At 37.5% G+C, this 123,286-nt stretch overlaps 1 long non-coding RNA gene and 1 pseudogene across 1 annotated transcript; both read right to left on the reverse strand.

Annotated features, from left to right (window-relative positions):
• Positions 1-29,776: 29,776 nt before the first annotated feature.
• On the reverse strand, positions 29,777-118,587 carry LOC106916654 (uncharacterized). Its single transcript, XR_001418033.2, has 3 exons — positions 118,139-118,587; positions 32,264-32,401; positions 29,777-31,076 (listed from the first exon to the last, which is right to left on the reverse strand). It is a non-coding gene; the product is annotated as an uncharacterized LOC106916654 (long non-coding RNA).
• On the reverse strand, positions 34,353-38,279 carry LOC148155791 (uncharacterized; annotated as a pseudogene).
• Positions 118,588-123,286: the final 4,699 nt, after the last annotated feature.

Consider the following 123,286-nt stretch of genomic DNA (forward strand, 5'->3'; position numbering starts at 1 on the left):
TTCTGTGTTTATAGTTGTTAACTAGAGTACTTAGCTTTCTCAGTCAAAGTTTCCCCACAGCTATTCTACATCCTGTTAATTAGACCCGTCGGTTCATGTTTCCACTAATCACTCCTCCCATTACGAATTATCTCTCTTCCACTTATTCCTTGCTGAATTACCAAGTTGTTCTCTGATCTCTTCATGAACTTGTTTATTAAGCCATTAAGTCTCATGTTCTTCTGCCCACCTCCTGCCAGCGGTCAGTATATTGTATTCAAAAATGCCAACTCGTACATGCTATGGACGTATGTCATGTCACAAGCCAAATATGATTCATTTACTTAGATGTTACTTGAAGACCTCGACATACTTCATCTGAAAATGAACAGTCAACCCATGGGGCATGTGGTTGCAAACCGTATTCGCACACACCTTTGCAAAGTGCGGCTGACCTGGGGGACAGCCCGCCCGCTTCATGTCACGCCACTATCTATGGGGACGCCCAGGCCTAGTGTCGAGTTCAGCAGGCAAACAAAATTATGCAATTTTCGTCATGCATGTATGTAAACGAGAACCGATTTCGGCAGTTTAGTTAAGTATGTCGGGGCCTTTTGTTACATAATCAAAATACAGTGCTGTGTAAGATGTTCAAAGCTTAATATTCTATATTGTTTTATAGCTTATTGCTGATTTAAACCTCTCTACAAAATGAATACCCAACACATTTTTTGATTCTTATTTGTACAAAGAAACTGACCTCTTCCACTGCTTTATGTTGGTATATTACATTATATATATATATATATATATATATATATATATATATATATATATATATATATATATATATATATATATATATATATATATATAATTTAACTTCAAAGCTTGTGACTGTAACAATACAAAATTGTAAAAAGTCTAAGGGCTACTTTTCCATTCTACTGTGCATTCTGGGAACAATCATTAAACTAATGTCCCATAATATCAGTGACATGGACAAACACTTCTGTTTAACTTACATGTCTCTCTCTGAACTGTTGGTGTGTCTGTAAGCAAATTTTGTGAAAAAAACAAACAAAACAAACAAACAAAAAAAAAAAACATCATCTGTTACAAAATTTCATAGTGCAGTATTTGGTGTCAAAACAAAACATAGGAACAAAAAACAAGCATATGTCCAACTTGTTTAGGTATAGACAGAGACAATTACATTTAGCACAGACAATGTTTACAGGGTGTCCTCTGAATTTATATATGTACAGGTATTGTTAGTGTTTAAAAAGCCTGCAGCTCAACCAGGGCTTAGATACCATATATTTTAGCTTATTCTCAGCCTTGTTCTAATTTTTCTTAGTATCAATGGTTTGGCTGTTCCTAATCAAGGTCATGCTTAAATAAAATTCTATTATGAATATTAACTGAGAATGTGAGCATCACACTTCCATTTTCACACTAATCAGCACTCAGCTTTCAGTGAGGATTTGCTAAAGAACTGTTAGGATGTAAAAGGCATTAGCTTTGATAATTTAATAGGAATCGTGCGAATGTGTCACACAAGTCCTAAAAGCAAGCCCATTTGATGTAGCTATTTTTACATCAATGACATTAAATCAACACCAGAAGTCGAGCATATTTTTTTCTTCCTGTAAGTGATGAACCTTGCCAAGAAGACCTCACTTTTAGATCAGAAAAGCTGTCATATCTAAGATGCATAAAAAAAAAAACAGGACAAAAACTTGTCAAATAAAATAAAATTCTTCCCAGAAAAGAACAGAGCCACCTTTAATGCATGACAACATCAATATAAAATATACTGTACCAGTCCATAGGGGATGAAGTATTCTCTCATTTTAAATGAGCTCAAAAATAATTTTTAATGACATTTTTTTTAAGCTCTTGTACAGTCAAAAAATGCTATATTTGGAAGATGAGTGAGAAAAAAACGCTCTCGTTTGTGAACTTCTCACTGGTTACCTTCATTTTTGCTTGGACCTTTAGCTCAGCCAGAGAAAAAGAAACTGGTGTGGCTTTAAAATCTGAGATGGTTTGGTTTAGGATTTTAAAAAACCCAATACGAGGAAATCATTCTCTTTTTTTCATAGTTGCTTTGCAGAAGGATCTGACCAAGTCACCATCTTATGGTCTCTTCCTGAATTCTACTGTGCATCAGAGGGTGCTGGAGAAAAGCATGAGCCAATCTGTAGAGAAAAACTAAAAGTGAAGCAGACGTCAGTGGGTCAAGGCCTCATGACAATAAATCCACCAAGGGCCGTCTGAGAATTAAGAATCGGAAAGTCCGGGGCCATGTGGAGCTGTCCAAGTTTTTAACCTTTTGAGATGCTGTTGGATGAATTGAAACATGCTGTAAATGCAAGAACCACCAAACCACTTTGTAGCTAGAAGTAAAGAGTGGGACAAACTTTTCTAGACCAATGTCAAGGAATGAGAGATGGCGTCAAGACGTGTCTCAATGAAGTAAGAAGAGCTATGAGGGAGCAAATTTAGAACACACATTTTCAGTATGTTTTGTTGATCTGCCATGGAAGAATTTCTTTTGCGAGCACTGAACTCCAACACGTGTGATCTTGTAGTACCACAGGAGAAGCGGGTCCAATTCATCTTTTGTAAATTCAATTTCAAAATAAATGACACATTTAAACTGTGAGCATCAGTAGTACTGTTGCTTAAACTCATGGATGTATCTCTATGGTTCAGGACACGTGTTTTACTTACTCAGACTCCAGGATAAATCTTTACTGTGAAAAAGTATAGCTATCAATCACTACTGCATGCCAGGTTCTGTTCTAATGTGATTAGGAAACCATCCTGTGGTGATTCAGTGCATGTTGGGTTTGTGCTCCTGCGATGACTGGATGATTTATAGCTCTGCCTCCAAAAGGGGATGAGTTGTCTAACTTTAGCATTGTCCATGTTTCACGAGAATTGGTTTGCAGTAAGAACTAATTAAACCGAAAAGCAAAGCCCACAGAAAGATGTGCAGGAATTAGACATGACTGTGTGATTTCTTGGAACAGTCACCCCCAGTGAAACTGTTGAAAACACTTATTTTACTCCATGTAGTACAGCACGTTTTATGTAATTTGCAATTATGAAGCTGTTAGAGCTGGATGGAAATCAGTGTTGCATTCAGCAGCAAAACTCTCTGGATCATAACGTTTGATTTAATCACCCACCAATAAACTCCCTCCAACACTAAAACAGAAGTGCAACAATTTGAATAGGCAGAGTAAGCAGGCATGTTGGCATCTTTTTAAGCAAAGAAAAATAAAACAAACCAAAAAAAGGTAGAAAACGGGACCTATGAGGACAGAAATCTCAGTTTTACATCTTGCATGATGTTAAAAATCTAAAAAAAAAAAATTAAATATGACAAAAGGGAACAATCTTGACACCTTATGAGACAAAGTTACCATTCACAGCTGGTGATTAGAAATGCCTATCTCAAAAGAGCATTTTGCAATGCATCATTATTCGTGTGACATGTGTGATGCTGGGGAGAGGAAAGCCATGAAAGCATAAGATGAAGAGGAGTATCCTTGGGCTAGAAACTAAAAGCCAAAGTCCCTCCTGATGGTAAGGGAGCATGCTGTGAAGCTTTGACATCACTGAAAAATGTGTTGGTGTCTTATTAGATAAACTTTAAACCCATTGTTTTGTGCTTTGAAAAATCTGAGGCTACAAAATGCATGCAGTTGGGCGAAAATGATGCCACAAGTTACACTCACTTTGCTCATAATTGAATTTTTTTATTTTTTTTTACTTAAGGTTGTGAACCTTGCAACCTGACTTTTAATCTAATTTCTTAACCTACGAAAAGCCATGTTTTTTAAAGTCAAGTATTATGTAAGGATGAACATTTTTACACCATTTTCCGCCACGCTCAAAGGGGTTTGTTCTCCTCCAAAAGGTGCCCTAGTACAGTTTTAACAGACTTCCAAAGAGCTGAATTGTCATTTTATTGCTACTCCTTCTAGCAGCAGCTGTAAAAATTGTTCTTTGAAGGCTTTGTCAAAATCAGAAGTATTTGGTATTTATTAAAAACACCTTAACAAGGCATTGTTTCAAGGAATGCCTATAGTACATATCTTAACTTCAGTTCAATTCCAGCAAGTGTTAGTCATACAGTGCCCAATTACAACAAATGTCATCTCAAGTAAGTTTGTGACCAACATGCCCAATTCATATTCAGTTAGTTAATGTACATAATTTTAATTGAAAAATTAATTGTACATTAAAGTTATATAAGTTTCTTTTAGCTGTGAAATGTATTACTCTTAGAGACGCTGATTAAATTCCACCTGAATAAATGTATGTGAGCTGTTATGTCAGTTTTATTGGCTGAAACTGTTTTGTCAGAAAGCTTTTTGCCTGTGGGGCCATTTTCATGTCAGCATTGAGTCATATGTGTTCAATTGCAAATGAGAGCCGCCGTGCTGCTGGACTTAGTGAAATTGAACAGAAGATTTGTAGCTTGTCGCTCTACGTTCTTCATTATCACGGCCTCGCTGTCATTACCCTACGTACTGACCCTTTTAACTGAGACAGACGGGGAGAAGGGCCACCTGTCTCGCCAGCATTCCTTTATCTGCTATGTGCATTCAGTGACCACATGCTTTCATACGCAGAATGAAAACACAAATTGCTTTTATTGTCTCATGGTATGTGTGTGATAATGTGTGTGATTGAGGTATTTATGTGAAGGATGCACATGAAAACGTCAAGTGGAATAAGATAGCATGTCTGGAATTAAGGAGGCCAATTCACTTCTCCTGCATGGACATAACGTTTAACACCCACACATGGAGACAGTCAGACTCTGTCTCTCTCAGGAACAAATTTACATATTACAGAAACTTATCGCTGAAGTGCTTGTTGGGCTCCGATGAGTCAGAAGAGAACATTCGCCAGAAACGGCAGCACACCGACAGTAAAATGACCTCAGTTTCAAACACAGGAGATGCCCAAATACAAACTGTGCGGAATTTATTCTCAGGAAAAGTACAATAGGTTTTCTAAAATGGTCTAATGTTAGCCAAGAGTTTATGATGCATTTTCTAATTTTCATTGTCATTTTGTTCCGTCTTTATGTGGGATCAGTTCTTTTCAAGAAAGACAAGGACAACTTCAAAACAAGCTTGGACCGAATTCGACCAAATTATTGCCTCCAATTAGTGAATCTCATTTTCATTTTTAATATTTTAGGTGGCCACAAAACATCAGATGTTGCAATGTGTTGCTACAAAAATGCAGCCATGTTGAGAATGTCATTTTCTTCTTCAGATCCGTTTGTGACCTTTTCCGATGTGTAAAATCAAAGTGTGCATTAAAAATGTTGGCATATACCCAACTGCAAACGTTCTTCTCCTACCCGAATGTGCACATAGACCTCGTACATCTCAGAAAGCTTTTCGTAATCCTTCAGATTCAGTCAAAATGTTGAGTTTTGACCCCACGACCTGGCTCTCTTATGTTGTAGCAACATTTCCAGATCTGCCATTTAGCATAACTTGTATGGATGTTTGTGGGTTCCTCACTGCACTGGACTTAAAAAAAAACATTATTTTCTTGGAGTGGTCTACAAAGTTGTGAGGAAGGCTTATTTCTTTTTAGCAATGTTTTCCATTTTCTGACTTAGATTATTTTAGTAATCAAACAGCCTATTGATTATTCTGATGATTGAGTAATCAAATGAAATATTTGATAAAATATGATATTGGTAAATACTCCCATGACATGCAGCAATACTAATTATTGGATATTAATATCAACATCACTTTTATGCTTAGAAAGTCAGGTTATGGTTTGGTGGATAAAAAGTGGGAAAAAAAAAAAAAGATCAAATGCCACCATGTTGCTCACTGAAGTGGTTTAATATTATTTCACACTCTTATTTTACAAAGTGTCACATGGACATTAGCTTTGAATTATGATGGATTCTCAAACAAAACTGCTATTTCTTAGTATTTTAATTTCTAAATCTTTACTTTTTAATTTAAATGAATCACTTTATTTACATTATAGCAACTAAAGTTGATGATGGTGCATTTTCACTGTTTTTTTTAGAACGATAGCTTATGTTCTCTGTATTAGAACGATTACGGCTGTCATTTGAACCGGCTTCTGAAGACTAAGGATAGATGTGGAACAGGTAGTAAATAATTCATAGGGTTGCATGTTTCATGTACATTGAGCCTCCTCATGAAGTATGAAATTGTTCTGATTCCCTAATATTCCAAGGTGTTAAGTCTGTTTCGAGGCACAATAGCATCAGAAATGGTGCATTCTCATGGAAAAATACTGGACCAGCATGTGTGAGTCCTTCATTACTCTAGCGAACACATACATCGGTATAAAACATATGCCCTTTGCTTGCTATCTGCGTGCACTACAAAAGTACTTTCAGTCGGACAAATTATGAGAAGTGACAGAGAGCCTGCAGCTTGTGCTTGTTCAGTCGCAAGTGTCAAAAGATTTATGGTGTTTATAGTGAAGGAGAAGTGATATATGCTGCAGATTAAGCAATGAATTACAAGTAAGGCGTGAAGCCAGAGAACCCTAGTCCTGAGAATGATAAAGCTGTTTTGGGGGTTTATCTAAAAAAAGGGCTGTTGAAGCAGGGAAGAGGATAATCCACAGTGGAATAAAGTATTCCAATTAGCTGCCCAACTTGACTTCTTTCTATTGTTAGACATCAAAAAATCCAGTAAATGTTAAAAGGAAAACATGACTGATCTAGTTTTCCCATTCAGGTCAGCTCAGTGTTTTTGGCCCGTCGTGATTCTGATAAGCTCCATTATAAAAATTGTTTTCTTTTCTGGTCATGACTCATTTTGTAAGGGCACTGGGAGTTAATTTTGTTGCATGAGCACTAGGAGGTGAAGAGGATTCTTTCCGTGGGTGCCATTCATACAAGAATCACAACTGCAAGAGATAAAAAAAAAAAAAAAGCCCAACTAAATATTAGGCTACTTCAGTGATTAGAGATGACAGTGATTTATAAACAAACATAAAAGAACACCTCCCAACTCCCATTACTAATTTCTGCTGTGAAGCTCCCAACAAAGTTTCTCACACCTTCTACAAACTTATTTGTATGTTTAGGTCCATGTAGACTATTTCAACTATCCAAATGCAAATGCTTAAAAGCCACTGGGGCTTGTTAGTCTGACTGAACATCAAAGATACCTGGTTTTATTTAGAATTTTACCATAAAACAGGATCTATATGTAGTCCTCCTGGGAAAAACCCTGGTTATTTTAAGCTGCCACTTCATAGGTGTTAAGAAGGAATCAATCGTGGTCTAGAAACTTTTCTCTCTCTTTTTTGTATGCCGTTAGAAAATAAGTGGTTAACGATCTTAAAAAAAAAAAAAAAAAAGGTAAGTTTGAGTTACACAGTACCACAGTCCATGACTGCTGCTTTGGACAAAAGCTCTTTATGAAGCCAAGTTTTCTTCTTTCTCTCATATGGAGCTATGCCATCATCGCTATGCCCCATTTGTGTTCCATTTCAATAAATTCCTCTCCTGGGCTCCATGAGGATGAATAAATAAATAGGAAAAAAAATAAGGATTTTTATAATTATCTCATTTGAAAAGCAGCACACACACGTTCAGGGAATGATTCTGATTTCAAGTGGGTTTATCGTCCATGAAATTGCATATAATGAAAATTTGTCAGTGGCTTATGCTCTGATTGTGTTTCTCTGGGCCGCAGAAGCAGACCGAATTAGAAGCGGGAGAACAGGGAGCCAGGAAGGATTGGAGTGTGGCGGTGGAAGGAAGAGGGTTACAGTTAAGCATCTGTGTCAGGTTATAATGTTGCCATTACATCTATAATCCATTTGAAAGGGAGATGACTTCTCTTTGGCCAAAGCGGGAAACATTATCAGCAGTGAGCACCTCAGATTGCAGCAATTCAGATCAATCAATAATCCTGCGCACATATAAATGTCTAACACACAAGCAATGGCTTATTAACAAAAAACCTGCACAGTGGACGGTCTCTTGTTTATGGATTCCCCTTTAGAGCTGCCTCCAGTCTGGTGTGAAACCAAAATGCATGCCATCTCCCATTTTCTGGTCAAAATTCACATTTTGTGGAAAAAAAATTCTCACACTCTGGTTTAACCACAGTCTTCCCTGACACTCTCTGATGATGTAGTTTTGGAGAAATCTTCTACAAAAGGTGACTGATGTACATCTCTAAGCAAATTGGAGCAGTGCTTATAAAACCAGTGAGTGTGTGTGAGTCATATCGTGCTGAGTACAGCCTTTATCCAGGTGAACATATGGAGAAACCAGCACACAGCCTCTTTCGTCTCTCTAGTGAATTACCATGACCTGCATTGTATCAACACCATGTGGGAAGTAACACACGTTTCACAGGAAACTGCTGAATGTCCCTGTGGTCTACCCTACAGCTCACACACAGATGGAGACACTTAAAACAAACACTTATATGCTACAGTAGGTAAGAAGTTCTCACAATGTCAAAGTAAGACAGGCTGCTTTTCACAACAGGTAAAGAAAGCAAGGTGAGTGTGTGTGTGATAATCTGTGTATGTGAAGCCTTTTATCTTTGCAAAATATCGCAACGAAACTTGTACAGATCTGACATGAGTGAGAGTTTGAATCATTTCAAAATTTCTCGAAGTTGGTGAAGCAAACAACTGGGTCACCTTCTGTTGTATAGACACTTTACAGTGCATTGATTCAACACAGGTGTCATCTTTCTACATGTTTGGCTGGATACATAAAAAAAAAGTTTATGTGGATTTAAACATTTTTTCAGAATTACATAAAGTCTAATCTGTGAACTGCGCATGCCACATATGATGCATAGTCTGTATTGGGATGAAAAATTAACAATTTACACTGCATCTGCACCGAGCAAGTTATTTTTGTACTGTTTCCACTGCCTTTGTTTTTTTTTGTTTTTTTTCCCCTTGTTCCTCACATAATGATCCACTGACAGTCTCACAATTAAAGTCGAATGCTCTATGCACACAGACTGAGAATTCACAGATGGTCAAATCATTTTCTAAAATTGTTTTTGAGTTAATCAGATTTTTATTCACACTGCCCAAATATCTAAACTTAGTATAGCTTTACACTTCAAATGATGTTGCTGTTTATAGCACAAAAAATCCCAACGACAGCGTAATGTATCCCACTGATAAACCTTGCATAAGTATGACGTTGTAGTCAAAAGGAAATAGTTTAAATTGATTGGATGTTCAGGTGACTCTTGTGACTACTGCTTTGTAATGAAATCACTGTGTCATATCACCACAGGTTAAGTGTTTGTCTTGGAAAGCATTGAAGCTTTCTTTAGACAAAACAAATACTCCTTTGGAATTTGTGATGCAAGTTAAGGATTTAAACTCTACAGCTTAATGTGATGCAGTAAATGTTACAATTAAAACTTCAAAAGTATACTTTGGATAGTTATTGATTTTCACAAAGTATCTAAGGTGATCTTTCAGTATATTTCGTAAACAGCAAGAAATAAAAACAGAAGTTCTTTATCACATGTCTCGTCAAATGCTATAAAAGATACTATTTGACCAACTAAACAACAGTTAAAGAATTACAGTTTTTAAAATAATTTCCGTGCACATATGCTTTCAGTGACAAGCTCTATTCATTCAAACCAGGGTTGAATCTACCAGCGCTGATTAGAGTCACTATTAGTCTTAAGAACCTCTTTTGGAAGCAAAGGAAATGGAGTGAGAAAGGTAGGGGGAGACAGAAAGAAGTAGAATGGAAAAACTGATTTGATGCATGTGATTGTTTAATGGCAATCGGGGGCAGAGAGTGATTAAGAGAAAAGAGAGGACACAGGTAAAGGAAGAGAAAGAACAAGGCGATGAAAGGAAAAGAAGAGTGTAGGGTTAGTCAGTCAAAGGAAAACTTAGGATAAGGTATAAGACTGGATTTATCAAGCACAGCAGCAAGGATGTAATTGGGAGGAGAAACGAGGAGAAAAAACTGTAATAGCAAAAACAAAAAAAGGAAGATTGATGTGGTCTGACACCAGCTAACCCTCTGGATCCAATCCCACCCTGATCACTCAGAAAGGCAGAGCGCTCTTCTTTGATCCTGAGCACTTTGAACATTGTGTCAGCCTTGTACTTTTATGCGAACAATGAAAGAGCACGACAGGAAAAAAAAAAAAAAAAAAAAAAAAAAAAAAAAAAATCATAAAGAACTAAACTGACACTCCTTTTACCTTTACTTTTCACAAATTTGACTTTTGTCGTGTGATTTCCGAAAGAGGAATCAGAGGAAGTCGTTTACATATCGTGGTGACAGATGGGCACAACTGCACAATAATTTTGCCATTTGCCAAATCAAAATATTTTTGTCATGCTAACTGACCCAAAATAGGAACAAACAGTTTTGTCTCATTGGTCAGTGAGAATACAAATATTGTATGTGTTGCGTCTCCGCTCTTGTGGTGCTTTTTCACACACTGTAAAATAAGTAAGCGTGCCAATTGCTGTCTTCAAATGTAAGCTTCTATATTGGATCTTGGATTTCTACATCTGACTTTACTCTACGTCAGTGCCTCACTTTATCCTCACTGGGTAAAGGTTCTATGTATCACAACATCAAAAGTGATAAGGTCAAAAAAAAAAAGTGTTTAACAGTCATTCTTACAAAACTAAGTTACCGCAGAAGTAGCTCATTAAACAGCTACTCAGGAAGTTTGCAAGTCTAATTGCATTTTGCAAGAATATGGAAGTATGCACACTGTCAAACCATGTGAAGCAAGTGAAAACATGCAGAACGGTGTGCTTATGTGTGGGTGAGTGGAAATGTTGGAGCACAATCTGCTAAAACAAGCATGTCTGAGCAGTATGTTATGGGGGTCATTATTAACTTACTGTCTTTGGAATTCATAATAAAGAAGCAATATATGGCCACATTATAATAAAGATGTCACTTCCAGTTGAAATGCATCTCCAGTGGTGGCAGAGTGTAAAAATAAAGACTTTTAAAATAATGTGCAGCTGCTGAGTTCATGCAAGTAAATAACTCAGTAACCTGGAATATCCTCAGAAACTAGTTAAGTCTAATCTACTCTGATTCTTTACACCACTAGGTAAGAATATTCATTGTTTTAAGTACGTAATGTCCCCTATATTGACTAAGGTCGGAATGAAGGTTCACACATCTGGCTGACTTCATAGCAAATCTGGTACAACATCCACTCAGTTATGATAACCGGGATCAAACAGACGCTGTGTAATTGAGGATGAATTTAAAGATTCTGTGCGGTTCAGTGGTAGGAGTTCTGGAACAAAGGTAGGCAAGTTCAGGAACAACATCATATAAACTCAAATCGTAAGCATCATGGAGATTCCTATCAGCAGTTAGAGTAGGGAATCCCCGAGGAGGTCTCGGGTGACATCTCGGTTATAAAAGGGAATCCGTCAGAGAGCAATTTAGATCCTGTCCAGGGTGGTTCACAGAGATCCCAAAAGTAGACGAAATCGAACACAGGTAGACAGAGCTTGGTCCAGGGACAGGTGAGGGTTGGTTTCATAGCAGTGGAGAAATGAAGAAATCGATACAAAAAACAGGCAGGAAAAAAAGAAAGAACAGGTCAAGAGATGGAAACCAAGAAGTAGATACAAGCATAGAAACCAGAAGGCAAAAATGAAAAAGGCAAAAAAACAAAACAAAACATGATCATAAATGGGAAATCGTGACCACACATCAAAAGGAAGGCTATATGTACCCACACTGTGGCTTTTGATAATCTGTCTGAGTGGAAGGAGCTTAAAGATGCAGGTGAGTGGCATTAACAAGACTGGCAGGTACAGATGGGCTGAATAAACTTTATTGCTTGGTGAGAGAGCAGGGAAACGGAATGGCACATCATTACACATTGTCTCCAGTTGTAGGTATTGAGAAAAGAAAACCTTAAGAGAACCAGCAAGCACAAACAAAGTGTCTCTAAAGGTGTTAATGATGCAGAGCACCAAGCTAACAGGGAATCCAGGTTGCTGAATTAAAGGAAGCTTGTGCAGCCTGTAAAAAATGCACATTGCTACAATGATCCTATCAAAACAACAGATTGCATACGAATTGTGGTCGAGTTGTGTTCGCATACCTGCAGGAAATGATTTACTCATTCAAGCCAAAAGGCAAACACAGCCCAAGTCAGTTTCTTGATGCAAAGTCTCTAATTGCTTGTAGGCAAGAGGTAAATACTACATGTAATTTTCACAAAAATAACACAAAATTTACCACTGAAACCTTTAGAAAGGACGATTGTAGTTTGAAAGTGTTTTCTGATTCCTGAAAGAAAATGGACCAGCCAAGCAATATTTATGCCAAAACACTATTATGAATGGAGAATAAAGGAAAGAACTGAAGGAATGAACAAAATAGAAATAATAAAACAAACAAGGTTTTAAATATATATTAACTGGCTTATTTTCAGTTGAACTTTCGGGTATTTTGTTTTATAGATTGCAGTAACTGCTTTATGTATGATGTAAATCTAAAACAGTTCATTTTTAAAATTGCCTGCATAAATAAAGATGAAATATAATTTAAAAAATAAACAGTATGATAAAAGGCTGATTCACGCACGGGCATATGTTATATGCGTAGATGTCTTGCATTAATTAAATGACGTTCTATTTAACAGGCAAGATGAATTAGCTAAAGGTGGTGGAGGGGACAAAATTCAATTTTTTTGCTCAATTGTAAAAGCATTGAACTCTTTCAAACTCCTAGTTGAGTCCTCTTACTTAAAAGAAGACTGGAATAGCAGATGAAGGATCTAAAAAACCAACAAATGCTTCACTGAAGCTGGACTTTTGACAGCATGACAAACAAAAAACAGTAAGGAAGAACAACAGGAATGAGTTACAGATGAAAAATAAGAGGGTATTTCAACAGGAATATTAGACTGTACAAGTCTAGTATTGCATAGTTTAGACTTGGCACTTCAGAGATGTCAAATACGTATAAAACAATATGTCTCCATTCTTTTATGTGAATTTACTTTCACCAACAATGTCTGGTCTGATGTTCATGGCGCCGAGTAATCCTGCTGAGTCAGTTTTATTTAAAACTGTTGATGGTTCTGATAAAAATATCTATAGAACTCCAGTAATATTTCTGTCTCCACACAATGCAGTTTAACTGACAAGAAATCCAGTAGATATTTACAGTATTACCCCTCACATTTCATATCCCTCTCAAGACCTGTGACATTATTTGCATTGTTTACAGTTTTGTTCAAACTTCTCTGGTTTTGCTTGGCGTAGCTATTTTCAGCATATTTTGAGACTTCCTTACAAAAAACTCTGCATCAAGTTATGCTCACCTTCTGTTCAAGACAAAAAAAAAACAAAAACAAAAACCTTTCGGCAGAAAATGTGTATTCAAAACGGATCATAGAAAAACAGCAATCTATTATACATTTCCTCATTGTAAATGTAAAAATCAAGCACGTGTCCTTGCCTAAACATTTCTGAAAAGTACAAGCCTAATTTAAATGAGTAAAAAAAAAATTCACATTTAGTTTTTCATATGAAAAAAAAAGGTTTTAAAATATGTTTTTATTATAATAATACACATTTTTCTTTTACCACCTTGTGCTCAAATAACATAATCCAGGCTTTTAGATAGAATTCATTCTGGGTCTTGCAAGGTGAAATAACTGCTCCAGTTACATACGTTTTCGTCATCCTCTAAGTCAGCACTCTGTCGGAAAAAAAGATGCAATGAAAGTCACAGCTCAAGAGTTTCAGTGACACACGTATCATATCATCATCCCAGTTATGGTAATTTCCCCTTTCAGCAGCAAACAGGGCAAAATCTGAACCCACTTAATGTGCAACCTGCTCTAAATTAGACTGGCAGGTAAATTTGATCATCAGCAGCTTATTTGCTCATTTGGCTCCAACTGAGACTCTCTGGTGAATCACGAATGCACAGACGCTTCTGTAACTGCCTTTATCAATCATTATTTGGCTTTGTTGGAAATCAGTGGCCTGTCCATATGGGCCATGTCTGTGGTCACTATCTTTCAGCGGTCAGAATTGGGCTTTGTCTTGCTCCGCAGATGTTCTCCGCTTGTGCTCGCTGCTTTTGCTGATTGCATTACGCTGCGGAGTGTAAGCCTCTGTGGGCATGTCTGTGTTTTCCTGAGACGGAGATAGGAAGGCCTAATGACATGGAGGAAGGAGAGTCTATCTGTGTCTTTCTCCCACACTCACACACATTATTAGTATGATGAGCCCATCTGGTTAGCTCTCTGCCAACAGCAGACTTGTGAAGCCTCTTTCAACACTGTTTATGGTGTGAAACAAGAACCAACTACATGGGAGCACCGTGACGCATCTTCACTCATTCTGCAACTCCTTGGATCGTAAGTCTTATATCTAGTCATGCTAAACACAAATAGATGGATTGCTAACGAGCGACAATTAAATGAGAGTGCCAGATGAAGGTGAGGGAGCTACCATTCAGTTTCAACGATTCTACAAATTGCCTAATATTAGTAATTAGCGCAAACACAAAATTCTGAGAATTCACTACTACACAGCCAGAAAGTGTGTGATGGCATAGGTGCAGAGATTACACACTACAATTATACAGGCCATCGTTCAGACTTGGTATTTAAATACGTCTTGAGTGACCGCATGGATCCAGATCTCACTAACTGTGCTGCATTCACATAAGACTGCTAGAAGAAATTATTGTGAAAGTTTCCTTCTGATATTGTTTTATACACATGATTGCAATTATTCAGCAGCAGGATGTTTATGATGCACACAGTAAAAGGGAGGGAGAGGAAGAGCAACCGAGAGGGTGTTTTATTCATCAATTACCGTACTAATAACTAATTAAGAACATTTTGCACATTGAAAGTGAACAATATCATTAAAACAAGAAACTCAATGAACGCAACTTCCAACCTGTATGCTACATCCACAGCTCTGCCTCATATTCACTCAGTTTCTTTGTTGACAAATTTTTCTTTCCTCACTTCACGCAGGAAGACTTCAATGACTGTCATAGAGCTGATCTCTTCCTTTCTTTTCCATCGACAAATCCTCTTCTGCGGCCATGGAGGCCAAGGCTGTGAGTCACCTTTCATGTTGTATTTGTGATGTACATGTTTTTATTTGCTTGATGGAAGAATGTCTGTTTGACAGCTGGAGATAAACTCTGACTTCTCCAAATGTTCTCAAAAGTTTCACAGACCCATCGTGGCTTGATGTCACCGAGTCATTAGCTGACTTGGTCAAATAAATCAAGATGCCAAGCTCCCCGTTACTCCAAAAACCGAGTTGACTACTTGAACATAGCAGGCATTCCCAGCAATATAATTTGCAATGCTTCTCAGAGGGAGTAAGAAAGTGGCACCGATCGTAGTCACTGGTCAGAAAGTGGACTGGCATCTCGTTCCGATGTTCAGTTCCTGTGAAAAAGTCGGCCTTGAAATGGATTTTTAATTATTTGTGAGACCAAACCAGTTTCTCCTTCTCAGTCAAGCATCATGGGATTAAAATAATCATAATTAAAAAAAATTCACAAGTATTAATGTGTGCAGCATATATAATTGAGCTTTTATTTATGATAATGTAGCAAGAAAAAAAAGTAAATTTTACTTGGCTATTAAGCATACTCAACAAATAACAGCAAAGAATGATTGATATATGTCATATTGTGCAAAAAGAATGCATAAGATGTTTCAAATTTCAATTAAGGAAATAAAACTAACTTTTAAATGAAAATCTGGCACGGTGGTGGCAGAAGGGAAGAGATTGCCACAGGTTTGAATCCTGGCCTGTTGACCTTTGCCCCATCTCTTCTCCCTCCCTCATAGCCCACTTCCATGTCTGACCACTGTTAAGTAAAATAACATGACTGTTCCCCAAATGACATTCAGACTGCAGTCTTGTGTAGCTACAGAAAATGAACAATTTATCACATGTAATGTCAATCAGCCCTTCACAAACAATGGAAATCTACCACAAACCTGTAAACAAAACATGTCCGGTTTGAACCAGGTGTTGAAACTCAAATGCTCTCTCTAGGCTAAAGATTCTCTTTCAGGAATAATATGAATTTATGACCAAACCTTACGTTTCCCCCACTGTTTGAATGTGGAGACAATGTGTGAACACAGTCTGGAAATGCAGCTGAAACATTCCATTACAAAGAGAATTTATTGTAAATGAAACAGCAAGGCCACTGTGCCCTGCTCTTGCCTTTGGGAGGTAGATTTGTCATTTTGTCACGAAGGCTCAATAACACCAAGATCCATTCGAGTAATAGGAATAGGCCTCATAGGTGAGATCCAAACTGGATGTTTTCTAGCTATACCTCCTTTAAAAATGATCTACCAGCAGCTGGATACAGAATATTTGTCAGTTTATTCACCTGCCATTGCAGCGGAGTAAAAAGCACAAGAAAGTAAACGGTTAAGGAAAAAAAGTTAAGTCTACAGAAAAACGGAGAAATGCACATTAGAGCTTCTTCCTCCTGTCTTTCTTCCAATATGCACTAACTAATGCATTTATTCATGCTTCACCATGTCCTGAATTACCTGAAATATATTTATCTTTACCACCAAGTGGTTTAGTTGGTAGTATTTTGCTTTGAGCAAGAGCTGTGATGAAGATACTCCTTTGGAGAAAGTTGTGTATTTACCTTAAACGTATAATGTTCAATAAAAGAATGGGATCTTTTTTGCTTATTCGATTTTTTTTTATTAGCTTTTCATTTTAAAAAAGTTTAACATCTCCAGAGAAATACTTAAAAAAAAACATTAATTGAAGGACCACAACAATCCTCTGACTTTAAAATTTAATACATCCTTCAGAGCACTTATTCTGAAATCTCAGTGGCTTTTAGACATTTAGATTTTAAATTTATTCGACATATTACAGCCAAGTAGAGTATATTATGTTTCTGCTACTGGGATAAAATACCTACCCTGGAGCACTTCTGGGACTGAACTTTCATGGTTGCTTCGATATGCAGTTCATGCTGAGAGTTACTGTGCACAAGTCATCATTTTTTTTCTTCATCAAAATACCGAACATGCTTTCAAAAATTAATTCCATTCCATCGCTTCTGACAGAGGAAGGCTTCACTTGTCACGACGACTGCTTGGCAGCTTCTCTGCCATTAATGCCTAAGAGACTTTCACAGGTTCCTCAATATGAGGCTAAAGAATAAAGACCATTGGAAAGTCCAACATAAACCAAACAAATCGTAAACTTTTAAAAAAATATATATTTACTAATATTTTGTTCCTCTGACTTTCTAGAAAGTTGTTTTTAGAAAGCAGCTGGAATGGATCTATAGGAGACGCAGATGTAGATTTTGATTTTAAATTTGATGGAGTGACTTGTTGCACGTGCAACTACAAACGTTTTTTGTATGCATACATGTTTTATGATATTTTGGAATCTTTATTCTCATTTACTGAAGTTTCTGATGCAATAAAAGATTGTGGTATTTTAGATATCTACATATGAGTTTTCTTGTCTCATTTGTATCTTTTACTTACTCTTACAGGGAAAGTACTATGTAAAATAAGCTTTTATGAGCTTTCTGTCATGGGATAATGTTATTCCCTCATCAAAAATACACATGGAACGTTGCTTTAATTCTTGTCATGCATGTTTGAGAAATGCTTGAATCTCCCATGGCAGCCACCTACGTCTGTAGAGCTTCTCCCTGGAGCTGCAGTCTCCACCCAAGCTTCCATAACATGAGAAAAAGGAGTACTTTGCAGTAGCAGACTGTGGAAAAGTTGGACTAGAGAGTCAAAAGCAATGCTTAAAATAAAATTTAAAACGGGATTCAATAAAAACTCAAGGTTTGACATTATTGCATTTTTCTGGAAGTTTGTCCCAGGTTAGTGGAGCATAAAAACTGCCTTTTGATGTTTGGTTCTGATTAGGAGAAAAAAATATACTTGAGCCATTTTGTCTGATTTTTGGGACTTTGTGCAGGCTTACATGATTACTTGCATTCCGTTTTGTGTACCTTTTCAATTTTCTGGTCTCTGTTTCTCTCCTCTCCATTCTGTTGATTCCATTAGAGTTTCTCACGCAGGAGCTCTAACTCAGTTAGCCTCCAACCTGCAACATATTCCACTGCTGCAGTCACCTCCATACATTTCATTTTGGTCATCTTGTTAGTTCCTGTTGTTGTCCAAACTCTGTGTTGGTTCTACTCTCCCTTTTCCTTACCCTTCTTTTCATGTAAAAGTGATAGATTTTGGATTTCTGTTTTGATTACAAGCCTTCCACAGGAAAATATGCTTGGCCAGCGTTAGCTCCCTTCCTTCCTCAGTTTGATATGACTGACTGATAGTATGTTTTCCGATTTTCTTCTTTACAGTTCCACTTATTTGTGTGCCTTATAGAAGTTCTCCTCTTTCCCAAACTAAGAGCTTTACGTTCAATATTTTCATTGTTAATAACTAATATTACAGTAACAGCTGCTAAAGAAAGCCTCAGCTGATCACACTGTAATAAGTTGTGGATCCAGGCTGATTTGGTGATATAGGAGGGAATTCAAGCTTTTTGGTAATTGCAGGTTTAAGCTTTCACAGGCCCTTCCAGTGTCATTTTTTTATTGTTTTTATCTTTTTTTTTGCTGAAATATTAATGTTCAGCTAAGAAAACAGGGCTAAAATTAACAACTGTTTCTTGGCAAAAGTGTAGTCTATTATTATCCGCTAATGTAGCGGTGTGTCCCACAGATTTGAACAATTTCAGTCCGAGATTTTTCAAATAGCTAAATCAACTAAAGCAAACAGTACCTAATAGCTGGCGGTCTCTCAACACTTAAAATGATTTCTTAGCTTCTCTTGGAACTTGCTGTAATATGATGTAGTTGTACCACAGGGGGAGGAGGGGGAGCAGGATCAGATAAATTCATAGAAAAAAGTTGAAACACCGATTTCCTTTAAATCAGTGCTTAAAATCCACCTGTTAAGAGTTGCCTTTGATCAATAGTGGTTCATTGATGCACATATTTGGTGTGTATTTGCTGAACAATTTTAATGTTATTTGATAGAATGTAATTTCTATTGCTTGTTTCATAATTTACGACTGTATCAATTATGTGCTATACATTAAATTTGACTCGACTTGGAACTTCCCTTCAAAAAAAAAAAAAAAAAAAAAATCAGCATTATCACTTTAAGTCTGGGCCTTTAATGTTGCTATTGAATAAATTGATGAGGGAAAAAAAAAATGAAGGTGATGAAGAGAACTTAGCATTACAGCAAGGTTTACGTTCCCCACTCCCTAAACTCTAAGAGAACGATCCCATTTACATTGCACACAAGCAAGTTTATGTCGTGTGGTTTTATGGTGCTGATGCACAGCAAAATAGGGATTCTGTCACACACACACACACACGCACACACACAAAATCCTCACAAAATTATAGACCATTCACAGCTCCCGTCTCTTAAACTCCAAAGTTATTCTGTTCAAGGCGGGAAGTCGTGAGGGAGATGGAGAGAAAGAGCTTCAGAACTCTTCTGAAATGGTCTAATCACGCAAGGGAAGAGAAAGACTCAGAAGGAGCGCTGCAGCTGGAGAGAGTGAAGAATGGGATAAGGTAGAGGGGGTTCAAAATGGTGGCAGTGGAGAGGCTGATCATGAGGATGGAAAGATATGCCTCAATAGTAAAAACAGCAGGGGCGAAAAGAGTGGGGAAAAAAAAGAGAGAGAGAAAAAAAAGTTTGTGTGGGAAGTTTAAAACTAGATTATCCCTAGTCAGGGTTTCGGGTAAAATAGGCTGGGGTAATGAGCTCTTGTGGGCGAGGCATGAGGAGGGTAATCCTTTTAGCCACTGCATCGCATGTTATTGGACTCCATCACAGCTGTGGTGCGTTGCATTTAATATTCAGCTGCAATAAACACTTTCCAGATAGCTGTGATTCAGAGGCTTACATTTAAATTGCCTCTAATGAGTCCTATTCACATTTCATTTAGCCTCCTCTCCTGAGGGATTTGGTGAATTCAATAGGTAGCTATAAATCTGTACTTACCTCTGTGCATGTTGGCCTCCAGCTGGTTAGATAGATGATAGATAAAGCACAGGGAGAACCGTCGTGCTTTAACTCAAACTGTGACGGTAAAACACTACCATTTGTCATTTGGCTGGGTGCTAGTTTGATGTAAAGCTTGATAAAGAGACACGCTTCTGAAATGTTGGGAAAGTTTGTCAATGATGACATCCTGCTGATCTTAACTAGACAAAAACTTTGGTTAAAATAAGTTTAAATGGTAGGAATTTCAGTATCATATTAACCTGATAAAAATTTTTACCAGCAGCCTAAGACACATTTATGATTATATGCAACTATCTATTTCCCCCATTGGGGTATTTATTATTTGGATAGTTGGTGGAATTGGTTTTTGCACAGTAACTGTATGATGACGGTAAAGATGGTGGCTTTTGATTAGAATAACAAAAATAAGAATATACTGTTAAGCAAATAATCATTGGACATTCTCTTTAACTTTAAAAATGGGTTTTTAGTTTTGATTTAAAGGAACCCAGAACCCAGATGTTTGTTCTAGACGACTCACAACTCGCATCATGATTATCTTACTTCTTTTTTTTTTAACCATGACAGTCCATAAAAAGTTTATGCAAACTTTGATAAGGCTGCCTTTATTTATTTATGTTTTTCACATAGTGTCAGTGTTTAAAATGCTTATAGTTTGACCTCTGCAGAGTTCCTCTCCTTGAACTTCTTAATTTTTCCAAATAGCCCAAAATGCTCTATGTTCTGTGCTAGGAAAAAACAAACAAAAAATAAATAAAGAGCCTATCAGAACAAAAATCCAGGAAGCATCTCAGTTTAATCTCTTGTCATTTGATCAATCTAATGGAAGCATTACTTTATCATTAAACTTTCATCTCAAAGTTCACAGTGAGTGGATGAATCTCTTTGCAATTAGGATGGGCTAACCTTCACAAAATGTCCTGTGCAAAGATTCCCAGATTGCGTTGTAAAAATTTAAAGAGCAAACTGTGCACACTTTGGTGACCACGTCTCACCTCATGCTGCTGTGATTCTGACCTTGAAAAAGTGGGAGAGGCTCCCGAGGGATGACAGCGGTGTCTAAGCACAGTTTTCCCCTGTTGCATAGAAAGCTCGACGTCTTTTGAAAACTGATGCTGACATCACATTAAGCAAGAATGCGAAGTAAATAAAACTTCCTTTATCTAAAATCCAGAAGGGCTCAGACATTCTGTTCCTAGGCTGGATCCTGAGCTTTTACATTAACCTTGGTTACCTCTTATCTGTATTCAAGTCTTATGTGGGCCTCTCTGAAAGACCAGATTTGATTTTATCATGCAGTGAGCCTTTTCTCTTTTTTATCTTCTAGTTTTATTTGGATGTAGAATTACTTAGAATCAGACTTAGAGGATGGTCTTTGAGGTAAGGTATGGTCATGTAGTTTGTTTGATATATTATGAGTCATCTCAACATTTTTGCTTTACAGGGGACAGAGTCATAAACTGTGTAGATATTCTATGACATCACTGAGTTACATCTAATGGAAAGTAATTACAGGATGTCGAAATAGTGTCCCTAACCCACCCATTGTGTACACAGTTCAGGTCTCATCAATAAAACAAGCTCCCATCCACACGTACGATATACATGAAACCACACCGATACAAAAACAAGACTTTACCCACTGATAGTCTCCTTATCGTGATCAGTGAAAGTACATGGCCCCTATTAGCAAAGCAGTCTGGAGCATTCTGTGTCATTAAAAAGGTGAATCCTGGAATTCCCACATACATGTAAGTGGTAATTCCAGCAGGAATACATTCAAGAAATAAAAATACAGGAACTGAGAACAATGAGGCTGACAACAGCGGTGTTGAGCAAACTAATTTTCTAGTCTGTGATTGGTCAAGAGCCAGGAAGTGTAAAGACTATAGAATGGAAGCAGGAAGTAACCTTAACATAGTTCTTGACATATAATACATCATTCACGATTGCTTTTCAGAGTCATAAGAGCTCAATGTAAAGAATAATTATCATCTAGGTGTTTTCTATATTTCCACAGTCAAAACACAGGGATGTCAGCAAAGATGAGACCCAACTGTAACCTGGGTTTTGGCAAAAGGCTCACAACTAAGCTCATTAAGTCCAATGGATGCTTGAGTAAAAAAATCAGAAGAGAACAGAAGTTCTAGAGATAAGCAGGTGCAAGAGTAACCATGCTAACTTGAAAACCTTGAATGATCCCGTTTGAAAAAAAAATATCATAAGTAATAGTTATACTAAAAAAATTACACAGTTGTAATTTTTCTTTGTAATAAAAAACTGTATTATTTTAATAGGACTCATCATGCAGGACACTGTCCATAAACTGAACTAATGTGCTAATTTTCCAAATATATTTTCAGACTTCATTTTTTGATAATGCGAGTTTTGAAGTGGCACAAAACGATCACCAGCAGAAGGTATATGTCCGTCAGATTTTCCATTCACAGCAATGTTGGATGCAGTGCGGAACAAAGACATTTTTGAATGTGGCACAAATAGGGACATAACCCAAGCCTATAATACTTGGTTGCTTCCAGAGTGCAGCTGAGGAGGAATTAACTGTGTTGCAGAAAAGGAAATCAGACAAGGGAGGTTTTTTGTGTTTAAAAAAATATCAAAGGAATATATTATAACTAATAGGATATTTGAAATCCGTAGGAGTCAGAACTAATAATTTAACATTTCCATTTTGCAAAGTGAGAAAGTCTGAGTGACTCTTGCAAGACAAAATTATATATATTTTTTCTTGTGATTCTACACTACCATGATATATGCTTCATCTGTGATAAAAAATATTTTTCTCATAAAGCCAAAGTAATGAACCATTTACATCATCAGTCTGCATTTTTCCATAAGACATTGGTCAGGAAACGTGGAGAGAAGCTTTCATTAGCACCATGGGGCTACACAATTAATTTGTATTAAAGAAACTTTAAAGCTACAAGGCCTTGTTTTTCTCACAAGAATAACCATATGCTACAATTTCACAACACAAAGACAGTTACTCAAAAGGCATCTGGTAACCTTTGTTTTCAGGAAGAAAGTCTTATTCATTCCCATCTCATTATTATTGCATTAGGGTGTCACTGCTGCAAGACAGAAATAAATTGTGACTGATTAAACTGTGATAATTTCCCAGCACACCGCTTACCTGCTGCAGGGATGAAATGTTCGACAACGGTAGCGTAAAATTGGACGAACAATGAATGCTGCAGGCATCTGGTTGAATGCGCCTATTCGGGTCTGTCAAAGTTAACTGATGAGTTCAGATTTATCTGCGACAGACTGCGTGAGGTTTGTTATTCAAGAAGAAAATCAACTATGAAATAAACAGCTAACAAGAAAGATGAAAAATATATATATAATTTGCCACTGGCAAAATAGGAATACATATTAAAATATGTTGTATAAAAAACTTTTATGGACTATGCAAAGTTTTTTGTGAGTGTGGTGAAACCGCTGTCCTATTTATCAAAGCGAGGAAATAAACTTTGGTTTCCTGCCCTCCATTTGTACCGCTTCATTGTACATGTTTCTTTATCTAACAAACTAACAATCTAATTACTAAATTTGAGTCCCACCCTGCTCCCCCTTTTAAGTTGGTTCAATCCAGGCTACCCGGTGTGCTTTATTTCCAAATAAAGGGGATTTTCTTCACCCAGGAATGAATTGGATGTGTTTTCATAGTAAATCTTCACACCCATCATCTCTGGGATACTGATCAGCAATTGTAATCTCCATCCAAATCAGTAGACTACAACAAAGTCATCAATAATCAAAAAGAACAACCTCATTGTTGGTGCTGGAAAGAGTTAGCAGCAACAACCTCACTTTTAAAAACCGAGTCATTTCTCAACGGTTAAGTCTCATTCTAGCTGGTAAATGTCTGGTTCGGTTCTAGCCGAACTGCGTGTCTCCATTGGCAGTGTGTTCATCTCTATGTGGGTATGACCATAGGCAGGAATGTGGGCGTGTGAGCACGCCGGAGCAGTGGGCGATAAGACGATTTCATTTTGCTTGTGCACCCTTGGGTGGTTAGTTTCTCCAAAATCTCTCGGTAAATTTGCTGCAGATCCCCCTATCCAGTTGGCACGTTATGTGCTGCTCTGCTACTGCCGTCTTCACTCATCTAGTGACGTAAATCCACAGGCCAATGAATAAATGCAGGCTGCTGCTAATTGAATCACTTGTGTGCAATACTTGGCTTGCACCACTTGTTCTATAAAACGGGGAGTAACCATGCAGGACTTGCAAATAGATTTGGCCAGGGCCGACTGTGTCGGTTATGTCCAATTCATTTCCATGGGCCATAATTTACTTTGGAGATGAACGTCTCTTTTGTGCAATTTAATCTTGTGTTCAGAGAGTACGTAGTCATTGGGAAATACTGTGAAAAACCCCCAAAACAAAACAAAATGTTGAAATAGGCTTACTTATAACAGATAAGAAAAAATAAACATTAGCAAGCCTGTTTATATCTCGGTATCATGCAGTTACATGAAAAACTCAATCCCTTTTTTGCTCCTTTGAGATTTCACAACTGGACACCATAATCAGTCCAAAAAATATATAGAAATTGTAGCTATCCTTCCCTGTTTATCCTTTGATTCTAGACATTTACCTTTTTGGCCTAAGTTTAAGCATACAATCTAGAGAAATACAAATCTGAAAAACAACTACTTTGATCTAAAGTTGCAAAGTAGAAACACTGATGTTATGTTCTGTGGGTGATAAATCACAATACTTACTCTCTAATCCTTTCACTGATCATTTCCTCAACTCATTGATGAGCTGCTTAAGCTCCGCCAGTGCATTTCCTGCTGCTATATGTTGGCTTGTTCCCATAGTTACTGGTGATTGGAGTCTCATCTATTTCACTAACGAGACCTAACTCGGCTCAAACAACTCTGCAGGATTCTTCAATTGGTGATGGATTAGCTTGGAGACTGAGAGCTGACACAAGCTGATTAGGCAGTCTCAAAACCTTCCCCACTAGCTCAGAATGTTTCCATGTACCTTTGGAAAAGGTGTTTAATTTTCAGCAGGAGTATATGGCCCAGTCCGTGATAGGTTGGTGAGTAGGTACCGAAGACAAATGAGACACTTCATTAGGCCCCGTTCATTCCGGTTTCTCCCTTTTCATAGACAGGAAATGTCTTTTTTTTCTGTCATTCTTTTCAAAGCAATATTCGTCACAAAGATTGACGTTTCAGTTTGTGATCTGAAACTTTTGCCTCAGAACTTTAAAGGAGCCAAAGATTCAAACTGAAGCGCCTTAAAAATAATGAATTCATGTTTTATGGTGCAGCTTCTTCTGCAACAGCCCATTGTAAAGCATAATACTTTTTCATGTTTCATCAAATTATAGCCACAAACCTGCATTTGTGTTTGAATGGCCAAGTGTAGTCCTATCATGATCCCAGTTTGAGTTTTGGATTTATTTTGCCAGTTTACTTTGAACACTTGTTATTTAGGTTCGTGTTCCTTTATTATTGCTCTTAAATGTTTTGTCATACACGTTCATTCCTTTGGTTATAGTAGACAGTCTGTCTTTATGTTTGGATCCTCTACAACCAAAAGTCCAGACCTAAACCTAGTCGCGAAGCCTTGAAAACTAATCCTCTTTATGAGACGGCTATAGAAAAACAGTGTCTTCACTCAGAGGATTCTTCAGAAACGTTGTCATACAGATAAAATTACATAATGAGTGGAGTATGTCAACACGCTAGTGACATCCCACATGTTTTTGTTTTTGATTTAAGCTAATTTTAGCTTGTACAACTAACGTTAACATCTTAACGTTAGCATCCTTTTAGAGAAACTCCACATGACAGACACAAACTGAATCTTTTGCTTTATTTAGGCTTCACTGCTCAATTCCGAGGCCTGCTGCGTCACAAACTAATTCAAATTTGAGAGCCATGTTGGGAGGCTCCTTTTAAATGTCTTCAAAAACGTTCTAGTGCTATTTGTGGTTTAAAGACGTAAAAATGTTTAGAGGTAAAACCTTATGAAGAAATTGCTTTTTTATGTGCTTTTTATCAAATCATTATGCACATTTGACTATGTGCATAATCATGCAGTCAGAAGACGACAATGGTTCATATTTGTTTACCCTCCGCCACGACTCAGAAATAGATGCTCCTGTTCTGTTTGTTTTATGCCATTAGAAAGTCTCAGTTGTCAGACAAAAGCATGATTTAAAGAAGAAAAAAGTCCCCTGCACCAACTATGTCATGATAATCAAAAGTGAAAGCTCTGAACTAAGTTTGATTTCACAGCCAGCTCCAACTGTTTACCATCAGAAGCTGGTGGTAAACAGTCTCCTGATCCAAATGTTCAATAAAAACACCAGTAGAGCCATGCAGACTGGAGCCGATGAAAGTCGACAGTGATACAATGTGGCATTAACTTTCCCCAGTGGCGGCGTTTACAGTGTATTATTCAATAATGCTTTCTCTTTTAGGCGACAAAGACAGACTAGCTAGCCTGGAGATGAGGAGGGCACTGAGCAGGGACTCTGCCATCTAGATTGAGAGAGGAGAGGAGAGCAACAGTATTGAAGGAGAGATGGCAGAGAGGACACTCATGAGTGGACGGGTGGGTGGGATATGATCTGCCAGTAGTCAGATGGGGCGACGGGAGAGTCGGAGGGGAAGAGGAAGATTGAAATCATTCAGGTGTGGGGCATGCGAGTGAGCAGTGGAGATTTAAAAATCCCCTCCCTCCCACCTTTTTTTTCCCCACCCTGTCTCACCCAATGCTAATGGAAAAGCATCAGTCATGAGCAGAGAGCCAGAGATAAATACATCACGGTGACTGGATGCCTCATGGCAGCACTTTCTCTGGAAAGTGGAGAGCAGGAGAGGTGCTGGTAATTCTAACCACATGCCTACGTCTTTAGAAAGCAGCTACAGGCACTTAGCTAAATCAGCGTTTTAAATGTTTGTTTGCCCCTGGTTTCCAGTAAGGTGTCTACCTGTATAATCTCTTGAGGAAAACGTGGAGAAAGTACTCGGTAATTTAATCGGCCGATTCTTGTCCGTTTTTGGTTGCATCTTGGAACACTGAACCACTTTTTGATTTCCATGTTATTCATTTACGAGTAGAACATTGTAATTAAGAATATTTATTGAAGTTTATTTTTGATTTCATTTGATTCAATAAACTTTCCCTGTATCTGATTATGCACTCTGTTCAACACGATACACTGTCAGGTAGGTGGTCATAATATATTATTGGTATGCATTTCACTTGGTTTTAAAAACAAATGTGCTAATAATGCTTTGTGTTCTTTGTCTCCAGTATTTTTTGTCCAATAGGATGCTGGAAATTGTCTTTTGTTGTTGTTGTTGTTGTTTCACAATTGGAACCACTTTTAGCCTTAACAGAACGCTACCACCACATCATCTAATAATCCTGCTGGATGAAAAGTTTAACTTTAAATATATTTCCCCCCTAAAAAAAAAAAGTGTGGATTCGGCAGTTACAAAATTTTGACCAAAGCATGTTTGAGAAAGTTCTGCAATAGTTAAAGAATTTATAAAAATAAGTGTTTCAATGGAAATCTAGAAAAAGAGTACATAAAAAACAATATCCATATTACTGGTGTTTCAGCAGAATTATAACACACATCACCTCATCAGAGGAGGAGGCGTAAACTGAGCTGTGGCTCTTCTTTGGCCCATTAAGCACAGAGGAGCCTGATCGGGCGAATAAGTACTAAACGGCCCCAGCCAGGCATTGGGGGAGATGATGCTGAGAAGGAGCTTGGTAAGAGAAGTCCCTCCCTCATATATCAATTACCAACCAACGTGCATTTGTCATTTAAATGGTCCTGTAGGATAAAGCAATTTGGAATAGAATCAAAGGTTAATCACAATCCAGCCTCTGCATCTTAGAGGTGTTTATGCTAACCATAAAAACTGCATTCATTTTCATCGATAAGGATCTAATTGCCGGTTGTTCAGAGAAAGTAAATGAGACAAGGATGTATTTCTGCATATAATTGGTTGTTTATGCCGATGTCACAGGAGCTGTGGTGATTCTTGCATGAGGGACGCCCAGGGCAAGAACTTCCTTCTCTGCCTGGTGCACATATTTTTCTACTCTTTCAAGCTATATGTAAAAAGGTTTTAAAACCAAATCTTGTGCTTTAAATCACAGTAGATTATTGTACCATATAAAGAAGACACATTAATCCTGTCCTAATTATGCTGTACCAAGCCTCTACTTTACACGTGATCCAAGTAAAATCCCTCCATTTACTAAATTCACCTACACAGTTCTTTCAAACCACTCAATTTGATCATGTTTAAGACACACAATGGAACGGGATTCATTGTTGCTGTAAAGCTCGACAACAGCTGGGCGCCACGCACCTGGAAATGCTTTTACCATCTGCACAGTGACTGCGTTCATTCGCGACTACACGCAGACAGCTGCCAAGCTTACATAAGCCACAATACCCAGGTTACATAAAAGACAAACAAGGACCATATTAACTGAGTTGACTCTTGGGATTAACAAGATTTGCATATCAGTTGTGCAATTCATCAGTCTGAAGCAAACCCTCTGTGGGTTTAGGACTCACTAAATTTTCAGACCTTGAAACTTTTATTTGTACAGGGGAGTTGACTAAAGGAAACCATTTATCCCATGGCTCCGGACACACTGGAGTTACACACAGGCATTAAAAGTCACACACACACATCTATGGATGTGAACGATGACAAAACACAACACAAAGGCGCCTCTCATCATCCAGAATCTCCCTTCCATAGACATGGATGCGAGATATTTTTCAGTGGAGCCAAGAAATTTAATGGGCTTTAATCTCGATGTCATTGTGAATTCTTTTATTTGCTTCAGCTCAAACAAAAAGCTGAGAGGAACATGTAGCTTTCATTTATGTCGTTTTTTTGGAACACTATCTGCTTTTGGGCCAAAAGTCTGAAGATGTTTTCAGCTCAGCTCGTTTTTGTGGCTTGTGACCTTTATGTGTGCGAGTGCGTTTCTGTTTTTATGTGTGCACGTCTGTAAAAAAATAAAAAAATAAAAAGAAAGGAATAGAAAGACTCCAGATCAAAGCTTCCAATGCCATCCATGTCCAGCCATCTCACCAGCCTGATTATTTCTTTCCCATCAGAATTGTGATTCAAAAGGACCAAAAAAAAAAAAAAAACAGGAAACTAGAGGGAGTGTGAGACAGGAGTGGCCAGGAAAAAAAAGAAAACTGAACAGAAGCTTGAGAAAAAGAGATTGGACACAGAGGAGTGAGAATGCTTCTTCTTTGAGAAATCTGCACTTGGATTTTCCTTTTGGTCATAGGGAGCTGTGATCTGAGTGGTAAATGATACTAAACTGCATGTAGAATTAGTCTCATAGTGAGTCATGCTGCTGCTTCTTCCTGTTCAATTTCAAACTGCATTTGACTTATAAGAGGAATAAACCAAAGACTTGGTGGACAAACACATACATAGTTTGGACATAAAAAGAAAAAGTTTCTAATGGTTGTAGAACTTGTGTGGATCTTTATTGCAGAATAAATTAGGCATCGTTACGTAATCACTTCAAACAGTTAAATATATGTTACTAAATTATGAGGCTCTTATATTACACTAGCTCTCATCTGATAGCTTTCATGCTTATGAGGTAGTCAGTTATATGAAAGAAAGAAAAAACACTTCCAAACAAACAGAGATTTTATTTTGTAGCGTCGGTTGTTGCATCTCTATCATACTTTTCCGTTGTTTACAATGAAACGCTGAAAACACAGTTTGCCTAATTTTAAATATCTCCAAAGGGGGCATCGACATAAAATATATACCAGATGTTGCCAATATGGCAGTCCATCGTCACATACACACAAGATATCAAAGCAAACTCAAATGACATAAGTAAAAACTTGCAACGACTCGGTGAATAATTTTTACCATTAAGTAATTGACTAGTAACATTATTATGGTAAATCATTTCTGGAATGATAATTTCAAGACTTCTGTTTGGAGAAACTACTCGTATACGTTGTTCAGATGTGATTTGGACTAATTTTTCAACTCTTTGAATGTTCTGGAAGTCTATTAGACTCTGAACTTCAATAAAAAATAATAAAATAAATAAATGGATAAAAAACCAGAGGAAACAATGAGATAATGCAAAAAAGTAATTTGCTTTGTTCAAATCCAACAGCATAGATCTTACTCTCTTCATGCTGTTCACAATATGCACATGCTACATTCTGTGACTGATGTGCCCTCAAATTTGCTATGACTAATACCTACAAAAAGCAAACCCATTTTGCATATTGTGATACACAGGGGACGTGTTTGACTGATTTTGGTTCCGCTAAGTCAAGCTTTAATAGAATCAAGCTGTCAGGCTACACATCAAACCCTTCACAAGATATATGAGAACTGCATTATACAATGCTGAAGTCTTTCTTTGGAATGATTACGAGACTCTTGAGGACTGTAAATATGAGGAAAAAAAAAACATTGAGTGAAAATAAAATGTGAAGGAAGACAACAAATATGTTGGCCGTCCTTCTTGATGTCTTTCAGTACATGTTTGCCAGAGGCAACTGTTTCACCTCTTCTCACACCTGAAGTCTACAGGGTCAGTCCAGCTGAAGGTCAGGATTTAGATTTCCCCATTCACACTCACAAAAGAAAGAAAATCCTGCTCTGACGAGATCTACTGAATGCAAATGTTCAGAGAACATTCAACCGGTTCATCTGGAGTCCTGGCAGGGGTCACATGTGTGATGTACATGTTTTTTAGCAGCACGGAGGCTCTTCAGGCATCAATAAGGAGGCAGATTCACCTGCGCGGTGGAGGGGCCGCGTTTATTTTCAGTGCTGCTTTCACACTTGGTCGACCCTTTTCAGACCTGTCAGCTTGTTGAGTGAATGTCATTGAAGCTCCAGTCAGTTTGGATCCGCAGCTACATTTATCTGTCCATTAAAGTATGTAGAAGCAACAGACCTGAAAAACAAAACAAAACAAAACAAAACAAAAAAAAAAACGCAGGTTGATCGTGTATTGACGTTTAACCATGCCTTGCGGTCATGTAATCACTTTCAATTATACCAACATTGAATTTATTCTATATATATTTGAAGCATAAGTAAAATAAAAATCCATAGCCCCACCCGGCTGAAATTATTCTTTTTATATTTTACTGAGACATGATTGCAGCACTAGAAACACATTTGTAATTCTCCCTTATGGATCTCTTTTTCTTGCAGCAAAGCATTTTGTTCAAAGCACCACTAGATTGCACAGAACAAAAATAAAAATCATAAAAATATATAAATACAAAAGCAAACATGGGAAAATATCCCATTTCCAGCCTCTTCAGCTTCAGTAATGATTAACTATGAAAAGCAGCGCTAAGGTCTTAATCTGAAATATGAAACTTAATTTGAAGTTGTGCAGACAGATTAAAATTTGCACAACTAATGTGTTTCTTCAAACAGACTGCAAAACCTAGTTAATCTGCAGAAGTCATCTGTGAAAACCAAAGTTCACAAATTGAACAATGTGGGCAACATGTCACCAAAAGAATAATAAAAACAGACATCAAGTTGACAGGTTTTGAGAACTTGTTCAACCCTCTTGCGTGCAATGACTCGAGTAATAAAATTAGGACTATTAGTTTAAGAGGAAACGACTACTCAGCATTTATTATATTTCATTTTGACTGCCAATATAAGCAAACAATAATTATAAAAAATAAATTTAAAAAATCAGCAAAGAATTGTATGGAAGCAACTGATCCATGTGCTAAAGCAACTGCGATTTGTTAGTAGGAATAAGAAACTGTTTCTATGATGCATAAATAACTAAACGTTGTGGGTGTTTAACTGGCAGGTATAAAAGTTCAGAGGAATGCACCACAGTCCATTCATGCTTCAGGCACCTAAATGTCTCAGAACAGAATTGCTCATAGCCCTAAAAGACATCCATGATAAAACAACGGGGGCTACCTCACCATTAACTGCAACATCTAAAGGATAATTAACAAAAACAAATAAAGTAAATCACTTATTTTTTAAAGCACCAATTAATTTGTAAGAACAGAGTCAAACTCGCATATTCCAAATTGTAAAAGTATTTAATTGGTTACAAATTAAATCTGAGAGGTAGGAAGTTGCAGCAGCGCGACCCACCTCCTGAATTGCTGCCTGTATATATCGCCGTAGTGGAGACGGCTACAGCTGATGAATGTAAGATGATCCGGGCAGAAATGGTGACCCTTGAAACTTCCACACAAGAGGTCAGGAATAGAGCTGAAGTGGAAGTCTGTGCTATAAAAGATGACAGGTGATGTCAGCCATAGCCTATAACATACAAGGAAATGAGAAGAGCAACCGAGTGTATCCCTGTAGCTCAAAATGTCAAAACATGGTCTTGTATCTGAGTCTTAATATACTGCCCTCTTAGCCCTATGAAATGCCTTCTTGTTCTTTGTAAACTTCATTTGTGGTGGTATGAGGACAGTTTCAATTTGATAAATTTGATTTTTGGACCCAAAACTTTAACATACCGCTCTAGTTCTTTGTCCATTTTGTTTCGTCTCCATAGTATTAATCTGTACTTAACGCCAGAGGAGTTTTAGACATTGTACTCTCAGAAACTATAGGAAATCCATCCATGGCTCTGTAACAGCTGCTTTAATAATCATCCGGAGAACATCATGTAGCCACTTTCTCTTCCAAAGCTATGCCCACAGGCAGGACTCTGCCAAATACAAGAGCACCCCAGGGCTAAGTCAGTTTTATTCCACCAAGAAACTCAGAAAATTAAGGAGAGGGGGGGAAGCAGAAAAAAACAAAAAAATAAACAGAAACACTATTTCACATGAAAGTGAATTAACAGTGGGAGGGCACAGAGCCTTGAAAAGAGACACTTTGCTTCGGCTGACTGTTCAGTAAATATGTCGGTCATCAATAATATCCTGCTGAATACTCAAACACACTGGGCCACACATTCTGGAAAGTAGATTACCCCCTGAAAAGTTTGGAAAAATGCCTCTTCTTGGTTGTTAATTGAGCCCACATGTCCTCTGTTGCTGAGTCAGCAGGCTATACTGGATAACAGGCAATGTGCTTCAGTGTTTGGACTTTTCACAGAAATACACCAAATTTCCCACCTGTAAAGCGATACTTTACGAAGTGGCCAATATCAGGCACCACTACTGATGCACCTAATCTCTTAAAGCATTACACACTAAGACGCTCGGTTGCCGGTGGCATGAGGAAACTAAGCAAATGTAAAACTTTAGATGGTTTGTTAAGAAAAATGTGTGGATGCAAGTAGAGGAAGCGTATTTGACTATGTGACTGAGAGGAATACCAATTCCTCTTGAAGTGGTAAAATTAAATCAAACTGCAACAGCTCAGTATATAGGAGTCATGTATAACACAAGGCCAACGGCTTTAATCAAACATTGATCTATTTCGTGTTGCATCTTGAGTGATATCTACAGATCTTACCAACAGGACCTGGGAGATCATGCTATATAAAACAAACAAAAAAACAGATACAAAACTGGGTACAATTTTAAAACAACCGCTAACTTCTGCATACTCTGCTTCCAGAGAGCCAGGTGTGTTTAAATTATTTTCTTGAGGCTTAAAACTTTGCAGAAATGAGCATCGATACTTAGTCAATCAGCGGTGGAAGACAGAAGAAGTCTCTCTGTGGTTATTTTAGAGAGCGTCGGTGAACAAACGTCATCATGAAGACCAAACAATACAGCAGACAGGTCATGGATAAAGTTGTGACGTAGTTAAAAACAGGCTCAGGTCATGAAACAATTAGCCCGGCCATTGCCTTTCAACGCATTTCAGCTCAGTGCTACGTCCAGGACTTCTCCCATTGAGCTTGATTTCTCAGGTTGAAATTAAACCCGGCCAATCAGCGAACAGAAGGGGCAGTTCTGAATGATTGATGTCAATTGTGTGTGCCAATTTAGAAATGTACTCTGCAAACATTGAGTTGGAGCAAAGGCACTGAAGAAAGTGAACAAAGCCATTCAGTCCATGTTGGCTACACTTCCAAATATTGACCAGTTAAAGTTGGAGCAAGCAGAATGTTATTGCTGGCAAACATCTCACAGCCCTACTAACTACAGGGTAGTTTATAGTGCATGCAATTTCAGTTAAGCTTCATTAAGCTTGAGCATTTGCTTTGTACAGATGCAACACTTATATGAATTACATAGGAACTGGTCAAACATTGGTAAATGGGTAAAATTTAAAACTTCGACAGAGTCTGCAACTCCAGCAAGTAATCATTTCTCAAAAGCCGATGGTCCAGACCATCTGTCCGAAGCAAAGCGCAAAACAAGGGGCTGGTTTTTTACTAGGGTTTGAAGCAAAAATGCCTAGCAGTGAATAAAATGTAGAGCAACGTTTTATCAAATATCTGAAAATAAAAAAGAGCACAGCACAACAACAGGAACCAAATTCATGTGAAAAGCACCCAAGTTAATAAATGATGCTCTTCAGAATGTTCTTTTGTCGGTGTTAATCTAGAAAAATAAAATCATCTAAAATCATCTCTCCACATAATTATGTCCAATTTGTGTTGATCTGTCAAGTAAAATTACAGCAAAATGCATGAGGTTTGCAGATGCAACGTAGCAAAAGGTGGAAACGTTCAAGTGGTAAGAATAACTTTGTAAGACACCATAAATAAAACAAAATATGCTAATCTAATTTAACATATTTTAGGAGCTGAAAGACATGCAACCTTGTAAACCCTTATAATCTAAAACAGGCTAACTGAATATGACTAAGAGCTTCTTGCATCCACACTGATAATTATGTAACCGATTATGCACAAGTAAATGCATTCTATTTGTCCTCCAGCAAACAGTATTGGTAATCATTGACATGGCTCTGTGACACACAACCTTAATGTTAATGACTTCTGCAAATGCTTGTAAAACAGAGCATATTGCAACAGATCAATGGTAAAAGTAAAATTCTGGGAGGTTTTTGATTCAACCTTTACTTTTTATTTATACATTTTCGTTCCCTAGGCTAGTGATAATAAAACGTTTTAGCCAAAGTTTTATTTGACTGCCAATGTGACCTGTACCTAAAACAGGGAACAATACACCAATCGCCTCCATCAATTTGCCCCACCAAACTAGAAACAATAAAAAAATAAATAAAAATAAAAATCATGATTAAGATTTAAGGTTACAAAGTTGAAGAAACAATTTATGCATGCCTAAAGTTTCATAGCTCGTTGTTATTCACCACCTACATTTGGGCTAGCCACCTCTCGCTTACTCTTTTTACAGTTAAACATGGCTTGTGATAGCCTATAGGATGATATAGCATATTTGGCTTTTCAGAGTTTTCTCTCTCAACATGAACAGTCTGCCCCTTTTGTTTTTTTTTGTTTTTTGTTTGTTTTTAGGATGAAAGTAACATAGTGCTTCGTGGTTGGGATTTCACCCCACTCTGTCAACTGCCAAGTCTTTGTTTTCCTTCATACGGATGCACTCAGGCATGACCACCTCCCTGTCCTCCAAGTTTCCAACCTAATCATCATTTCAGCGCTTGACAAGGACACGCGTAAAGGTGTTGAGTTATTTGACTGGGGTCAAAATTGAGCTTTTCGTCACGTCGTTGCTGAAGGATATTTCACAAATCCAAACACTGACTGATCTCACTGTGTGTATGGGCGGCATTGACCCAAGGGAAGTGGCTCTATGACTTTAATTTGGTCTCAGATAAAAAGATTAATGATAATAAAGAAGCAGATAGATAAATTTGGGTTATTAAGTCGGGAGTAAATACCTTGTTAATTTTCCATGCTTTCCTTAGATACCCGTTTGTGAAATAAATTCGAGTGAACATTGAGTGAAATTGAAGTGAACAAAAAGCTTCTAGACATTTTTTTTTTGTTTCCAGCTTTCATGAAAAAGGTCATTTTTAGGCCTAATGTTAGACCCAACGCCTTGAGGTTTTGTTCCAATTAATGTTTGGAGCAATTCATAATATCAAGCCTCAAAACAGCCCCACAGCATGATGCTGCCATTTCCATGCCTTAAAATATACATTTTAGATTAAAACCCAGAAGTTCAACCTTGTTGGCATTAGACTTTAAAACTTTTTTTTACATGGTTGTGATAGACTTCAAGTGTCTTTCTGGAAAGTTTAAACAGTGCAAGAAATGTCTTTTTCCTTCCAAGTAAACTGACTGACCACAAACTGAATCATATGACCAATACTGAAACTGGTTTTCCATATTAACAGCCAGTACATCCCAGGAAGTACTGTAGCTCTATACGCCTCTGACCAGATTATTTGACCAATTTTCCTTTTGGCTTTGCATCACCTTAAAAAAATAATATATATTTTGTTAATATCAACTTGAAGACCACTGGTTTTCCTGTGCCTCATAGCCTTACAAGCATACTGGAACTACTGAACTGTCTCTGGTTAATAACAGCCACTATAAATCTTTACAAGTGTGTACTCACTTTTGCATAGCAAGTTCTTCCCAAATGTGTGATCTTGAAAGAAATGCCACAATGCATTTGCTCCTATATACACCATGATAAATGTGTAATTTGCATCAAAAACTGCTATAAGGGCAATGGAACGAGTTCCTTGATGGTTAAAATACTCAATGCATTTAGTGGTGCTCTGATTGTCGCATATTTTTTCTTCAATACAACCCAAAGAACTTGAGAAATTCCACACATGCCAGAATGTCTGGGAGATTGCTTCTCACTTGCCTTTATCAGGTAGTGCAACAAATTCATTGCAGAATGCCAACCATAAGAGTGGCTGTTCTGGCTGCCAACATGTAGCCACGTGCCAGGCTGAGCCGAATGTCTCCTGATGCAAGCACACAAACGACGGCAAGTCTTTCTTCCAATTTCACTGAGCAAATATGTTGAGCTCCATCCTGAATGCGCTTCAACGAATCGTCAAATCTATAAACAGATATACGGATATACTGATCATGTACTTGTTCATCAATTCTACTTCTACGCATTGGTCTCACGAGTGAGTTATATTCCACTTCGAACATAGAAATTCCTACTCTTCATTGGAACTCACAGATTTCACCGTCTTGCTTACAACGGCCAGGTTTTTTTTTTTTTTGTTTTACTTCCACATGAGTTCAAGCATAAACCAACCTTTATTCCAATGAGGTTACCCACTATGTGGAACTTATTTTAAATAAAATGACTTCCAAAACAAAATGCCTCCTAATCCTGATCATAACAAGAACAAAACTGGAAAACTGAATGAATCTCAAAATAGAGTTACAGTGCCACACTGTTTAATCCACATCAACTGCTTTATTATTATAAATACAGAATTGGCATAAAGCACAGAAGTGGTGTTTAGCATCAGCCTCCCGCTAAGAGTCCCAGGCACAGTTAGAAATAAAGCTCTCCATCATCAAATAAAAAAAAAACATTTTAACCAACATTTTCAGGGAGGATGGAAAAATAAAATTTAGTGGAAAAAAATAAATAAAATCGCTTGTACCACTGGAATCAAAAGTTGTCGTTTGATATACACTTACTCTAAAACAGCAACTGATTAGGTCCAGGTGTTACACTTCTGCTCAAACAAAACAAGGGCTGATGTACATGGACTACAATATATTAGATGTCTAAAAGGTTCTATTTTATGCAGATATGAGAAAAGAAAAAAAAATATTATTAAATATCACAACGGACCACGAAAGAAATAACTCTTGATTTTGTGTATTTCTACTATCAGTTGGAATCCTGTTGCCTTGGGAGGAGCCATGTAGCTTATAGGCTCTATTTTAAGCAAAGCCGGTGTGCAGGCATTGCCTGGATCACAAGCTGCAAGCCTTGGATAAAACAGAATAAAGCCAAGCACAGAGTAGCCAGAGTGCAGAACGAGGGCACTGCTCAGTGTGTGTGTGTGCCGTTTGTGAGGACGTCGTTTACAAGTAGATCTAAAAAGAGTAGGAACATGAAATAAATCACAATGTAAAGATAACCATAATTTAGATTTTTGAAAATTATAACTGAAAAAGGAAAATGCAAAAAAAAAAAAAGAAAAAGAGGAATTTCATGTCTACAGCCTTTGATATTGTACTGATGCTTTTAAGTAGAACTGTCCAGTAATTGCATAAAATTCAGCCACTTGACTAATTTTCTGAGTTCATAATACAACTGAGTTCATAATACAACTTATCAAAAATTAGAATTTTTTTTGTTGAATCCTCTAACACAGCAACAGCACGATATTGTACAAACCCCCAGAGATACAAAGTGAAAGGCTTGTAATATTTATTATTAATGGTAACAGAGATGAATTATTAAGTTGATCCCAATTAGGTTCCAGTACATTCTGTACAGATTTCAGCATGTGGAAAACATCAAGAAATCTTGGTTGCTTAAAATAGACACTTTGCAAAAACAAAGTAAAGCTGTCCTGGAATTAAGCTGTAAAGGTAAACTTACACTACATGTTGGCAATATTTGTAAAAAGAAAATGGGTAAATGATTATATACCCAAAATGCATTTTTTAATACATTTCACTTTGGTCAATAATGGCAAAGGAAACACACAAATGAAATACTTTACACTTCAAGACAGAAATCTAGTGTCACTGTTCGTCTTTTGGAGATCTGTGATAAGGCCAATCCATCAAACTGCACTGCCTCATTCAACGTGATGAGGGGGATGTGTCTGTTTATCAACACTCCATCTGTCAGATAAGCCCATATTCGTTGACAGCATAAGAGAGACGCTGAAACGACTCGTGGGAGCGTCTGTTAAATGCCTCTCCTTCCTTTAAAAAGGGGAGACATCTGCTGGTTACCAGCGGTCTTTCAGACCAACAGCACAAGCAGTTCCTGGGCATCAGTGCAGGGATTGTTTAAATAGTGTACTGAACGGGCAGGTTGTGTTCATCTCCATTCTAAACTCCCTTTAACAGCTGTTGTTTGAGTTCATGGATACATAAAAATTCATAAATCCGACTGAAGGCCTACAATAAAGTAATTATTTACGTTGGGCTTTCTTCGGGTTGAAACAAAACAGTGTCTAATATGTCATATTGGATAATTAAATCGCGGGGGGCAACCGCCCGAGCAGAGAGGTCGAGGCTTCGCTCTCCTCAGCCAACTGGTCAGCTACTCCAGAGGAAACCCGAGGCGTTCCCCGGCCAGCCAAGAAACATGAATCCTCCCTGACTATACATATGGCTCTACTGTCGAGACGGCCTCACTCAAATCAAAGTCGTTTTCAATAAATTACATCAATATGAAAATATGTTTGATATTTAATCTAGAAATCTATCACATTTTAATAAATAAGTTAATAGGCAACTAATTGACTGCCACAAGCAGTCCTTTGAGGGCATTCATGTTCTTGATGGGGCCCAAAATTAAAATTAGTTTTACACACCTGGTTTATTTCCACTAAAGTGGTTCATAGATGACTCCATGGCAAAGACTCAAAAGGCAGACATTCATTAATTTCTGCAAAGACCTCTCAGAGTGCCTCAGTCCAATTGCTTTCACCATTTACATGACACCTGGCTGCCAACAACAGGTTGTTGTTTACTGCGGCTCAATTAACTAAGGCACATTTTGCAAAATATATGGGCCTTTAATGGGACATGGATTCAAAGAGGACTGCACTTGTTTACCATCTTGGAATGGAAACACAATCCTGCAGAGAAAATCTGGGGGAGGGAGAACTTTTTTTTTTTGATAAAAAATTGGATAAGCTGACAATCTTCTCAGTTAAACTCTTTTACATTTTCCTTCAACAGCGTCACTTTTATCACAAGTTTATCTCTGTTTTGATGCTACAGTTATGTAGGCAACAAACTGACACAGCCATATGCTGCCAGAGTAACTCATGAGAGGCAGCCATCTTTAAACCGACTGTGTGCCATGGCTGCCAAGTGTGCTCTGAGTGGAATTCATTAAAAGTAGCACCCTATCCCATCTGCTTAGCATATGTTGGCTATGTCAATGTTGTAGACAGCCAGCAGACAAACGTTGAATAAACATCATCTTTACAAGAGGCCGGTGTAGACCTGTCTGTCAGGGTGGTGAGGTCTTAGCTAATTTGAAATAGCTAAAAACAAGAGCAATTCTGAAGACATCCACTGTGACTCAATGGTGTTTGATAAAGTGGAGTCATCATTCATATGGCCTTGAGAGTGGAAAACAAACAAACAAACAAAAAAAACTTATTTACAAAGAGTTTTCATTCATGAATCATTGTGATAGAATGAAAACTCAGAGTTTATATCTCAGATCAAATTGATCAAATCCTCTCGTCTCGAGTAAATCCCTGAGAACTCTGCCCTCAGAAACTGAACTGAAACGTGCTGAAAGTCGTCAGCGTTCAGAACGGCTCCGTGAATTGCGTGCGATGTTCTTTGAGCTTAATTATTGGCAAGCTCTAGGAATAACAGCTCCTCTTTCCCTACTTCTGCGGCTGCTCGCCGTTGCCATAGAAACGTCAGACAGCAAGAGAGAAAGGCACTGAGCGCGGTGGATGTGTTTATAAGTGTGCGTCTTCTGGAGTATGACCGTGACAGAGTGAGATTTCAGAGAGGACTGCTGAGCTGTGTCTAATGAGCAGCGTGCGCTTGCCCTCATCTGTGCAGCGAAGGCCGAATCCGCCAGCCGGTCGCATCCGACTGCCTTTCGGCTCTCTCCTTATCTATATACACAAATGCACCATACACGCTGACACTTTCTCCGACATTTGGCCATCAAAGCACAGAAGTGTGAACACTCGTGGTAAACACAGAGCTGCTTTAAAAAAAAGAAAATATGACATTCAAGTGTATCTACAGTATGGCTTTTTCTCCAAATAACAGAGGTAAAAAAAAAAAAAAGACTGATTTATTTATCTTTTTATAACGTAGTGGAGCAATTAAGAGACCCAACATTTAAATAAAACATTACCTCAGTCTTCGGTACACTGTATAGTAAGCTTTGCTTTTTAAAACTATCTGGTGACGCAATGGTTTTATAAAGTTACAGTTCAAAACTTCATATTGTTTTTCATTCATATCACTTCCATGGGTTACACCATTTTCAAATAGTTCCCAGGGAAAATACATGAGTGGTCTCTGCCTTTTTAGAGCACTGAGTAGCCTCCCCCCAATAAGCCTCTATTCATCTTAATAAGTTAACACTTTCTAAAACAATGGCTGGTCAGCAAGAGGAATGCTGCCCAGTGCAGACTCACTGTCTGCTGTTTGCTAATATAACAGAGTGCTGCGCTGCCAAGAGAAAACGGTGAAAAAGGCACAATATTTCTCGAGAGTAAAATACTACATAACATATTGGTTGTTTAAATTTTCCATCTTTATCTACGCATTAGAAGTTCACAAACATTTTATAAAACCGGTGAATGCAAAGTTCCTCTGTACCGACCTACATTTTAAAAGCAGTATTACAACCTCACTTTTCTGACATACAGCAAAAAGGATCAAGAATCCATTAGCACGGAATTAATGAACACTATTTACTCTGTGTTTAATTGTTTAGTACTGTCACACCATTAGCTGTTCCTTTTAAGAGCAAAAGAAAAAAGGTTCTGTTCCATTTCAAACCTTCGTTTTGTTCATATTTTTGCTAGAGAAAGTAAAGCTCCCACTTCACGTTCCCACGCATCAACACTGTAGCATATTCCATTTCACCACCACCACAAGCAGGTGGCCACCAATTATTTGAAAATGTCATCACACATCACCTTTACTGCACTTGTGCACCAGTGTTGCAGAAGCTACAGTGCCACACCCGTGACCAGCAGTTTTACTTTGAAACTGAAAGTAAAACTTAAGTGATCACTTCGTGTCTGATTAATTTGGATAGCAATGATTTGGCCTCTGGGAAAAAAACGATGGTCAATTTTGTTTCCATGTGATCAGATAATGGTTATTTGAAAAAGAAAAAAGAAAAAGAAATGTACAAGAAAAATTGTAATGTCGCAGAAGTTACACACTAATGTTTGTAACACACATGGTGAATTCCACTCCATTGATCGGAACTACACAAAAACTTTTTACAACAGAGTTAATAAAATGTGGTATTTATACTTCCAAGATGGAACAGGACATGATGTTCCACAAAAAGTCATTCATGAGTTAAATTAATCTAACACGATTTTCTCACCACCAACATTCATGGCAAGATAAATACTGTGATGGCAGCTTTACTCAAAGATAAAATCTTCAGGATTTAATTTGGAAAATAAAGTTCTCTGTAATTCAGAGTTCAGAGAAGGACGGCTGGGGTTTTTCACTAAACCGAATGCCAAAATCCAATATACTTTGCATTTAAAGCTTATTGATTGTTGCAAGAAATCAAGGAGCAGCTGTAAACATTTTCATCAGATTTCTTTTTTCGCAAAGAATTACATAAAATAAGAATATGCTCCTGCTATGTTTTAATGTACAGAATGCTGAAAAATGCATTATCATTTTCTATTAAGCCCATTAGTCAAAATGACATTTAATCATAATTTCCCCCTTTGATGGGCCATATTAAATAAACAGCACATTATGGAGGATCAAAAAACATGTTTAAAAAATGTCTATACTCCTACTGGCCACAGATATGAAGAGTAAGTAAAATGTTTGTAATTGTGATCTGTAATACCGTGTTCAAATCACTAGATGTCAGCAGATCTTCATAGTTCATTTCCTTGCCTTGTTATTGTGCATTATCAGGCCAAATTCTCCAGTAGTGCTATATTATAGTTGTGTACTTTTGTGTTACTTTGAGCCTGTATTTTTAGATTGGTGCCTGATACGTCATGTTTTAGCTTGATAAATGGGATACCAGCTGAATTTTTATGACTGTGTCTAAACAGAAAATTGAAATTGCATGGGCATAGGGGGAGAAAGAGATGGGGAGACAGAGATAAATAGATAGTGAATCCCACCATTAGTCATGGATGACGTTGTTGTATCCAAGCCCCAACATTATTACTATATTAAAGCAGGAAAACCAGGGAAATTACGATCCCAGTGTGGTGCTGCGTGATGTTTAATGTTGCCTTGTTGGAGAGGTATCCGAACATCTAAGTGAATGTGCAGCTCATCTGAGTGGGGGGAGGTAAATTTACCAGAAGATTGATGAGCATCATCTGATGCATTGAGTGTTTAAATCCACACACTCACTGGGGGGTTGAAAGGCAAAGTCAGTGGCAGGAACACCCACACAGAAACCCCTTACACATACAAAAAGCGCTTCTGTCTCTCCTATAGTGATGGATCTATCATAGCAGTGGATGTGTCTTACTAATTACACGCCGCATCCATCCTGGTCTGCTCTCATTAAATAATGACATTTAATCTATGGCTCAGAGCCTCGTCTACAATGCTGCTCTGATAAGGGCAAATTGAACAATGGAAAGCACTCAGCTTCCCTGAAAGCAAAGGTTCATTTGATTGAAGCAATGTGTGTCGGTATGCTGTACATGCAAATGAACAAGGAGTCAAACCAAGGACCAACACACCAAATAAAGCCGAGTGTTGACCGGCGTCGGTGCTTTTGCTCACAACTGAGAAATCCCTGTGCTTCAGACACAAAGTAACAAATACATATTTATTACAGCAGTATGAAAACAAAGAACAGCATATTTGTTCGCTTCAGTCTGGACTGAAGCGAACAAATATTGCTGCAGTTTGAACTGCAACACACTTTGATCTTTGTGATCTTTGGAAGCCTTGTAAAACGATTAATAGCCTTTATTTACATTTTATAACATCACAGCTAAAACATTGCTTTTTCTCATATATATATATATATATATATATATGTATATATATATATATATATATATATATATACTTTTTATTTTTTTGCCTGACACACGACAACAATGGTGTCCAATTGTGAAATAGAAAAAGATACACATATGTGACATGGAATTTGTTAAATTAAATATGAGGCTCATTGTAGCTCTGGAGGAGCTGTAAGAGAGGAGCAGCTCTGGTGAAAGTCTGATGGATCAACTACTATTGTTCACTTCACACTGTGGCCTTTCCGGAGGACTAGCATGTCCATGTGGTCTGGAAACGGCAAACTTTTTGACATAGATGCAAAATTCGAAATATGAAGAAAAACATGGTTGTGTCAGTGTCACACTGTGGAGATGCTTTTCTTAAGAGGCACAGAATCTATTCAGAGCTGATATCAATTGTTTTCATCTTTTGAAAAAAAAAATAAATTCTACAAAAGAAAAACTTTAGATGAGATCATTTTTATGAGACAGAGTAGCTCAGTCAAAGTCCAAATTAAAACCTTGCCAATGATTCCAAGATGGATTTAGAAGTTCAGGTTCACATGCCGTCAATAACCCGAGAAGGCTGTGTTTTGTGGCAAAATGAAAAACTGTACAGGGGACATCAACACGTTTGCAAGGCACATTTGTCCTCGTTTGCTTTTGAAAATCCACAATTTTAAGAAGCACATCATCATGCAGATGTGTTTGCATATTCATAAGTGACTTCTGTCTGTCCAGGGACACTCCCTTGCCTCCCCCTCGCAGCTGTAACCATCACGTGAAACCTCTTTAATTATATGGGAAACAAATTCATGGAATCCATTTGCCATTAGTATACAGTGAGATCATGGTATGCATGAGCAGGTGTACAGGTTTGTAGGCGTGCATTGGCGTGACTTGATTGTCTGACAAATGTTTGTGGCTACCATTTGGCAGGCAGCAAATGGCGCTTAGATGAATATTTAACGAGGCGCAGCAGTTAGACATACATCTTTTTTGCAGCTGGTCAAATTTCGGGCTCCGGCGCGAAAACTTGTAACTGCCATCCAAAACATAAGCTGAGGAATCTGCCACACGTACAAGTCAGATGTGAGAATTCAATCAAATTTGCTAGCCATTTAAGGATGTGCAGCTTGACGCAAAATAAAAAAAAAAAAGCTAAGTCCTGTTGAAGTGTGGTCGTCAAAAGCTCCCACACACACCCACACACATGGCAATGCACTTGCTGCTGTATGACTCCTCTTTTAAGGAGAGGAGAGCTGGGATGAAGAGATTAAAGGGGTTCTGCAACAAATTGGAAATGCGCTGTATTTTAAGCAAACAAATCCAGTCTACACCCTGCACATGCAGCAGGTGGGTGATGCATTTTCGTTCCCATCCCTTGTTTCTTCTCACACACGCTACCGAAACCCGCTTTTAGCAAACAGGCAGTGATTTCACAGAGAGCTTTGTTCTCAGGCCCTTTCATTGCCCGGAGGAGCCGTGCAGTGGAAGACTGTTTGAATTTGAGGATTTGAGCCACCAGTTGCATCAGCGCCTTCGCTGTCACGCCAGTGGAGATATCTGCGTTTGCCTTTATGGCTGAACAGAATCGGAATTCACGTACACACGCTGGGATGAAAGACGTATATAGAGCAGCGCACAGTCGCTGTCGTGGAATGGCAAACAGGATAATGCAGAAAGGTGAATGTTGGGGGAGCAGTGCGAACGCGGCGGTGAGTCACAGTGAGGCGTTCATGGTCACAATGTAGTGATGCACAAGTGTATCAATGTTTATGTGAATAAAAATTTTTATACAAGTACAGAGAATGAAAAAGCTTTTCCAACATCAATCCACAGCTATGCTGAAACATTAGGTTCAACGGTTTGACAAAAAAATGGATTTTTCTACACTCGTCTGACAGGCATGGTAACGCCCATGACATGAGATTACCAAACGTATACTTTGGAGACACATTTTTACATGCTGGATCTGTGATTAAAACATGACGAAACGCCTGATCTACAAATCTCACACCTTCTCTTTCATGTGACTTTCTTTGTCATGCCCTGTTCCCCTGCATGCTGACGTGTTCATTACTCACTGCTGAGGAACTCTGAAAACAACCCAACAAAAGGTTATTATGTGACAAAGGTGACACACACACACGGACCATATGGCTGTCACCCAGAGAGCTGCAATGACATTGGCAACAACCCAGCTGGTTATTCTCCAAGGAGCTGAAGAAGGAAAAATAAATGTTTGATTACGCTCTTTTTATTCAAGGACACTGAAAACAAAAATGTAAGTTCTTCAAGAGTAAGGGCTGCAATATATCTAATTTAGAGTAAAACAGGTTTTGCAATTTTTCCAAACTTTCTCAAACACATTCATAAATGTCTTGGTAAATTTATCAGCAAGCAGTGCTCATTATGATGCACAGAGACGAGATGATTCCATTCAAATTAAAAAAACAGCAAAACATTTTTTAAATGATCAGTACTGAAGTCCACGACTTAACTTACGATACCTATTTCTAGCTTACTGACTGTATCTATTAGTCTAAAATTATACTGATGTGTTCAGGATTGTCATTTTAAAAGTCATTTTGTGTATGCTTGGTTTTCACACTTAAAAAAAAACTGGAAACGTACACAGATAAGCCGCTGAGCTCTCAGTTTTTCACAAGGTCACAGCAGAGGGCTGCGTCCTTAATAAATATGCTGGATTTATTAAGAACACAGCCCTCCATCTCAAAGGCCGAACCATGGATTCGTTCATGCCGAGCTTACGTGCAGCGGCTCCATTTCCCTCCAGTACGACCAGATCGATAATCCTCAACTTAAAGCTGCATCATGTGAACTTCCAACGACTCGCTTCCTGCAAAAGAGCCCCCTGGTGGTTGAAGAAAAATCCAGAGAAAAACCGCACCGGGCTATAAGCCGCATGGTTCAAAGGGTAGGAAAAAAAGTAGCGGCTTATAATCTGAAAAAATACAATATATTTATATAATACAAAACCATTTTGGAGATATATAACCATCTCCAAAATGTTACACTCCAGCAAACCTAACAAACTGTAACAGAACTCATCATATGATTAAGCATATAAAAGCAGACAATTGTAATTTAGAGTGGGGCATAAAAAGTCAGTCCTTCAGTGATATCAGCTGCCAAAAGCCCCTGTATTTAACTAATTAGCCGATTTCTCCTGCAGGACCAGAGGCTGGCAGGGTCTGCTCCACGCCAGGGTGAAATGGAGTGTTTGCCAGCTGGGTTTGGCATAGAGTCACATGAAAGGCTGGCTCTTGATCAAGCTTAAGTTAGATTTAAAAGGGTTCAGCTTTATTAACAGGCAGTTTGGACATCTTCAAGCTCAGCAACCATTGTAAAAAACAAACAAAAAAAAAAAATCATATTAAGCAGAACCCTCTTATGAGGGTAAATGACCTAGACGATAGCCAGCTCCATTAATTCATTGTTCGTAGGCAACAGCTACAAATGTGTACTTCTCTGTGTGTAGGATGAGTAATGAAACACACTGTTCTAAATTGGCTCCATCTCTCATGACAACTAAAAAAAAAAGAAAAAAAAAAGAAAAACAGCCAAAAACCTCTTACAGAGTGAAGGTGAATACAAATTCCTGAGTAGGAATAACTCTGTTTCAGACAGAAAAGGAGAGGCTGTTGGCGAAGCCTGCAAAAGACAGAAAAAAAACTACTAATAAAACTACCACTACTAGGAGTCGACGGATTAGAGTGTTAAAAACAAGACTCAAAAGAGAGAGCAAAAGAAAAAAAAAGAAGCTGCCTCACAAAGAGGATGCAAAGGAGAAGACAAATCCCAACAATAAACACCCCCTGGCATTTCAAAACCATCTACTTTACAACCTGTCAAAGAACAGCTGCAAACTAAGAGTGTTTTCTTTTCCTTTACCTTGCGGAGACAGGAGGTCCTCAATATACAGTGTGCTACAAATCTGTGAATATATGGTTTTAGATGGCGCCACAAGATTTCTTTGAAGGAAAGATGAAAAATCTGGCAGGACAGAAAATCTCAAGGTTTTCTTGTTGAATTTTTATGAAATGTTTTAAATCAGAGTCTGGAGAAAAAAAAGGAAAAAAAAAAAGCATAACATCTATATGTCCCGGCATGCAAACAGAGAGCAAAAACAGGTGTTTGTCTCTGCAGAAGGCAGGCTACAGGATACATAACGCACATGCAGATTACTCCCATAAATGTAATTCAGTTCTCTCCTTCCACTTGGGGAGATGGCCCAGCGTAGCATCATCTCTGCTTTTCCTTATGATCTGCATTTCTTCATTAAACTGAAGTTCTGTCGTGATACAGCAGATATGCAGCTTTATGCACTTCGTAGCTTTATCCGTTTGAGATTTTACACATTTCAGCAACTCTGTTCAAACATCTTTGTTTTAATGCCCGGGCTGGATGTTTTTACGGCGAATGGGCCGACTTCCACCATTTGATTGTGAACCAAATCCAATTGATGCAAAGTCAATAGCTTACTAAACCCTCAACTGCCTGAGCCTCTCTTCTTCCCCACCCCTCTCTTTCTCCTCTTTGTCCTTTTTCTATTGCAGAAGTGATTACCCAAAGCTTGCACTCCGCTATCTGTAACCAGTTCCAAATGTAGTTTATTACCAATTTTCTCAGAATAAAACTAATAAAGACTTAGCAATTTTCATGAAAAAGGAGGGAAATAAATGGAACGAGCAGGTGGTTGAAGAAAGAAGATGATGAAATGAGAAAAATTGTCCTCCAGAAAAAGTTGAAGGCAATGTCAAAAAATAGGAATTCTATTCATTTACACAACTACAGGGAACATAATAAACCATCTGCTCACACAGTTTGGGGAAAAAAAAAAAAAAAAAAAAAAAAAACAGGTAATGAATCATGCATGAGTTTGATTGGGAAAAAGAATCATAATATGTAAGCCTCTAAAAGCTTCACTGGAGAGTGGTTAAATCAACATATTTTATATTCCACTAGTTAAAAGAAAACAGGCAAACTACTACGAAATTATACTAAATTGGTTTATGATGGCAAAAAATTATTTCCCGCCATAAGGGGCAAAAGACTGATAAGCCACTGGAGAGAAGAGTGGAACAGTAACCAGTGACAGCTGCGATAAATTAAGTTTAAAAGTTAGAGACATTTCTTACTACTACTTACCGATACACTGTTAACAAATGTAATGTTTGATTTTGATGAAAACCAAAGAAAAGCCATCAACTGTAGATCATATTCTGGGACAACTGTCAGATGTGGAAGTTTAATTTCCAAAGAAACATTTAACTGCCACAGGAGTTTCTTCTTCCTTTCACTTAATTTTGGACTCATCTGCTGTTTTGTTTAGCAAGAAAACTGCACATTTAGATGAAGGACATAGATGTTTGGTTCCAAAATATGATTAACATTTTATCTGTTTATGTTGTTTAAGTCTCTCTAAAACCTAATTTAACTGGAATTTTATCCAAATTAAATTCCAATGATTGTTTTGAGAAAGTGGTACTACGTGATGTATGCATACATGAGTGGCAAATGCTTAAAGGCATGCTCATAAAAGCTGAAATCTTACTAAGATCACATCATTCTATTGAGCAATTCTGGTCTTTGATTGTTTTTGTCCTGCAAACACGGGATGGGGGCCTGTTTCAAAACACCAGAGCCAAATAGTTTGTCCGCTGACTGAGTGGGTTTGGTTGAGTGAACTTTGCAGAGTTAAAACTTGGTGCTGACCATAGCTGGTCATAATAATTTGGCCGACAAACATAGTTGAAATTAATGATATTCTAATAAATATAAAATGGCAAAAGGAACAAAAAAACACACCTTTTTGTTGTTTTTTTTTTTTTACATTTTCAACAAAAACTAGATGCCTTTACTTCCATTCAGTCTTGCCGTCAGGGTTTTGGAACTTTCCCATTTCATCAACATTTTTTCTACACACTTTGAAAGTGTGCAAACATTAGATCAGAAAAGGTAGCAGGCAAAAGTGCAAAGAGTCTTCTAAAACAGTATGATAACACACTAGCTTCCAACAACAATCACGGTGAATACAGTGGCTCTGGAAATGCTTATTCATCCATTAAACTTTCTACAGTGTTTGTGTAGTAGTGACAGGTTAGGAATCTATTTACCGAAGCCGGGGTTTTAATGATACCAATTAGGACCATAACTGCAGGAGATGATGAAAAGACTATGGAGAATGTCAACAAGCTCAGGAAATCAGCTCTGTACCACAATAATTCTTCCAATCTCTTGAAGCTAAACAAATCAACAGGCCGAGTGATGAAGCTCTGCTCTACTTGAACCCGTGTCCTTCAAAAAGTTCCATGCGGGGGTTTGAGTGAATGCGAGAGGGCTTATTATGGACTGATGGGAAGACAAAGACACTCTGCAATCATTTCTACCATCAGCCATCTGACAAACACTCCTCACAAGGCCTCTTTAGAGTGCTCTAGCAAAGAGACACAGCACTGTTCAGCCTAAATAGCAACACAGCAATTTAAAGGAAGAAATTAACGTGTGGGATGGGAGGGGACCCATTTGAAATCATTCACAACCATCACACAACAAAGCTGATGGCAAATCGTAATATAATTACATATAAATCGGTTTTATGTAATTCTCAGTTAAACAATGACTTCAGGACCTTCTGGAGATGTATTTTTACAGTTATAAACTGCGTGAAATTAACCTAAAGGGTGATGATATAACCATTCTGTGAAGTCTAAATATTGCTTGGATTAAAATATAAGGCCATGCCTGCGAGCCATTTCAGACAGTAAACTCAAGCTATGCTTGTTAATCACAGCTGATCTTTCTCTCACTCTCCAGAATCAAGCGTGCCCTAATGATTCGAAAGGTCTGTTTGAGCTGAAAAACCTCCAGCTGCACTCTGCATTAATGCTCCTGCCTGCTAGTGCGTCTTCCTCCTTGCCTGCTTTTTGCTGCCGTTTCTGCTTGGTTCTCGTCAGTCTACTATCCCATTATCCCCCTTGCCCTTTCCTCACATTCCTGACATGATTAGGACATGTTGAGAGTGGCAGAGATGCGCCCACCGTTGAGCAGCATGGCCATAGACTGATGACAAACTCAAAAGTCACACCTTAAAGAATAGCTAAACATTTACATATTGACTGACTGAACTACAGTTAAGAACCATCAAAATAAAACCAGTAACAGGGCTGCATTCATTTGACCAAACATACTTTAACATCCTGACAGTAGTTGTGTCAGAGCCATTTTAATATTTTGTGTAGGTGTTCCTCTTTTACCCTGCAAACATATATATATATATATATATATATATATATATATATATATATATATATATTTTTTTTTTTTTTATGATATTCACAGCAAAGAATATGCATGCAGTACAAACACTGTTAATAGGTACAGAACTTGGGCTGCGGTGTGGATCAGTGGTAGAGCAGGTGGCACCATATGCAAAGGCCACATTCCTCAGTGCAGGTGTCCCAAGTTCAAAACTTGGGTCTATTACTGGATGTCTTCCAATTCTCACTCTGCCCTTCTTTCTGTCAACTTGCTGATTAATTAAGTCCACTGGAGCCAAAGAAATCCTTTTTTTTTTTAAAAAGGAGCAGTTTCTCACACTAGCTCTTTCAAAGTCACATCTGCTTGAAGATCTACGGCATGCTTCTGAGGAGGCCCTGCCTTAAGAGCTGTGTGACTTCCTTTGAAAATCCAGCCACATTACCGATGAGAAATGCATTCGGAAGAAGTAGGATGAGCTTGTGTCAAAGCCTGAAGCTTTTCAGAATGTCTGCAGAAACTTGCCATCAGCTTGTTAAAGTCGACGAATGCAGATCTGTCTTTCTTTCTCTGATAGGAAGGGTACACAATCCCTCCCTCCAGGTGTTCTTTAAAACGAGCAGACAGCCGTCAACAGGTTAAGAAAAGAAAAAAAAAAACAAAAAAAACAACTTACTTTGCTCTGTGACCGAGTTCAGTTCATTCAAATGTGAAACATACAATCCAAAAATCCACTTCTCTTCAAAATATTCTTACCCTCTAGCTATTTAGTGCTGTCATAAGAGCTGCCGTTTCCATTTGATTGGGGGATGTGTTTTACCTTTTTTTTTTTTTTACATAACTGCTTCTGTTTTCCTTCCAGCAGTAAGCTGATGGAGCCAGTCATAGCCCATTGTAAAATTATTCTTATAAAATAGGAATAGCTGAGCAACTTAAAGTAACATACTGTGAATAAAACAAAATCACTTCAATAAAATCTAGCTAACGGGCAGGGTCCAGATGAGACTGTTTGGGTGACCAAAATGAGGCAGTTTTGTATTTTGTGCCATTTTTGTGGAGCTAATTTGTTCCTTTGAGTCGATCAAGGTCATTGTACATTTATTCTATTTACGTAGGACTGAAAAAGTTAGCTAAAAAGAGTCAGCTATTCACACAACTGCTACTCATTATGGGCGCACCAAACAATTCGGAAAAAAAAGATAGGAATCTCCCAAAAGCTATTTAGTAAACCTATATGCATTATGAACACAGACACACAAACCATCAAAAATACCAATTAGCATTTAAAGTTGATTAAAATCCCTCACTACAGTTAGAATAAAGAATAACTAAAATGATGCCTGAATCCATATGTTATGTTAAAAAAAAATGATATAGTCCATCCATTTATCCTTCCCTGGTGGCTATCGCCACAGGACATTAGGTGAGATGTGGGGCACATCCTGGACAGGCTGCCAGTCCATCACAAGATAAAACAGACACACGGGACAAACAATCACACACACACATACAATGCTGCATCTCTCCATCTTCACAAGGGCATTGCATTGCCCTCCGTTCATTTTTCATTCATTTCTATAGCCTAAACCTGACCCTAAAACATCATCATTACCAGTGCACACCTAATCCTAAACTCATATCACACCTTAGTCCTAAACCTAGCCCAAAATCAGCACTTTTCTTTATGGGCCTTATAAGGAGCAGTTGGTCCCCACAAAGTAGCATTTGTTGGAAAAGTGGGCCTCATCAGGTTAGAAATACTAAAACACACACACATTTCTCTCAGAGAATTTCACTTTTTCTGTTTGAGTCCCATTATTGTGCTTTTATCACTGAAACATAAGAAAGAAGTTTGAACTCAAAGGAAGTAAAAGATTACATGGATTACTTTTGTTTCTTACACTCTCCTGGTGGGACTCAGAGACTCCACTTACCTGTAACAAAAAAACAAACAAAAAACATAAAATTAGGAAGATGCAATTGATTTAAATTAACATGCAAACATTCAATCATCTGGACTTTTCTAAAAGACTAGGACAAGCCACAGTCAACCCCCCCACCCATCCCCCAACAAGTGCGCAGAGATTTCCTTTTGAAAAGTGTATAGAAAAACAGCAGCAGACGAAACGTTTTTAATGCTTAGGCGTTTTAAATAACCAACTCTCTCTAAGACCTGCAGTCTTCAGTCATAAATCTAACCAACATTCATACCATAGACACAGGACGATCCTGACAGGAGTGGTGGTGTAAAAATGACAAGTAAGAAAAGCCTTTTGGGGACAGAGATAATCTAATTTCATGGTGCCTGCTGATGTGCATCTGAGAGCAGAAATGGCTATGATTTACCTCTGCATGTGTTTGCATAATGGCATCAGCTCAGCGAGGAAGTCGGTGCGTCTCATTAATCTTAACCGAGCTCGATAAGTGAGTCCTTTCATTTAAAGTTTTAGCCCACCGAGCAGGAAAAATGGCAGACAAAGCATCCATTTCACAGTTCATATGCCATATATACTTTTATCACGTTCACGCAAAAGGTTTATCAGATGCAGACAGAAGCTTCAGACTGCCAGAGATACTTTGATCTGCACATCAAAATGCTTCAGAGTTATTCATTAAGGCTGCACTTCCAGTGTCGTCGTGTGGTGTGTATTTAGATTATTGCAGCTGTGTGTGCAGTGAGTTTTAGTTCAAAGAGCCAGGAGATTAAATAAAGAAAAAAGATGAAAAACTTATCTTCATACAAGTTTGATCAATTTAATGAGGAACTAATCAATACCGGCATCAGTGAATTAACTTTAACAAGTGACTGGTATGTTTTTGTGAAAGCAGAACTTTTTTTTTTTTTTTTTTTTCCCCCCATCTATTCAGTTAGTAAGAATCTCATCATTGGCATTGAACTTGGAGCTCTACTCTGCTGCAAGTTTTTGAATGCCACGAATGATTGAGGATCTAAACGAGCTGATAGCATATACCCACAGTCTTTTGTTTTAGATGTCCTCCACCCACCCAACTTTCTTCAAGCAGACTTTATCGAGAAGCAACGGTTCTAACAGCTTTGAGGATTTTGTCCTGCCTTTATACATAAACAAAGGAAGTCTCAGTTTTTTTGATGCTGTGAATTTAATTTCCAAGTGATGGACAAACAGCAGGGACACGTAAAATAAATAAATGAAGTGCAGACCTGAGTGATCCCTCTTGCTCATACATATAAACTACAACCAAACCCCTTGTGTCCCTATAGTTTTTCACTATTTGATGAACCCACCCCCTATATTTAGTTGTTCCGTCAGAGTTCATTTACATAGAAATACCTCTGCCTCCAGAAAATAAGGAACACTTTACCTTCTTTTTAAATGGTTGGAAAAGATAAAATGCTCAACATAAAACTTTTTGCCTTCTCTCGTATGCGTTATTACATGTGCTTCACAAAATAATCTGGATCATGCTCTTAGTGTTGTTAGGTTAACAGAAATTGGAATGAAAGATGATTATCTTGCCACAATTTAATTATTCTCCAGAAATTGAATGATTGGACCATGCTTTTTATTTATGATGAGGAACAGAGCTGATCTGAACGTTGCTTGGTTGGAGCATCGTCCTGTTTTTCAGGTTTTTTGAGCTTTTTGGATTTATTGATTTTTACTGGCTGTCTAAATTAAAATAAAGCCGAGTTCCCCCAACTATACTACTGCAACTTATAAAGTTATTCTCAGCTTGATATTTGGCATTTTGAGCACATTGAGTAATCTGTTCTGTAGCTATGTTTTGCAATGACAAAAAAATAATTTTCTTTTTTTTTCCCCCGTTTGACAGATGCACTGAAACACCTGCCAAATATATTAACAAATAGACTCCAACTATTTATTTTGTGCCAATAGCATGGCTAAATTGCTAAGTATTTCTAAACCTCCATAGGGACAGCAAAACAATGCGAATGCTAGTTTCCAAACACATTAAAATTTTCATTTCAAAGCAGTTTGCTCGATATCTAATGTTTTAATATTAATGCTCTTCATTGATCCAAGCTGTTTCTATTATCAGAAGCTATGATACACACACCTTCTATTTTTATGGCAGAAATTGTACCTTAAAATTGCTGTATACTTCTCTGTTACAAATCAAGACCAAGTCTTTTCTTACAAACCCTCAGTTTTGCTCAAATCAATCAACAACCAAACACACATTTTATATGCAGAAAAACAAATGGCAAATGTAGAAAACACAAAAACAATCAGTTATCGCCAGCATTAGTTTTCAACAAGAAAATAATTACAATATAACAGATTAAATTCTGATGAATGATGATTAAATTACATTGCTTACATTGGACTGTGTGTACTAGTGTCTCAATGTGTGCATCACAGAACACAAAAAGGAAAAAGGTGAGTGTGAAAGGTGATAAGGCTGTAGCCAACATTCAGACAGAGTCACATAATTGCAGATGGAGCTGCTACCTCACAATGACAAATACAGTTTACATTGCAGCTACAGTCTCTAACCTTGAGTATTTAATCAAGTTTTCTACAGGACATTTTAAGGCTAAAATAGCTTGTCTGCCTAAGCCTTAAACCTTTACGCAGCTGTTGCCCATTACCATTTGAGGTGGGAGGGTGCCGAACTATAATCCCGCCCAGAGCACCAAAATGGCTAGAGCCAGCTTTGACACAGAGGATTTCACAGGGATGACAGACGGCCACCTCTTACTGCCTAAACAAGTCGAGCTGTCAACAATCCTGACATGGAGAAATCAGTTTTCACCTCACACACTCCAAGATAATTATGCATCATTAACCAGGTGGATTGCTTTAAACCTGTCAATGTGAAAAGAGGTTACACTTCAAAGGAGGAAGTCAAATAGAAGGTTAAGGATAGAGACAATCAAAACATTGCAGGGAGTCTGGACTGAATAAGGCAGCTTTTTGTAGAGAGGAATTTTAACTTTTTTTTTTTTTTTGCACTGTTCATGATTTAAGGAGACAATTACAAAAAGCACAATAAGTTCAAAGGAACACGTTTCAGCTTTTATAAGGCTTTACATTGTCAACATGGATTTAGAGCAATGTTGAGATAATCAGCTTTGCAAGTGAAATATTAGATGGCGAGTCCAGCATCTATAGTACAGATAGACTTTGATAAAACTGTTGACACTTCTTTCACCATTACTAATGTCTACATTATTTGACAAAGTTATTGTAACACATAACACAAATAAGAAGTATAGATGGAACCTGCAATGAAATTGAAAATGTTCACAATGGGAAAATGACTTGAGGGAAAAAAAATGCAGAACTGTTTAAAATATGTACAGATGCAAAACGTTTATGTGCAGCACTATAGAGGAAGCAACAGACAAACAAAACAACATGGAAAACACACAAGCCAGATCTTGTGCACTCCGTCACAATTAAAGTCTATTGTTTGGGAACATCATGGCTTCTTAGCTCCACTGAAAATGGAGGAGGAAGAAAATGGGGATCAAATTAAAGGTTTATGGTTCCGTCGTTCTACAGCAATAGGATAAGTACTTACTTAAAACAGAGGCACCAAAGTATACTATATTTTCCAAACTACAAGTTGCACAGGTCAAGAAATGTGTCACAAACAAAAAAAAAAAAAAAACAATAAAACAAACAAATGATCAAAAGTGAAGGGGACCTCGTCCATGTTGATGAAAGGGTTTGAGTGAGGTTGTTTTTCAGCTGACTGACTTCGGCACAGACGTCTGCTGGCAGTTTGTGACGCACCAATGTCCGTGTGCTACATTATGGTAGTTAGGAACATAATATATCGTTCCGACAGAACAGATGAACAGATTGTTGTAAACCATTAACAGTCCATGGATGTTATTGGCTAATAAATCATCTGGATTTTTTCCACAGCAAAATATCTGCATTACCTGTTATTGCCATGATTAGTTGTCTTTTTTCCACTTCTGATTTGATAGAACATTTTCTGACAGTCATGCTAATGAGTTTGCAATTCCAGTGTTCGTCAGCTTTACATGTATTTTCTATTCAAACAAACTATTTTCGATGTCCTAAAAATATATAGGCTTTTATGTACCATTAGATCCATTATGAAAATCTTGTTTCATAAAATCTTTACCCTTTCACCATGCTTGCTTTAAACAATTATGTAAAATAAAATTTCTAAGACTCTTTTTTTTAACACGTAACCATGGAAGGACGTGTTTGTAACCATATTTTCTCTATGTAAAATGCACAATAGAGTGATTTAAGCAGAACAGGTATTGCAGCATACCCAAGAGGTTTATCGTCATGGAATGCAGCCCATTATGGTTGCATTCCAATTATATTGATGGTACTCAACCTACAGTAGAGGCTCTTGACCTCTACTGTAGGGTCAATTAGGGAGAAAAAAAAAGTAAATAAGCAGGGTATGTTGGAACTTATATTTTATGCCTCGTTTACTGCACAAATAAAAGCTTATTTCAATTTTTTTAAACTAATCTGATGGTCAGGCCCCCGCTGTTTAATATTTAGTTTTTAACACTAAATATACAGCAGGGGTTATGATAGATACTGTCGCAAGTGATGAAATGCCCTCACATGTTATCTGTTAGGCACTTTAATTCTAATCTGACATCAGCGACACCCTGCTGTAAATCATTAAAAGTTCATCCTTTTTGTCACGCCATTACCCGTCATTACAATCAAACATCATGCGACATCACAATGCATACATCTTAATTTTTGATGATATCCTTTACACTTAGCAATCATCAACTTGCAATTAAGCCAATCTTGTGGTGAGTTAAGTTATAATAATTATACTTGGGCATATTCAAGTAATTTATTTGATTATAGGCTTTTGTAATATGATCCAAAAGAGTTTATGCAGTAAATGGTCTGTGCTTGTGTAGCATTATCAAATCCAGAGGACCCCACGTTACTTTAAACCACATCAATCATTCATCCATTCACCCACAGCAAGCTACAACATCGTAGTTTGATAAAAGGGAGGCTGCTATGCACCAGCGCCACCACCAGCAGGCACGTCATGTGAAAGGTCTTGCCCAAGGACAGAGACATGAAGCTGAGGTCCAAACCGGCAACCCACCTGTTGCAGGACGAACCCCTACGTCCTGATATACCCCACATACAGGTAAAAAGCATTAACTGAAGTGCTCACTCTTATATAACACCTGGGTGTGCACATTAAAAAAATAAGAAAAAAAACATGAAATGTGAAACACAATGTAGCTTAGAATGATCTAGTCATTTGCAGCAGCGTTATTTCTGCCAAATAAAAGTAATAAGTCGAATCATTTCCTTTTTGAACAAGGAGGCAAGAGACAAAGAATAAGAGAAAGGGTAGAAAGAATTGACATTCAAGAACTGCCACCTCATGAACCAATGTAGAAAATGCTGGTGGTTCGAAAAAGAGAGACATTCTGCCAAGGTGAACGCCAAGTGGAAAATGACATCTAAAGTAGAAGAAGAATGGATAATAAGGCTTTTATGTGACCGGACTGCAGAAAATCTGCACAATAACGTGATGCATGGTTCCCTTTACTATTGCTCGCCGTCTTCATTTAACGCTGCAACCACAATGTCATAGTGCATCTTCCATCCATGCAGATCATGACTGATGGGTGATTTGCAGCAGATTTAAAGTGTCAGAGGGTTTGAGAAGGTTAATAAATATCAGACGAAGAGAGACACTGTGCTTGATTCAAATGATTTACACGAGTATCTTAATATACAGACATAAAATAAAGTTGAATAAGGCATGAATTTAGTGCAATATTTTTATTATGAGTCCTTCATCTGCCTATAAAGACAGACGTGACAATAAATCTATGGCTACTTGCATGCTGATCTTATGAGACCTTCTGTGAAGTTATAAAATGCATGGACACCTCATAATAAAAGATATTGGAGGAAACTTGACAACCTATGGGAAAGGCTCTAGAAAATCCTAATTTAATTAAACACAGTAAACCTGTGTTAATATAGCCAACTCAGTCTGTCAGAGTTACTTCAGGAAAAACCTTTAGTAAAAAATAAGAAAGGGGAACTTCTATGACAAAGGATGGGACAATTAGAAATAGAGCAGATATAACTTATTTTCTCTCAGTGGGGAAATTCAGGTGTACCGGCAGCACATTGGCAGGCAAATCAAAGCATACAGATTAATACAAAATAAAAAATAAAATATATATATATATATGCAAGGAAAAAGAGAATGTACAGTGTAGTTGAGAGTATTTTATTCAGCAATGGGTGAAGGGAGGATCTGTGATAATGCTCCTTTGTCCACATAGGATGCAGTGGAGATATTGTCCAACAGTGATGTTAATTTTGCTGGAGCTAATTTATCTCCTGCATTGGATCAAGTGGGGCATCCTAGGGCAGAGCTGGCCTTTCTGATGCAATCAGCTACCAGTTAAATTTGATAATCCTTAATAGTTACTCGAGAAACATTTAAACGTAGTTTTGGAGATTTTAGTGGCATCTTCCCCAACCGCTGTTTCATTTACACAGGGGAATATTGATAGCATCGCTCTTCCTAAAAGCCGAACAGTGTAAACGCCAACTATAGCTTCCTCTATGTCTTATGCTCCTACGTGGACTAAACAAATTGAAGATGCATCAAATAGGGCTGACTTTCACACCACTAAAAAGGCTTCATTATCACCTTCACTTCTTGGATAAAAAGATGCCATTTAAAACTTTTGGCTGACTCAAATCCAGTTTTTGACACCCCTGCGATAAAGTCGCTGAGAAATGAAAAGATTGGTGTCTCATGTCTCTGAATGTTAGCATTTTAAAACCGAAAATGCCATAAGCTCGTGTTTCTTTTCATCCAGTTTTTTCCTCAACATTTGTCTCGTTCTCATTGCCCAATCTTGCTTTAACACATTGTTTTTCTTTTCCTCTGCTTTGTCTCCTCTCTCATTCTCTTTAATCACACTTTATCTGCCTTTTCAACCCATTGTCTCATCTACCTTCCCTCTAGCATTCTTTATCAGGGCTAAGCCACATTTCCACCTCACTCCTTATTCGGTTAGAACATTTTCTCTTCAGATGCAGAGCTTTTGTGGAATAAAAGCACTTGTTCAAAATCAATTTCCAACACTATCTGTTATGTTATTTTCCACCTCCACCCTCCATTCTTTCGAGCCCTTTCTGCTTCTCAACTCATTGTTTTCCGCTTTGTGATAAGGAAAGTAGATTCAGCTCCTTCATTCAGCTTGAAGATTGGAACAAGAACAGCATTTCTATGACAAACACTGCTGGGTTTGGTTCGATCTGTATCAAAGTAACTCATTATGCAAAGTGCATTCAATTATATGTGTTTTGAATTGTACAGAGAAAAATAGATATTGCTAGCCACACAACAAAATGTGCAGGTAATTTGGCATCTATTGTACAAAAAGGTTAATTTTAGGCTTCATAGTAGAGGCTTTTCTTCAGCTCCGGTAGCAAAAACATGTGAAGTGCACTAAAGAATATGACGGATAGCAAAAGATACAATCCAGAAGAGGCAAACACTTCTGTTCCAGAGAAACTTCTACACCAACTTTGATGACCAAAGTTGGGCCAGTTTCTGCCAGAGGGGGACTTCTCCCTACTTCTAGTCTCTCAGAATGACAGCATAAATACTTTAGTAAAGATGACGCGTGAAAAGCTTCATGACCAGACCTTAGGTCATGTTTTAAACCAGTTGCTTTTGTCCAGGCAAAAGCTTAAAATAACAAATTTTAGCAGTACACTATCCATTATGCATGGATGGGTTTGGAATTCACTTGGTATGATGACTTTGAATGAAATGATTATATTCCATTTATCCATAGACTTAAGCAAGAACATAGACCAATCAATCATTTTGCAATTGTTTTTATTGCAAGAAAGGTCAAGGTGAAAAACAACGCGCAGACCAAGCTGGGCAGCACTTTGCTCTGTGATAAACTGCAGTCACTTCATTAATTTCACTGACATCTTTTAAACAAGAATTTGACTTTTATAAAAATGAATTTAAGGTGAACTCCTAAGGCTGAGTCGATGATCTTTGGGTTTTGAGGCAAGTTGTGGTATCTGGTGGTTCATTCCTGTCACAATAACCATTCAGCTGTTTGCTGTCTCTTGTTTTGGACATGTTGCATTCCCTGGGTTCTCAGTGGCTCTATGAGATGCGTCATGTTTGGCTGGGTGTTGTTCTTGTGCTTTGATTGGTTCTGCAGCCATTCTGGGGTGCAGTGTGGCAGACAACAGATTGTGCATTTGAAAATGTCATCTATACAATGCCTCAACACTGGGACGCCCGGGGGATGCGTTTAGAGCCCAGTTTTATTGTCGATTGTTGTCAATATTTTGTACTATTTTTGCATAGAACAATCATTTAATAAAACACTGCAGCTATAATGATTTGCTGCTATGGAGAAAGTGCTGTGACATTTGCAAATAAAAACCATTCATGAAAAAGTTTAGTAATGTTCAGAACATGATTTAAAAAAAAAACAAAGGAAAAAAAAAAGCATTCTGTTTAAACCATCATTTAGTTTTTAGCTCTAGCTAATTGACATTGCAACAGCTTTGACAGCTCAGTTGCTGTTACTTCTCAGTCTGACAGTTCATCAGTCTTAACAGATCATCTGCAGCCATTTTTTTAGCAGTGACAGAAACAAACAATAAAAAGCCAATTATTCACACTGTGTGGGTGCACAAGCTTCTGAAATTTGTCAGTTTCCCATAAGAAGAATAAAAAAAAGGAAAAACAAGGTTGTGCAAGTGACAATCACAGCTTTTATAATTCTGTATTCTCACAAGTCAATTTTCTTAATAAGCTGAATAGGTTTTCATTGGTTTTAATTCTGGTGGCAACAACTGCCATCAAGCATTTATGATTTCTGGTAAGGAGTCAGAATTATTTTAATTCAACCATGCTGAAACATCCACCTGGTAAACTCATTGCAGAATTTCATCAGATTGGAATTGAACCCAAGTCCTTTACCATGTTTAAAGGAGTATTATTGGGTATTTTTCCAGCAGTGCTATGTTATTCCCTTCAGTTGTTCTAAACATGATGTAAATATCAAACATAAGTTAAACGAAATCTGACTTTGCAATTTGACAACTTGAAATTGGGCCTCTGTCTCTTTAAGAAGCTCCTGCTTTGTCTGACAGCACGTCGTCACAGCAACATTTCTCCATTAAGTTGTTTACAGATGTTTTTTCCAAGCATTGGACTGAGAAATATTTCATATAATAAGCTCAGGAACATCAGGTGTATCTCCCCTGTGGGAGACATGAAGACAAACCTTTAACCTGTAGAAGTCCAGAAGGAACTCGTCTTGTCAATCAAAAGTGTCACAGCCCACAACAGAATCGCACACATGCTTCCTTCTCAAACATTTTCTTCATTTTTTCTTATCTTTTGGAAAGAAATCCTTACACTCCTAGAACCATCTCCTCATTTTTCTTCTGTCCTACTGACATTTTCACTTTCCTTCCTAATTTTACAACAGCTTTAACACCCTTTTTTATAAATCTTTTTTTAACATGACCATTTTTTCATTAAAATGCCACTAATTGGAGATCAGAATGACACTTTTTTTTCTGAATAAAAAGAAACAAAACAACCCCCCAAAAAATTACAAGATTAACTCATGAACTGATGCAGTCCGTAGTAAACTAAATACAGGTGTGAAAAGGTTTCATTAGTACCTGTTCCACAAAATCTAGAAAGTTTTGTAACCGGGAACTTGACTGACAACGACAACGATTAAGCAGTACGAAACAGAAAAAAAAGTGAAAGTATTTGGGTGATTATTAGCATTTATAGTGATTACTGCAAATACAGCTGGGTAAATAATGATTGTAGTCATGTCAGGGTTTCACAGTTTTCTGTGTAAAAATTCTCACTAATCTTGCCACACAGATTTTCAGGCACAGCTGCCGCCATGTTAATGAGATGGGTGGGTATCAGTGCATGGCTCTGAGCTGAGTTATTCACAGCTTCATATTTCCTGTGCCAAAATTACTGTCAGTTTCAGTTCATGAAAACTGTTTAGTTTTCTTCATATTTGTTTTCAACATCAAATACAGCGCAACATTTATTAGTCAAACTAATACATTTGACTACATCTGCTAGAACTAACTCACTGAAGGCATAGTGGCAACATTCATGAAAAGTCTCCACCAAAGTGTAGCAGTAGTGATTCAAAGATTAGAGCTTGTCTGTATACCAATGTGCCACTTGCTCAAATCTCTCAGTAGGGAGGAGAAACCTAATAAGGAAATAAATTTAACTGCAATCATCTGCAGGAGATTTAGATTTCCCCCCACCAATTTACTTTGTTTCAATTTTTCTAGAACTAATGTGAAAATACTGGATTTTTCTTTTCTCGATGGCAAATATTGAAGAAATCTTTTTTACATATCAATAATGTAGTATGTTGTTGCAGCACAGCCACACAATTGCAGCTTCATAAAAACATTACCATTGTTAAAGGTATTTGGCACGGGCAGCAATGTCCACATGATGACATTTAAGTCATCTATCCAAGTTCTGTGATATCGTCTCTAAGGAGATCAATATTCCACTAACAGCTCGTTGCTTTCCGTTTGTCCCACTTCCAGGCACAGTGCCAGGTCAATATCAGACATTGCAACAAAGTAGATGACAGGCATCACAGGACATCCTGCCGGGATTCGAGAATTACACAAACATGCATGAATGAATGAATCAAAGCAACACTCCAGGTAAGATGAAATCGCATAACACAATCTAAAGCTCAAAAAAGTCGTTTTTGTAACTTACTCCCCGTTTAAGAGGGAATCAAGTTGTTGAGATTAAAAAAAAATAAATTATTTCTCTGTCAGAAATACTTTTATTTGCAACTAAAGCTATTTGAGGTTTAATTATGTTCTCTATGCGAGGACAGAAAGATGGTTCAAAAGGCAGAAAAATGCTAATATATTCCAAATCCAAAACACTGAAATGTATTTTTAGGTGCATATGAAGTTTTTGTTTTAATGACAAACTATTTCAACATATGCAAAGTACAGGTGAAAAGCAGATGGCTAAAACAGACTCATGGGAGTGTTTCGTTATGAATTGGGTTTATGTTTATAATAGATATATTCAGGCAGTTTTTGTATCTACACAAAAAGCTCAGATAAGGCAATCCACATTTACTGTTAGCAGTGGAGTTAGCAAACTGTTATGTTACTATGGTTGCACAATCTCAAAAGTCATTGAGGTCAAAAAATATTGTTTTAAAAGTTTTTTTTTGTTTTTTTTTTCTCAGAAATTCACTCTATAATGATCATGAAGCTGAGTGGAATTTCTTCACACCAAATCTATTTTATATCTATGTGCAGCCAAACGTAGCCAAAATTAGCCCTGCAGACAGGGCCCATGTTATTTGTATTCTATCAGACATCTGTTATTGTCTGGGATTCTTTGGTCATCTGTAACAAGGCAACTATTCTGTGGTTTTAGATGAAATTCTGCTGCTGCTGTCAGAGTTTAGATCTCTAGCCATCTGCAGCTAAAAGAACTCTGTGCTTTATGCAGTTACTGTGAAAATATGTCTTGCTGGAAGAATATACAGTATTCCTATACAATATATTAGCCAATTGAAGAAAAGTATATTACCATCCAAAACATACCACCTAAGACAAAATAACGCACAAGGACTGCTACAAAGCACTGCAGAGATACTATTTACTGCAGCAGAAAACCATCCATGTTTATTCTCGTTAAACAGTTAAACAACTAGTGTTTCCTAAAAAGAAGTTTTCTTGTACAAGCTTGACATTTATAAAGCTTTTTCCGCATTTTTCTTCCAAACAAATCTGGCACAAGCATAACATGTTGAATCATGAAGTGTGAGCTAGATATAAATAACAAGACCTTGGCACATGTCACCAAAAAACACAGTATGCGCAGAAAACCGCTAATGTTCAAAACAACACTTTGAGTGACTCAGACCAGCTGTCGAAAACAAACATTTGGCAACTTCATAATTTTTCATCACTCTGGGCATTCACAAAGTAAAAATAATTCATGCTAAAAATAGCTCGATATGTTTTAGAACATATACTATGGGTTGCACAGAGGCACAGTTGGTAGCACTGCTGCCTTGCAGCAAGAAGGTCCTGGGTTTTTCTGTGTGGCATTTGCATGTTCTCTCTCATCCTCCTACAGTCCAAAAAAAAAAAAAAATTGGCTGCTGGGTGAATTTGTCTCTAAATTGTCCTTAGGTATGAGCATGTGTGTGCATGGTTGTTTGTCTTGTGTCTCCATGTTATCCTTTGACTGGTGACCTGTCCATGGTGTACCCCGCCTCTCAGCTAATGATCACTAGAGATAGGCAAAAGCCCCCCCTGAGGCCCCGCAAGGATAAGCGGTTATAACTAATGGATAGATTAAGTGTCATGCCAGGGAGGTGATTTTTTTTATTTATTTTTTTTTAAACACACCCATGCAGTAATATCATCAACACAAATAGGAAAAATGAAAGAATGTGAAAGCTGTCCTCATCCTCCTTGTGATTAACCTTTTACATCAACCTTTTTGTCCAATCAAGCAATGGCTCCTTGTTCTATAGTCAACAAATCTGCCTCACAGCCACAGAACAAGCATGCAAACGCACCAAGACTTTGAATGTCACTCTCTTGTTTACCATCTGATATCGTGAGACAATATGACGAAGTTCAAGTGTCTCCTGGTCTTTGCCATCACTTGCTAATTAAGTTACGCTGGCAGGAAAATAACTTCACCTGCTCATCAGCCATCAGAATGTCTAATTAAAAGTGCACAAAGCTTTGCTATGCTCAAACGTTTAAGTCTGCTAGATTCAAACGGCTTAGATGTGACCGTTCACAAACCTCAGTGTGGCATTTCTTCTGGACAGCATTCAATTATGCAGAAAAAGTCCACTGCAGTGTCAGATTAATTTTCATTAACCAGTGCATCAGGGCTCCAATTCATGAGTCCTTAATTAACTTGTCTGTGTATGTCAAAAAGCATATAACCCAGCCTTGATCACTAATGCTACAAACGGTGAACAGCAGTTGAGATGCTAGAAATAATCAGGCAGAAGTTGTTGCCAAAAACTCCATAAAAGAACATGTCTAGGACACAACATTCTGTATAAGCATTTTGCAAATTGTTTTTTTTTTTTACTCAGACTTATAAGAAAAATAAAAAAGGCATTCTTGTTCTGTGTGACAGTAGGAAAAGATGTTTTGCTTTATTTGAAACATTTATTTACAAATTAGGAAAAATGACGGTTTGGTTTAATTGACTTTTGCACAATATGACCTGCCAGCTGAATGCAAATTAAAAATACTCAGAACCAGTGCCTTCTTAATGTTCATGGGTTTGCTGTGGAAAATCTCATTTAACAGTGACAGCACAATGGTTTCTGATACTGAATAAAGTAAAAAAAATAGAAAGAAAGAAAAATAATCAGACACCCCGGAAGCACCGAGAACAGTTATTGTTCTTCTGAATTTATAAAAATACAGCAGAAATAGCTTGCCAAATCCAGGATATCAGAATATTCATCTGTGGATCAATGGATCTATTTAAGCTTTGAACTTCTCTAATTATAGAGCCGATCAGCAGGACATCTCTCAATCAGCAGGCGATCACTCATTTAGCAAAGTAGGTTGGAACAACAAACTTTATTGATTATTTTGGTTGCTGGCAAGCTTCGACTTCTATATAGACAGTCTAAAAGGCTTTACTGTGCCCTTTTTAACCTGAGAGAGAAACAGAAAGACAAAGGCATCCATGAGGTTGCACTGATTGACTTTGCTAAGGTCCATAAAAAAAAAAAAAAAAAAAAAGCTTCAAGGGTTTCTAACATCAGGATTGATTATGAGATGTGAAATACTGAATTTTAGTTCCTTTTTGATGGCTGTTAAATCCAGGCTACAACTGAACAGTCTTTTTTTTTTTTTGTTTGTTTTTACTCATAAGACTCTGAATAATCAATATCCATCCTTTAATAAATTACTGATTGTTTATGTTCAAAACATAGACCTTTGTTCTCAGATTGCAGGTTTATTGGTGGTTTTTAGAGTTGTTACATTATTTACTGAGAAATGAGAAGCAATTAGGTAAGTAAAGTCAACTTTAAAAAAAAAAAAGACTTAATTTAATTCTACTGCCAATAGTTAAAGCAAGACAAATAATTGCAAAAGGAAAATTTTATTTGTTTTGACTGTAAATTGTAAGCATATTTGTTAAGAGGTATTAGCTCACCACTGTGTGTTCCATACCGTTGACCTTTTCTAATCAGTTCTTTCAACAGGAAGTTTGAGAGTTTGTGATGCAGATTACAGACATAAGTGTAATCAGCTTTTCTCACTCTGCTCTCTTCATTTTCTTTACATTCAGTTTATGCATTACTGGCAGTTACTGCTACCATTAATGTTCTTTTTCCAAAAGGAAGTATAGAGGATACTTAATGTTAAAATGGAGTTAATCCTTTCCACAGTTACAAGGTGCTTCATCAAGATACAATAGTGTATTTAACCATTTCAATACATATTGCACAGGAGCATTTGCACAAGATACTGTGCAATATTCTTGCATCCTGATATGATCATTTTAAAATTATTTTAATATTTTTTTTAATTTTTATTTATGATTTATTTTTCTATAATTTGGTATTTTTTGATCAGTTGAAATGTGTTTACTTCTAACTTACTTCATAGAACTAGATGGGAATATATGAAGTGCATGACTGGACATGAATTGGACCCTTTATTATAATAAGTGCAGTGAGATGATAACTCAAACTGATTTTTTATTTTTTTTTATTTACCATATGCTTAACCTAGAAAAACCAGTTTTTTATATACAAGTAGAAGTAGAAAAACCTCACTGATCTATAAATGTCATGTTTTCAAACTGTTTAGACAGCTTGATGGGCTGCAACATGACAGTTCATCCAGGCAGACTTTTTAAAAGTAGCTGAAGTGCTTCGCTTGAGCCAAGAAACAGGTCAGTTAATTGTACATGTAGTTGCATTATTTGATTTTTATGGATATTACGCAATACATTCCATCACATTATATTTCTTGTGTTATCGTAGTTCACTGGCTCAGTCGTCACAGTCTGTACAAATACCACTTTTCAGCTTTTTGAAATAAACCCGTTTTTTAAATTGACTTCAGGAAGTAAACGCAAGATGGGAACATCATCTCATGTTCAGAAGCAAACCACAGAGCTTTAATTTAGATCCAGGGTAAATAATTCTATATACATACACTTAGACAGAAGCAGCATACAGGAAATTATAGAGCGAAAGAGTGATGCATGAATGCATGTAATAGTGAAGGGGATCTGACAGAACATTGCGGAAATATGTCTTTCTAGAAGCTTTAAAAGTTTTCTCATGAATCTATTTAGGAGATTTAAGAGAAAACTTGGGATGACTGTAATGTCTAAAAGTTGTTCCTTCTTCCTCTGGGTTCCCGCTCTACTAACGTACAAGTAAAAAAGTCTCAACATACCAACTTATTAATTATACATGGATAGCTGTGTCTAACCTTTTGGATGGGGCCATATATTCACGGTTTCACCGAGTTTGATTTATTCTGTATTAAACCTTTTTTTTTTATATACAAATTTTTTGATTTATGAAGCATAGACTGGAAATGGTCACTCCCGCCCCTCCATCTCTCTCTCCTGCTCCTCCTGTGGAGTCCTTATTTCTTCCCTGCTGATGTGTTTGACAGTGTTGCCACCCACAGAGCAGTAAAAGATACATTATTCCAAACTGTCATGTCAAGAGTGAACAAAATCTGGAAAACTTTGTGTCCTAAAAGCAACCTGTGAGGGAGGTGTACTCATCTAAACCCCACATCTTGTTGGGAGGAGTGAAATCTCCAAGTTTTGTGTCAATACCGCATGTATGCTTCATTTACACAAACTGGGCAAGAATAAACTATGGCAGAGGTTGTTTTTCATAAACTTATCAGGAACAAAGCTCCAAATAAAGTTGTTGAAAATCTCATCTCTACCCAGGTAAGATCCCTGCCACTGGACTATAGAACAGTTGAGACAAGTTGTCAACTGTTCTATAGAACCGTAGTCATGATTCAGAAGTCATCCCCCTTTTCTAACAATTTTATGAATCACTATGGGTTTGGGAGTTACCTGAAGAACAGAACTTGCATGACTCCGCTGTATCGAAAATAAAATTAAGTGCAAACGGGATTATGGTGTGGGGTTGTGTGTCAGGCTTCTTAGCTCCAGTAAAATGTACTTTTACTGCTTTAGCACACCAATTTCAAGCTCACGACTTTATGGGAAAAGTCTGGGAATGGTTCCTTCCTGTTCCAACATGACCACATATTTGTGCAAAGTTCATAAAGATGTGGATGAGAGAGTTTGGTGTGGAACCACTTGACTGACTCACACAGAACCCTAATTTCAACTTGAAGAGGTCACCACCCTCTCACACAATGGAACTGTCAAAAATGTACCAAGCAATTTAAGTGGTTTCAGACACAAAAGAGGGACAACATCATATCAAATCCTTGAGATTAAGGGTAGCATGACACTTTGGCTTAATGGGTAAAGCAGATGTCTTGCAATCACAACTTTGTGGATTTGATTTGACTTGACAGGCAAAGCACTTTACCATGGGTTACTCACCAACTGGATAATAGTGTATAAAATGGTGTGCATTTGTGAGTGCGAATGGCTGAATGTGGCTCTAATGAAAAGCACTTTGGATGGTCAGTACAACTAGCAAAGCTCTATGTAAAATTATTCCATCTTCTATGCAAGTAAAAGCACATAAGCGATCACCTTTGTGTGCAGGGTGTCACACTGCATCTCTTAAAATATCCTCAATTCAACAGCAGATAGCCAAAGGCCACAAATATGACAACGAATTTAGACTTGAAAACATTTTCACACACAGCAGGACAAAATATGTGTGCATTATAACGTTTATAATTAAGATCAGCTTTAAGTTTTATTGAAGAAAATTAAAGTTTATCACTACTTTGTCATTCCAGCATTGACTGCTCTACTTCCCAGTTAATTTACTAAACAAACATACAAGCAGTGATCGGAGCAGAACAAAGTAAAACCTTGTGGATAGGGAAAATTAACCAAATAGCACGTCGTCTATTGGAAGCGCAAATTATCTCTGAACAAGAAAAAAAAGCATCTAGTTTTAGTTTTTGTGTTTCTAATGTTGCCTGAGCTTTTCCAAAAGCATTATATCTGTAAAGTTCTGAAAAAAGTACACTGTACATGTAAACAAACAGTACTCCAAAGACAAATGTGCAAAAAAACGGCTAAATAGATTGGAAATGCAACTGTTGCATATAAAACTGGGTTGTATGTATAAATACATAATTATAGTTAATTCAACTATATTAGCACGGACCAATAAAAGAAGCAGTTTCTCACAAGTAGAAAGATGTGAATTAAACTTCTGTGCAACAGTAATTTCTTTCCAGCTGTTTACTTCCTTTTACTGCTTTGGTTTTATATCAACTTTGCCAGCTGGATGTTTTTGAATAGCTGCTGCCTTTGTTGTTAAAGATTCTGAGGGAAAATCAAGAACACATCTCAGTTTCAATATTTTATACAATTCAAATCAGTACTTCTCATCTAAGACATGTTTTATAGTACAATATTAAAGGGAATTGCTAACCACATTGATTTACTCATGTCTTTTGGAGCTACTTGAATCCCATGGGACTAAAAAAATATATAAAGCACTGCAATATGTCAAAGTACAGAAGTACAGTTATTTGGTTCCATTTTATATATATAAAAAACAAAACAAAAAAAACAAATACAAAAAAAACTTTAGAAGCACATCTGCCTCTGTTTTTTCCATCATTATTTTCCCAAGATCCAAAACAGGGAAATAGTGCAGCGATTGTTTAAGCTCATTTACATAAGGAGGGTTTAGAGCTCACAAATGCATCTGCTTGCTAAGACATCCTTGTGATAACACATGCACGCTCATTTACATTCATCCTTTGGTTTTTGTTCGTGGTAAAGTCCACCACAGGCAGATAGCTAATCCATTCTTTGCAATAGCAGTATGAAAACAATACAATGCCAGAATCTCCCTTTGGAAGTGAAAGACCAGTGCATATCTATGTAGAGGGTTTTTTTTTTTTTTAATTGCCTCGCTTTTGATCCTATATCTACAAAACAGAATTTTATTGCTCAGAATATGTGTTGACCTGGGATTAGGAGTTTTGTACATTTTTCAAACTGCATACTTATCCATAAAAAAAAAAAGAAAATCCACATTTTGGCTTCCTATTGAGATTGGTGGCATTCCACTACTGGTTGTATGTATGACTTTGATTGGCTTCTGTCCTAAAAGGAAAACCTACAAATAAAGTATTTGGAGCGATGAACGCGAAAAGCTTCTGTTGGTAATTATTCTGGGCCATCTGATTAAAGCGTGTAATTGAGTTCTTCCATTCCTATTGACATTTTCTCACTTTGTTGGCAGGAGCTTCATCTCAACATAAAACACTGGCAGACAGAACTGATGAGAAATTAAATGACTGAATTCAAAAACCTCAAGATGCACATTGCTCTTTCAATGTGCATCTTTGAAAAAAACAAAAACTAAATGCATGCACAGAACCCACAGATGGCCATTCAAAGCCTCTAAGAAATAATATTTTCAAGATAAAAATCCACCATGAGGGTGGATTGTAAACATTTTGATGCATTTGTTAAAAATAAAAGGTATGCAATATGAAAAATTAAACAAATTACTAAAAGTAATGACAAAGTTATGCAGCTGTTTAAGTGAGTTGTACTAATGCATAATAGAATGCATATATGACTACGTACATGGCTGTGAAAAGTATTTATCCACTTTACTCAGACTTTAATGACTTTATTGTTTTTGTCACATTTAAATATTTGATGTTAGAGGTGGACTTGCTAATGTAAAAAAAAAAAAAGTGACTTTAACAGCAATGAAAGTCCCAGTTGGAGTGAGACGATTTGAAAATTCACATATTTGATTAATTAAATCCTGGAAAAAAAAAAAAAAAGAAAAAAGATCTTTTCATAGATCCGTGCGTCTTATTCAGGTGCAGACGTCCAAGCATTCATTCATGAACTTTCACTGTCATGAATGTGAAGCTGAGGTTCCACATTTTAGCCCAACGCATCTTTGCTTCACTGTAGCGAGTAACTGAAGGCAGCTTTATGTGGCCTGAGAGGGGGTTAAGGGCAGGCTCGTGTCACTGCTGTTAATCTGGAGTTCACAATAGCTTCCTGCGGCGCAGTAGAGTGGATTATTGTAGGAGGGCAGCTTTCAGCTTCGGCATGCTCCGACACATCCATGAAGCAACTCTCAAGGGGATTTAAAACACAATTGACGCAACAAGTCTCAGGCAACTATTTGCCTTAAACAATGACTGTTCCAATTTTGATTGTCTTTTTTCCTCCTGCATTTTGTAGATCAAAGAGTCTGATGGAGGGATCAACTTAAAGACCCTCGCATTTGTCTTTAAGCTCAGTTTGGACACCAAAATACACAAGGGCACCTCCTGGAGTGATCTAACATTCCTGAGGATGGTGGGAAAAGTGAGCCACAGAGAGAACTCATAATGGATTCAAGAGTCATTCAGCTCAGACTCAGCATTCATCTTCAGAGACGGAGATAAACCTGCAGGGCGCTAAAGCGGTTCCCTGCTGAAGATGTATACAGCTTTACCCCCTACAGTCTAATGGGATCATCAATTCAGCTGCTTTGAATAAGAATCAGAAAATGTGTCAGGGTTTGAAGAAATATTTCAACAAATGGAAAAAAAAAAAAAAACATGATCAATGCATCAACACATGGTAATAATGCCATCAATTAGGATGTTAAGACATTCAACTGATAATTACACTTAATACAATACACTTAATCTAGTCCCAGCAAGAAATATACTGATTTCAATTATTTCAATGTTTATGCTGCATATAGACCTTTTTTTTTTTTTACACACAATTCAATGATACATCTATTCACAGCTCTATCTAAAAGTGGTTTTAGGTTAGACTTTGTTTTAAAACTACACAAGGCCCACAACCAGGATGTAAACCGTGCAAAGCAAACAGAACAAATTTATTTCACCTTGAATTATGTAAAATCAACTTTTTTGAGCTTTATATCATAATGATAATTTGTCATCAAAAAAACACCTGGGATGTTATGTTGCCTGGATTATTTCATACATGTTAGAGAAATCTTTTAATCTCTATTCAGGGTGATGCATAAATACTTGCTTTCACCGAGTATCACCTTTTCCACACAGCTCCTCCTCATGCTTAAGTCACTTTTGTCATTTACAAAATTTTTTACAGGGACCAAAGTTAACAGGCAACTTGACTGAGTTATAAAATGGCACTTGTGTGCACTGATGTGCGTGGAAAATACATAGATGTACAGTTTCTTCGACACAGAGCGTCCTTAAATTTCGCTGTCCGATATCACCATAGATAAAGTTCAGTTTGCTTTTTTACAAGTTATTTAACATGCACTGTAATTTTTTAATCGAACTTCAGACTTGCACAACAGCAGTACATCCATGACCTTGACCTCTGGTGAAAGATCATGGAAGGTATTCAGCGTTTTTCTTTGATTTGTTTATTCCAATCTCTGCCATTTACATTAGACCATTTCAAGTCTTTATTATATCAATGTTGTATTAGAAAAAATAAACACCTAAAATGAACCATAGTGAAAAAAGGGACTTGAGTTTGACATAAATATCTTATATATGGCGTATATCGGCGCTGGGCTGCCGATATACTGCACACACCACAATAAGACCCAAAAAGCACTGCGTGCTTGTTAGGATGAGTTCCTTGTTCATCAGTGGCCATGTGGAGCTTCTCAGCACCTATATTCATTTTCAAATTCTTCCCTTCTCAAAAATTTTCTAAGCAAATAGACTTTGAAAACAGGGGATTTCAAGACAGGTGGGAGGCAGCGTATGTTTACAAATGAAAAGGGCAAAGCTCTGTGTCTTCTGTGCACAGAGACTGTGGCTGTGATAAAGTGATATAAAATAATAAGACTATATGAAATGCGGCACCACAACACAGCAGGAGAAAGAATAAAGAAAAATCTGGCGTCACAGCAGGCTGTCCTCACAAGAGCCGAATCGCAACAGGACGTAGATGCGAAGGCCAGTTTCATTGTGGCAGCAGAGGTGGCAAAACCAGCCCAGCACTTTACCAATAATGAATTTGTCAAAAATTGCGTGAAGACAGACTGAAATGCCGGGTACCCAGAAAAAGGGCAACCATTTATAAATATGAGTTTAAGTCAAAACACCGTTGCTGACGGTGTAAGTCAGCATGCTGCCAATTCCCAAAAACAACTTGTCGAAAACAGAAAATATTTCATTTCATTGCTCCTACCTGTAGATAAGAGCACCAACAATTGGGACAGTGCCCACTTGTGAATTTTTATCCATGCAGTGCACTCGAGCCTGTAAGTAATGGCGGTGTTTTGGGGGTTTACATTCAACTGACTGGCACAAGAACAAGGAAGATGTCTTTGAACAGGTGTCCAGATGTGCAAGTCAGATGTGGATGAACTTGAGGGACTGACGATAGACGGAGTCCCCACAATGTGTTGTCACAAGAGCGAATTTATTTATGGATCTGAGAAACAATGTCACAGGTGACCTGACAGTTCATCACTTCATCAGACACTAGGAATCATTATGTGGCAAAGCTTTGAACATAATGCATGTAATGAGTACCATAACACAAGTGGTTCATTTTATTACAGCCAAAGGTTAAATTTTTTTACCACAAATTCAAGTCCTTTCAGGATGTGGTTACTTGCCCCATCACACAGAGAGGCAGTGGTTATGCCAGGGAACGGTGCTGAAAAAATTTAGTTGTGTCAGATCTGTGAATTCATTAAAAGTAAAGAGGAAGCGCCGGACATGGTGCAATGTTACAGTCCGTCACCAATGTTCAGAGGCCTTAGTTCTTGACACAGCTGGCCCGATGACCTTTGCCAAATATCAACCCCCCCAACCCGTAATAACCTCCATTCCTGTCTGACAACTACCAAATAAATACCAATAAAGGACAAAACCTTTATAAAAAAAATATACAAAGAGAAAGATGCAACAGAGTAGAGATAAAAATGTTTGTGTGGCATCAAAAGCGATCTTAAAGCTTCATCCATTTAGCAAAATTGTCCATACTGATAAACCTTGAAGAAGGAGGTCTGTTAGAGTAATGTAAGAAAATTTGTTACTTTCCACCTTTGCTGCAATAACATCTACAATTTAAGTGTCGGATTTTGACAGAATTGGAAATGTAGCAAATCTGAAAAAAAAAAAAAAAAAAAACAGAAATAAAAGAAAATACGTACTAAGGTGGATAATGTTGGACACATAAGGAAAGATGTAACCAAGGTGCAAAGTGACAAAATGACAGATGGAAACACTCCCAGCATCACAGCATGTCACTATCACAGTAGAGAGAGGAGTCGGCCATCAGAGATTTTCCCTCCAGTGAAGCAGATACAAGTATCAGAAACTGAAGAGAGTCCTGAACACAGCAGACTGGCTAAGTAAACTCCACCTCAAAAGTCTCTTGGAAAAGCGCACAGTGTCAGCCACAGCAGGCAACACCCACAATCTTGCAAGTCACTTAATAGAATGAGAAAGATGCTGTTGAGTCCTGAGACATATTTGCTGGATGCAAAACTTAGGCGTTCCGTTCTTACTCTTTTGAGGAGTAAGAACACCGGTCATGGTTTAGTCCACGTTAATCAAATTCCAGTTAATTTACCTGGAAAATCCAGATTGTTTTGGAAGGTGTGAAAGCATATTTGAACTCTGATGCGGGCTAAAAAAGTGAACTCTGGCACACCAAAAAACCTAGGTCTTAGCTTGGTCGAAGAGAAAGCATATGTGAATGCCAAGAAGACTGCAGACCCGCTCCAAAAGCAGGAAGCAGACAGTACCGCATGGCATTCTAGGTAAATACAATTAAACCAAATGTGCATGTCTGCCTCATTTTCCGCTCATGCTGATGAAATTGTTAAATATCATTTGCTTGGCACATTTGCCAAAGATAAAAGAGAAATCCTACAACTGCTAAAATCGGTTGCCAGATTTTATCATTTTGTGAAGGAGGAAGTTGCGCTCAATGTCTTGTTCAGAGGTTTGTGTGTTGCTTCCTTCAGAGATTCTTGGTGCAGCACTGCGTAGGCAGGTGGGTAAACGGGTTTTTCACAGGGTTTGGTTTGTTTGAAACACACCTGAAAATGTAAGAAATGTTAAAATTTTGGTCTCCAATCAAACAGTCCACCAGACTATCAAGTTTGAACCCCACCCCACTGTTATCTTAGGCCCTTGTGAAAAGCATAAACTTTACTGAGCTGTGATAGTAAGATACATAAACATAAGATACATGAAAATTCATCAGTAATGCAGTTTCTGGATTTCCTTATTCCACGAAGCCCAAACTTCCTCACTGCTTTACATGACCTGCAGAAACTGATGTTGCATTAGAAGCCACTGACACCTGTTCCAGGTTATTTTAATCCCATTACTGCTCCAGAAACTTTCAAAAATACACTCAGCAGCACTTCAAAATTTGTATCAAATCATTCTGACTAATAATGAAATGAAGTCTGACTTATGTGGTCCTTTTAAACTGTCAAGGGTTCTCAAAGACATTTATATAATATATTAACTACATGTGTGTTGCGCATGTAAGCTCCTTTAATACATTTCTCTTTTTTTAAAAGGTGACTTTATTGTCTGTCGATATTTTCCCACAAAGCAATCTGATTAACAGTTCCTTGTGCATAAATGGTGCTATGCTAATAGACTTGCCTTACAGTAAACATTTGATGCCAGAAGTGCTTAAAATCGTGGTACCTGAGACACAGAGCTAGAGCATCAAATTATTTTTTCCTTGCATACACTGCCAAAAACTAATTCAAGAAAAAAAAAAAAAACAGCTTGCCTCGCTTTAAAATTAACCTAATTTAGGCGAAGATTTGAAGCATGTCTGTATAATGAGAAAAGAATAAGAGAACAGGTGGATTTTTAATTGCCTGCGTTTTCTAAACACCATTCCCGGAGCATGTAAAACGGAGTTCTGTAAAACAGGCACTTTTAACCAAAACTGGTGGAGAAAAGCGCCTCCGCATTGTTAAATTAGTGATAATTGTCTTCATATCCTGCCAAAGTCATTAGGAACCATTTAGGATGACAAGAGATGAAGCAAAAATCAAATCAAAGCCATCAGAGTCGTAGTCTTCTTAGAAAATAGGCAGGAAGCGGCTTCAGTAGACAAGGTGTGTGTGTGTGTGTTGCAATCTCTTTTTTTTTTTCTCTCAAACTCACTGATTAGGGTACTCTTCCAGTCAGGGGTGTACTACCCATCAGCCCAAAACCATGGACCAGTCCAGGGCTGCTGCCATAATTTAGAAAATTGGGAGAAAACAGGCAAAAATGCCTACAAGAGGACCCACCAAAATAACTGATATGTTTGGCAATGCCATGAAGCCAAAATGTTCATGAATGGAGGAATAGCTTGCAGTCAGACACAGAAAATGTCCGACACAGAAATTACAATGGCCCGTACTATGGAGATGTTTTGGGATGAATGTAAAAATGATTGTACAAATCAGAAAATGTAAAAAAAAAAAAAAAAAAAAAAAAAAAATTAAAAAAATTAAAAAAAAGACAAAAGAGGAGCAACTTAATGCATTTTTAAAAAAAAAAAAATAAAAACGATTAGATACATCTTCACTAAATAAAGTGGAAATTGTAGTCAAACTGGAAATGATTAAATGACTTAAGCAGCACTTAAAGTATGTCTAATATTATTAGCCTTTCATGTTATGAGATTTTTGTGTTCAAAATTACAGTTTTGTAATTTTGAACACAGACAATTGTGTTTATAGTCTTTGTTTTTAAACCTAATGTTATTTTAGCCATAAAGTTACAGTTCGCAGGTGTTACAGCTTAGAGTTATCACAGACCTGTAAAGACTGCAGATAACAGTCTTTCTGTGGCAGCACTGGAAAAAAAAGGTCAACAAATTTGTATTTAATTGATTCAAGTTTTTAGAAAAATCCTGCAACTGCAATTAAGCATGTCCTGATTTCTATTTGTATTTTTTCCATTGGTATTTTACTGCCAATTTTATTCATTTATTTATTTTTTTTAGCAAACTTAATTTTCTCATAACTATGATGTCATTTATCATGAAGCAATTTGGTCAGCTGAAGTTGTGAATACGCCATATAAATGAACTTTGATTGATATGAGCAACAATGCACCGCATTCAACAACACCTGCTGGGTTATTGGCCAAGAACTCTCCAGTGAAGAAAGGTGGTAATTAAAAAAGATGCTAAAAATAAATGTAATGCATCTGTGAGTCAATGTCTTAGCCAACCTCTAGTATGCGTTCACAAGAGAGGAAATGCGTTATTCATTGTTGAAGAAAGCCTTCCTCCAAGCAGCAGTTCTTTTTTATTGTGTCTGAGAAACTGATTTACTGCTTCACAGAGTTTCCACACTGGGAAAATGGAGTGAGGGAAATCAATTCCAAATTTGACCCGTGAGGTCAACAAATTGATCTGGTCTCCCTTCTTCACCTGTTTTCACCATATAGGATACGAGATCAGTTAGCCTTTTTGTTTGACCACCCCAAAAAAAAAAAAAAAAAGTAAAGGCTACAGTCGCAGTGTAAGGCTACCCGCATCATAGAACATACTGGTTATGTGCTTCTTACCATAAGCATAGTTAGGTTTCAAAATAACTAGAATACTACATCTACATAGTACTTGGAGGGGGGGTTTCAGAAAAAAAAGTCAAGTCTGTTCATCTTTTCAACAGGTTTACTCAAAGACAACTGAAGGCCAGTCAACACGTGTGGCTGCTGTAGGTAAAGCTCATTTAGCACAACCTGTTTTGAATGAATCAGCCAAGGATGAATTCATGTAAAGCAGCTCTTCTGCCTCTGCGCAGCCTCAGCTTTGAGACCAACTACCTAGAGCTGACTGCAATGATGATGCTCATCCTGTACTATTCCAAGCTGGGTACAGTTATTTTCCTTTTGGATTTTGCTTCAACTTCTTTTTCATTTAATCATTTCAAATAAGTTCTCTGTAGCAAAAACTGATGCTGTTGTGTTTATGTGTAACCCCCAAAAATAACAGAACACAAAATACACAAAGCAGCATAAAGTATATTTGCACAAAATGAGTCATGTGCCAAAACTATTTGTGCTACACTTAATGTCTAATCTTCTTTAAAACAGTGTTCTTTAACATTTTTGTTAATTTAACATTTAGAAAGAACATTTCACAAAATGTTAAAATGCAAATGCCAGCTGGCACATCTTTTGCATCCTTTGCTGTCTTGCAATGGTTGTAGGTTCAATTCCAAGTTGCACAGTTTGTCCACTGCTTGTGAATGCGTCTAAATGGTTAAATACGTCTTTTGTGTATAGTACTTCTACTGGTATGACTGCAGCAGCACGATATGACTTCAGTCCATTGCTGATTTCTCAAGTTGTCAGCAGGCTCCACTGTGGGAGAGGAGCTGAGGACAGCATCACAGCAGAGAGCAACGAGAGGCACCCGTATCGATGTGATGGTTAAAATTTCCCTGGCCAAGTCCAGGGTTTTCTGAGAACACCCTACTGCAGCTTCAAGCAGCACATTTAAGATTTATGCATTTTATTTGTTAGGAACAAGCAACTTGCCCCATAATTTCTGATTTTCAAGATATTAAAAAACAAACTTGCATTACTATGGAGCACATATCTTATTTAGAAGCCAGTTAAAAGGTCAGTGCACAGTAAATTAAAGGACTGCAGGTTAACTTTATTCTTAAATAAATCATGCAACATCCTAACACTTAAAAGGTTGGGTGGCAGTCCATTTCTATTTCTAGGTATTCACTAATAAAACTGCAGATTTTTACTGCTGTTACATTATGCATCACAACTGGAATAAGGTCAGATGATGCTGAACTGTAAAAGCTTAGGATCAGAGTAATGCAGATGAATTCAGACCATAATGGTGAAACCTATTCATATTGATTTCATCTTGCTTCTGACTAAACTAAAACTGATCTATATGGTCCAAAGAGTATGAGAGATCTCAGTCAATTTGAAAAGACATTTATTTTTAATAAATTACTTTAAAAGAAAAGCAACACAGGCTTTACATCACATGTCATCACAGGTAGGGCTGAAACGATTCCTCGAATGATTCGAGTACCTCGATTACTAAAATTCCTCGAGGAAAATTTACCTGCCTCGAAGCTTCGTTAATTTATGTTTTATTAGTTAGCGCACCGTGTTCCGGCCGGGACTTCATTTGCGTTGCGCGGAGCTCTCACTTCCGCCTCTGAGTTGTTGACAAAAGCTAAGTCTCAGCGGCATAAAGTCCAATCTTCAAGATTGGCCCGTGGGGATTTTATTGATTGATGATAATGCCCGACTTTCTATCGTTTTTGGGGAACCAATAAGCATCCTTAAAATGACTGGGGGAATGCCTGGAGTACGGCAGCATTTCTCCTCCGGGGCTGCTGGTTGAAAGCGAACGGCGGGAAGAGCGCTGAGGTGAGCGGATAGACTGAACAGGGCGGGCGGCTGAGTAGCTGATGCTTACCGTGTAAATGTAGCTTTACCGACGAACCGCACAATAAATTTCATATCCCGGTCTGAAGAAACGGGTGGCGGAGCGCATCGTACATGGCTGGTAGATGAGTTTCTGAGTGTGACCAGTGAAGGTGTCGTAAATATCCCGTATTGCTTCCCCCCGTGTTCGTCCCCCGGTCTAACGGTTCGTCAGTCCGCTGGTCTATTTCCTCCCCTCAACCCCATCTTACGTTCGTTCATTCGCCCTCTCCTCCCACTCCAGGCGGCATTTCCCGTATTTTCAAACCCAAAGCGTGACAGGTTAGGTGGCAAGGTGAGTTTAATTAATCTATTAAACTCACTGAAGATGAATACATAAACTAAAAGCTGGATTGTAGACATTTTTATAAGCATATTTGTGAGCCTGCCTCTTTGTTATTAAATTCAATATAATTTCAGATTTTTCTATAACTTTTCTTCTGGTTAACTTAGAAAGTGAGCTATTATTGTTACAGGTTAGTTTTCTAAACTACAAAAAAGCAACTGTTAGGGATGCTCAAATATGAAAAATTGGACTGATATTGATATCTGATAGTAACACCGGTATTATGCCAGATTTACCAATATTTCATTTTATTATTATTTTTTTTATCCGATTACTCGATTAATCGTAAGAATAATCGATAGATTACTCGATTACTGAAATATTCGTTTACAACAGCCCTAATCACAGGTTAGAATGGTTGTAGAATTACTTCAAATCCAAATCTGCAAATGATTTGGGCGTCTTGTCAAAAGCCTCGACAAGACAACTGTGTATTCACTAAAATTCCTGGTATAGATTCAAAAATGTTTTACCTCAGACATGCAGAAGGGTTGGGCAATTTCATATTTTTAATCATGATCTCATGGTTTTGAAAAATGATGGTGGTTTTTCAACCCTATTCACATTTCACAGGATCACAGTCTAAAGGAAAGACAATGATCATTCAAAAAATGGAAGCTTAGATTGTGACAGGTTTAATGCCCTCTCCTTTCCAATACAATTATTAATACTTAAAATTTATAAGCCTAATGCTGTCCCCAAATCCCAAGCCCACATGCTAGCAAAGAAGGTTTTTACATTTCACACCATCTTCCCCAAGTAAGGGAAAAATGAGTATTTCCAAAAAGAGTTAAAAATATAAATCTAACTCTGTCTCTTTGTCTAAAGGTCATCAGATTTTGGGGATGTATTCATTTTAGTTCCTATTCACTTGTGGTGAAACAAATGGGCGAGGCAAAACATTAAAGCATTCAGACTGTAATCAGTAACATTTTTCAACTACATTTCATTTAACTCTAATTGCATCTGATTATAATAAAACATTAAGATGAACCTGTGGGTTTTGGCACAGCATCACAAATTAACACCAGTGATGAATGCCTCAGTTTATTTGCGATGGCTCTCACATAATCATGTCATGAATTCATTAAGTTCACACAACAAGCTGTGCTGCTCCTCCTAAAATTTACAGTGTGTCATTCCTTAAATAGCCCTTTCGTGGCAAAGTTATTATTGCAACAAGCAGTCAACAACAGAGATAGCGGAAGGAGTCAAAGTAAAATAATAATTTAAAAAAAAAGTCTGAACCAAAACATATTTGGAGATGTTTGTATACTTGAATTCTGTCCAAACAAATTGGAACCACATAATCAAAACTTTAAAACCCTGGCAGAGGGCCATTACATTTTAACAATATGACTATTTACTCTATGTGTTAAGAAGCATCATTTTAACTGATTATATTTACCTCATAATACACTTTTTTTTTATTAGCTTAAAAAAAAGGAGTCTGAAAACACTAGTTATATGGACACACACTCGGTCATTCTGTACACTAAAAAGTACAACAGGGTTAATCCTCAACTGTGTGTAAGATGGCATTTTCTGTTCTGGAGGGTCAATGGTCTGTGACAGAAATTACTTTGGACACACTTGGAATAAGAAAGTAGATACCATTTCTGTGCTGACGACAGACCATGAGACTTTGCATTCTAATCTGCACATGCATGGTAGCAAAAAGAACAGGCTGGGATCATGAAGCCTCAGATGAACAATCTCAGAACTTCTCTAAAATCTTTTCATATTTCATCATACACTTGCATGGTAATATACATATGTTGACAATATATAGACAGGCGTGAAAGCAAAAAATAAAATAAAAACACTTTACATGATCATGCATACAACCAGACATTTTAAAAGTAATTTAGCAATATTTCCTGCCATTCATCTTAGAAAGTGGAATTCAGATGTTATCTCTAATCATCACATGGTCCGAAATATTTCTAGTCTCTTGTGATTTTAATGATTGTGACTTACAGAAAATGAAAACCCCAAATTCAGTGTCTCTAGACTTAAAATACTGGGAAAAGGTAATTAGTAGAAACTCACCCTGATCAGTAAATTAACTCAAAATACCTGCAAAGTTTCTAGCACCTCCACACAGTGCTATCTCTCCACCGTGCAAAAATGCTTCTGACATCCAACTGGAGAAAATATTTTCACAATCTTTTGGTCTTAAAATTTTCAACAGATTTGGAAAAAAAAAAAACAAAAAAAGAAACTGCAACTGCATTTAGGGTTGCAGTATGCAGGATTTTTTTTTTATCAAATTCTTTTCAGGCCTGACCATAATGCTGGGTCTTTGGAAGTGGAGGAAAAAAAAAACAAAAAACACTACAGTTCTTCCTTTCACATCGTCTTCATTTTTCTTCATTGTTCTCTCGGCTCTAACTGAGATAATGAGTTCATGACCCAGACTTTATGGCAACAAATCCTATTCTGTAGTATGTAACTGACCCATGGCTGCAGAGTTCAACTTTTTCAGCATAAATGAGATGTAAGACATCGTATTTTTAGGTCCAGTGTGGAGATTCTATATCTTGTGTTTAAAACTGATCTATGCGACTCAAAATTGAGTACGGCTATATGTCATAAAACAGAAATGGCATGAATAGATCAAACCACTGCTCAGCTGTGTTGAATTTGAGATGTGATCCAGAACTGCTTGATTGAAAGTAAACATGTCCATCTCATGTAGCTGCAGCACTCTGGTACTAATCACTTTGGAGCTCAGCTTTGGCCAAGTTGTTGAGTCTCTGTTCTAAAAGTATTTTTTTGTGCCCATGTGTCAGTAACGCTACTGTTCTAGTTTCCATTACACCAGACCTCTGCACCATTCCTCATGTCTCTGAAAATAAGGGTTTGAGTCTTTACTTTATTCTAATTTCATCTGACTGGCAGGTTATTAAACTGCAGTATGAAACTCCATGTTTGATGAAATGCATCACTTGATTTTGCACTCAATCACACCGTTTAAAGTGACTGACAAACAATGTCCTTGAATATTGACATTTTTTTGTGCAATATCTTTTGGACCATGAACCTCCCGTCACCTGTTCGGTTACAGAACAGGTGACCCCAGACAGAGCAACGACACCTACAGCAAACCAGGATGCTTCCACTCCTGGACTTCACAGTTGAAATTTTGCCCTCAGGCTTCATCCTCGTCAGCGCCAAGACCCTCCTCCTAGCTCTGATTGGTTGTTTCTGATGACATACGAGCTTTACAAGCTCCAAAGGGTCCGGAATTAAACAACCACTGACACACTTTCTGCCTTTGTGAGCTCATTTTGTCCACTGGGACAATGAAGACCCAATGCTGCAATATCTCCAGGGACATTCTGCAGTGAAATCAGTCTGAGTGCGGTTGATAGGGGGAGTCATAGGGATAAAATAATATACATGGACAGATTACCCGCAAGATCCTTAAAGCTGCAGTATGCAACCGTTACAAATATATGCTTTTTTTCCCCCATACTTGTTAAAGCTGTCGACATGTTGTGACAGTACAACATGAGACAGGTGATCTGTGAATAGATCGGTCTCCAGCTCCAGCATCTTCTCCCTGAGCTGCTGTTGTCTGAAGAAATGCACCGCTCTCGGTCAAAAACAACCAATCAGAGTGATGAGGAGCTCTGTGAATTAATGCTGCTCAATGTATGGTTAATAAACTTAGCAATACAGAAAAACTGTTTTCCCGTCATCACCATGCCAACTAGCTTTAGTTTTCGTGGCAGGTTATGTTGTACTGAACCAACTGTAGCACAGTAAGGAGCAAGGGGTAGGGGGAGAGAATGAAAGTGACTGACAGTGCAAAGACCCTCCTGTCTGACTGGTTGGCTCTGACAGTGGTATATTTCTGCAGTGGATGCTGGGAGAAGTGGGAGAAGAAAGAGGACTTCACAGATTATCTGTCTTATATTATACTGTCAAGGTGGAAGGATAATTTTAACAATGTTAAAAAAAAAAAAAAAAAAAAAAAAACTGTGAGCGTGCTTGTCTAGATACGATTTTGCCATAAAAATGTTCTATAGCGTGTGTGACGAGCCATGAACCCACCCACCAGGAACTAAAGAAAACATGGAGACAGGAGCCACAGGCGCCCCGAGCGCAGAGCCCCAGGAGCGCCACCGCAGGGACAAACTCCCCCTGAAGTCCCAGGAGTCTGCAGCGACAAGGCCACAGGAGGTTTGGAGGCGAAGTTCAGATGCATCTGTAAAGTCGGCATCTACATGCAATCCCAGTTATGAATTTGAAAACAAGGGAGCCATCCACTACATTTGTGTATCGGGATATACGTTTTCTATTAAATCCCATGAATTTCAACAACACTACAGTTTTGATCATGTCGAATTATACAGGATATCTGACATCAACGCATCACAAAAGTGACTCATGTCTCCAGAGGGGTAGCAACACTTCTACAAACAAAATCAATTCATTTAGTAAGTCACCAATTATGCCGATTTAAAAAAAACATTTTAAATATTTTCAATAGGAGCAGAATACAATTCATAATGAATGAATGAATGTGTGCGTTCCAGAAGATATGAAAACTACAAGAGCACTACTCTACTCTGTAAACAAAAACTGTTTTGTTCAGGCTTATTTCATTCAATCAGCCAGAACATTCACAGCTGCAAAGTAAACTGTGATGAACAAAATGCATCCAACCAGAAGCCCCACATGCACCTGAAGGCATTTAGAGCAGACAATTATACTTATTGAAAGAAGAAAGCAGATCCTTTCATTTCAGGATGACTGTGGACTCCACTCTTAAACTCTTCCAATCAGCAGTTGTTCCTCTTGCTTTGCCAGAATAGGCAACTATTTTTTATTTTGATTCTGTGTTTTAGCTAGCGTCGATGTTGCCATTACTGTGGGACAGATTATACTATTATACTAAAAACTAAGGAAGAGCAGATGACTGCTTTCCAAAGCCCTCGCAAACTTAGATTTCTACCACAGAGCCGCCAAGTAAATAGTTTCAGTTGCCGTATTCTACATTCCTAAAATGAGACAATATGTATTTAAGGATTTAAGAAAAAAAGCATTTATATTTTATGCACTGTGGCATATTTAATTATCATTAAATAATTACTATATACAATTATATTCTGAAAACAAAGGTGATGACAAAACAGGTGACTAAAGCAACCTCAAGTCCTCTTGTTACACCTTTTCACTTTCTGTCTTCCTGTGTTTATAGTAAATAATGTCGCAAGGGATTTTTTAAATTTACAAAACAAAAAGCCCAAAATCATGCAGCATTTTCAATATATTTTCAGCTGTACAAAGGCAAAATGCAGAAAAGTTTATTTCACTTTGCCTTGATTACGTTTCATTGTTTATGTAACATGTTCAGTAGGAGTTTAAGAGGACTAAAACTAACAAAATATAACTAAAGTTAATATTTGCATCTAGAATTAAAGTGTTTCGGCGATCGTGGCTGACACTTAATGGCTTTTATATTTAAACATGAACTGTGCTTTTAGCCTTTAAAACTTAATATTTTCCACCTAATCTCCCTGAACCACAGCCTCCATCAAGCTTCCATCACAGGCAGCCTGCCAGTGCAGGCTGCTTCCATATGCTGGTCAAAACATCAAGCTGTGCAGAGTCACTATTGGTTTATTTGTGAATCAAATACCTTCCAGGTTGCTGCCACTTCCAGGTACATTTCAATATGATCGATATTTCCAATAGTCAAGCTCTAATTAACTCCTTGTCCATAAGAAGTAGGGGAGAGCAAGAACTGTTTTGACTTTTGCAATGTAAAAAAAATTTTTTTTTTGTTAGTCACTTTTCTAAAGGTTTTTGGTTGATTTATTAAAAACAAGGATGCACTACCATTTTCAAAATATTTCTTCAGTACCATGTAGAGTGACAGTAAGTAGAAATCAGCAGTAATAGGTAACTTAATGAACACCTCTTTAAGAGCTAAATGACACATAATGACATTATTTTCATGGTCTGATAGGTATCGACGGAAAATATTTAAATGTTCAGTTGTGGAAAATGCAAACTCATGTTAGATGTATGAACTGTGCAATGCATCCATTAGAATGGCGTCCCATAATCATCCTCTACTTTGCTATGGATTTTATTCATTAATATTTTTTTTACATGGGAGATGACCAATTTTGTCACAGCTATGGAGACAAATACAAAATCTAAACTGAATGCGAGGTAAAACAGCTGCCGTTATTTTTGACTTTGAACCTCTCGGTTTTTGGCAGAAACTCGCACTAATAAAAATACCCCAACAGGTGGAGCGCTGTTTATCAAACAGCTGGAGTCTGAAAGGCTTGTTTATTATGTGCAATGGAAGACAATATAGTTAATTGGAATATTATTCATATGCCTTGGACTGCTTTACATTGTTTCAAAAAAAGACAACCAAACTTTGAGAAACATGTATTGAAATACGAAATAAAGAAAATAATTAGAGACTGTAAAGTGTGTGTTTGCATCTAGCAACCCTTTCAAAACAGTTTGTAGACATACGGCTGCAACCAGGGCTGAAAAGATCACTGGAATCATTTAAATAAAATGAACAAAAAGAAAATGTGATTTGATATATCAAAAGAAAATAATCTATCGAGTTGAAATAATCAAAATACACTTTTATTTCGCATATCAACTATACTGTTCATTGATCTGGTTTTTGCTCACAGTTGCGCGTCGTGGGATGAAAGTTATTGTGGTTGTGCTACATGTTTCGGTTTACAATACAACTTAGAATGAAGGAAAAGAGATGAAAGAAAAATCCTGTGATGAATTCAGGACCTAACAAGACGAGGTGCGCCCCTCTGTCCTGTTGGCATCAGGGCAGGCATCAGCCACACTTGCAACTCTGCAAGAACAAGAGTGTTAAATCATGGATGGATGGAGCGGAGAAATCTGAGAAAAAATATCCAAAATGCAATTGGTTTGATACCACACATAAAAACAGGCGAAGCAAGCTTATTAGACAGTAAACAAACCTAGCATAGCACAACTGAATGGTGACTGCATCGTCTTTGCAGAAGGATGCAATTCTGATTCATGAAATGCCATTACCACCAGACATGATCAATCTCTACTGTTGGGGCATAAAACGGCGCCCGCATGTTGAATCATCACGCACAGACTGCAGCACAGACAGTCAGAGAAATGTTACTAGTAATACTGTGCCCTACAGATGACAGGTGGTTTTTATGCACACATTTCCAACAGCCTCGGAGAGGAAATTGAATCCAGTTTCAATGATTATGACTGGATTATTGATGAGCACAGGTGCACTCAAGCCGCAACAATTGCTGGGTTTAAGAATGTTCTTCATCCACAGTATAAAATCCAGGACTGGATTAGAAACAACAAAAGCCTTTTAAAATTAAAAAGGGAAATATTGTCTCTCCAAATTCAATGTCTTCTGTTGCCACCACTGTTTACCCATGAAGCGGTCTCCCTTGTGAGATGATATAGTCACTTTAATTTGATAAATCCTGTCATCCATCAGGATGTTCAGTTAAGTGTGTGATCCCTGGTCGTTCGGTCATGAAACAATCTGCTGTAGCCGGTCTGTTAGCATAAATTTAAAGTCTAAAATCTGTGCAGATTAGGAAAGTTCCATATTGTGCCCCTCTCTTTAGTTTCCTTTTTACCACTTCACCACATTAAATTCCCCGTCTCCCTTGTCAGGATTCTCCCTCAGCTGTTTTCAATCTGCTCTCATCTGTTTCTCATTCCAGTGATCAATCTTCAGTATTTCTTCCCCTCTGGTTTTAGTCTCTATAGGCAGGCTCCTTCTGCCATCAACCCCCTTATGCCACCAGTTTTTTTAATTTGTTTAATTTTCGGATTATGTCTTCGTCTTTGATTTCGTCTACATCTCTGTGCATTTGGTCCCCACATGCATGTCTGAACTTTTGTTGGCAAACCTCTGTCTCAACTCTTCTTATGACTGTTTTGTCCCCTCAGATTGACCAGGTTTTAGCACCATCTATTTTCTCATCAATACCAACCAGCAACTGTTCGTGCTCAAAAAAAGAAAGAAAAAAAAAAAAAAAAAAGCATCCTTGCAATATTGTCTCTAGTGGTCATTGAAAAGGAGCAGGGACAACCTGGACAAGTTGCCAGTCCATCCATCACAAGACAATTGGACACGCATATATTCACTCCTATTTGGAATTTAAGGAAACCAATTCACCTACCAACCCTGTTTTTTGGACTGTGAGAAGAAGTTAGAGTAGCCAATGAGAACTTGAAGAAAACAATTGCAACTTATACAAAGCTTTCCGGGTCATGCTGAGTCCTCACTTATAGCTGGGATGTCATATTTAACAAGATTAATCTATTTTACTTTTGTTTTTGATAGATTTTTTTTTGTTTTTTGCTCTAGTGATCTTCATATTCATATAATATTTTTTTAAGTCGAGGGTGCTTAAGTGCAGTCATTGAGATCTACTATCCTGGAACATTTAGATACATCCCTTCCACACACCTGAATTAAAAATAATTGGACACCATACACTAGAACCACATTACCCCAGACACACTCAAAAATGTGCACATATGAATTGAGATATACTTTTTGTAGAGCAAGTCTGCCCTGGCATGTGTAAGCTACTAGTGACTCTAAATGTTATGAGTGAAAATCTGCACCAGGACACTTGAGGGAGGAGAATGTCTTATTTCTCCTTTAAATGTTGTGCACCGTCTTGTTTACCAAGTAGAAGAAAAAAAAATCTTCCTTTCTAGACAAATTCTAGATCGTTTTACTTTTTAATTTATCTGCATTTTTTGAAGCTTTTACAAAAAAGGTTCAAAGTACCAAAGACCTGGACTTGGAGAGAAAATTGCAAATTTGTTTGAGGGGAAGAATAACAGCATTTAAAACACCTTTGTTAAAAAAAAAAAAAAAAAAATCAAGATGAATGAAATGCACTCTGAGGTCTAAAAAAATATACATTTGATATGCAGCAGGAGACACTTAGCCATATACTGAATGCGTTAAAGTATAGCAAAGTAGGAGACTGAGCATTTGACAGTCTGCCATGATGCCGATTTGAAACGGGGGAAAAAAAATAGCTAGAGAGGCAAAGCTGTCAATTCAACAGTCAACCTACCCGCTAAGCCTTTTTCTGTCTGCAAGTTGTGATTAATGATGGAAAGCTGTAAAGAACTTCCATGAAAGAAAGTCTAGACAGTGTTAAGAGCTCAGCCATTCAAGTTACAGAACATTTTTCTGCTCCTCCATTTTGAACGAAGCCATTCAAGCTTATTTGTGAATCCAGAAAGCCTGACTTCCAGACTTGTTCCAAGAGAGATGGTCTTGATATGTCCCAGCGATATACGAGACAGATAGAATAGCTGGAAGCTTATAGTTCTATGCAACTGCTGTTACATGTTATTATCTGGCTGTTTGATGCCTAGATCAATATAAATACATAAATGTTATAAGGGGAAGTGAGTGGTTGTGTACCTTTTGATTAAAAAATTTAAAATAGTGAAAAAAAAACCCTGCCATGACATTTTTTTTTCCAAGCCAAGTATAGTCAAATAATCGAGTTACACCTAGTTTCAGCAATGAGTGTTTACAAAAATGTTTGGCCCATGAAAAATATAAAGAGATTAGTATTTTATTTATTCTGGAAAAATTTTAATCCTCGACTCATGTCTTGCTCATTGATGTAAAGTTGTAATAAAACATCATTTATTGATATAAATTAATAAATTATGGCAGAACATCTATCAAACTTTAAAGTATGTAGCCTCACACTAATGTAATGACAAGATCCTTGATTGTTGCGTAAAAACCTTTAAAGATTTCTCTGAATTTGAAGATTGTAATATGAATGCATGTGTATAAATGAAAGCTGAATTTAAATATTTTACAGTAATTACATTTTTATCTGAGTGAAAAGCACATTGCAATGCAATATATCCAGTTTCAGATATAAAACTGTTTTCTTATGTTTTCTTTAAGAAAACATAATGTTGGTAAAGTGAAACTGAAATAAGCAGAAGAAAAAACATTACACAAATGATTAGCTTAATGGGAAAGTAAAAAGAAAATCATGTAATGTACAATGAAAAAAACAAAGAGGGGAGCATTCCAGGACTACTTTCTTTCACATAAAGAGACAAATCTTGCCAAGTGTTCAGAAGCAGTAAAACTAAAATTACTGATAGAATGCCTGTACTAGAATGCCTGCAGAAAATTGTCATTGAGAACATTTGGCACATTATGAATAGGAATCCAAGACAAAAAGGCTGCGAACTGTGAAGTGGCTTTACACACTCATTCCAGAAACAGTTGATTTAACCTCCAACTGTGAAAGTGATGCAGCCCATTTGTAAACATGCCTCGGCCCAAATCTTTCAGATATTCTTCGGATTATTTTCACTTTAATATGAACTGTAAAAGTCTTAACATAATGCAGTTTTTTGTCTTTGTTTACAGTCATAGGTATGTCTCAACATACAAGCAGAAAAAACTGCCAACTGTGACGTGCATGTCCTGAGAAATGAGGACGCCAGCACCAGTCTGGTTCTGCTACCACCGTCGCTGCAGACTCATGCTTAGTTCACACATGTTGCTCGTCTTAGCAAACTGAGTTTTATGCCTCCCTAGCCAAGCTGCCACTTTTCTCTTTGCCACTTCCACTGTCCCGAAAGTGAACAAGTCACAGCTTCTAAAGAATTCCCCGCCTGCCAGACAGAGCACTCTGTAGCTTCCCCCCTGTCACCACAGTGAAGGATCAAATTCAGCCTTGGGTACTGTTAAGTGGATAATAGTTTGCTTTGTCTGCTGCATAAACAAGTCACATCTTTTTGGTGCTAAACAATCTAAATAGTTGAAAGGCTGTTTGTCATTTCCAAATTCCTCTTAAACCTGCATCTCAACATTTACAGTTCGTCTGAACTGTGACATTATTGCATCTTCTTTATTCGACATTGGTTTTATTCTTAGTTCATTTTCACTGTTTTTTTTTTGTTTTGTTTTAGACTTTAGTAGTCTACACAATTTAATTGTTTCATACGTCACTAAGAAATTTTGTTGATCGTTACTAGTTTAGATTTTGTTGTTTAAAGTATTCCAATTGGAAGGTTGAATTATTTTTGTTAACTCATATTTTGGAGTAAACAGTGCTGAACCTGAATCCTTCATCCATCATGTTTAAAGCCTGAGCCTCATTCAACAGCAGTAACTGACTAAAAACTATTGGCTTATTTTTTCTGTAATCAGATGGAGCCCTGACTTGGTCATTTTTATCTAAATTACAATGTTGTTTTACAATTGGTTTTGGCATTTATTAATTGTTAATTGTTACCCATAGTCAAACCAAGCACAGCAAAACAAAGCAGCCCGACAAGGATTTTTTTTTAAGTGACGAGTTGGGATTTAATTAGGACCTTAATTCTAAGGTCAGATTAAAGAGAAAAAGATGAAAGCTTTGACAAAAAATAAATTTGTTTGATAGACCAGAATTCTCAGATTTCTTTCAGATGTCTATTGGAAATTTCCTAGAGGTAAATGGTGCTTGAAATGTTCAAAGTCATTTATTCCATTTTCTAACACATTTGTATTTCAGGCCCAAAGCAAAAGAACAATGTGTTCAACCTAATTTGCCAACAGCAATGCTGCCAGGGCAGAAAAAGTGCAGGTTGGCTGAAATCCCATTAAACTAATGTGATGAAAAATATAGCTTGGAGTCAAAGTCAGAACAGAAGAAGTTCTTCTCGTCAGGAAGAAGTCAAATCTTGTTTTATAATGGAATAGATCTGGCCATGGCCTCTGGTCACACGGATGAAATGTAAATGATCTTTTGGCATGAAGTGGACGTATTACGGGAAAAAAATTATCTATTCGGGGAAAAGTAAAAAAAAATCCCATCTCTTGAGTTTGGTTTCATGACTGATTTAGGATCCCACAATATCAAAATTACCCATTTATATTTGCAAAAAGTTATTCTGCATGATTAACTTTTTCCCCAATAAGGATAGTAGCTTTCAAACACAAACAAAAATTATACAATTTAAAGAAGAACACTAACATGGTAAAAACCCGCTCCGCTTGTACTAAACTTTGCTTCGTTCGGAGGGTCTGAGCTCTGGCTACCGAAAAACGATTGCTTCCTGGAGGTCTGGACTGTGTCGAGGCTTACATTTTACTCATTTAGCCTTATAGTATGTAATGCGCCAATCAGAGAAATTGCCGCAAATTACCCGCGCCGTAAGCAACCATCCTCCACTGTAAATAGAGAGGCGCAGAGTCGAACAGGGTGACAGTTAATGTTAATTCAGTGTTTGGATGTGTGGCCAACATGGTCTGAACGGCGTCGTTCACTTCCTCTGCTGCCATCGCTAAAACTACAGGCAGACTACAATTCTAAAACGATACAGAAAATGGACATCAGCTTTCATAACTTCCCTTCTTCTGGAGGGAATCCAACTGAAGGGGAGAAAGCACAGACTGTGCTGTAAGCAAAATTTTATTGGAGTGGAATTTCACAGGAAGGCAATGGCCAAGATAGAAGAAAACTGACAAAAATCAGAAAGAGAAACTGCATACACTACCCTACTGCAGAAATGCCATCAGGACCTGGAGCTTTGGTAAGCTGCAGGCTGACAGGACTAAAATAGCATGAATAGAATTGCTGCCTTTGAACAAATATACATTTGTCATGTGGCTTAATGTTAATACGAATACAGTCTAAAAGAATCCTCCCATCCACATATCCTAGCCTGGTGGACACACCCGTCACTCGCTCTCTTCCCCAAGAAACACTTAGGTGTGTCGTGGATATGATATGAGGCTCCTTCAGCAGAGAGGGAGACATAAGCCCTTGTTGCCACAGAGTTCCCATTCCTGCAATTCCTTGAATAGTTATAACTTGACAGCATTACCCATTTTTAGACAAAAACTGAGCAGTGGTAATATTTGGCTCCTTTAAAAGAAAGATTTATCATACTTATGACACGTTTCTAACTTACTCTGCAGTACATTGTCTAGAACATTGCTTGTGTGTAGTAGCAGCAGAAAGCTCACATCTCGTACACTCATAAATACAAATCATAAAATCATTACAGTAAATTTTAGCAAAAACTTCTACCTAAAAGTTAACAACTGAATCTGCATGCTGAGTCAGGATCGTTTCTCTTTAGGTTTAAAGACAACTTTAGTTTTGTTTCTGTTCAGCTGGATAAAGCTATGGCATCTATTAAATGATTAGATGGGCTCAGTTACCTGGTGACATTTTAGAGCTGTGCATCATCTGCATACTCATGGTAACCAGTCTTGTTATAATCTAAAATAGTGGGAGCATGTAGATATTAAATGGGATGGGTCCCATGATTAAACCTTGGTTTTCCCCACATGTGAAGTTATCTATTGATAACCAAGAAGTCCCTGTACTTTAGGTAAGATTTGAACAAACCGAGTACTGGACCCAGCTCTCCAGCTGCTTTAATAATGTCATGGTTAATAGTGTCAAATGCAAGTCAACACTGTCCAAAACTTGCCAAGATATGGCTGAATAATAACTGTAAATCTTTGTTAAACTAATAAACCATCTTTGCTGTTTGAGATGCCACTGGCTCTCATCTGTATTTGTAGCAAGTATAAATACCTCACTTGTGAAGTCTGACATGCTCATTTCATCATAAAGTTTACCAAAACAGCTCCACTGCTACACTTAAACACCTGTCATGCCTCATTTTCTCTTCTGTGGTGCGTTTACTCTGACAAATGTGTGACCATAACAGTCTAAAGTACAGATCTGAAGCTCAACATCAGAGGCCTTCTAACTTTATTAAACTTCCACATCGCACAATGTTCATACAGGCTGCGGACTTCAAAAGATTTCACATTCAGGTTAAAACGGAGAGAGGCTGTGCCGAGTACTAAACTGATCCAATAACCTCTGCTGGTTCACCTAGAAATGATCACAAGTATTTGGAATCATTTGTGATTGTTTGTTTGAACTGTGGGTAAAACAAAAAGCCAAACAAAAAAAATATATAATTCCCATGTAGACAGAAAGCTCATGGTGCTGAGGCATGTTCCTCCCGGTCACCTTTGCCTTCTTGCCAAGGGAGATTTAGCGTCTGATAAACATATTTAAATATTCAAGGACTGTTTATTCTTGGTCACTGCCTCTTTGGGACTTAACTAGGTTTGATTAAATTGTGTTTTGAAAATCTCACAGCTAACCTTGGCGTGTAATTAACTTTTCTTTAAAACTGCTGCTTTTGAAATTAAATTTGTTGGGTTCAGTTTTCAGGTTAAAGAAATAAATCAGCTTAAAAATAGCTTTTGAATTAAGGGAAGCTCATGTAGTATTCAGGGATGAAGAGGTGTTGTATATGTTAAGCTCACTTTTATGTCACTAAATAACAGTTAAAAAATGTGGAGCAGAAAGAAATTCCTTGCAAAAAAAAGTTTGTTTGTATACATTTGAATAAAAAAAAACAAAAACAGACCTTAAGATCCTTTGCTTTCATTAAATCTGATTTAAACATGACTGAACTGATCCTTATGAGTAAAAGCTACTATTGCATCTATCACTGCAAAGGATTCACGTCGTGTGGGTTTAATTTAACTGCAAAGCTTCTATGGCATTCGTCGAATATTTGTCCTGGAAGATGGGTAATAAATTGCTGGAAAAAGAAGAAAGATTTTGAGTCACTGCCAAACTGAAAATCTAGCAGTCATGTGTGAGCTCAATAAGGATGCAGTGTAAAAATGAATCTATGCAAGAAGCCTCAGAGTCCAACATTTTCCTGATAAAAAATTTAAGACTCATTGTGAGACCCACATCCCTCATGGATTAGCAACAAAATGCTAGAGTAAAGCGACATGAGAATTTGCAGCTCCAATGCCTACACTTGCGTTGGCAGTTTTCATTGTATCATAGCAAAGTCAATCATTGTTCATTCTTCAACACTATTATTCATGTACACATTCATCCCATTGAGTTTTTCCTAGATTTTGCTCGATTTCCTAAAGTGACCGTTCAGACAAGCGGAGACCTCATTTTCTCCCCTGAGGATTCTCCTGCCAGGTCTCCCCAGACTGTTAGATTCGATTTCTTCCACATCTTCTGTCCGATCAATGTCTCCCTCCAAAATAAGACCCCTAACCATGTTTGCTATGTCAACCATGTCTAACAGTGTACTTGGATCCGAGTGGAGATTTTTTTTTCAGGCCTTATCGAGTAAAATAATTGACACTACAGTGGGTCAGAAATGGGAACATATCTGATAAACACAGTGTTAGATGATAGAGAAGTACAGTGCTGCCATCCAATGATTCATTTATTTAAATATGTCCCGTTTAAAACGTATTTAAGAATACTTATTTTCATTAAATTAAAATGGTTTAGGAAGCTTGTACAAATATTCACTGAACCTCATGATTTATCGGTCAAACCAAACCTATGAGGTTAGCACATTGTCTACACCCACATCAAGATTACACACTGAACCCACACAGAGCACCTTGAAATCAAGACGAAGTCAAATATTTACTTTACAGAAGTTTCTGCGTTTTCTTTTTTACCTGTACTTGAAGTGCCACAGGTTAAGGTAGCGCAATTCAGAACACGGCACGGAAAAGAAAAATAAAAAAAGACAAATTAGTAATCAGTAAAATGAATAACTAAACCAGGTATGTGTACGAAATCCTTGATGCAGAGGATTAAAAGATTTGTTTTCTGATGGACATCTAAACCTGCACACATATATTTACTGAAGGCTAAAAGACAGATTTTTGCACTTATGTTCATTCCACCCAGACAAACAGCTCTTGACCGACTGAGATGATGCCTTGAGGCGTAGAAAAGAAAACAGGTGGTTAACTTAACCGTGTTCTTTGGGGATAAATGTGTAAAAATCCTGGTAGCCTACACCATTTATAAAAAACAAAAACAAAAACAAAAAAAACATTTATTTATAAACTGCTTTAAAGTCTTTGACTAAAGGTCTAGCACGACTCTTGTGTGCTCTTATTTTTACTGTGTTAAGTAGCTATTGTCCATTTGTCGGTGACAAAATGAGCTTGGAAATATGAATTTCAAACAACATTCACTCTTACTGTGAAGAGTGAATGTTGTTGCAATGCCAAAACAAAGAAGGTCAACAAGAAGACAAAGAACAACAAAAAAAGTACAAAAAAAAAAAAACAGCTTTTCTGCTAAAAGCTTGATGTTCCTTTCTTCTAGTATGAGAAGCTAGTGCTGTAAAAACAGCTCATTTTGATAGGTAATTGCATGTAGTGAGCTGTGGTTCTCAATTGCAGCTTAACTGAATTTCTCTTTTTCCAGGCGACTTTTCACTTTAACACAATATTTCTAATATATTGTTGCAATTATGTACCAAAGAAACATAGGCTCTTGAAATGGATTATAAATACTGCCGAGAGAAGACCCAATGTACTTTTAGTAATTCAGTTATCTTTTCATGATCAGGAATATTTATTCAGTGTACCCACGCTGGTCTTTCCATCCGTGACCACATTTTCATCCTACAAGTGCTGAAAATATTCAATTGCACAGCAAGTGTGCATAGAAAAAAAAAAAAAAAAAAAAATCAATAAGAAATTATAGTTTATCTTCATAACATCACAGCTCTGTGACTGTAAGATCACCTTGGTCCTGCCACACAGGAGCAGCCAGCCATCTATATTCCTCCAGATATTGACAACTGAATTTAAACTGGATGATGTGTGGCAGTAAAATTTTTTCAAACAAAATACAGCAAACATTACTGTATGCAGATGTTCTGCAGAACATATACATAAATGATGGTGCAACATTATTAAGCTTCAGGTTGTTGCCACGCATTTCTATGCATGTTTGCTCTGAGAGAGACCATTTGTAAGAAAACTGGTCAGGAGGTCACAAAACCCAGCCCAAACATCATGGGGTTGTAGGAATATGATTACTTGTATGCATTTTGTTTGGAACAGCACAGGAGGGATCTGTGTGCAAGACTGCTTTCTTATAAAATGAAGCTTGTACCGCTACAAACTTCATTCTATAGTGCCAGGTGAAATTGGTAACAGAATGTTAAATTCAAGGCTAGCATCAGTTCCCACCCTCCTACGCTCAGAAAGACCTGCTTACCTATGATAAAGTGTTTATTTCTTCAAGTATTTTTTCCCCTATTTTTTTTTTAAGTGCCCTAATTATATTCTTTATTTAATTCCCTTCACAAACACACAGCAAAATGTCATTGTGTTTCCTCCCAGTAGAAAACCTTATTTGAAACACTGCAAAGGTGAAATCCAACTGAAGCATAAATAGGTAGAAACGTTTCTACTGTCTCAGTTCGTTAAAATAGCTCATAAAATAAACCCTGCTGCTCAAAGACATGATGTAAAGAATTTTACTATTGACCAGCTGTCATGTTGGGTAAGCAAACCAACAAAACAAATACATTCAATAATATATTAGAAGCTTTTCTGAATATTCCACTGTGATATTTGTTAAATTGCGTTTATAGGTATAATATTGTTGTAAGGATCAAGTTTAAAAATGTCAAATATGACCACAAAGGATTTAGAAGAAACTTCGAATTGTGGAGTACTCACTTTATCCCAGAAAAGGAATTAGATCAGTCACTCTTAGATTATTTTATCAGAAACTGTAGAGTACTTACTAAATGGAATTAGATGCTTAGCAACCCTGAACAGGAGCACTTAGTTTACATACTTCAGAACAATATTAGATTAGTTTTCATTCCTATTTTTTTTCTTTCCTTCGGTTTGTTATTTTGTTTGCATTTCCTTTTAATTCATGTAAAGCACTTTGAATTGCCTTGTTGCTGAAAATGTGCTATATAAATAAAATTACCTTACTTTACAATACCTATGAGCATACAATTCTCTATGAGCTACACACATGGAGTTACACCAGGCTTTTGGTTATTTTTGAAATGCCAGCTGAACAGAAATCACTTTGCATCAGATGCTTCTCTCATAAACAGTCATTTCTACTTCAGATATAAAAAAAAAAAAAAAAAAAAAAAAAAGACAGGACAGGATTCCCTATGTAACATGAAAATTGGACTGAACAGAAATGCCAAAAGATTACTATTTTCATCCATCCATCTATTCTGTAGTGCCAGTTATTAGCATTTGTTTGCCAATTGCTCCTGCTGCTGGTGTGGTTGAGCTAAGTGATGAAGGCATAGGGGGAGGAGTGGTGATGCAGAAGCTCGGCTGGAGACCGAGGTTCCAAGGAGGAGTGTTGTGGAAATAGGCAGAGCTTTGCATGAACATGCATGAAATAATTAAAGCACCATTTCAAAGCAACACTCAGGCATAACTGAACTTTAGGACGCATCTCTTCTTGTCCGTCATTTTTTAGCCTAGTTGTGTGAAACTTTTTTTCAGAACATTACTTTTTTTGCAGTAATTTATTGCCAACAACTACATCAGCACGAGTCCAGAAAATATCAAAAGCAAAAGTGATCAATCATTTGTGAGGCATGTATTTAAATAATGATACCCGTAGAATATCTTGTTCCTCAAACAATTTCTCAATCTGAGTTGAAGGAACAAAGAGTGCTTTTTCTTATTGAGGACGGGCGCTGATATTAAGGAGTTTGATGTGATAAAACAAATGACAACTTGGATGAAAGGATCAGAGTTAAAATGATGTTCAGTATCACACTTCTTGAATTTTTTCCCCCATAGCACATCCTGCTGTAATATTACCGTCTGTTAACCACAATCGGAACTTCTACTTGTCACTTTAGGGTAAAACCTCAGAGAGAAAAGTAAAACCTAAACAAAATGGCAACAAAATGTCTTGAATATAATCTTTTGAGCAAAGGGCAGAATATAAATCCATGCAGAATGGGCCCAGTTTAATGAGCCAATGTCATCTATGACAGAGAACGCGAAATCAAAAGCCTAATGTTTAAACATTTTTACTTCTAACAGCTAGTGCAATATAATGTGAAGGCCTCAGGCTGCTCAAAGCAGTGGCAAAGTCAGGCACAACAGGAGGCTGGGTGTTGTTGATGTGTGTGCAGCTTCATGTTCTTTCACCCCTTCAATGTTAATGTGAACTCTTGCCTCCTCCACTCCCTCTTTCTACCACTGATAACTCTCCATTAGGGAGCTGGCAGATGTGATCAGATGTTGTTGTACTGACTCATTTCCTGTGGGAATCAATGGTAACATTTAATCAAATGGCTGGAAGCTAATGGTCTTAGTGGAATCTGTGGTGGCACCAGGGCACACACTGACTCAGTTCAACATCAGACAGGAGGACAACTGGGAGTGGATGTCATTTAGGGCAGTAATCTTTGCATAAGCAAGAGCCATACTCACATTTTTGTTTCCATTGCCATAGAATTACTTATTCCAGCACCACAATGGCAGAAATTGCAAACTTGCAGATAAAACTTGCATGAAGATTGTGACCAAAACAAGGATGAAAACTGTTGATTTCTGTTGAAGAAATCAGTTTATTCCATTCCATATTATCCTGAAGTCATAAGATAAAGTTCTTAAAATATTAAGCTGAGCAACAGTAGCTACACTTCCTTAACAATAAAATTGTGCAAACAGATGACACAAATAAATATGGTTGTTGGAAACACAGCAATTAAAAAAAAGGTTTTTGCGCTAGGATGAGGTAATTTTTCAGCCATATCAAAATAAATTTATTTAGTAAAACTGCAATGGAAACACTTTTTTCGCATCACATGAGTTATGTGACCATCAGCCAGATGCTACTACCGGCAAAAGCAAGATTTCAGGAAGTAGTAAGACAATGTGAAGCTGGCGTCATTAGAGCTCTCACAGAATTGCAGTTCATAAAAAGTTGCGTCATTCGAACGTATTGAATCCATAGCTTTTATGTAAAATCGCTGACTACAACTTCCCCGAAACCCAGCATACTTAGCTGCTGTCAAGTATACGACACCAGCGTCTCCTCTGATGGATGATGGATGAGCTCTAGCCCCATTGCTGAATTATGACTATATCACATGTAAATGTTTGCATCTGTTGATGCCATGATTCTAAATGACTTATCACATGAACAAGCTTATTCACGAGTTATTTTAATTTCATTTTCTTATTTAATGGGAAAACCACACTTGCGAAATTGTGTCTTTGGTAACATTAGCAGAATAAAGGCAAGAATTTGCACATATTTATATTGGAAATGCAGCCAGCAACAGATGTCATGTTCCCATCATTATTACTACTGTATTTTTCCTTGTTTGCACAGTCTCCTTCTGCTGTGCCTTTATGGCTCCACCTGCTTATCTCCAGGCACTTTACTTTCAATATCTGACTCGCAGCATTTCAATGAGCATCTGTTGACAAGAATGTAATGTGTTTACACCAAAACTTCACTGTGGAGACACTGTATTAAAATGAAAAAAAAAAAAAAAGAAAATTTATGTTACACGTCGTAAAACTTATACTAAAACTTTTTTTTTTTTTTTTACCTAAGCAGCAGGGACTATTGATAAGTACATAGACCATTAGTCATTTCACAGAAAGGAATTCAGATTTATCCACCAAATACAGCATTATCTGCAATGTTCTCAATATACAGTATATAAACCAAAAGACACCTATGAGGAAGTACCTAATATATTTGCTCTGCAATGAGGTTCAGTGTTATGACTAAAAGATTTTCAAATGGCTGTTTCAAAATGGGAGCAAAATGTTAAAACTATATTTTAGCATCAGTTAGTCTTTACACTGAAATAGCCCCATCCCACAGTGTTTCTTCCTATAGTGCCAAGTCAAGCCAGTCACCATTGATAATCAACCTGGTCCACCTTTACTCAGATAACAGCTGTAATACTCATCAGGTTTCCAGTTTTAATGTAAAATCTGTCTGCACTACATCTGCATTTTTTTTTAATAGGCGACATTCACATGAAGAAAAAGGAAATAAATTGAAACAAATATTACTGACTGATATTGCTTTGCTTAACTGATTAACTGTGTAAATTAGTTTTGCTTGTTTAAATTTAATAGAGTCTGTTCTGTTGGCTTGTTAGGTCTTTTTTTTTTTAAATAAAATTACTGCATAACGAGATTCTGAATCTTAGTGAGGTTAATTAATGTGAAAGATGGAGGCGCAAGTCCTAGCACTGACCAGTATTCTGAAAAAGGTACATCTGGGCTAATTTCCTCTTTAAAAATCAGCGAACGTAGGTTTGATATTGCCTAAAATTCTGATAAAAATAAGAGCTCCATAATACTAGGCAAGACAAGTTCAAAAAAGTTAAATAAATAAGCAACAGGAAGCTCAGGCACAGCTATTCCGACTGATACATAGCTGCAGTTTAAATAAACTGCCCAGATCAGGAGGATGAAATTGATGTTATTTAGTCTGGAGCAGTTCAGGAATGACATTGTACCACAGATTAAATTGCCTGCCTTAATCTGCACCCTCGCTTATTCATAACATTTATGAAAAAAAAAACAAAAACAAAAGAGCGAAATCATAAAAAAAAACAATAACAAAAGAGCAAAATCATCATTCTCAAGCAATATTGCCTGTGAAGAAACACATTTATAAGCAGCAGAACACCACATCAGGTGAGACAGTGAACGCCTGACCTGATGTGTAGATGTGCATTGAGGGGGTCAAAGTGTCTTATAAAGTGATATTTCATCCTGTTTGTCATCGCCTCTGAAAAGCCAAGAAGTAAATGAAAACAAAAACAAGTAGAGAGAAACTTGACTCTCCCAGCGTCAAGGTTGTAAACAAGGCTAAGCAGAACAGAATTAAATGGAAATTTAAAGGAACTGTTATTGTGCTGTTCTTGAGCATAAATCAAGGACTGTAAGGTTCAAATTATTTATTTGGATAAACGATGGGCAATGATTTTTCATCGTCATGACTGCACAAAAGATTATTCTTATAACATCATACTTAGATTGGCTCTTTGTTGTAAACCCTTATGTGTTTGGATTACCTGAAATAAAGCAGCTATACAAGATAAACCGTACACCCATGTTGGGAAAGAAAGAGAAAGAAAAAGGAGGAGCGGGCGTGGAAACCAAAATCAGTTTTAAGTTAAATGAAACAAATGAAAGCAAATATAAAGTTGGGATACAAGTCTCATGTAAAGCATTCACAAGTTGAATTTCCAGTTCAGGATTTACCATCTGCTTTTATTCACGGCTCAAAAAGATAAAATATAATGTTTTTAATCAAAAAAGCCTAATGTGCCGTTTTGACTTAATGTAGTCAACAGGAAAGTTTGATTGTTTTTGTGAATACTATTTTATATTTCAGAGATAAGTTGTGTTCATGACATACATAAAGAGCTATGCCGTTTGAGAACATCAGCCATCACCCAAGAATTAGCCAGTATTTTAAAGCGATAATCAAGACTGAAATCTATTTGCTCATTATTTTTGTGATTATAGGGCGGTGAACCACTTGCCAATTTTGATGTAAATGACTAATTGTATTAATAATTGCCTTTGGCATTAATTAAGTTAACCAGATGCACAACAATGAAAAAAAGACAAGAAAAAGACAACCTTTAAGCTCAAACCATCAAACACCCAATCAGCACCCAATCGGTTTCTCCTGTCAGAGCTACTTCTCAGACGTTTATGGTTGTTATCTATACTTGGCTTCATGTGGAGTTTTAGCAATACACAAAAATGAAGAAAGCAGTGTGTTGAAAGGTTAGCCTCCTGTATTAATGCTGATACCAGGGGATGTATTTAAGATGAGAAGCCGTTACTGTGATGCTGCGCTTGCTGTGAAAAGGTTTGGATCCTAATTTGTCATGCTAATTTAGCTCTATTCCCACAGTGAAAACCCCAGTGGACTCAGACATGAAGAAATGTGTGTGTCTGTAGGTGGGTGGGTGAGTGTGTATAACAGACGGAGAACACTGCAGGTGTTAAGTGTTAATACTGAACTTGATGTGTAAAGACTTTGATCATTTGTTGCTTGCCCTTATACACGTGAGCTGCTGTATAAAGAAGGCAAGTATAACATTCTACTGTAAATGCTTTTATCACAGTTTTTGCTTTGAAAGGTTTATAATCCAGCATCAGAATGCTGAAGTCCTCATGAGAGAAGATGGATTGACTGATGGCATGGGGAATCAACAGTGTCTTCCAAAACCTACGTAAAAGACTGACAGCTTCTTTAAAAACCTAATTGTAAATAATTGCAACCATCTGCCATCCTGAGATGTAAATCATTTTGCCAGAAGCCATGGACCACGCCACAGTAAATATTCAGTTTGCGTTTGAACGTTGCTCAGTTCATGATGCCGCAGGAAACAGATGGCTGTGAAGCAACTTCTTCAGGGTTCATAGTCATACATCCTCCTCCTCTGACTATTTATAGGTTTTATATACATGTGAAACAGTTCTGAATATTTTTCAAGTTCTTAGTCCAATGATTACATTTTCTGTTGATCATTTAAAAACAGACCAATTTGTTGTTTAGCAAGTTATGTTATAATTCTTACCCACAAGTAATAAAGTAATCCTACTTGTAGAAATAACTCACAGGAAGCTGGACCGTTTTGAAAAACAAAAGGTTACATGCCCTGCTACATTTGGCTGAGGACGTATGGATCAATAATAGCTTGATGCATGAATCAACGTACTGTTTACAATAAACTGCCAGGAACAATTGTGTTCTTCCGGGGGATGTACACGGGACAAAAGGACATATTCATATTGTGAAGAGATGATTGCAATTCATTGCATAGGAGAAGCCAGTTTGAATATATTTTATAGAAACATGAAACAAATATTAAAGGAAAGATAGCTGAAATGTATAAAAGTTAAATGAATAAATTTCTGTGTACTGCTTGGTGGTGATATTACACACAAATCCTTCCCCCGCAGCTGCTTTTACACCAAGAGAAACACTGAAGTACATGGTCGACAGACAGGAACATACGGTAGCACTTGAGCTCATTGTTGCCCTGTGTTTGACTGGCAACATGTCCGAGGTGTAACCTGCCTGTTGCCCAGTGACTGGTGAGGACACATGCATTATCATACAAAGATAAGCTGATCTAGACAGTGGCTGGATCAGAAATCATAAAAATATCATCATGAAGGGTAAGGCAAATCTTGGTCATTGAAAATTGGACACTGGCAATATAAGTGATAAGACAACTGACAAAGTTAAAGAAGGTAAATCCCACAACAGTAAAAGGTTTACTGAAATAGCAGTAATTTAGTCTGACAGGGGAAGGGGGGATAGCTCTACCTCACTTTGAAACCCCATTTTCTAAAAAATATTTTTATTTGGCACATGTGAAACAGAATTCACCTGTGAGACTATATGATCCCTAGTTTCAGCCTGACTCAACAACTGCTAGAGCAGTCCAAACTGAACACAATCTGACTCAGAGGAAAAATCCAGACTCGAAACGGAACAAATCACTTTAGTTGCAAAGAACTCCACACAAACCTCTTTATGTTTTAAACAAATCACCAAGTTCAGTGTTTCTCTCACCAAAACAATAAATAACCAAACCTCTTATTAATGTGCCCTACCCATACTTCTTATTGCTATTATTCCATCTTGTATTTGACCAAGATATAATTGGTGTAAATGCCCTGATCTAACAAAACTCACTAATTGACCAAAAAAAAAAAAAAAAAAAAGTAAATTTTTACCAAAACATTACTTGAGTATGAAAACGTATCTGAGGTGTTTTTCTTAGCAGGATTAAATTAAATAAATAGATTTGTATGCAAATTAAGTATTTAATAGGGAAACACTTGTGTAGGTCCAAAGGTGCCAATTCTTTAGTCCTATAACACTGTCTACACTCTAACTTCTATTTATTCTCAACCATTGCAATAAAAGTTCAAAGATGGTGTGCGAAGGTGAAAATTAGATTGGTTTGCATTTTTATTGTTCATAGTTCTTGACAATGGACTCGTTGATGTGCTTTGGATCATCTTCCTGCTATATAGCCAAAATGTATTACATCTTAAGGTCACAAACTGGTGGTCGAATATTCTTTATACAGTCGTTCTAGTGAGGACCATAATACATAACTTATGACAAATCTTCTTGCTCTTGAAAGAGCAAAGCAGCCTCAGACCATCATATTACCACAAAAATGTCATTTTCTTTTCTAAAATGCTGTCTTATTATACCAGATGGAATGGAAATGGCAAATCCAACCAAACATTTCAATTTTGTCTCAGCAGTTCCATGAACATTTTTGAGTGCATTAGTTTTTTTTTGTTTTTTTTTTTTGGAGAATGGCCCCAAATTCCTTTTTCTTTTTGGTCTTTATTCTTGGAACTATCCAGTGATGGCTTTTGCTAGTCCTTGTTTTATTGTTTAATGAAGATATCTGCAGTGGTTTAAATTGTGCTCCATGTTCTTTAGTGACCTGTATGGATGAGTCATTAATGCATTAACCCAGATTCACACTGCACGAGTTTCCGTTCTGCTGCCAATCCCAGAAGTGCTCCAATAAGAATGTGCAGGAAATTAGCCTGTAAGAATAATGAGTAGTGCCACAAATTACAATGGTTTTCAACTTCCAAAACAAATCATTCCTCCCTTCATTGATCTCACTTCATCTACCCAGACCAATACTCCTACTGCACCTTCAGTGAGAGAGCTTTATTTAGATGTCAAACTTCAATCCACATGTGTTTACATAGCCATAAATGAAACATGCTGGCAGCATATGCATAAATATACCCAAAGGCGTCAAGTGAAATAAAAATATTCCATTACTGTACCCAAATAGATTTTTCACATATGTACCTTGAGCATTTATGTTCTGATTACTTCCCCCCCCCCTGCAGTTTAAGATAAATATCTGTGCTTTCTACTACATTTTCACAAATGCCTCAGTACTTTCATTATGGAAGAATAATGACAAGAAGTCATACCAAAACTGGAAAAATCCACAATACAGACAGTAGGTCACAGTGGCAGCAATGCACCAATTCAGTTAGCATAAATGACATTAAACTGGGTAACCTGAGTAACATTGCAAACAAAGGAGGAACAAAGTCTTACAACAAATTCAATCAATTGCCTTGTTTAAAAGATGTGTTCCATGTTGTCAGATCAAAGAACAATATACTTTTGTGACTGAGCTAATTTATGATTTAGCATGGTGGGTAATCACTTTTTCTGACAGAGTCGGGTTGCTTGAGATAGCCGATTCCATTAGCAATCATTTGAAAAGTGCGTGCATTTATTTTGGTCATAAGTTTGGTTAAAATTTTATTCATAATATGAAACATTTAACTTTGAATATAAAGAAAAACTAGAACAGATCTGCACATTTTATAGAGTCAGGCTTGATAATGCTTCTGAAAATAGTTTCTGCATTGTGATACAAAAACAAGTGTTTGTTATTCAATTTTTTTTTTTTTCTTTTAAAGCCAGCTTGGATTTAACAACGCAAATAGCTTTATGCCTCCTATTGGATAATTAGAGCATGGGCACTTATATTCCAGCTGGCAACAATTTATTTAACCCCAGCTAATGCAATCAGCTTCCCATTTTCTATAATGTGTAGAAAGGCATGTTGTGTTGTGGAAAAGATGTTGGTTTATTTAAGAAAGGTCAAACCACTGATATGCATTAAACAGCGAAAACATCTAAGGACATTGCAAAAACTGCTAAAAATTGGGTAACGAACTCTCCAAAGCAATATTAAACTGATGAAAACGGAGAGCCATCATCTTTGAGGAAGGAATGTAGATGGAAAAAAAACAAACAAAAAAACAGTATGTCAGTCACTCTGGGTTACGTTTAGTTGTAAAAGCAAGAGCAAATGAACTATGCAAAGGAAACTCAAGGAACTGAGAATGAATAGCAGTGCAGCTACAAGAAAAACAAAAATCTTTGAGACTAACAGGATAAAAAAGGCCTTCAGTTTGATAGGTAGTATGAAGATTGGACTCTGGAACAGGGCTGTAATCAAAGCTAAAGACTGTGCAATGCAAGTGTGATTTTTTTATTTTACTTTGGTGGACACTCTTGCCAGGCAGTGCAGATAGAAAGAAAGAAATCAAATCAGAGTGATGGAGAACGATTCAACAGGATGAGTTAAAAAGGAAAAGGAGGCAAGAATCAACAAGTGATAAGCAAGTCAAATAGAGGAAGATGTGGCGTTTGGTGCGAACTAATGAAGGGGATTACAATAAGAGCCAAAAGCCAATCAAAGAACTGAGATAGTTAGTCATGGGAATTTTAAGCATGGGTCTTTTTTTGTGTAAAACTTTTACTGTTGTATGGGAAACAGGGCATCATGAAAAGCAGCACCCAATAAGTTGTTGGTTTCAGTAGAACAGCAGCAGTAAACGGCACTAAATGAATGAAAAAATTTACATCTGCACACATCTACCAAAGGAACCAAGGTTTGTAGGCTAAAATTCACAACAGTTATACTAAAACTCTACATATTTAAACACATTCATAAACACAAAGTGGCAAATCATAATACACGTTTAGCCATGTGGACAACTAAAGGCAACATATTAATGGGATGTGAAAGCCTGACAGTCTCTCTGTGGAGCACTCTCCCTGACACCTCAGCATGTGTCTTGATTTAAGCAGAGCAGAGAAAAAGCTCATCATGTTCACCGTTGTCAATTCTTGTTCCAGCACTCAGCCTGAAGTGTTGTAGAGTGTTCAGACTATTTAACTGAAAGCCAAGCATACCAAACAACAACTCCGACATCGTAGATACATTTCCTTTTAGAGCAGACTCTCTTACATTCAGTCATTTATGTTGACTGAATGTACAAAGGAAAATGCAGGGGTAATGACATCAAAATAAATTCCCTTTTTCTGTTTATCATGTTGCCTGGCTGCTACAGGTTTTATTCCCATTTCCTGCAGCACTTCCTTGTTATCTTCAAACTCCCTCGTGGGCCACATGAATCACACACTCAAAATGTATGAACTCCCTGAAAAAGTTGTGCCCTAATAAGTCCTACGACTCTAACGTGATCAATCCGAATGGATGTACACATGACTCTAAGGAGCAAAAGGCAAAGTGACTCAAACAGATCTGAAGCTTTGCACTGAAGCCCAGTCAACTCTGCTTAACCCGTCAGTGTCGTTTTCCTCTGTGTCCCACAATGCTACTACACACAGAGACGTCTAGCAGCTCAGCTCATACACTCATCAGCAACTTAGAGTGAAGACAGCGCTTCTGTACACAGGGTGAAGTCTGGGGCTTCACCGCGGCGGCTGCATACTTCTCTGCCTTATCAGGTGTTTTCAGGGAAGAAAGAGACTCCTACCTTCTTAGATCCAGTTAGCGTCAGACGGAGAAACGCACATTTAAACATCCACTGTTAGTTATTTCCCTCTGAACTTAGGCATAGAAAAAAAAACCCCTGTCAGGTCATTTAAGGAGACAATAATTAAACGATCCCTTGCCTTGGAATCCAAAGAGGAAAGCGATCCCGGTGATCCAAGCCGTGGGTATCCAGAAGTAACGCATGGTATCCGGTTCTCAGGCGCAGTTGCTCCGCGCTCTTGACAAAGCTCCGTCTCCAGCTGCAAGTTTCCAGAAGAGAGCGCGTACTGCAGGTGAAGCCGAGCGGAGGAAGGAATCCTAGTCTGAGGGGAGCTGATGAAAGCTGGAAACCCGATCACTGCTTTGACTGCTACTCTCACACGGAGAGTAGCGACCCCTGCTGAAGAGCGCACCGAGAGAAGGATAAGTTCCGTGTTTCACGGGGAGGGAAGATGAGGTGTGGACGAGGGGGGCGTGGTGGAGGGATTCCCTCTTGAGGTTATGCTTGAAGTCAGTTACAGTTAAGCCCATAACTATTTATACTCCAGGTAGATTGTGTGGAGAAATTATTTCAGCTATTTTCATCTTTATGCGCAAGAAAAATCAAACATCTCTCGAAAGACAAATGTAAAGCATTCCAATTATACATTTAAGCACATACTATAAATTGTAATTTTCATAAAATGTATAACATTCTACTAATTGATGCATTTGTTAATTTTATTTTCCCGTTTAAATTTTTTTTTTCAGTCTTCCATTTTAACCACATATTAATAGTAACAGTTCCAGAGTTGATAAGATCCACTTCAGAGGAACATGAAAGACTAATATTATTCCAAATGATTTTTAAAGCCGTTAAAATGTACCAACACAAAGTAACACGAAAAAAATAAATGTGTATTTACATCCCCCAAATCCATTTTCCCTTATTTTAGAGGAACCACACCCCTGATTATTTGCATGATTGCAAATGCTTCTGATCAAGTATGGGACATATAAAATTATATAGGTATCTTAAGGTTATCTTAGCATTCATAGACTTTACTGCTAATGTTTTTTGCAGCTCCAGTTTCTGCTTCGCTATGCTGATTGTTTCTGTCCTAAATAAGGAGCTCTTCTGTCTATTTCTGGGGACTCCATCCCAGTGGTTCCCGTCGTAGCAGACCTTTAGCATTTCATCTTCAACTCTATTGAGATCATTTGATTTATGACTGTTGTGCTCTCATTAACTTGAACTATCTGCAGCGTTCTGGTCTGAAAACCCCTAGAGGCTCCCTTCAGACTTTGAGAGTTAGTAAGACTGGTTCCAACAAAGAGTGAGATGATACCAGGGCAAAACGTCACTTCCTAGTTCAGATATAGTTCAAGTACTTTGGACTGTGGGCCTCTGCTTGAACAAGTATGGAGCTCATTACCAACAGGAGTGATCCTACATATAAAGAGAAAACAACAATTTACAGCTGCAAAACATTCAAATTAATTAAGACGAAAAAATTGGTGACATACATGTCTCACTACTTCCTGGCAGATGCATGGGTTTGTTTGATGCGTATACATCATCTTATATACTGCAGCAGATCTCAAAGTGAGCAATTATTCAGTTTCTGTATCAACTTTAACTAATGAGCACGAACCTGCTGCATGTCAGAGGATTTTCTGTAGAGTTGTCTTCAATAATTTACAGTGTGTTCACTCGTACTCTCAGAACCTATCCAAGCTGCACACAAATCTGTGACCAAGAGCCGTATACGGGCATAAACAATATTTGCATTTTTTCCCCCCAAACTATTTTTTTTAAAACATGTAAATTATACCAAATTAGCTATAATATATGAAATAGTGTTTCCTCGTACAGTTTTAAATAATGACAGCCAATTTTTTTTTTTTTTTTTTGCATTAGATCGTTTTTAATTGACATTGAACATTAGGATTTACCATATTTGCCTCCTTTAAAAAAATATTTGAGCTTCCTCAACTTCTCCAAACCCCCTAAATCTGTTACTCATTTTCATTGAACTGTGACAACTTTACCTCCCAATTTCTTCCTCATGCAGAACTTAACTATGCTCAACATGAATAATTCAAAGCAACACATGAGAAACCGAACTAATTATACATGATACTGAAAGGCATGGAGAAGAGGATGTGAAATTATGAAAGACGGGAAAATATTTAATGTAAAAGGAACTAAACGGGACACCCCCCGGTACAGCAGTATTGTTGGAGCCAAAGGAGCTTCTCTTCATCACCTCCTCCTTGTCACAGCAGCAACAGATCCGCTTTCTTCTAATTACACGAGTTTTTCTCACTTCACTAATTGCTTCACATATTTTACATTAATGTCCACATTCTCAGTAACCAGCAGAGCTGTCTGATGTCTTATTTGCAAGCCGGATTTAAAAAAATTGATACTTTTTCCACTGAGCTCTCAAACCCACAGTCCAGGTCAGAAAATGAAAAGAAGGTCACAAGCTCATTGTTCACCAATGAAAATATGTCTTTCAGGCGTTTGGAACAAAAAAATAATAATAAAAAATTAACAGTGGAAGCAAGAACATGATAGTTAGACATATTTAAGCTCATTATTTTTGGTAAAAAAAAAAAATCTAATTGCTTTTTGGACTAAAATAGTAAAGGCAAGGAGAGTAGGAAGGCAGAAATTAAATATTCATCTGTTCCTGAGTCCTCTGCAATGTGTGAAGTACTATTTAAAAAAAAAAAAAAAAAAAGTGATTCAGTGTGATGAATTAGAAGTGCTTCACACCTTTACTAAACCAGTGGTTCCCAAACTTTTTCTCCTGGGCCCCCCCTCAACCCCCCAGTGGTTTCCAAACATTTTCTGCCCCCCACCCCACTGATTACACATTACAAATAGCTGTCTGGTTGACCGACTTTGTGAGAGGGTGGGGGGGGGGGGATTCATAGAGACTCCCTGACTCTAGGAATGAGCGGGGTGGGTGCAATGGGTGTATACTAGCTACCCGCTAGGGGTAGCTAGTATTTACTAGCCCCCCTGGGGGGGGGGGGGGGGGAGCACCCCCACAGTTTGGGAACCTCTGAACTAAACAATGCTTGCTGTGGTAGCACCTGCATTTATTGAGTTCATTTTCCTTGACCCCTTATATTTGAGTATTTCATTTAAGCTACTTTACATTTGTTCAGAAAGTAAAATGGGATGATGTCATTGAGGCATTTTTAAAGCAAATGCACTGACCATGTGCAAAAATGAAGGAAGCACTTTTTGATTGAAAGAAATAAACGCTTTTTTTAATTATATGACCCTTTGCTGATGTTAAAGACAGCTCATAGTGTTCATTCTTGTAAGTTTCCAAGTTCAAACATCTTGAGATAAAACCCAGACTGACGGTGTGTTTCCTTTTTTCTTTTGTCTATTCTCTCTGCTCTGTAGTCAGTCGATCAGATGGACACATCTCACTTGGTTGTTCATTCACCAATATTCTACAACCTCCCATTTTCTGGATAAACTCTTAAGATTACTTTCAATAAATCACTCAGTTTTTTTAATTTCTTTCCATACATTTTCCATCCAAGAGGATGGAAAAATGTTTTTACCTAAAGTTGACAGCCTTTTTTGTTAATTCAAAAGCTTCACATAGTAGGAAAATAAAGAGACTGTTTTAAGATTTGCTACCTGAATGTAGGTCAAGAATTTTTAATGCAACCTATTTATACAGCTTATTAAAGTTCATGTGCCATTTGCTGCACATTTACCTACAATAGTTGCCATTTATTATGGTTATTAGAGCGTTGACAGTAATGAGATCAATCTGATCCACTTCCCTCCCCTCTCTGGATTATCTGTCAGGCTAAAGAAACTCAGTAGGAATGTGAAGAAAGAAATGATTAAAAACTAGTAAAATAAAGTTGTCTCTTTTCAGCTGTGCCATTTACAGAGAATCGCATAGAAATGAGACCACCTTGCAAGTTAAAATGAATTCAATATTGATAATTCTCTCCATAATCAATCAGCTCAGCGTCTGTAGTGATACTGCATTTCTCAACTCAGAGGATGCATTTTACTTTAAAATGATCAAAGTAACAAATACCCTGAATAAATCATGCTCCACTTGGAGCAGTTCAACATCAGACACCCATCAACTGAACACCATGTTCCACTGATAAAGGCAAAGAAAGAAAAAAAAATACTTTAACTTTTGAATTAAACATCATATTTGGTCCCAGGTGTAAATATTTAAATAATGACCAAGTGTTGTCAAGCTATGTAGACATGCACTGATACAAGAATTTCCATGAGAAGTTTTTAAACATTAAGGATGTTAGGCAGATGCACTTTTCATTCAGAGCGTACAATTTGTCAAGGCCTCTCTCAGAGATGATGTTTGATAAAATAACTTCCATCAAAGCCCTTAATCTCTTGAGAAAGTACTTTCATATTACAATAGCATATCTAACTTGTTTGTTAAAGCTGATCAACATAAAAAAAAAATAATAATAAAAAATCTCCACATGCTCGGTAATTCAACCACACATTCCCACATAAAAGCTCATTCACAGCTTCTCTCTCATTTCTGTACAAACATCCCACACTGCTGCTCTTTGTGGAGTCACTTGTAACTTTTTCTTCCACATTTACCACAAATGTTTCACATAAAAAAAATAAAAAAAAAACTTGTTCCACCTCCTCCACCTGCTTTTGGTAAGGACAAACTCAAATGTGCAGATAACCGTTGCACTGACAATTTTTTTTTTTTTTTTTTTTAAGTCACCAGCTCTACTTAGACTTTCTATGACAAACCTTGTAATGGTTGGAGAAGCCCATCAATAATTTGTACACCCCTTATTCTCCAAAGCTCTTAGACTTAAGGTTCATTGATAATGCATAGCTTATCTGCAATCTACGTCAATCAAAGCCTGCTATTTGGAGGATTTTATAAACTGGAGATGAGTTAGGACAAATGCAGAAACTATTCACATATGTTTACAAGCTACATTTCAAGCTTAAAATTTATGTCCTTCACCCTCTTTACCAACCATTTTCATAAATTTGCAGCAATGACATAAAAACAAAAGCAAATATGCAAAAAGCCAAGCAAGCAAAGGTCATAGTGTATAAACCCACCCTGGTGACACGTAGATAGACCATACATAAACCATGAAATGATCTCCTGTGAAAACCACTGTGCCAAATCTTATTGGATCCACCTGCTGCCTCGGGAGAACATAAAGTGTTGCAATGTTAAAAGTGTGTGTGCGCTCAAGTACAGTGAATAGGCAACTGCTCCTCTTACAGTTTATTTTGTTTTAGATTATCCACATCCTGTTTAAAACATCACAAACGGATAGCTTTAATATGATACCTGTTTACTAAAACAGAGACCCGTTTCCCCACCAAGCCAAACCCTTTAGGGACCTCTCAATGTTATGATCCTCAGGTGTTTGTATTACGGTTTTCACCCGTTTCTATTTGATATCTTTATTGTTTATTTGGTTAGTTGTTATTTTAGTTTATTCCTGAGTTAGTTTACCTTATCTCATTGGTTGTGCTTTGAGCTTCTTTCTTTAGATTAGTGTTTCTGATCAAGTCAGTTTGTGGTTCGGTCTCTTAAGTTATTCTCTGCTTTGTTCATCTCTTACCTTTTCCTCAGCTTGTGCCATCTTGCTCCTCTTCTCAGCCATTTCCTATCCCTTGATTTCCCCATTTCTGCACTTTCAGTCTGCTGCTTTCTCAGATGATTAGCTACTCTGGTTTCTTTGTCACTTTCACCTCTCTCTCTCAGTATTTAAGCTCCTCTGTTTGTTCTATTCCTTCCATGTTCTTGCCTGTGCTCTCTTCTGTCACGGTGACCTGTAAATGTTCTCTTTGTTTCATTAAATTATGCATGACAATCTCAATCTCTCCTCTGCATTTTTAGTCATGCCTCAAACCAGCACTAAATAACACCTAAACTTTCTGGAAAAATATTATATGAACTGACAACGGAAAAAAAAAAAAAAATCTTACAAATGTGTGCACCATTACATCTGCATTAAAACTAACACCATTTCAGGAAAAAAAAAGGCAGACATTTAAGCATGGTAATAGTAGTGCAATAATTCTGGGCTGCTCTGCTGATTCAGGAACCTGAAAAGTTTGCTCTAATTAATGAAAGATAAGGCAATATTGTTCACTCTCCACAATAGCTTTCCCTCCTCCAGCCAAGCGAATGCCGAAATTTGTGCATTTAAAATTTTAAGGTTGTATGAGCAGACGTGCACATGCAGGCCAGCAATGCAAGAAAGATGAAGAATGTTAAAACTTTGTCACTGTAATATCCTGTCTTGGGTTTACCTAGAGTAGCAGAAAACGGTTGCTTATCACCGTCGTTTGTCGCTCCCCATATGTAGCACAGTTGCCCTTGTCAACTCTTTAATCAACTGGAGATCCTGTGCTATGATTTCCAATGGAATATTTATGCTTGAAAACCCCACAAAGTGACTGAATTGAAACATTTCTATACTGTCTTGGAATACATTCCTTCAGAGTGATGTAAAAGACAGATTGTCAGTTAAAGCAAAAGCCTAATGGCAGCCGTTAGTGCTGAATGTCACCAAGTAGGAAGAGCTGCTAGAATTGAAGAGACGTTAAAGCATCATTCACTTTATTCTTGTTCACAATATTCTTTAAAATGGTGTGAAATAAGTCATAGCAATTATATTAGTGATATGATTCATTAAATAACTTCTGTGGGAAGCAGCCCATGTTTTTAATTCTCTCTTCACTCAAAGCAAAACATCAACTTGCCTTTCTCTATGCATCTGGAATACTCAAATGCAGACTTGCGTCCTAATTAATGTCAGCTTTGGGATTTTTCTCACAGTATTTATTTTTTTTGGGAAAAAAGAAAAATCTAGCAATGTCTTGAAATTAACGGTTTATTTTTCAGTAGCAGTCAACAAAGGCGCTTTTTCTTCCCTGGTCCTCAAACCACATTGTCCTGCATGTTTTAATTGTTTCCCATCAAATCTGATTCCAACTGATGGTTGTTTACTGAGGTTGTACAGAACTCAAATCATCTTAATCAGGTTTGTTAAACCAGGGAAACATACAGGGCAGTGTGGATCAAGGACCAACGTCAGGAAACGCACATAGTGGTAGGTATGTGTAGAGTTACAGGAGGTTAACGTATGGTTGTAAAATACTTTTTTTTTTTTGAGAAAAGCCTATAAAAGATCCAACAAATGGCAAAAGGACTGACATGCAAATACCTACGGCAGCAGAAAATGCCTTCCCAACACTTTGAATTTGCACAAAATTTTCTTTAAAAGTGCTTTTCAAAAATCACAGACAGATTATTTTACCATTTGTTTCTGCATGTACCATCTGCACTTCAAGTGGTGAAAATTACAGGAGAAAAGGAAACATCTGATCGCATGCAGTCACAGAAATGAAAAATGTAGGAACAAAGGTGACCCTTCAGAAAATCAGTAAAGCCATCCTTGGAACTGCAATCAGGAGACACGGAACAGGCCATGACCAATCAGAGCATCAGTGCCTGACCCCTAAAGTGATGCAACAGTTGCACAATCTAACTTTTAAAAAAAACAGTCACATTTCAGAGACTACAGATGTAGTAAAGCAGCTGTGGCAGGAAATCAGAGCTCAAAGAGTCAGTTCAGACAGTGTGAAATAGAATAAATAACGGTCTGTCTGGACCTAATACTGCTTTTCAAGACAAGACAGAAAATAAACCTAACAGCAAAAATGTATTTAATGACTGTCACACTGGTCAAGTGAGAAATGTTGTGCATGACTTCTTATGGCCATTGTAAATATCACATTTAAAACTGCTTTTCTTTATAATTCCAATTTAAATCAATTGACTTACATGTTCTCCTTTAAGGGATTTTGTCATCCAAGATTGAAGAAATCAAAAATGATCAATATTTAAAAATAACTGGTAAGACAAATAAATAAAAAAAAAAACAGTGTCCCATTATAGAGATCAACAAATGATCTGAGTAATATAAGCTACAGGAATACAAATAAAAGCACAGGACCCATTAATTGCAACAAATGACAGTGATGTGTTAAATTTTAACACATGTGCCGAATCAACTCAGGGACAACACATTTGTCTTTATTGACACAACTAATGTGTATGTGGTTTTAACACAACTATTGTGTCATTGAAATCAACACAAATATGTGGTAAAATGTGTCATTTTGACACATGTGTAAAATGTGTTTTCATAGTTTAGGTCAAATAAAAATGGACATTTTCATATGAGAATATAAAGATGCATACTTTTATTAAAATTGAATACGTTACAACAATATTTTGCGACAGTTCTTTTACATACAGGTAAAATTCAAATCACTAGTTAATTCACCAGTCAACATGTTTTTTTTTCCAGTACGTGTGCTTTTCTTTGTATGGAGAACAGTTGATCGTAAATATGTAACGCAAAGACAGGAGTAGAGTTGTGGTGGATAGGACACACCAAGTAGAGTTTGAAAAGTTTGTCCATCAAAAGGAAGCTTGAAGTCAGCAAATGAAATTAACAGGACTACGTTCGTAGATTCGATTTCCCATTACATGTGCATTCAGAGTTTTAAACAATCACTTGGAGGGTTCAGCAAAATGGGATTATATAAGAATAACATAAAAGCAGTCAAATTTCTCAGCCTACTATAACTGAGGACAATTGACTGTTTGAAGGAGGTATGAGATAACAGTGATGTGGTTTACTCACCTTAAGTTCCATTTGCTTTCACCTCCAGAAATGGTTGCCCCAACACCTCATTTAGCAGCCAGCCCACTGGCAGGTTTTCAGTTCAGTTTTTGTTTTTTTTTTAGAGATGATTTTCCTTTTGTTTTGTTTGGTTGCAAGTCATTTTCTTCCAAAACACCCTGAGTATACTCTCATCATCTCCTCAGTTATCTGTCCTTGTTTTGGGTCAAATGGCCACAGGTGAAGCTCATCAGCCTAATCAAGGCAGTGCTCACCTTTCAGTGGTGGTGGATTGACTTTGGCAGGACAGTGGAGTACCAGAGGACAACCACAACACATTTTAGCCAAAAACCAGTTGAAAATGTAGAATTTCCCATTACTCTTAAGTTCCCATACATTATTTCATTAGATTTAATCCAGTTTGACAGAATCAAAGTTCCAAGAATAACATATTTCCAAAATGAAAGGGATTTTATAAGACACACACCACCACACAGTAGTACATAAATGTGAAATAAAAGGAACATAATACATTTTCAAGATGTGTTATAAACAAAAATCTAGAATGTGTGACATAAATACAAATTCAGACACTTGCAAATCGGAATAAAGTTGTGTACTAAAAAATGTTGTGTAAGATCCACGATGTCAGATTTTCATTTTGAAACTGTATCTCACCTTTGCGACAAATTACACCTCTTGGCTCCCCCACTGTTCACATTCTGGGCTCCCTGCTGCAACAGGCTGCTTCTTGTCTATGGCCATGACTGAAGGCTGGTAATGGCAGTCAGTTGGGAGAGGGGTGGGAATTTCATGCCAAGCAGCTGAATCCCCCTGGCACTGCAAATGCGTGTGTGGGGAGCCTTGTCACTACAGAGACTCCAAAAAATCCCGATCCAAATAGCAAACAAATATCTAGACATTACACTTAGTCAGCATAAATGTAACTCTTGAATAGATATGAAGAAATCTGGAGAAAAGAAAAGATGCAAACAAATTCTGCCTGGGTTGTATTGAGACTACAGACATGCTCAAAGTTTCGGCTTCAAGCAAAGCAAAAACTCAGAAACATCATTCTCCCTTTGATCTTTTCCAAGGAGATGCTTTTTTCCCCTTTTTTATAGAGCTGTGAACCTCAGAAGTTTGACAAAAAGACAGCATGGAGAAGCAGCGGCTGAGTTTCTGTTGTGGATGATATTTATGGTATCTAATTAGGCCACAGCAGCGAAGCTCTGTGAAGGCCTATTGAAATTGTATTGTTTATTATGAGGCCCTAGCAGTGAAGCACTGCGAAGGCCTATTCTTTTCATGCTGTTTATTATTAGGCTCGAGGAGCAAAGCGCTGCGAAGGCCTATTGTAATCATACTGTTTCTTCTTTCTTATTATGCTTCCGCCAAATAAATTGGCTCAAAAATGTATCAAACTTAGCGGAACATACAGCCTGTGTGAAATTTACATATTTTAAGGTCAATTCAAAAATTGCAAAAGAAACGACTCAACAGCGCCAACTAGCAACTTTCAAAATACCCTCTTCAGTTCATCGTAGAGATTCGGTACACTTGTAGAGCTCCCCAAGACGCACAGAAAATACAATTAATGTCATTGTGCAAGTCAAACAGGAAATTGACCATTTTGGATTGAAGTTCTGATTTTGACCCCATTTTGGCCATTTACAGCCTTCGCATTTGATCAAACTCCTCCTAGGAATTTCAATCGATCGGCTTCAAACTTGGTCAGATTGTTCATAAGGCATGGCCGATTAAAAGTTATCAAAACGGTGAGTTTTCGTGCGTGAGGTCAAACTTTGACCTCACGCAAACTTTGACCTTTGCGTGAGGTCAAAGTTTGCCTACTCGCCATGTGACACCAAACTGTCACATGGCGACACAAAAACTCATAGAGGCACCAAACTTTCAGTGATTGATCATCATCGGGTCCCCTACAATACCCAATGGTCAAATGATGACATCACTTAGCCACGCCCCTGAGAAAAGGAAGTGTCATATTTTACTCTGAGGAGTCTCTATCTGACCCCTTTGACCTAATCAACCTGAAACTGACAGAAGACATGTTGGTGTGATGTGGATTCCAACCCGACCGGTTTCGATGGAGCAGGTGGGCATGGTGGTGTGGCGAAGTGACCTTTAACGCCGTTGCCATACGTTTGCCTCTAGATTCCACATGTTTCAACTGAGCTGCACCAAACTTGGCATGAGTGACCCTGGTTGGATGCCTGACGATCCTATATCATCATAGTCTGACATGATCTAAGGCCTGGCCCCTCAGAACAGGAAGTGTTTTGTTTTTGTTTTTTTCCTTGGAAATCCCCATCTCTGGCTCTGTTGACCTAATGAAGATGATTCTGTGTTGGATGACAGATAACAAGTTGGTCTCACTTGCTTTAAAGTGCCAAGAGTTTTCAGTAGAGGGCGTGGCCATGGCAGCGCAGTACAAAAAGGTTTCTGGAAGCCATGGTCCAAACCCAACAGGAAGTCGGCCATTTTGGATCAAAGCCGTCATTTCCTCTTTTTTATAGACGTTGTATCTGATCGAACACATCCTACAGTTTTTCAGATAAAGTATTCAGAACCACTCAGCACACTCTTGAGGCACTGAAGGTGAAAAGTTATCAAAAGATTTCTTGTACATCAAAGCATGTGGGCGTGGCTAAGTGTCAAACTTTGACTATTCGCCATGAACTCAAGGTGGAATAACTTCCACATGCAAGGTCACAGCTGCATCAGACTCCATATGTCTCACTACAAACCAGTACTGATAACATTGTGAGGGTGAATTGATGACATCACTTTAGCCCCGCCCATTTCCAACTGCAAGTGACCTGTTTTGTCTACTGGATGTCTTACTCTATAATTCACATGGGCTTAATCCTGTGCCAAGTGACATAAAATGACATGATGATGAACTCTGTCAATGCTGGCTGCTGGCTGAACCGTGTGGGGGTGTGGCAAAATGGCAAATTTCAATCCCTCGCCATTAGCATACGGTTGTCTTTAAATCACACATGCACCATCCGATTTGCACCAATTTTTTTAAGATTGACTCTAGTGAACCTCTAAAGAGCCCAAAAGGATTACATTGTAGTTTGACTCAACTGCGCCCCCTATGTTAATCCATCAGTTGTATCTCTTCCCTGCATCAGCCGATCTGCACGACATTTTTCATGCATCATAAGGGAGCGCTGCCAAACACATCAATGAGCATCACCTGGCGGACAGGTGCAGGAACTGTGAGGCGGTGCTGGAACCCCTGCGGTGACCAATAGGCCGGAGAAACGCTGAGCTGCGAGGGCCGTTTGAGGCTGCTTGCAGCTTTAATTTTATATTGATGTTGTGCTGCACCTTTTTCCCTTCCTTGCAACACGCAGGTTAATTTCCTAGTTTCATGACCCGACCAAAGCCTCTCAGATTCATTACCTTGAAAAATAATGAGATTTGGCTAAGTATAAGACAGGCTTTAATGCCGAAAATGATCAAATGTTACAAGTCATACAAATGGAAAAGCCACAGAGTTACCGTCCAGCTCTGGGCTCCACTCAGCACACTTAAGGGTGCAATCAAGTGAAGCAAAGAATGGAGCATGAGGCCTGCTTTTATTTTCTCCTCATTCTGCACCCTCTCTAAGGAGTGTTGGCCTGCCTTAATCAGTCATATTTACATTTGACTGTCGCCAGTCCTATATGTTATGGTTATGTAAGTGTGCAGCAGTGTGTGAATGTGTGTGTGTGTGTGTGTGTGGGGGTGGGGGGGATGTGTGTGTGTGTGTGTGTGTGTGTGTAAGCAGATAAAAGATATAGAGAAAAGACATAGAGCCATATATCCCTAACATTGCCTAATGCATATACCTTATATAACTTCATACAAATCAGTGGTTAATTTAGTCTTTTTAGCAAAGATCTGCAACTTCATTATAAGGCAAGCTGCGTGTCTGTCACATTAATCCAAACAAATTATGTAAATCTATTAATTTTTTACTTCCTCCTATGTATGTAGGTCAATGGAAAAAGAAGGAAGAGAAGAAAATGAATAATGACTTTACAAGGGTTAATGACCAGACCTTTGTACAGGAAACTAATTGCTAATTATTAAAAAAATGTAAGTTATAGATAAACTCAAAGCCTTTGTTAGAGCGTAGGACTCAGCAGAAGCAGAAGAAGCCTGTGGGCAGTCTGGTAGCAGCTCATTCAGTTCTGCCTCATCCCCCTTCATTTCTGTTTGTGCCTTTGCTAGACTCTCGGAGCCCTTCAGAAGCCTCCCATGACAGCGTGGCCAGACCACCAACACCGGCAGCATGACCTTTATGGTCACAGCAGCAGACACTCAGGCACAGTGATGAGGGAGAGGAAGGTGGGCAGAGCAAGTGTCGGAGTTGTTTGTTTACATTCCCAGTACAGGTCTAATTAAAGTTTAATTCAGTGCAAAGTGTTGCCATGTGATTCAGGTCCAAAACACCAGATCTTTTTAACAACCTCTAAGACAAGAAAGAGGTAAGAAAAATACAACAGAGGTAAGGTTCTTCATCAGTGCAGCAAGAAAGAAAAAAACACACTGTAAACATCTAAAAGCTTTTTTTTTGATGGTAGAAGTTAGAAATTGCTTCTGATGTCTCTAAGCACCAAGAACTAAAACATATTCTGTGTTTTAACTGTTGTTAAAAGGATTTTAACAACAGGATTTGTTTGATATCATGCATTTTCCATTTTATTATGCACAATCAAGTAGCTATGTTACCTTCAGATGTTATAGAATGCTACATTTATCAAACATAGCTTTAAAGAAATGTTACTTTTCAAATTTGACACTTGAAATTGCCCTCTGTTTCTTTAAGAAGCATCATCATCATCATCATCATCATCATCATTATTCCTCAACAAGTATTGCACTGAAATGTAGCTCATAGGATTTCAACAGATTCACATTTCCACAAGGTGTTTGCTAATTGCTTCTGCCACTAGCTGGGAAAGGCGCAGGCGAGGCGTGTTCTGTGAGGTGGAAGCTCGGCTGGGTACTGCTGCTCCAAGGAGAAACTTTGTGGCACATTGTGGGAACAAGTGTTCAGGCACTTCTGAAGGATGCCATGGTGAATTCAGGAATTCCTTAAAAATGCATAGAGGAACCCAACCAGCACTCCAGGCATGTTTCTGATGATCA

This window comes from Poecilia mexicana, unplaced genomic scaffold (genome assembly GCF_051168715.1).
Source record: "Poecilia mexicana isolate PSO_F unplaced genomic scaffold, ASM5116871v1 scaffold_13, whole genome shotgun sequence".
Lineage (NCBI taxonomy): Eukaryota > Metazoa > Chordata > Actinopteri > Cyprinodontiformes > Poeciliidae > Poecilia > Poecilia mexicana.